The sequence below is a fragment of the Macrosteles quadrilineatus genome, unplaced genomic scaffold (genome assembly GCF_028750875.1).
Source record: "Macrosteles quadrilineatus isolate MER2022 unplaced genomic scaffold, UCM_ALF_1.0 Scaffold_249__1_contigs__length_141745, whole genome shotgun sequence".
In the NCBI taxonomy this organism is placed as follows: domain Eukaryota; kingdom Metazoa; phylum Arthropoda; class Insecta; order Hemiptera; family Cicadellidae; genus Macrosteles; species Macrosteles quadrilineatus.
Window position 1 is genome coordinate 1 of NW_026542842.1, and position 141746 is coordinate 141746.

General features: G+C 33.8%; 6 protein-coding genes across 7 annotated transcripts; all 6 read left to right on the forward strand.

The window, feature by feature from the left end:
• The first annotated feature begins 224 nt into the window (after window positions 1–224).
• Window positions 225–8049, forward strand: LOC128982405 (large neutral amino acids transporter small subunit 1-like). Its single transcript, XM_054401363.1, has 3 exons — window positions 225–369; window positions 2014–2191; window positions 3946–8049. The coding sequence occupies exons 1-3, from the start codon at window positions 235–237 to the stop codon at window positions 4014–4016; spliced, it is 384 nt and encodes a 127-aa protein (XP_054257338.1). The 5' UTR covers window positions 225–234; the 3' UTR covers window positions 4017–8049.
• A 2035-nt stretch (window positions 8050–10084) lies between these two features.
• On the forward strand, window positions 10085–37951 carry LOC128982403 (thyrotropin-releasing hormone-degrading ectoenzyme-like). The gene is made up of 18 exons (XM_054401362.1): window positions 10085–10207; window positions 13746–13929; window positions 20082–20222; window positions 22011–22132; window positions 22434–22589; window positions 23353–23625; window positions 23899–24079; window positions 24680–24827; window positions 25361–25442; window positions 26142–26316; window positions 29259–29424; window positions 30089–30360; window positions 31509–31696; window positions 33130–33294; window positions 34370–34540; window positions 35677–35743; window positions 36565–36694; window positions 37721–37951. The coding sequence occupies exons 1-18, from the start codon at window positions 10194–10196 to the stop codon at window positions 37897–37899; spliced, it is 2814 nt and encodes a 937-aa protein (XP_054257337.1). The 5' UTR covers window positions 10085–10193; the 3' UTR covers window positions 37900–37951.
• A 1373-nt stretch (window positions 37952–39324) lies between these two features.
• On the forward strand, window positions 39325–68751 carry LOC128982401 (mucin-2-like). The gene is made up of 2 exons (XM_054401359.1): window positions 39325–39382; window positions 66020–68751. The coding sequence occupies exon 2, from the start codon at window positions 66032–66034 to the stop codon at window positions 67661–67663; it is 1632 nt and encodes a 543-aa protein (XP_054257334.1). The 5' UTR covers window positions 39325–39382; window positions 66020–66031; the 3' UTR covers window positions 67664–68751.
• A 1345-nt stretch (window positions 68752–70096) lies between these two features.
• LOC128982402 (uncharacterized) lies at window positions 70097–76832 on the forward strand. Of its 2 annotated transcripts, XM_054401360.1 has the most exons (3): window positions 70097–70267; window positions 72343–72826; window positions 75570–76832. In XM_054401360.1, exons 2-3 carry the CDS (start codon window positions 72821–72823, stop codon window positions 76788–76790), a joined length of 1227 nt encoding a protein of 408 aa, XP_054257335.1. In that variant the 5' UTR covers window positions 70097–70267; window positions 72343–72820; the 3' UTR covers window positions 76791–76832. The 2 variants fall into 2 exon arrangements, with proteins under 2 accessions (XP_054257335.1, XP_054257336.1); XM_054401361.1 differs by lacking the exon at window positions 72343–72826 and having other exon boundaries at window positions 70099–70267.
• Window positions 76833–79055: 2223 nt separating this feature from the next.
• LOC128982400 (ubiquitin thioesterase OTU1-like) lies at window positions 79056–90236 on the forward strand. Its single transcript, XM_054401358.1, has 5 exons — window positions 79056–79736; window positions 81049–81195; window positions 84189–84358; window positions 87443–87614; window positions 89570–90236. The coding sequence occupies exons 1-5, from the start codon at window positions 79331–79333 to the stop codon at window positions 89620–89622; spliced, it is 948 nt and encodes a 315-aa protein (XP_054257333.1). The 5' UTR covers window positions 79056–79330; the 3' UTR covers window positions 89623–90236.
• Window positions 90237–103557: 13321 nt separating this feature from the next.
• LOC128982406 (chaoptin-like) lies at window positions 103558–140752 on the forward strand (the record flags this gene model as incomplete). The annotated part of the gene is made up of 8 exons (XM_054401364.1): window positions 103558–103638; window positions 115062–115154; window positions 116967–117180; window positions 130094–130264; window positions 133915–134182; window positions 135589–135799; window positions 136479–136637; window positions 140702–140752. Coding segments are annotated over exons 1-8 (1170 nt in total), but the record flags the coding sequence as incomplete, so codon positions are not given.
• Window positions 140753–141746: the final 994 nt, after the last annotated feature.

Sequence of the window (141746 nt, forward strand, 5' to 3'; positions counted from 1 at the left end):
AACTAGTTCCTGTGTCACCATAAACAATCCATGTGCTTGAATTTGTAATTTGTTTTCAAACTGTTAACATAACAGAAAAAGGTCTTTATCTTACTGATACATGTGTAAGGTATGTAGTCAATATTAAATAGGCTACTTATTTTCTTCATACGTACGTGAGCTTTTATTATAGATCATATATCCTGACGATGTTTGTTAAACTAATATTTCTGTTTGCAGAACATCTTGTCTCTGATGATGCTATGTACTAGTGACATCTACGCACTCATCACCTACTCCAGTTTTGTGGAGAGTTTCTTCATTATGTTGTCAGTCAGTGGAATCCTGTGGTTAAGGTACAAGAGACCCAACATTCCACGCCCCATCAAGGTAATATGATCACTAAAAGATCACCGTCTGGCGTTTATCAAGATAAAAAAAAGGTTTGTCTTAAGTAAAGAGTCAAATTTGACTTAAAATCCTTTTCATGCTAGTGATTTTAAAGACAAAAACACTATCTCAGTTAACATATGAACTTCCTGACCACCATTAGACCTAAAGACAACTTTCCCTTCAACTCAAACCTTCCTTAGTTGACAATACTGTTAGAACAGTGAAATATTCTAATGTTTTGTGTATAGTGTCAAGTTTTGTGTTTCTTTTGTCAGTTTGTACAGGCCATGGTCCAAGTATCAATTTTGAGTCTTAAACGTTTTAGTAAATCTTTCATCAGTAATTTTGTAAACATACGTACTGTATGAAAAAAAATCAGAATTCGGCTTACTAAGTGTTATATTGAATTTTAGCCCCATTATTGTACATTTATGCGATATTTGTTCGAATGTGGTGCATACTAACTGTTAAGTTTTTTTATTGAAGTTTTACCATACATTTTCGTCTTATAATTTTGAAAAATTATCTTTCTACAAAAATGTTTCACATGTGAATAAGTTAATCAAATATTTAGCAGTTGATTTTAGGAGAGTTTAAATAAATATGTAGTTTTTTTTTGCTCAAACAAACTAACTATACAGGGTGACAAAAAAGTCTGGAAACGGTTTAATATCTTTTTAACTAAATTCGTTAGAAAATTCAAACCTTTTACATCAACTTATATGTATGAAAACTACTTTTTGCAATCATTGCCATTATTTGACCTTCACCAGGGGACAGCCCACGAGGAGTAGGTACATAATCTTTAATGTAAGCATAGGTTGATATGCACATCATTTTAAAGGTCTGGTCAAGTGGAGTTCATTGCCGGAAACCGCGTCCAAAAAGGTTCATCCGTTACAAAATGGCAGCTGTCCAAAGTTCTTGTGAAATATACCTGCACAGGCCTTAGTATGGGCAAATACTCGTATTAAACATAAGTTTGAGAGCTTAAACTGTATTTTAAAGTCAACTAGCTCATAGAATAATAGTATTCAATCTTCAAAACAAATTTAACCGGGTTACAGATTTCCCTGCTAATGTTGACTATGAGTATTTACCAAAACTAAGGCCTCTGCAGGTATATTCCGCAACAACTTTGAACTGCCGCCATTTTGTAACAGATGAACCTTTTTTGACGCGGTTTCCGGCAATGAGCTCCACTTGACCAGACCTTTAAAATGATGTGCATATCAACCTATGCTTACATTAAAGATTATGTACCTACTCCTCATGGGCCGTCCCCTGGTGAAGGTCAAATAATGGCAATGATTGCAAAAAGTAGTTTTCATACATATAAGTTGATGTAAAAGGTTTGAATTTTCTAACGAATTTAGTTAAAAAGATATTAAACCGTTTCCAGACTTTTTTGTCACCCTGTATATACCCTCCAACAATCAAATGACCATAGGCCTAATTAATTGTTTACTAATTTTGACATGACAAATCCAATGAACTAAGCAAAACATTGCTAGTGTTTGTAATTTTCAAAAATACCCAGGGAAATACCTTTTTATAAATACCCTATCCGCTGGGTCCGCACCCCCCACCACCCGGTCCGCATCACTAATCTGGGATAAAACAGGTGATATTCTGTTCCAGGTGTCTGTGTGGATCCCGATCTTCTTCATCATCATTTGCCTGTTCCTAGTGTTCCTCCCTATCTACTACAAGCCTCTAGAAGTAGCCGTCGCTGTTGCCATCACTCTTACCGGAGTTCCGGCTTATTTCATCGGAGTCAGATGGACCAACAAGCCTCAATGGTTCCATCAGGCACATCGTAAGTTTTTACAACACAGTAGACTCTTATCCTACCTAAACCAGCCATACCAAAGTTGGAAAATACTAAAAATACTACAAACTCTTCATCACATGTTAAAAATTGTTATATTAATCAAGATTGCCTGTTGCCAAACCTTTTCAAGGCTTTAACCCTTTGTGGACAAGAGGTTTATGTGGGTAGTATTAGCAAAACTTTGTAAAGTTAATTTGGTTTCCAGCGCATTTTTAATGACATCCATTCTCTTTAGAAAATATAATAACAGGTTATAAATTAAGAATAAGAAGGAGTTGTCTAATTTATCGAACAAGATTTATTAAAAAAAGAATTACGTGATCATTACATGATTGATTGGAATAAAATTAATTTAATTTAATTTAGGTTTAAAGATGAACATGTTACTAATTTTATTCCAGTTGGCTGTACATTAGTTAGGCAACAAAATTATACTTGAGGTTAAGTTGAACACAAATTAAACACTATTTAAGGTTCTCCACCACAATGGTAACACAACCACAATGGTGAAGTACATTGTCAAATTTGAGTGTGGTGGCTTCATACACAACACTTAAGTCCCAACTGCGCTAACTGTTGATTTCTTTGTGAGGATGTCTATTGCTTATTTGTAATGTGCTGAATTAATGTCTTATTAATGTTTGATTTTTGTTTTCATTCCACTACGTATAAGTTGAAAATGTTTAAACTTTGTTATATTGATATTCCAAACAAGACTGGTTAGTTTTATTGAGGCATAGATTGAATTGTCAATAGAATAGAATATAGTCAATATAATAATCATTTATTCAGTCTTTAAACAATACATTATTGTAATTGACATCGTCATTATTATTGTAAAAAGATATAAGATGCAATACTTTAAAATTAGACATGAAAAATCCAAAATATAGGCTGCCCTTAGTTTAACATTTAACAGGTTTAAAATAATTTAAAAATAGGCAAACTTAACAAACTTAAATTATGAATGACAGTGGGTCTTTCTTAAAAAAGGCTAATGGTTATCACAGGTGTAACAATGAACATAGAGGGACAAAATTTCTAACATTATCACAGATGGAATATGGTAAAAAACATATCAAAATAAGTGAACATGAAGTATATGAAAATTAATTACAGTATTACGAAATCCTATGGTAAAATCCTAGCCTAACTTAAAAACATTTAACATTAGCAAAAAATGAGATCACATTTGAAAAATTCCTCAATTTTGTAAAATGGGTGAGATGAAAGCCACATAGTTAATTTTCTTTTAAAGACACTTAACGGCAAGGACTTGACTTGAGGATGAAGCTTATTAAATAATTTAATACCTAAAACAAAATGACTGTTTGCAGTTTTCTGTACCTTTTCTGCCTACAGTGAGGTACATCAACTAGACCCCTATTCCTTGTAAGGGAAGGTGGTTTGAAAACGTTAAAAAAGTGTATTCTATCTAAGTAATTTGTTGTATTGAGTTTTGTTTTATTAATGTTTGACTGTATATAATTTATCAAACTGTTAGTTCCCTATAAAGACAGGCGTATTAAATTATCAAATATTTAATGGCTTCGTCTTATTCTATGTTAAAACACAAAACTATTACAGTTTCATAAAAAAAATCATCCAAACAAGTTCAGCTTAAAATTTATAATTTTCACACTTTTTTATTTTAGTTTACAAGTCACCATTTTCACCATTTACCATACATATCTGCATTTGTGAAACATGTTGGTCTTCAACACATATAAATGTTACAGAGTCCATGACATACTTTGTGCAAAAGTTGTTCATGTCGGCCAAAGAACACGTGGAAGAAGACGATGATTAACCTCTGAGAGAGAAGCAGGGACGAGAGTTAGTGAGCTGATATTCGCTGGATCTGCGACCACTCGTAACTTAACTCTAACTGTAACGTTCATCTGTAAGGTATTGTGAACGTAAAATTAACTACAATGTCAGTGTGTCGACCAAGCTGAATCTCAAGTTAATGATAGTTTGGACCAGTATTTATTTTTCTACGCCAGCATTTCGAATGAATCTATTATGTTGACTATTTACAGTTTATTATTTACAGTATGAGAATGTCATTGGTATTGTTACAGCTTTATTGACAGGTTTGGTCTATGAAAGGACTTGCTTGTAGGAGTTTTCTTGCCATTTTTCGTCTTTAAACATTTTATCCGAATCACAAAAGATTAACTGATAGACTGCAGATTGATAAGCGTTTTCCATTCTGAAAATTATTTATTTTATTTTACCCCAAACTATCTGGAATTGCAACCAAATCTACCTCAATTTCTTATTGCATCTTAATTTTGTGAAAATTTGTTTGCCTACGAGTGATAAAAAGCTGCATTTAAATAATTATAAAAAATCACAGTAATTAATACTAGTTGGAACCATAATTGAAAAAACCCCTAAATGAACATTGAGGAAAGACTCAAATGGGTGAAAGGTAAAACAATTGGAACTTTACCTAGCATTTCTTTCTAGTTTAAGTACCAATGTCAATTTATCTAAGATGTTTTGCAGTCTTGGTTTAGGAAGAAAGCAGCAGCAACTTATCTAAAATTTGAATCCATAAATGCGAGAGTAGGTTATAATTTAATTAGTATGTTGAGGGACGAAGTGTTACTTTACCACGGTAAATTTGATGAGCCACCCAAAATTCCTATATAGAATTATCAAGTATAAATGGCAAGTACCTACTTAAGAAGAACACTGTGCTAGTATTACATAGTATTTTATATCTTAGTTAAGATTTTACTAGTTTTAAACTTTTATTTAGTTTAATTGTTTCATCACCTTGAACTTAAATGTAAGATTATACAATTGCTTGTGAAAGAAAAGTATACAGTATAGGTGAGTAATCAAGGAACTTCTGTTTGTTTTATTACAAATTTTTAAGATTATACATTTTGAACATTTATGAGTAATGTGTAATTTATTAATATTTTCAAGTAAGGACACTGATTCAATGCTAAAAACATCACCTTTCCACTTGACCAAGAGATCTCGTTCAAATTCGAATCTAGTCTTAACGTGTTATTTAATTTTAGATTATTTATTATTTAAAATCAAAAATAGCTTTATGTTCGTTTTAAATATTTAATAGCAATAAATTTAAGTGTCAAAAACTCATTTAAGGATTAGTGATATAATTTGAGTGTGATTAAATTAATTTGCACAAAGTTGTACAGCCTATTGTCCAGTTCTTAGCCTATTTATACTTAGTAACCAGTGTTGTGATGATGTTATTTACTAGATACTTCATGATTTCGTTGTAAAAAAATTTGGTAAAACTGAATATTAAATGTGAAACCGGTGATTTTTTTTTTACTGTTTAAAATATGTGGTGGTATACATTTTTTAGAATTGAGAAGAACCTTGAAGGTCTACCCGGAACAATCTTTTTTTACTTAACATTTACTCTATAAATATAATAAATTGAAATGTTATATAGATAGCTATTTTAGACAATGTTTCCATTCATACACTCGTTGTCTTCCATGTTTTATACTAAATACATGAACAAAGTTTAGAGGTTTCATGTTCTTTTCTCCATTACTCAGTAGCCTGTTGTATTTTTTTAGCTATTGACTAAAATAATTTCCACTTATCATTACTACAAATGATTTAATTTTCAAGTAAAATACTGGTTTAATTTACAAATAATTCATATGTAACAGTTATAGCAAAGAATCCAAACCTATCCACCTTAAGGGACAAACTTGAGTGACATGACCCCAAAAAGAAAAAGAAGTTTAATTCTTTCTCAAAACTTTTCTTACAGTAAGAACCTTTATCCTATTGGTCCACATCTAGCCTTAATTTAGTACTGTATAACCCCGGTAATTCCCATATGGGACTGGTACCATTGTTGGAACAGTGAAAAAAGTCTAATTATCCGAAGAGCATATTAAATTACCACATTAATTGATAAACTGACATTTAATGATCGCTTGTGATCGCAAAAGACGATGATAATGGTTCCATGACCACAGGAGGCGTACGATATTTTGATACAATCGTGGGAGCTGATGATGTTTCCGTGATTGGGGGAAAAGTTTGCCTGAACACGGGAGACGACGATAATTTTCCTTTTACCGCAGGAAATATTCAAGAGTATGCCGTGATTACAGATAAAAATTATAATTTTCCTGATCGCAGGAAACAATTATGATATTTCCTTTACTGCAGGAGATATTTAGGAGTTTTCTGGGATCGCAGATGGTATTGTCGGATTAAATTAGGAGTCGGACAAACCGAGGTTGGATTATTGGGGTTCTACTGTATAGGATGTAAAAGCTTCAATGGAAGCAGGGTTACATGCTTCTGAACAAGTCATAAATAATTTATTTTCTGAATAGGTAACTACAGGAATAACATTTCAACATAAACTATCATCAACATAAACATAACAAATTGTTAGCCTATACATTTTACATTTTTTTCTTTGTTCAGTTTTAAAATTTATACAGTTTGGTGGTAAAGATCTGCCGTATTGGAATTTTCCAAATTTCAATGAATAAAATTATAAAATAGTACTTAACATTGCCTCTGTGATGATATTTATTAACTAGTCAGAAATTGTGTATGTCTTAGCTTTTTAACATGGCTGCTTCACATAAAGTATACAATAAACATTTCTTGCCAATTACTGAATTTTTATATATGTCAGTGGTACTCTATAGTTTTTGTATGGTAATTAAATAATTAATTAGAAATGAAACTAGCTTGCCGATAATTTACTTTAGCCATCTCGATCTTACTATTTTTAGTCTCAATTTAACTACCTTTCTTCCCTAGTGGATTTATGTAAAAACTATTCTCATGAAATTCAAAGTAGATGCAAATTCATACCTCTGAATAAATATCAGCTTAATACAATTTTATCTTTGTTTTATAAAACAATATTAAGTTTAGAACGGATAGTTCAGGGCTTACTAAACCACTTTTGATCGATAATTGTCAACTTTTTCTCATACACTACTTACAAAAATGGACGTGTTGTAAAAAACCTAAAAATAACCTAACTATTCTACAAAAAAAGAAAATAAACTGAAAACAAAGTATCATCCAGTTATTCAACCAACATAAAGAAACTTGCTACACCTTGTGTGGACGTGAAATATACCACAATAAAACAACATTTAGATAATATAAGTCTTATACAAATGTGTATAAAGTATTTTCTTACTAAAAGTATTTTTTCCAATTTGTTTATGTTCCAATATTTTCAACCCCAGGAATGTATCTGAAATGTGTTGTTGGGTGCGCCCCAGATCTCTTGTACCCTTTCAGATAGGGTTTCATAAACTGAGCAGTTCATATTTATCCTCAAGTAACTCTTTACTGAGACAACACTTGAAACTTCTCAAATCATTTGCATTAAAAACACAGATTTGAATTATTGAACTGATAAGTTAGCCTGCAAATTGTAGGAAAGCTGATATTTCTGGGAGAACCAGGTGTGCCATATGTGTTAAGGACGTTTTGCGTCAGGCGCAAATAGTATCATCCCTAACAAGTTTTATAAGTGTACAGTTGTATGTAATTGTTACAAACTAATAAAAAAAAAACATAGATGGAAGTATTTTACATAAATTTATAGTAATTAGATGATAGGATCCTATTAAAATTTACCTCAACATGTAATTTCAAATTATTAAAAAAGTCAAATCTCAGTGTAATATGTTATATTAAACCTGTACTTGTATCATGCATGACAATACAAAATGTCATTGGTGGCAATAGTGATAATTTATGGCCTATAGCAATGTTCTTGTAAAGCATATGTTTCTGTATATGAACACTTTGGACTGTAAAAGAAAGCCAACAAATAAAATTTTTGTAATTTATTTTGCCTCTTGCTTTTACCTAAATTATACTCTGTTTTATAATTTAGGATTTTCTAACCTTCTTTCTCAAATGTTTGATCTAGCGTTAAATAAAAATTAACTCAACTCAAATCTAATTAATGACCGTGTGCAGTAGTTAAGGTGACCAATTGATCAACTGCTAGTAAAATTTTATAAATTTTCAAAGAGAGGAGTGTCGGATCCTCAAATGCTGATCAGGTGTACAGTTTTTAAAAAATTTAACCGCTCTGTCATCGTCGGAGCCTGCCAGTACCATCAATTTGAACTCCTAATAAGCTGCTCAACGGAGCCAGGATTTTAACTGTGGCTACATAGTTGTTATCCATAGTGGTGGTATGGAAGACATCGTCTAAATCATATGTTTGACCTGATGACTGTTTGACGATGTAGATTAACCAACCACTCTAGTGTATGGGTAACCATATTTAGTCAAAATATGTTTCAAGTTGTGACTTAGTGCAGTGACTCAATTTACATAATTTACCAAGAATATACCTGAAGTACAGACTTTCCTTGAGAGCTATTGCAACATCTTATCACAAGATTCAATGTATAAGTCTTCGTAAGTGCAGAGATTATTATATCTTGAAAAACAGAGCTCTCCATCTTAGAAAGTTATAACTTATCTATTGGTTTAGATAAATTGATCATTCTGACATAGAAATATTGTAACAATTCCTGTTTGTCAGACATTTTTTCTCTATTTTTATTAGCTGAAGGTGTATTTTAAACTGCCTGTAAAAATTGAAAACATTTTATTTGGGTCAGCACTTTTAAATCTCAAGAACCTGACTATTTTAATAGACAATCTATTCAATAATCTTCTTATGTTTTGTTTTAGTAGAAATTTTATTAAAATCATAACTTAAATCTCCAATATTGTTCGAGTGCTCTACACTATGTTTATAAGTACATAACTATGAAGGATAACCATTTTTAGTTTTAGGTAGGTTTGTCCAAGGATAGTCACTGGTGTAATGACTTTTTTTATATAGTCTGGTTTTCGATCTCCAATCACAAATGGTAAAAAGCTGAGAACTTACATGTTATTTAATCAATTCACTTAAAATTTCAACAGTTTGCAGCATGATTCAGTGTTAGGCTTGGTCATGATTTGATACAGGAAGTAAATATGATTAAATACTAAAGGTGTGACAACCTCAACCTATATTTCAAAACATTTAGCAAGTTGATTAGTAACCAAATATTGATGAAAAAGTAGCCTATATTGGTCTTGCTTTGATGAGTCATCTCATATAAATAGGCTGGAAATTGTAAAATTGTCTGATCAATTAAATGAAATCCAAAAATTTGTTTATTGTAATGCAGGTAAATCCATGTAAAATGGGGTCAAAACTATTACTAAAACTTAATAAAAGAACAGTATCTATAACAATACAACATCAATTAATATTCTTCTGGAGTATAGGATCTTTGGCTACTCAACAAATCTAGGGATGGCAATTTAATTTTAAACCATTGCTGATAATGCAACAAGCTTTGCTAATAAGTACTCTATACTTTAAAATGTACTTTTTCCATCATACTGGGGATAATCCACAAGATAATAAAAGGAAATATTAACCCTTCCCATACGGCCTATAGTATGTATCTATAGTATACAGATAGCGATATTATTTTATTTTGATGGAAACTAAAAAATATATTTTTATATCTATATTTTATAGAATGTTGCAAATGGTTGACCTACGCCTCACTTTTGTCAAAAATAATTTTATTTAGGATTTTACCAAGTAATACAAAATTTGTAAAATTAAATTCTACTCTATAGTATTTTTTCCTTAATTATATTTGACCGTGGACCAAATTTTTATTTAATTACAATATAACAAAAAATTGAAAATGTGTGTGCAACATTTATAGAATATGCTTGAATACTTTTGCTGAGATTTTAAAATTTTTCCTCAATGAATACCAGTTACAAATAGGTCAGCCAAAACTGGTGATTATTCATACAGATTAATCGGGAGTTTGGCACCTTGAGTGTGGTGCTTGATGCTGTACATGGGGGGAGAGGGAGATAAGAGATTAGGATGAGCTGGGTGATAACACCTCCACAGGTAGTTAGTCTCTTCTCTTTTGGGCTCCCTTGAGGTCAAATCATGGGAGATCTTAGGTCAGTTTTAAAATTTAACTTGATAATTTTACTCTACAAAACTTGAATAATTCTAAGAGTCAAGTTTTGATATATATCTTATTTTGAATTTTAAAACCATTGTAGCTACCTGTAGGAATATTTTTTGTTTTGTGAAATGTTTTGATAACAATTAGCCATATATTTTAAAAATGTGAATAGTGTTTAGCTATAATCAAAGTATTATTATCTTTTGTAAATGTGGGCCTAGTCTTTAAACATCTTTTGTTCTTAAGTTATTGTTCCCCTTTATTTTACTGGTGTTGTTAGTAAGCTGATGAAAAATGTATACCAAAGATATACAGTATGATTGTGTATAGTAAGATTCATATGTTATTGTACTCTATGGGATGTTGTTAGTTTTTACTTCAGTTTCCCAAATATCAAGCGAGGGATGGTTTGGTTAGTAACCCAACTGTAAATTTCTTGTTTATCATGGAACTCTAACAAACAATTTAAAAGTTTATATTTTTCTATTATTTGACAATTTAATTTTGAAACCCGTTATTTAAATGAAACATTTTGCTAAGCTATATTCTTTTTTCTAATGTGTAAGGAAAATGTTCACTACATTTAAATTGATACAATGTAAATTTATTACTGATAAAAACTATTCTGTAAATTTAATTTTCAAAATATATTCTTATAATGTTCATCATTCTTAGTATTTATTTCAACTCTCCATTAAGAAAAAAAAAATTAAATATATTTAAACGTATTTTGTTCAATTATTTGTATAGTTTCTTCAATCCTTAAATATTAATTCTTTCATAATTTAAATGATTTTATTTCTAAGCATTGTTATTATGCTATTAAGCATTAATTGAAGAATGAACATGTATGCTTGAAATTAATAACAATACAGACAACAACAAAAATTCTGAAACAACAAATCTATAAATAAAGACAGTGTTAAGTTATAACTTTACGTCCTTCCCAAATATAACACAAATCACATTAATAAAACCGTCAAAAAGATCTTATAACGGAATATTCATTGAATCTTTCTTCGATTCTACTTTTAAAATTCCAGACGATCAACGGAAATGTATGAAAGTGTGAAAAAGAACATTGCTTACCCAAAATATTGTTCTCTAACAAGTGGATATAAAAAATGTTGAAATACTGTTTTTAACTCCTGATTCCAAATTATTCTAGATGTTAATTTGTAAATTGAAGTATAAATTAGTTATAACTTCCTCTTACTTTGTAAACAAATTTTACTACATTGATGTGTTTTATTTTTTTCATTGTAGTCACAATCATGAAAAATAAAGTATTAGGCTATACCATTTTTGGTAGCTTTAATTGTTTTTTTTTATGGAATTAATAAGGTGTACAACAACGATGACTGTCACTTCAAGTTGATCATATGTTATCAGTATCATAAAAGTCAACAAAATGTAGGAAGAAAAAAATGTTAAAGGATTCCCTTTTTATATATTTACTTGTTGATATTCAATTCCCATTTTCTTAAATTGAAAAAATATACTCTCATACCACCAAAAAATGTAAAATTGGAATTTTTTGAACAAACACTTCCCTTATGGAAAAATTGTGCATAAATACAAAATTTGTAAATAAAATTGTTTAAACTTCTGTAAGTATAAATTGGAATTGAAGTATAATCCGAATAAATAAAAAATGTTTAATAAGTTGATTCATAGCGTTAGATAGAAGTGGTTATAATCAAAGTTATATCAACAAGCTTCGTTACAAGTTATAAGTTTCCAATGAACATTTTTTTGAAGTTTTTCATTTTTTATAGAGCGTGTCTAAATAAATATGAATCACCCGTGATTAGGTTGGAAACTGATTAAACATGTTAAAAAGGTGTGCAACCTCTTATGACTAGTTTCATATGACTAACATTTTCAGGTTGTGACCTGTTGGGTCTCTTGTACTTTTTGTAGAATATATTGTAGAAAAATGATCCTGTGACCATTAGCGATTTGAATTTCGCATCAGTTTTTAGTTTAAACTTACCACGACCTTCAATAACAATTAAGATATATTTTAAAGGAAAGCTAAAATATAACATAACTTATTTTTTGCTGTTTAGAAATGATTTTGTATAATAGAGTTCGGATAGTTTTTCTGAGAAAATAAATATACTAACAAATAAAAGATCACAATACATAATACTGAAGTATTAACCTAATATAAGACTTCTTCAGGAAGTAGATTTAAGAATCTTTAAGAGGTATTAAAATTTATCTTCAATCTACAATTATTTATTTTTCTTAATATCTTAACGCACCCTTTAATTATATTCATGCATTGATTATATTCTCTGGAAGGGCCTTATTTAAGATGTAGTAAGGTTTTCTCATTAGCAAGTCTACTCTTTGAGTTGTTTTCTTGTGAGATCCTATATGAAAGTTCAATGATATTTCTGTAGCTTGCAGCTGGGGTAATTTTTTCCTTTCTGGCTCTTTGGATGGTGGTGAGATGAGTAGAAAGGTGCGTCCATGACGGATCATGTATGTGTCAAAGTCTCTTTGCGGATTGGAGTTCTTTATTATGATTGCCATCCCAGAAGACTCCCTCTTATCTCGATTCCTTCTAAACAGTAATAATTTTAACCAAATTACACTCGGCATAAGTGACATCTTTTTAACTGGACAATTTTTATCAGCACATGGGACTGGGTCAGCAGGAAGTGGGGGGTACTGAAACGACTTTTCTCATGAGAAAGATTGGAGACCAGTGATCAGGTGTCTGAATGCAATGCTTTCCCAAATTTAAGCTAAATATTTCATTTTTGAGTAATTCCCGTGACATGAATCGGGGATGTTTGTTTAACCGGAAAACCTGTTATCCGATAGCCTCAGTCCCAAGGAGTCCGTATAAGAGGGAGTCTACTGTACTTCAAAATACTTAAACATCCTAAATTATTCATTCAATAACTTATGTTTACGATTACCTAGTCAAATAGGATTTAAAGTTGATCTCTGATGGTCCATCATTAAAAATTAAGTTTTGTAAAATCATTCAATTATGTTCTTTTGGAACAAGAAAATGGTGACAGCTGGTCCATACACAAGAATCAATTTTTAAGTAAGGGCCATTTTGCGGAGAGCTCTGTAGTTAGCATGTATGCCTCAAAAAGACTCCTCGCCGCTTACTGGAATCATTGTTGAACAGAACGACACCATTTGCAGCTCTGTAGCTGACATACTGTATATGCTTCGCTGTGTGTTTTTATAGTTTTTAAGATTATTGAACTATTGATTAAATGTCAGCTTGTATATGTTTCTTGTAAGACCTTATGTCACACGTGATGAGAGATTCAACAATTTTAAAAACACACAGCGAAGTGTACACGTCGGCTACAGAGCTTCAAATATAGTTCTATTCACCAATATGCCAGTAAGTGGTGAGGAGACTCGTTTTGGCATACACGCAAACTACTCAGCTATGCACAAAAACAAACCTTACTTAAAAATCTACCCTCGTAGATGGGATGACTACTACATAGGTGAGTTTTGGTTGTTGAGACAATCCTGTTCTGCTCCAGGCTAACGCTGTTGCTACTGATGGTTGTGGGTCTTCAAGAGTCCCTATCCCAGGACCCTAAACCCGTCGTCTACCGCCTTCCCTCCACCATCACCCCACGGTTGTACACCCTCCGGCTAGAACCTAGCCCCGACCTCGGACAAGTCAACGGAACCATCAGGATTGAAGTCTCCACCCATGGAACGGTCAGTCACACTTCGTACAGTAACAGAGAGTTTCTAGATATTTGATACAGGCTATAGCGACTAATGTGCACATTAATTTAGCAAAAAGCTCTTGGGACCAGCGTGTCATAATATCTGTGTTAAATATTCAATTTTATCTGTTTACCTCCAATTAGAAATACAGGGTGTTTTTAAAAGAATGCCGGGATTTCAAACGGTCGTTGCTCAGGGACTATTCAAGATAATTAAACAATTTAAACGTCAAATTGAAGGGAAAAGAATAAAGTTTTTTTTCACATTCTTTCATACGATTCGGAATGATTTGATAAAATTCAGATTTTCATCAATCTTATATGAGCGTAAAACTGGCAAAGTCCTTATGCTTAGGGCGGTCGGGGTCTTTATCTGATGTCTTAACTGAACCTTTTTTGGCACAAAAACTTTATCTTTTATAGATAACTTCATAAAGTGGCCAATTTAGGTTTGTTAAACTATAGACTTCGTCGGGCAATAGATTCTTTTGGGCTTCTGATGCAGAATTGTCGGATTTCTTTGACTATGTCATCGCTTGTTTTTAGCCGGCCAGGTGAATGTCTTTTCAAAACACTTCGGTGCCACGAAACTCATTAAACCAGCTTCAAGTTTCTTTATCATCAAATAGATTTAAATTTAGTTTAATTTAGCAATAGATAGAAACTCTGCGAACTACAAATTACAATCTGTGCCTTCTGTTGCGCCGTAAACGTCGTACTGGCGACTGGCGTCAGGCGTATGAGTCACAATTGCGGCCTATCACCCTGCACCTGTTTTACGTATGCCAAGGAAGTTTCCTCCCTTGCTACACGGGAACCAAAACTTAGTTACTTTAGCTTCAATTTGACGTATAAAACGTTTAGTTACCTTGAATAGTATCCAAGCAATTACTATTTAAAATCCCAGCATTCTTTTAAAAAACACCCTATATTTTGAACCGGCTGAAAAATAATAAATCATGCTGATGCTATCCAAGTTCATGAACATGAGCTCTGTAAATTCTGCCTTATTAAAGTTTTATCATCAGATGTCTTGTCTACTGATTAATATACACAGCTAATGGATAAAGTCTTGTTTTCATCAGCATGGTTTTAATGTCGCTTCGATATCAATTTAACAACAACTTTCCATCAATTTGATCAATATTTGACAATTTGGTAAAATATTTTACATAAGTTTTTTCAATATTTTATCTCAATATGATCACAGTTTTATAAAAGTTAATAATTTTGTAAAAATTTTATAATAATTTTATGTACATTATTTTGCTAAAAATATCTCTCATATCATAGGATGTTCAGGGTGTTCACTTTTTAAGTCTACTTTACATTGAAATGAGTAAAGTTTTACTTCAGGTTGACATCAAATTGACGTAATCTTAACACAATTTGATGGCAACATGACAAAAAAGTATCGTTGATATTGAAGTTTTTTAACAACAATCTGATATACATTTTTTGAATTTGTGCTGTGTGGATAACATCAGCCCTATTGTTAGGGTAGTACATGGTAGTTGCCTATTCTTCGTAACTCTACTAAGTTTGACTAGAACTACATTCTACTAGAATGGAGTGTCTTCTATTTCCTTATTGCATTATGACATTGTTTATTCACACATTTACTCAACATTATGATCTATTGCCGCTATATTGAAGGGATCACCCTTTCTTAGGGAGCATTAGGATTGTAAAACAATTAGCCACAGTTTTTTTTTTTAACCATTGTGATTATCAAGAAATTGCCTACAAACTAAAAGTAAATGAACTTAATTAGCAAGTTTCATCTGTAATAAATATAAATATTTTGAATTATAAATCAATGGAGTAGTATTTTTTTTGTATAAAACTTTATCTGTTTTTTCATCCTCTTGAATTTAAGAAAGATTTAGATAAATATATTTCAAGGCCCTTAATAATTGAATATCTACAAATAAGATAGTGGCAATTGAACAACATCTTATCGTAAGTTTTTAATCCACCACTTTTGTCTCAAACTCTTTATGATGTATTTTTAAAATTGTAATAAATTCTTCTATTAAAATTTTAATTTTAATAAAATGGATTTGACTACAATTCTAGTAAAACTTTTTATTCAAATAACAACATAAACTAAAATATCTACTGTCTTAATAGTTTGGATTCTCCAATATGGATTAAAATAAGACAGCACAATTTAATTCAATAATCTAATCTGACATTTTGTGTGTTGTACGTGCAGTACATATTTAGTACAATTTCCTCATGCCTTTAATCCTTGATTGGGTTTTATCAAGATCCTCTCCAGTAATATTGTGAACTTTTGACGATTGCAAAAGCTTTGTAGACATCCTCCTCAATCATGATAATATCACAAGATTCCAAGATTTTCAAAACTACACAAATAACCTAGAAAATAATGTTTTGGGGTTTTGACTATCTTTATTAAAAGGCTTAAGGAAATCCTCAAGTCATTGATGTATAGGAGTTCCTTCTCACTAACTTTATGATGTTTACAAGTGATATCTATAGTTAAATCTCAAAAACATTATTGGCCAGTAAAAGCTGATAAAACTAGCAATACAGTTATATTTCACTATGCCTACTAACATGTTGTTAAACTGAATTGCTACTTGAAGACTACTGCACATTTCTATTTTTTATTTTGTAACATGTATATTCCTTTGTTGCCTACCAGTTCTACATGAAATTACTCGTCTTAGGACTGACATCAATTTGTCAGAGATTTATATTTGTGATTTTTTTTATGTCTAAAATAAGGTTAATTCCTGGTTGAGTTATAACATTTACTATCTACAGAATAGACCTCGCATGTGATATAAAAATTTGAAGCCAAGAAAATAGATGAAGTTCAGGACCATCTCATCAGAGTTTACTAGTGTATTGGGTTAAATATCAATTAAAACCAATGCAGTATCATAGCAAACAGCTGATTGATTTACCACCTGACACAGAATGTTGTCGTTAGTTGGTGACCATTTCGTTGAGATTGCACCACTTTTTTTGGCTTCAAATTTTTACATTACATGGGAAGTCTATTATGTGTAAAGTCAATGGTTATAACCAGACTTAAAATCCTAGTCCATCTAGGATTCTCAATTTTGATTGGGTTTGGGTTTGTACGATTTCTGAGTTCACTGACAGATTGGATGATACAAAGCATAGCTATAAGTTAGTTTGTATGATCAAAGCTGTCTCCTAACTCTTTGTCTTCCTCAGCTTGGCTCAAGCCATAAACTCGAACTCTGCGCCCCTTGCTCTAATAAGTCAACTTTTAACTTTCCCTAGTTTCAGTAACTTTTTATCCAAGTCATAATTTACAAAATATATAATAATTTTTTAAAAGTATATAAAAAAAGATTAGATAATTGATACTAAACAAAGGCAAATTTGATTGAGAAATCAACAGTGTGGTGTATAGATTATTTCTTACCTCCATACTTATTTTCACCCCTATACTGTTGTTTCTTAATATCCGCCCTTCTTCATAGACATACATCCTTCTCAATCGTGATAATATCGCGAGATTCCTATATCATTTTTTTTTAACTGCACATAATCAGAGAATTATGTTTTTGGGTTTTGACTATCCTTATTAAAAGGCTTAAGTTGAAAGGAACTCACTAAGTCATTGATGTATATCAACTATGTAACTATATAATGGTCTTACCCTTTCATGTGCACATCAAATTATTCATAAAATTTTGCAAATTATGACTTAGATAAAAAAAAGTTACTGAAGCTATTGGTAAAGCTAAAAGGGCATTAATTAGTAAAACGGCTGCAGTTGTAGAGCCCAGGTTAAGGCTGGGGACTTTGTAATAGTTTTTCACCAAATAAAGTCGTAACAAACAATTACAGGTAAATTTATAGTTATTGATATCACGATTTGCTCAGTCTTCCGCCAAACTAAAGACTAAACTAAACTAACTAAAGATTTAAGTCTGATCGCGGCTACACATGTATTATCAGATTACAATCTCCTTTTCACAATTAATTGTTCTCCTGAATCGTTCTCAGACGTGATCAGGGCAAATTTCAGGATCATCAGGACTCCACTGATAGAGTTTTATTTCTAGTAAAGCTTTCCATTCAATTGAGAGAATTCAATTTGTTAAGGAATTTAATCCACCAAGTTAAAATTCTCCTGTAAGTGTCTCAACTCGTGTAACACTCACAACTGAACCTAGATTTGGTACAGGTTAATAATCTGAAGTTTAATAATAATTATCATATCATTCCTTCCTAAAAAGATTTTAACACTTATACCAAAACCCTGATCTGACAGGCCCACGGGAATTTTCAAAAAGACATGTTGGCAAAACTGTTTACTTGGGAGAATCCATTCCCCCAATACCTTCCCACATTTTCCTACCCTACTGGTTGATATATTTTTTGTTCATTTTGCGTGTTTGCCATGACCTTGACAGGTTGTCTGTTCATAACATGCCCGTCTCGGAAGCCCAGCATTAGTGTATTTTAAAGCAGGGTCTCACAGGCCCAGGGTTTTTCGGTTTGTGTTTCTAAGCGGGATCCATTATTTTCAAACGGGATCTCACAGACCGGGGTTTTCGGTTAGCGTCAGCCTGGGTAGGGTTTCGGTATTAGTGTTAAAGGTATTTTTTCTTGGCAATTCAAGTTAATCACACTGAATTAACTTTTTACTTCACACATATCACATCAGTCAGCTAAGTTAATAAAGGAGTGGCTCCATAACTGCACCTGAACTTCATATATTTATAATGTAATTGAAATTATAATTGACACTGGATACTTCGTGATAATGGTTAAGTCTCATCCAGGTGGTGTTAGTGATAGTTAATGTTGATATAGGAGGCAGTACTGATAAGGTATTGACATATAACAAGTACTGATAAGATATCTTTGTACTCTCAATCAATGTTCAGGGAATGTTCACTACATGAAATGAGGTTGATAAGTTTTTATAATATGACGAATTAATCTGAATTCAGACATACTCTTGGTTGTGAGGAAATAATCATTTGTATAACAATTTAAGAAATTTTTTGTATTGAATTTTTATTATGTCAGAGAAAGATTCAATTTTAATATTTTAAGGATTTTTTCAAACCTAATGGTTTATATTGTCTCAATTATCTTTTAAAGTACATAGATATTTTCATGACACAAACTTTTTTGGGATCCATCCCTCCCTAGTATTAAATAGTAATGTGCATTTCATCATAACATGAATTTTAATTTTTGAATTGTAGAGAATTCATCATCTGTATTCCAAAATATTAGCTGTAAATATTATTATTTCTTGCTATAACTATAATATACTATTAAAAAATATCAACATTTTCAAAATCAATATCAGTTGCGACTTCCCAATATTTTATTCGTGCAAACCGAAAATGACTTTTTCATATGTGAGACAAATAAACTTACACATATTTACTGTATTTCCATACAATACACAATTCTAAAGCTGAATCTTCTTTTGCACTGTCTCTACTTTCACCTCATTGTATTCCTTGCCTTGTGAATAAGAGTAAAATTATGAATTTTTGTAAATAACACTTTCAACCCAAAGTAATTGGAACTTTCATTGGACTACAATATTTTTGGAAAAAACAACCGTTCAAGAAATAAGGTTATCTGATTGAAAGATAGGGCATTTGGCAGGAATTGTTAAGGTAAATTACAGGAAAACAGGCTAACCTTTAAATAAGTCCACGAGAGAGACATAAAAACAACACAATAGTAGAAATTTCACAAAAGTCAGTGACCACAAAAAGAAATAAGTCATGTCTGCTTTGACTTAGGATGAATCCAGATAAAATAAGTTTTAAGTATTTTCAAAATTCTGTTTTTGCAATCCTTTTTTATGTGATTATTTTTGGGCCTTAACAAGATTTACCCTTTGTCTCCTTTTACCATGCAAATTGTATTTCCCTGTGTTAACCTAAAAAGTAAGCTTGTTTATACGTTGAGCCCAGTTCTGTTTTGAAATGAAATTGAAAGATAATGCATTTTTACTGGTTTATTCTATTCCCGTCCTTATTATGATCCCTCAATAATATATTTTTCCACGTTTTTACGGATAACGTCGATTGAAGAAAAGATCCAACTGAAAAACTGTAAAGTTTGAATGTTTAATATCTTCAAATCTTTTTTCAGAACGAAACACTTACCTCCATTGCGCTGCATTATGGTGCTAACGGAACAGTTAACGCGACATCTGCCGCTATTATCGACATGGACGGTACAGTTATGATGCCTGGGGCTGTTAGTTTGGATGACGAGAACTCTTTGCTTATCGTAAGTATCAAAAAAGATTTCAGTGTTTCAGAACCAAGAATCAAACTTTTACAACAATATTGATAAGTTTTAGCCCTCTTAATCAGTCATGCTTCATAAATATTTTGAGTATAAAATAATAGTGGTTTATTTATCTTTACTTTTGTCCCAGTTCAATAAAAGTTGTAATATCTACAACCATGGTTTCGACGCTAGTTGCGTCATGGTCACGTAGTTAGCAAGTCGAGAAGGATCTTGTCATAGTTAGTCGCTTGGACGTCGTCATATTTACACAAACACGGACACGGACATAAACACACATGTACATTCAGATTAAAATGACGACGTCCAAGCGACTGACTATGACAAGATCCTTCTCGACTTGCTAACTACGTGACCATGACGCAACTAGCGTCGAAACCATGGTTGTAGATATTACAGCTTTTATTGAACTGGGACGAAAGTAAAGGTAAATAAACCACTATTATTTTAAATTTATATTACCAGTTCAGGGGCAAGCCACAACAATTACTAATATTTTAAGTATTACCCATTGCAAATTCCATGATTTATATTTAAAATTGTTTACTGTGAAACAAAACCACTTACAACAATATTAACATTTTATTAACATTATAATTTTTGTAAAAATTAGAATAGAATTTTGGAATTCTTTAGTTTCCAAATTTAAAAGTTTGTACAAATGTTATCTGCGTGTGGACATCAAATGTATATTCCACATGGCTTCTATACAACTTTACCTATCTAATGTTCTTCTCTTCAGAGGAGTTTAATGTAGTCTTGATAAGTCTTTTTATATATTGTAAGTTAAATTGCAAATAATGCAAAATATTGATGTATATTTTAACAATATTGCAATATTTTAAAAATCGAAGGAATAGCTATTCTCAATTGTAATTTACTTGTTTTCTCCAGATAGGTACATAAATTAGTTTGAACCTTTTAGAAAACTAATAAGGCATCGTTAACTTTGTAAAATTTATCTGATCGTTTAGAATAAAAATAAAAATTTGCAATGATAAATGTTTTTTAATCTTTGTACAGTGTTGGGGTTAAGAAAGAAAAGCTTACTTTTACTTGTTATTTAATTTTACAACTTGAACTTTAAACTTATTTTTTGGTCTGGATAAATATTTGTTTTGTTTCTAATCTGTGAAAAATCAATAAATACTGGGTCTTTAAAAATTAATGGTGCAAAACCAAACAGGTGGATTTCTGTTTGTCCAGCAGCAGTTAGGGCCAATAACGGAAAGATCATTTTTATAAGTAGGCCTAGTGTTTTTATTTTATTTTTTTATTGACTTCTTGATTCTCCTACAGGCTTTTTATCAAATAGCTACCATAAAACAAGGACAGAAGATTGTCAAATTGTGACTCTTCAACGAAACTTCCTCACCCAACATTTGCAAAAACTACGAGGAGGATGCTTCTGAATGTTCCAAAAGTTTTTGAACAGTTTCAATTGGCCTCATTTTGGGCAATCTCCAACCCACAAAAAACCTTTTCTTGTTTTGTTGTAGCTAATTTAATAAACAAGCCTGTCACAGTTAATCAAGAGGCCAAGACAAAATTTAACCAAATCAAAACTATAGACTTGCTCTCTCCATTGTTGGCAGTATCAGCTATACATCAGTAATACATTTATCAGATAAATACATTTATCAAGGCAATCAGAAATTACACCTGTTTATTTCTGCACCATAATCACTTGGTAAAGGGGAAACAGAACATATGAACATATTTTTTTTAATTTCCCCCTGTAATCTCAAAATATGTCTTTACTTCCAGCTGGAGTTGAAGGATGGACAAGCTCTGAAGCTAAACTACACTTATGTGATATCTCTCCATTTTACATCGCCCCTGGGTACCTCAACTAAAGGACTTTTCTACGGCTATTACAACTCCACTAGGTTTGTAGTTTATGTAAATTTATAATAGTGTGGTTAAAAACTTTTTGAAATACAGTATAGGATTTATCTTTAAATGTGTTCTTTTAGTCAAGTATTAGATTCAGTACCTCCAAGACTATCTACTGGGAAACTAAGAGACTCATTGTCTCATTACAAAATAAGGTCAACATAAATATAATCTATTTTTTTTGTACTGCATTCCACAAGCTATTACTCTTACATTGCATTCTACTCATGCTATCCTGTAACAGTTGTTATTTTTCATGTGAATTGTGTGTTATATTGTTTTTTTGTTTGACAGCAAGTACATTGCCAGCAACTTCAGGCCGGTGTATGCTCGTGAAGTGTTTCCCTGTTTTGATGAACCACAGTTTAAGGTTCCTGTATCTCTACAAGTTGTTCGACCCACCTCGTACTACTCTTTGTCTACAGCTGGTTCCCCAACCTCCGAACCTTTGTAAGCATATTATCAATAGATCTCAACAGGACTTCAGCAATTGTTGTTTCTGTTCATGCCTAGTGACTAAGCCTATTAGGGCTATGGGTAAAGTGCAGGGCTTTTGTCTCCAAGGTCCTGGGTTGTAATCCTATCAATCCCCAATGGTGTTTAGCTATGTGAAATGCCACGATCTTCATCTAAGCTTAGCCAGAAGTAATTAATGTTTTAAATGGATCTGGGCTTGAGCCATACATCCTAGGATGTAAACTTGCCACTACTTGAGAACTTGCAACCATTTAGGTCCTAATTATGTAAATTAAACTTTTTGATTCATAAATTAAATATATTGTCTTAACACACAAAATCTGTTGTACAAAAGTTCTTTTAAAATGTTGCTAACGACCTTTCAAGTTTAACCTCATCGGCACGAAGCATAGTTTGTAATCCAAGCTTGCAAAGACAAGGCAACAACAAAGAGTTGAATTACCAAATGTTACAATCACATTTTTTAAAGAAAATGAAGACGTTTCTGTTTCCTTACAGTTTATTAAACACCATTAACAATCAACATCACTTATTGACACACAAAACTAATCTTCAGTTCGGTTAAGAATAACTAAACTATACTTTGATTAATTATACGCTTCTCTGGTAGATGTGCCAGCCTCAACAATAAAAAACAAGTTTTGTACAAAGGTTTTGTACAAGAGAGGCTTAATATTTTTATGTTATAGCTATTTATTTGCCAGTTTTGTTTTCATGGTTCTTCTTCTTTTTCCAGATCAGATGATAAGGTTTTGGACACCTTTCCCAACACTGGTCCCATCTCCATCCACTCTCTTGGTATCTTCATAAGTCAGGTGGCTCCGGTCTCGTCCATGGGTGTGAAAGTTGTCGTCCCTCCGTCTCTTCCAGTAACTATCGATTGGCTCAACATCCTCATCACCAATGTGGTCAAACAGTATGGAAAGTTCCCACAGTCACCACTCAACCTCATTGTTCTACCAGACAAAACACTAACTACTTTCTCTAGTCTTGGCTTCGTGTTTACCAGGTAAACTGTGAAGGATGTAGAAGTAGCTTGATGTTTCGAGCTTCGTTGTTTTAGCTGTCACTTTAAAGAAACGATTTTGAGAAATAAATATATAGCAAAGAGATAGAGATAAATGAGTTGAATAAAACCATACAAGTTAAAACTTCTACTATAGTAGAGCGTCGATTTTTACAGTTATCGGAAACATAGGTTGACCAAAAGGGACAAAGATTAAAAATAAATTATTATTTATAATTGCCTCTGTAAGGTACTTACTAAATTGCATGTTGGCAGCCCTGAGGTCTACCAAGGGACGGTTGGCAGCATTTTGCAGTGGACAAGTCTGCAACTCAAGCTAACTGAGGAGTTTCTTCGTCAATACCTGGAGTTCTCCAAAACTCCTCAGTGGTGGTCGGAGTTGTGGTTGTCCGAGAGTGTTGGGGCATACTTGGCCATTCCCTTCCAGCAAGGCGAGGTAAATAAATACACAGTCACACACAGGCTGAATTCAACCTAACTTAGAGGACAATAAAGCTGTAATTAATAATACTATTTAACCTACACAGCTAATCTTAGCTACATTTTAAAATGTTGCCAATTAACATGAAAAAATAATGATAAAAACATATGGGCCACCATAATTAATAAACAGTTTTTTAGCTTTAGTTTTATGGAAGAATGTTTTAAGTAAAATATTTGATAGTCTAGATAAAGGTTTGTTCTTGAATTGTTAAATAATCAGTTCAGTTCAATTTTGTCTATTCATAGCTACAATACAGAATACAGTATTTCACTTATATTGTAGCATAGAAATGAATAATATAACATTAGCATGTATTTAGTTTAAAAGTACTTTACAAGAAAATTTTCAAAAGTTTTTACATTTTTTGATTTTAGGTATTATAACAATTTTAGATTATTTACATGACTAAATAATTAACCATTCTTGGGCTTTTTGACTATCTAGATATTTTTGCTACCAAATTGGGTAGGATTTTAACATTGTTGGCATCATAAAAACATGTTTATTGGTAAAATGTAGTTTAATTGACCAATGCCTGTTTCTGTTTCGTAGACACCGCTACAAGATTGGCTAAAGATTGTGGTCAGAAGTGAGGCTCTTGGAGGGTACACCAGTCCTTCAGGAGCAGTCATCACTGCTGAAGACCTGACCAAGTGGGACATTGAAAACATCATCAGCAACCAGACCATCAAGCTGAAAGGTATCATAATCAGTATAACATGATTTCTTAGACATCCCAAAAAGCTCCTAACGTTACAGGTTTAGTGTAAATTCTTGTCACTCACATATTATATATAATTAACAACTTCTGATCCTGGCATTTTATATTCCCAACATTTGCAGGTACACCGCACAGAAAATTCTAATTTTATTGCAAAGTTGATAAAAAATTATACTGTATTTGTACTCTTATAAAAATGTTTCTCAGCATTTTTGGAATAAGGTAAATTTCACTACTTCTTAAGGCAGGGAGCAAACGAGTCTAGTGGTAGAGAACGGGACTTTAGTCTCTTAGGTTCTGGGTTCAAATCCCGCCAATCACTAATGGATTTTGTCAAAGGGATAATGCCTCAACTCTTTAGGTCTAGCCTGAAGTAGTGTTAAAAATAAATTTCGGCCTAAAGCCTAACGTAAAAAAATAAAACTAAAAATTAAAAAATACTTCTTTAAAAGCAAACTGGTTGTCACTGATAGAGGATTGAAGTGAGAATTAATCCACCAACTGAATTCTAGGACTGAGCACACTTCTGATGTGGCAAAACACCATGGCAGTTAAAGTAGTCCAGAAGACACTGTCAGACTTCATCAAGTTAGAGTAAGTTCACCATTAAAACATAGTATAGACAGAACATACATAGATAGTAATCATCTTATTTTACACATAATGGATAAAATTTTAATGAGACTTTGTCACATAATAACTTACGATATTTTCTAAAATCATAATAAAATCTTTAAATTAAAACTTTAAACAAATTTAATTATAGTAAAGTATCAATCCATATTTGTATATACTTTCAGTGTATAATTCATAGTGGAGAAAGGCTGTGTTTCCAATCTTCACTAGCAACACACGGAAAACAGGAACAAAAATAAATTAGACAGAAAAAACTCCTATTTTTTGGCCTCATGTTTCTTTCTGTTATGTTAATGATCTATGATGGTGGATCTATGAAATTTTTTGCATACACAACAATTTCATACTAATTTTTTTTAGTTCATTTTTAATATGCTAACCACACAACAGGTTGTTTGGTACACAAGGGTTTTGTAATATATTTTACCCACAATATGTTTGGCATTTCCCAATCTAAAATGCTCATAGTTTCAATTGGCTTAATCCTACCATCCTGAGAGATATGGTATGTGATACTTGTCTTTTGAAATTATACTTTTCTTGCAATAGAAAAAGAAAAGAATCACAAGAAACTGAAGATGGAGCTTATCAACTTTCAAATTATCATACCAGTTTTTAAGGTGTCATGATATTGCGTTGATTGTGGTCTGGTTGCAGAAAATCGGTAGTAACGACCACGGACCTGGTCAACATAATGGTGAAGTACATTAAACAAAGCAAATCTTACAACTGTACAGCTGCCATTCCCCTCCTTCCCAACTGGATCAGCCAGCCTTGTAGTCCACTGGTGAACTTCGCTATCAACTCCAACTCAACCTACAACCTAGCCCAGGTAACCATTCTGAATTTGCTACCAAATACTTACTCAAAAACGCTAATAATTTCTATTAAAAAATAAATCGAGAACACCCAGTTATTACCTTGTTTTGCCTGTGTAATCACAGGAAAGTAAGGTACAGAAGAATCATGCTAATGGGACTACCTTTCACCTCTGGTATGGTGTGCTGGAAATATACTTGTGACGTAAGGAAGAGCCGAGCGGCGAGCACTGTTTGGAATTTCCTATCGCACAGGGCACAGGGTTTTCCTCCAATTAGCTTTGTAGTACGTGAGGGCGAGGGGCGGGGGGGGGATGTGGGACTTTAACCCAAGACACCAGCACTAGTGCTAGACACTTACGTACCATGGAGTGTATCCTCCGTTCCTTACTTCTCTAGTTAATCACTTAATGTACATTTCACCACCATTTGTAACATCTTTAGGGGGTCTTGTTATATCATCAGTATCTTGTTACGGAAAGTAAATAAAAGAAACGTCTTCTAACGCTTCAAACATTCCCTTTCTTACATCACTAACAAAAACATTAATGTCTATAATATTTATGGGAAGTAAATAAAAATACTAGTGATACCAGACAATAAAAATAACATGTACAAGAATATCTGTGTCCATGTACAAGACTATGTGTGGCCATGTACAAAACTATCTGTGTCCATGTACAAGACTATCTGTGTCCAAAGTCCATACTATACAAAACTATCTGTATCCAAAGGTAGTCCTGTACATGGACACAGACAGTCTTGTATATGGACTCAGACAGTCATGTAAATGGACTCGGACAGTCTTGTATATGGACACAGACAGTCTTGTACATGGACACAGATAGTCTTGTAAATGGACACAGATAGTCTTGTACATGGACACAGACAGTCTTGTATATGGACACAGACAGTCTTGTATATGGACACAGACAGTCTTGTATATGGGCACAGACAGTCTTGTATATTGACACAGACAGTGTTGTATATTGACACAGACAGTGTTGTATATGGACACAGATAGTGTTGTATATGGACACAGACAGTGTTGTATATGGACACAGACAGTGTTGTATATGGACACAGACAGTCTTGTATATGGACACAGACAGTCTTGTATATGGACTCAGACAGTCTTGTAAATGGACACAGATAGTCTTGTATATGGACTCAGACAGTCTTGTATATGGACACAGATAGTTTTGTACATGGATACAGATAGTCTTGTACATGGACACAGACAGTCTTGTATATGGACTCAGACAGTCTTGTAAATGGACACAGATAGTCTTGTACATGGACACAGACAGTCTTGTATATGGACACAGACAGTCTTGTATATGGACACAGACAGTCTTGTATATGGACTCAGACAGTCTTGTAAATGGACACAGATAGTCTTGTACATGGACACAGACAGTCTTGTATATGGACACAGACAGTCTTGTATATGGGCACAGACAGTCTTGTATATTGACACAGACAGTGTTGTATATTGACACAGACAGTGTTGTATATTGACACGGACAGTGTTGTATATGGACACAGACAGTCTTGTATATGGACTCAGACAGTCATGTAAATGGACTCGGACAGTCTTGTATATGGACACAGATAGTCTTGTATATGGACACAGACAGTCTTGTACATGGACACAGATAGTCTTGTAAATGGACACAGATAGTCTTGTATATGGACTCAGACAGTCTTGTATATGGACACAGATAGTTTTGTACATGGATACAGATAGTCTTGTACATGGACACAGACAGTCTTGTATATGGACTCAGACAGTCTTGTAAATGGACACAGATAGTCTTGTACATGGACACAGACAGTCTTGTATATGGACACAGACAGTCTTGTATATGGACACAGACAGTCTTGTATATGGGCACAGACAGTCTTGTATATTGACACAGACAGTGTTGTATATTGACACAGACAGTGTTGTATATTGACACAGACAGTGTTGTATATGGACACAGACAGTCTTGTATATGGACTCAGACAGTCATGGAAATGGACTCGGACAGTCTTGTATATGGACACAGATAGTCTTGTATATGGACACAGACAGTCTTGTACATGGACACAGATAGTCTTGTAAATGGACACAGATAGTCTTGTACATGGACACAGACAGTCTTGTATATGGACACAGACAGTCTTGTAAATGGACACAGATAGTTTTGTATATGGACACAGATAGTCTTTGACATTGCCTAGCCATATGAATTATTTTTAAAAAACCCGTCCTTGTAAAAATAAAAAACCTAACTGGATTCGGATCCAGAGATCCGGATCTGGTACCGACATTTTCTTGGATCCGCCCATCAATTCAATTCAAAGATACTTTATTCACAGATATACAAAAGTATACATGAATGGCGTTCAGAACAATACATCATACATTACATCGCCTAATCACTAAAAAATACGTCTAATAACACTTGAAAAATATATATACACTTATCGTGTTAACTCACACGACTGTAAATACAAATATAAAAGATGTTAAAGTGTTGATCAATTACAATTGGATACTCCAATTATCATCAGATCCGATAGGCGAATTACAAGAATCTTGATGGCGTCCCTTTTTATATCCCGTCCTATTGGCTTCTGGAAATTTCGGGCAAAAAATTTTTATAAGTTCAACTGAAGTCAAAATTGACATGTATAGTACCTTAGTAATATTTAAAAAACATTTACACTGAAAACTGTCACTGGTAACATGCAACACATTTAGTCGGAAAAATAAAATTAAGGAAGAATTGATGTTGATCTAAGCGTATGTTAACTTTTGCTACAAATCTGATTGAAGAAATAAAGCAAATTAAAATATGCTTGGTTTTTAGGTTAACTGCATTCTACCTAAAAAAAAATATAAAGCAAATTGGTTTAATTTTAATGTACACAAATGATGACTGTACGTGTAATGTGTTTTCTGTAGGAAACGCCTTGGTGTACACCAGCTGAACGCTCCATCTCTGTTGCTATAGCTGTCGGGCAGACTCCTAAATGGAACAACTTTCGCCAAGGCAATTGGCTTTTGGACACCTCAGCCAACTTTACTTGGGACAACATCTCTGAAGCAAGTGTCATCAACATAGAAACTGGTAAGTTAAAATCCACTGTTGCTAGCGACATGATGTACCTACATTTTTGGAAAATATCCTCTTGAATTATGAATCGGTGTTTATCTGAAAATGTAGATTCACTGGACTATAACACTTTTTTATTTTTAGCTCAAAGACAAAAGAAATACCAAGATTGTAGATTAATCGTTGTGAATTCAAGCAAAATGAGTTTTTCAACGACAATAAACACCGCAACATAACAAGTGCAACAATGTGCTGTTTGGGGGTTAAAACCAACCATTCCGATATAATTGATAATTACGTACGGTATAACAATTTCTAACAGAGAAAAACAAGTCATCTGACTTTCATCCACTCCTTGATATGATGATCCTGAGTACACCACTAACTCTTCTAATAATAACACCAGGAAGCAAGCTGATGGTCTAATTAGAGAGCACAGGCGTCGGAGCCCAAGCTCCCGGGTTCAGATCCTTCCAATCACCGTTGGATTTTATCCATGTGATAATGTCGCGACTTAACAAGCCTGAAGTAATGTGCAAAACAGTTCCAGGCTACAACCTAGTGTTTAGGATATGATGGCGGGACTTAAAAAATAATAACGACACCATACAAAAAATCAAGTAAGGTATTGGAGTTCTATTTTAGTTCCGTTCACACTGACAGTGATTGATGCTTGCAGCTCCATTCCGAGTGAACTACCCGGTGGACCAGTGGAATGTACTGATCAATGCTTTGTCTACCGGATGGGCTCCGTTATCTGTTGCCAGCGCATTGCAAGATGATGCCGTGGCTCTTTCGCTTCAAGGCTTCTTAGACTTCTCCGTTGGACTTTCAGTCCTCAACAGTACAGACCGCACCAGCCTAGACCTAGGCTGGTGGCCAATAGTCAAGGCTACTGAGGCCATCTCTGCTAAACTCGGGAATAGTTACTACGGTTTAAGTGCATTTGGGGTGAGTTTTACCTTAAATTATATTCAATTTTGGTTACTTCTTAATGGCTATAAAATTATTAGAGCTGCATATTTTTGTATGAAATAAATTTTACTTTAAAATTAACTTTAAAGTGTTTTTGCCACAATTACATTGTTTTAACCAACTTTCCACGCAAGGATTAAGTCCGGAAAACAGCTATTCGCCACCTATTTGATCAAATGGGGTGTCATTACGTACTACTGATGAGTTGATTACTACTACTGATGTAATGAGTTTTTACTGGATTCCAGCTGATTATATTTGTCAATGAGTTGTTATAAACATACCTTTCTTATAGATTATGAATAGTGATTGTACAGTTTTTTTTATTGCTAGGTTAATTTAGAGTAGTATGGCTACGGATGTAGAGTGTATTTGGCATTCAGTCAATGATTGAATTTACCTCATTAGCCATGAATTTCCTTAGTCTAGCTAGTAGTAGTAAATAAGGCACAAAGAATGAAACATTGTTTTCCAAACAATTGTTCCTTCCATATTTTCCTTGTTGAGTATGTATAGTTCCCATAAGAAATATGTGGTAATAGTAGTTTGATAGTAATCTGGGGCATGTTTCATAATAAACTACAACCTAATATTATTAGTAACAGCTGATTGTCCAATGTGAAGTTATTTAAATTGTAAATTGTAGTTTATTATAAAACATGCCCCTGAGCTTAAACTGTAATTGTGACTTACTCAATTAAGAAGTATGTTTAATTTTCGGCGCATGAAAACTTGTATAGATATTTTGACGATTGCAAATTTAATTTAGTATCATCACAGAAAACATACTACTATAACTCAGAATGCCAACCGCATGGTAAAAAGCATTAAGTGTTTTGAGAGAGCTTTGCCTGTCAATCCGTAGACAGCGCCACCAGCGTTGCTATGCACTCAGCATAGCAACGCTGGTGGCGCTGCCTACGAATTGACAGGCAAAGCTCTCTCAATACACTTAATGCTTTTTACCATGCGGTTGGCATTCTAGGTTATAGTAGTATGTTTTCTGTGGTATCATGAATCGAACCAAGGATATTCTATTGAGAACCCTTTGTCATCATACAGAAATGAATTCTTCAAGTTTATAAATGGTGTGAATACCCTTCAGTAGATTGTTTTTTCCACAGAAATACTTTGCTGACCTATTCTCTGCTGATTTACTGGCCGAGCTTGACTTAAATAACAGTGCCAACTACACAAACGCAAGCGTTGTGAGAGAGCTAGTCACTCCTTGGCTCTGTCGTTTCAACATCGGCACATGCAGAACAGCTGTCGTGAACCTGGGAGCTTCTCTATGGCAGGGCAATACTTCTAAGTAAGTAAAATAAGGTGTTCCTCAGGGATCTGTTTTGGGTCCTGTTATATTGGGAACAGCTTAATACATTTTACAGATCTGAGGTAACAGAAATCAACATAACATCAAAATACCTTTATTGTAAGTTATAAGGGTTACGTGGTCCCATCAAAATATATTCTTAGATTCAAATCACCTAACTATTGTGATGTCATAGCTCTGTGGAAGAACATCATTAGTTATAGTTTAAGTTAAGTAGGGATGGACGAGATTGGATTTTTAGTTCAAGACGAGACGAGACAAGATTTTTTATTTCTCATAAAATTTCGAGACGAGATCGAGACGGGATTTCCCTTCTCATACACAACGGGAAATGCACGTTCAAAATTTTTACCTGATTTTGTAACATTGTTAGATGACTGTTTAAATACAAAAATAATGATAATAGGCAAGAATATTTACAATATTTTATTAAAAAACATCAGCATAACATTTTTTTATTAATCACGCCTAACTTATTAAAAATGCCTACGATTAGGAAACATAGTGATATCAGTAAGGATAGAGTTCAACTTATCCTAAAATAAAATAAATCATAAAATAAAAGCAATATTAATTTTTATAAAATAGTTACTTGTTTTGACTTTTTATAGTAATAAAACATTCCTCACACTCTTACACTTAACAAAACTTTTCAAATGTTATTAGAGTAATATTATTAAAATAATTAAAGTAATATTTACATTAAAAGAATTTATTAAATAAAAACGCCTTCGCAAAGGAAACGCAACTACAACACGCTCCTGTATTGCGGGTATTGCATGGACTTTGTGCAGGCGTTTTTAATTTTTTTTTTTTTTTTTTTTTTTAATTCTCGTCTCGATAAAAATCTCGGCCAAAAAAAATCTCGTCTCGTGTAACGAGAATTAAAATTTCCCGAAATTTCGAGACTTGACCATCCCTAAAGTTAAGTTATTATTGTGATAGCACTTCACAATATCCCAGTACTTTGTGCATTGCATGATCAATATGTTTAAGTGAATAAAGAATTTGAATTTGAAGAAAAAATTTTTTGTGTGTTGGAGATTACTGATATTACAATTATACAGCACAACGAAACTACTGAAGAAAAAAAATTGAGAAAGTATCTTTCTTGTTGTAACCGCGTATTGGGGGAGGAAGTTTTGTTGAACAGCCACAACGGCTCCAGTTGGAGCAATTATCGACCCACAACACATTTTTTCTTGGTATTTAATAGCCATTTTATAAAAAAAGTCTGTAAAGTTAAATAACTAAGAAAAAAGATAAACATACAAAAAAGGTTATAAAAATGCTGTCTTCATTGTTGGCACTAACAGCTGTTTAAATAAAAGCATGGAGAAAATCCACCTGTTTTGTTTTGCACCATTATTTTTTAACTTACTTTATATATATACAAAAAATTTGCTTTACAGTATTGCACCAAGTGATCTAGAGAATGTAGCTTGCTACGGAGCCCGCTACACTCCCGGTGCCCTGGGTCCGCTGCTGACTGCCTACCAGAATGCTACGGATATGACACTGAGACGATACTTCACCATTGCTCTGTCCTGCCTGACGGACCAAGACAGCGTAAACAAGTAAGGCAAACAAGTTTCTATTAATTTATTTTTTTATTTGTGTTTTGATTCAAAAACTTTACAAATACCGTTGAGTATCATTTAATCACATTTAAAAAAGAGACACATGCATATAATAATACATTACATTACTAGTCCTGAAAATATGTGTTTACCGGACAAGTGTGGTCGTTCACATGCGAGACGGAGTCGAGTGTGGGATCACAATATGAGTTCGGTAAACACATTTTGGACGAGTGATGTAGGATATTATACGCCATACTACTCTAAGCTAACTTAAAAAATCTTTACAAATCCTTATATTTCCTTCGACTAAAGGACTAACAATCACTACTCATAACCTCTAAGAGAGGTTATGGTTTTGTTTATAACCACTTATTGCCAAATATAATCAGCTGGTTGGTGCCCAGTAAAAACTCACAACAGCACAGTAGTACCTAATGAAACCCCATTTGATTAAGCTGGCGGAAAACAGCTGTTTTCTGGACTAAATCCTTGTGTGGCAAGTTCGTTAAAACAGTGTAATATGATGTAAAAATTATTATTGTGATTTTCTGAAATAACAGAACTAAAGTCTGATGAGAAAGAAAGATGTTACAACATTGATATACAGACCCAAAGGGAAGAGTTATTTGTGTGATTATTTTATTAGATCACTACTAAACTAGTCTAGCTTTTTTAATAGAAGATTATTTTTCCTCAACCTTAGATTAGTCTTAATTCCACTATTGTATTTTTCACCATACAATTTGTGTTCATAGAATAAAGATGATTTGATTTGATATGATTTATCAAAACTAGACATTGAAATATGGATTTTATCGTTTTAACATTTCCCCAGCAAACTTTTAAAAGTGGCTGGTTAAATGCTAATCAATCAATGAATTTTACTAAGCAAAATGGATACATACAGGTTCAAAACCCATAGGTTTGTTCGCATCAAAAAAATTAATGTAAATCTTTTAATCTAAATTTTTATTTGTACTGCAGTTAAACCAGAAAAAAGATGTTTAAAAGTCAATATTTATTTACTCTTATAAAAAGATTTGCTTACAAAAACGATTGTATGTTACAGTCTATTGTACACGATTGTCAATTCACAAACAACCTTCAAGGCCCAAGATTCGGCAGTCAGTCTAGACACTAGTGATGCTGAGGAAATTCTGGTTGGACTTGCTTCCAGTGTAGAAAATGCACAAACTGTCTTGACCTTCTTACTCAGTGAGGGTTTGGATGTTCAAGAAAGGTGAAAAATTCTTGTAGTTTCAGTTGATACTGATATTCTGTAATATTTTACAGTTCTTTTGTTTTCATCTGACTTTTGCACTCTTGTAAAGTATAAGAAGAATCTTTTGTTTTACTATTATTAACTTAGTACAGCTTGTATACAATACATTTCCAATATTTATCTGTATAAGTCTTGTAAAAAAGGCTTGTCCTCAGCATTTGTTATAATACTAATGTATTTTCCATCCTTATCTTGAGTCAGTGTAACTTTTAACTGTACAAAAATATATTTCCTACTTAAACAGTAAACAAATTTTGCTTACAACTATTTAACATTATTATAAAATCTTATTGAACTATATTGCCTCATCTAATCATACTCTGGTATGACTGTACAACCGAGATATGCCTTTTAATGTTGACTGAAACTGAAATACAAGCTCGCACCATTTACTTGCAGTATATGTGATCTTTGCATTATTTTAATTGTTAAGCTCATGTATGAAATGGCTAAACAACTAGTTGTTATTACAGATTTAAATACTCAAAGACTTATTTGTAAAATAAGAGATTATTAATTGTCTGCTCTGAAATAGGGTCGTTTGTGAAATAAATCTTATCTTTGGGTTAGGAGTTTTTTTTATGTCTCACCTCCATAAATATGAGTTTTGTGCGGTTTACCTTTTACCTTTTACCTTTTACCTTCTGTCGTGAACTTTTACCAGAGAAGACTGGATTGTTCATGTCAATAAAAAATTAAAACATCACTTCATAAGGTTTCCAAGTAAATGAATGTCGTTTTTAGTAAAGTGTAAAATTAAATAGTAGCTATGGTCGGAATGTTTAACTTTATAAAACTGAACCTCATGATTTTTGTGAGTTGATGCCAGCAAACATAATTCAATGAAATTGTTTGCCATCAAATAACAAATTAAATTAAGAAACTAAATATGATGCTTTCCAAAATTAAATTTTTACAAAAGTTCACACAAAAATTAATGAAGTTTGTTGTCAACTCAAGAAACTCCGAACATTACAATTTCTATACCTTAAGTAAAATATTTTAACTAATCTGTAAAGACGAGTTAGCAGATAATCTTATCACATGTAACAGGTAAATATGTGGTTGATTCGACTAAATTATGTGATTTTCAGATTCGGAGTTGGCACCCTTTCCTCAGTCATCAAGAGCCTTGCTAATAACAGAGCGAACCTTACTCAGGTGGGATATAACACAGTATAATGAATTCTACATACTAAACCAACCGGGTAATCAGGAACAATTTTCAACAGTCTTTGGCCAAATGTTCGTTATTTTTGGATTAGCCTATAAATAATTTCCATTCCCAGCATTTATAGCTGTTATAATCACTAGAATAAATAGGTTTACATTACACATTATAGTTCGACAAACAGCTGAAATATGACACATAGGCTGTTTACATGTTTCAGCTTGTATCTGCCATTGTCAAAACATTAACAATGCCGGTGTGTGTGTGTGGTGTGTGTATTAAATGTTGTATTTTTTGTACAGTAGACTCCCTCTTATCAGGACTCCTCAGGACTGAGGCTAGTCCGGATAACGGTTTTTCTGGTTAAACCGATGTCCTCAAAAACTTGTTAAATCGGACCGTTTACTGTGGTATTCGACTTAAATTTAGGAGAGCATTGTATTTAGACACGTGATCACTGGTCTCAAATATTTCCCACGAGAACAGTTGTTTCAGTATTGCCCACTTCCTGCCGATCTAGTCCGGTTAAACCAATGTGCTGATAAAAATTGTCCGGTTAAAGGGATGTCATTTCCGCCCAGTGTAGTCCGGTTAAACTGATGTCCGGTTAAAAGGTGTCCGGATAAGAGAGAGTCTACTGTATTGACAATGGCAATGTAGTCACATAATTTTGCTTAAAAAGACAAGTGGTTTGAAAATGAATCTAGTCGTTCAAGACTAAATTATTAAGATTGACAACATAAGGTATGTAAACCTGTTTATATCGTCCTGAAGGTAATGCTGTGTAAACTATTACAATATTTGATTTTAGCTCTCTTCACTGCAAAACCAAAACTTGGCTCCATATGTGATTCAATCCGTGGAGGAAGCTCTTGTCACGGCCACCTCGAGTCAAACTTGGTATTCCACCTACAGTAGCCAACTGTACAAGGCTCTACCTGGTGAGTAAATACACCTCACTAACACTCAACAACAATATCATATGTTAAGATAGTAAAAACTATTATTTTGCAAACAGCTTTTATTTTAATTGCTTTAGCTTTTGTTATAAACTTGGACATAAACAATCCTGTGTGGCAATCAGAATTGGAAGAATTAAAAATGTTGTGCATAAAGTAAAAAATATATTCGAAAACATATCACAAAATTTTAATCTCAGTTTAGGATAATCTGTTGATATTCAATGTGCTCATCAGAACTGGGTACTGTTTTGCTTATTAAAAAAATAAAAAATCGACAGGTGTTGTATTGGTGAAGGCTGTCTCAATGACTGCCCAGGCTCACAATAATAGAATGGAGTGATATGATCTGTGTTGCTTTGTTACTGACAATGATCAACTGTTTTATTAGTCAGGACCATGTATTGCCGAATGAAAAGTTATAAAAAAAAATTATAAATCAATAAAAGCAATATTTACATGAAAAGAATTAAATAAATAACAACGCCTTCGCAAAGGAAACGCAACATCAACGCGCTCCTGTATTGCGGGTATTGCATTGACTTTCTGCAGGCGTTTTCCTTATATGGATACTGAATCCCTCATGAATTGAATCGTGTTTTGACCACTACTTAATCGAATCGAATCGAATCGGAATTTCAATGCATTTTCGAGATCATTAAATTTATCTTGAGTTGAGAAAAAATAAGAAAAACAAACTGAACAATTGTTGTCAGTGCTCAAACCTTTTATTACCTTTAATAGTCTTCCAAGTGGGGAGCGAACTAGTGGTTAGAGCGTGGGACTTCGGTCAAAGAGGTTCCAGGTTCAAATCCCGCCAAATCACCAATGGATTTGATCTAAGTGATAATGCCGCAACCCCTAGGTCTAGCTAGCCTGAAGTAATGTGAAAAATAATCCTAGGATCGTGCCTAGCGTCCTAAGACAAAAGTTCTGCCAAAAAAAGTAGTTTTTCCACGTAACTTTTAGCTTAAAGAATTAAATAATCAAAACGCTACGAAATTGCAGCTGGAGATATTCCACCAACAACGGCGGCCGCTTCAACAACTCCTGGCCTCACGACGGTCTTCTCTACCCCTACACCGACACCAGGGGGGCATAGCGCCGCAGCAGGTCTCACCGACTTCAGAGTATTCACAACTATTCTGACAGCTCTAATGATAACTTTAGACTTTATGCTACGTTAATTTGTAATTTGTAATATTTGTTTTATCTTTTAAATAAATAACTTTTTTGGAATTTTTTGTGAGCATAACTACAAATTGGTTTTCCCATTTAAATGTAAGGAGTTAGGAGCAATTTTTGTATTGTATTGGAAGGAAAACAATAAGCAAATTAAATACAAACATCCTTCCTTCTATCAAATAATAGTTTATGTTTTGTATAAAAATAACTCTTGTCAGTATATTTGTCTCTTGATGATACAACAGAGCGTATTGGATTACTGAAAATGTCGAGACTATCAAGATTGTTTTTTGTATTGCATTTGATATGACCATTTCTTCTAATGCAGTGTTAAAAGCTACTAGGCATTTGGGACAGAATAAAAGCACAATCAAGTAAAAATTGATTCCAAACAGTACATGTAATATACTAAAACTAAGTTACGCAATAATGTTGAATGTATAGTGTGGTGGGGGGGTCTCATGTTTTGCAGGCTTGTTTTATTTCCACTAATAAGAATGCTGAGGGTACATGGGTTATGTCGGATTATGAAGTCTCAGATTGCCAAGTGACAACTGTAGTTACATTAAATGGCAATTCTGTAAAAAAATCTACAAAAGTCACTTTATAAAATTGCTTTACAACCATTTAACATAATTTAGCTAAAGCATGGCTTTGGACTTAACCCTCCGACGGTGACACCACCGGAGTTTTGCCACCACCACGGGTACATATTTTTCTATTTGTTTTTATAGAAAAATATGTGATATCGCGGCCGGCAGCTATAGGAGTAACAGAACCTTACGTGCATCTTTCTAGGAACCGATTTAACATTATTTTCATCTCACACTTCCCCTGCAAACCCCTATTAATTAGTAGCGTACCACAGAGCCTGGGTCCGTGAGTCACCGATGGTGTTGTTTTTGTTTGCTATATATTTTATAAATATGTGAAGTAGAGTTTTTATCGATGTAATGTACAATTTTATTGATTATAAATGGTTTTAATGAGTTTTTATATTAATATTTGTATACAACACATTGTTTGTCTAATGTTTCAACACCCGGAAAAAAAAACTCTGTGTGTCACCGATTGTGTTTTAAAATCAAAGATACCGATGAAGGGTTAAATACAAAATTCTTTTCTTTCGACTTTACAATAACTCCAGGTCTTGCGAAGTAGCCTATAATTTAAGAAATTATAGATTTAGGTAGAATGATAATTCAATCTGATTAAGAAAACTATTCAACCTCTTTAACAAGGTTTATACATTAATTTGACCTCAATATTCAACTATTTATCGTAAAGTAGTTGGGTTGAATGTAGCGGCTCTATTGGAGAGAAGGGGACAGAAGAACACCTGGTATTCAAGGCTACATTAAAGTTGAATAACTCACTATATTAACCAAGCAATGTCTTCTCTTATTCAACATTGGAACCATCAGCTTGAGGTTGAGCTCTGTATGTTTGCCTTGCGTCTGGACACCTAGCTTCTATGCTGTAAAGGTAAGTAAAAAAGAAGTAATATTTTTCATTCATATTACACCCATTTATCAATACTCCTGATACTTGATTTAATATTGCAATTTTTTTTAAGTTGTAATAGTTGTTGAGAGATTGAGTTACTGTAAGTTGAGCCGCAATTATAATTTTTTTATTGAGAGTATGTTATGTATATGATATAAATAAATAATTGTTAACTCTTGCTTTTTTAAAGTTGAAAAATATTAATAACAACTAAATCCACAAAAGACATACCTATGGACTTTTAATTGTAACTCTAGCTATCTAAATAGATTGGATATACACTTCCAAAGACCAGAACTAAATCAATACAAATAATTTCTTGGATCTGTGCATCATCAATTCTATCTTTTTACTGTATACCTTGGATAATACATTTTAATAATGTTCATTTCCTTATTTCACATCACAGTGTATCGTCCTAAATACGTAGATTTAGATAGGAATTTAAAATAACAATAGTGATCGTTCAGAATTATGCTTAAACTTAAACAAGATGATCCAGGCAAAGAATATTACCAAATTTTAAACTTTATTGTTCAGTATTACCATTACCTTCGATCAATTATTATTGCCAAAAAATATTCCGAATTTGCATCCAAAATATCACCATAATTTAGTCGTCATACATGTTATATGAAAAGTTTAAAATGAATCAGTGTCACAGACTTACAGTTATATTTGCTTTAAACAAAATATTTTACAGTGAACAGTTATTAAAAAATTATTCATTACAAAAAAAGAAAGATAATAGTTTGAATTTTCAAAAATGAAACTATAATTACGATAAATTTGGCATTATATTTCAAAGTAGACCTCTCAAAAACAATAAAAAGTATTGTCTGTTCTTTAAGTACGTACTGTTTTTTACTTAAATAATTATTGACTGTGTTCAATGGGCTGTATTTTATACATATACAAAAACATTTGTATATATGTCAAATATTGATTAATGATTTCTAGCCAAGACAATCAATAAAAATTTGAAATTTTTGTTTACATCTTTAGTTAGTGTTTATATATCTCTTTACTGAGTATACAATACTATCTTAACCAGAATAAATATTATTTGTCGGAAATATGATATATTTTTATTTTTATAGTTACTGTAAATATTGCTTACTATAAAATCCAAATTTTGAGCTTTTACTATATATTTATTGTTCATGGTTTTATAGGTCCGTGAAGTTGGCGTACCCATATTAGCGTATCCACTTTTGATCATACCAATCGTTAGTTCATCGTTAGTTCTCGATAGTTCCCAAATTTTTTCGTTAGTTCTCAAAAAATAAAAAAGTTATAGCCGATTATAAGTGGGTACGCTAACTTCACACTTCCGGGTTCTAGCACGCGCCGTTTTCTGAGGAGAAATGTTTACATCTATATACCAATCGTTAGTTCTTCGTTAGTCCTCGATAGTTCCCAAATTTTTTCGTTAGTTCTCAAAAAATAAAAAAGTTATGAGGCATACAAAGTGGGTACGCTAACTTCACAATTGTACAATTTCCAGCGGGAACAGTTTTTTTACTATAAATGCCTATATCTATATACCAATCGTTAGTTCTTCGTTAGTTCTCGATAGTTCTCCAAAATTAACGTTAGTTCTCAAAAAATAAAAGAGTTACGAAGCATACAAAGTGGGTACGCTAACTTCACAATTGTACAATTTCCAGCGGGCACAGTTTTTTTACTATAAATGCCTATATCTATATACCAATCGTTAGTTCTTCGTTAGTTCTCGATAGTTCTCCAATATTTACGTTAGTTCTCAAAAAATAAAAAAGTTAAGAGGCATACAAAGTGGGTACGCCAACTTCACAATTATAGAATTTCCAGCGGGCACAGTTTTTTTTACTATAAATACCTATATCTATATACCAATCGTTAGTTCTCGATAGTTCTCCAATATTTACGTTAGTTCTCAAAAAATAAGAAAGTTAAGAGGCATACAAAGTGGGTACGCTAACTTCACAATTGTACAATTTCCAGCGGGAACAGTTTTTTTACTATAAATGCCTATATCTATATACCAATCGTTAGTTCTTCGTTAGTTCTCGATAGTTCTCCAAAATTAACGTTAGTTCTCAAAAAATAAAAAAGTTACGAAGCATAAAAAGTGGGTACGCCAACTTCACAGTTATAGAATTTCCAGCGGGCACAGTTTTTTTACTATAAATGCCTATATCTATATACCAATCGTTAGTTCTTCGTTAGTTCTCGATAGTTCTCCAATATTTACGTTAGTTCTCAAAAAATAAAAAAGTTAAGAGGCATACAAAGTGGGTACGCACACTTCACAATTATAGAATTTCCAGCGGGCACAGTTTTTTTACTATAAATACCTATATCTATATACCAATCGTTAGTTCTTCGTTAGTTCTCGATAGTTCTACAATATTTACGTTAGTTCTCAAAAAATAAAAAAGTTACGAGGCATACAAAGTGGGTACGCTAACTTCACAACTATAGAATTTCCAGCGGGCACAGTTTTTTTACTATAAATACTTATATCTATATACCAATCGTTAGTTCTTCGTTAGTTCTCGATAGTTCTGTAATATTTACGTTAGTTCTCAAAAAAATAAAAAAGTTACGAGGCGTACAAAGTGAGTACGCTGACTTCAAATTTATAAAATTTCCAGCGGGCACCGTTTTCCGACTAAAAACGCTTAAATCTATATACCAATTTTTAGTTCCATGGATTGTAATTTGATTCATCTTCACACAATGAAAATCAAAGTAACACTGACTTTAGAATAACCATCACATTATGATTCTCTCGAAGAGAAAGGATTGCTTATCAGTTCCAGGATAGCGCTTATCTGTGATATCCGCAATAGTAGTTGCAGGTGTCACTCGGTTAGATTAACAGTTGAATATGTTCAGTTAATTAGAACATCCAAAAAAGACAACGCTTCCAAAAATTGGTTTTAGATAAGCAATGAAATAATATTTATACCTACTTAGTTGTGTGAAAAAGTGCATTTTATAAAAAGTCCATCATGGAAACAAAATAAACTATCCATCAAAATGAAAACCAGAGTCTGCTAAGTAAAATGGTATAAAGTAATTTATAAGCAGTGATTATTTGAATTGGATTAAGCAGATAAAATATGTACGATCAAAGAACTTCTGTTTGGTTAATTAAACTAATCGTTTGTATTGTTTGTATTTGTTTGTGTTCGGTATTAGTATTATAAAATTACATCATTAAACGTAACACGTTACGAGTGACAGTTGCACGGATCGAGACTGGAAGGTCATACGGACTTGAACAAACTGGAGACTGGAGTAGTGGATGGAATAAATGTGTACAACACATTACTAGCATGGCGTATTGGGTATGGCGGGGTCGAGACAATATTTATTTAGTTGTATAGTAGTATACTGTAAGCATTTTTCGTTGAATGAAGGTGCGCGCTGGAAATCAGAAGCATTAAATAAGTTTATCTATTGATTATTGGCTATACGTATATTTATTTAATTTTTGTAGAACTAACAAAATAAATGAGTGAGCCCATCTTACGATTAATATTAAGATATAGGCACTTTTAGTCAGACAAGGGTGCACGCTAGGAATGATTTGGGTTTGAGGTTGGCATAACCACGTTTAAGACCTTATTGCCTTTTTATTTTTTAAGAACTAGTAATAATATTGGGGAACTAACACGACATAACGAAGAACTAAAAATTGGTAAATAGATATAAGCGTTTTTAGTCAGAAAACGGTGCCGCAGGAAATTTTATAAATTTGAAGTCAGCGTACTCACTTTGTACGCCTCGTAACTTTTTTATTTTTTTGAGAACTAACGTAAATATTACAGAACTATCGAGAACTAACGAAGACCTTGTTTAATTTGATAAAAAGTAAAAAGTATTTTTTAACATTCAAGTTGTTTCTCTTTATTCTATAACTGTTTACAATCAATATCATTGCTTAATTATTATTGACAACATATGTTAAACAAATTATTTTAAACAAAGACTTTTAAGTAAGTAATATACAAACATCTCCCTTTTTTAGCCGTCCTTCTTTTTTAACATAGATTTAATTTTTCTTATATGGTGTGTGTTTCTTCTTAAAACAACATTACTTTCTAATTTTACCAAATAAGAACGAGGTTCCGGTAATTTTTTAAAAATCACACCAGGATTCCAAAATTTGGTTTTAATATCCTGTACTAAAACCTCTTCTCCAACTTGGAATTCATCTTCTTTTTTCAAGGCTGATCTGTTATACATTTGTTCTTGATACCTTTTGCTTTCATTTATGCTTTCATGTACCTCAAAAGAAACTGTTTTAGGCTGTAAATAACTGTTTGGTATAGGTAGTTTTGATCTTATGTGTCTGCTGTTTAAAAGCTGAGAAGGTGAATAGTCCAGGTTTGCAACAGGTGAGTTTCTATAATTTAATAAGAAGAGTTCAAAATCCTGTTTACTTTCAGCACTCTTCTGTAACATTTTCTTTACAATTCCTACAGCCTTTTCTGCTAGTCCATTACTTTTTGGATAGTGAGGACTTGATGTGATTATTGTAAAATTCCAATTTATAGAAAACTGTTTCATTTCATAGCTATTAAATGGTTGATTATCAGCCACCAAATACATAGGGATCCCATTTCGACTAAATAGCTCTTTGAATTTACCAATTATTGTATTACTGTTTTTACTGTTCAACTTAAATACATCAATCCAACGTGAATAAAAGTCAACAGTTACAAGATAGTATTTACCTGCATATTCAGCAATATCAGCTCCAATCTTGATGAAGGGTATTTGAGGAACACTGTGAACTTTTAAAGGTTCATTCAATTTTGAACGTTGGTGTTTCATACATATAGAACATTGAGATACTGTATTTCTTATGTCTGATGACATTCCTGGCCAGTAAAAAAATAAATTGGCAGTTTTCAATATTTTAGTTGTTCCCAGATGAGTCTCATGCAGGTGTGACAGCATAAATTTCCTCAGTTTACTTGGTATTATAAGTTTGTCATTCAAATAGAGTAATCCATCTTGATGAGTTACATCATTTCTCATATTGAAATAAGTCTTTAGATCACCATCATTAACAGATTTTGGCCATTGGGTTTTACAAAATTGTATAACTTTGTTTAAAACATCATCATTTCTTGTTTCCTCTTTAAATTCCTCAAGTCTTCTATCACTAAACTTCACTTCAGAAGATTCAATACAGTGCACAATACCATCTAAGGGTTCATGCCATTCAACCTCATCTTTAATACCATTCCGAGATAAAAAATCTGCAATATGCATGTTTTTTCCTGGCAAATATTTTAGTTTAAAACTGTATATCATCAATTTAAGTCTGAGCCTTCTTATTCTGTTATTGACAATTTTAAACAATGGCTTATTAAAAATTGACAACAGAGGTAAATGGTCAGTAAAAATTGTTACATTTTCATTTCCATATATATAGTTGTGGTATTTCTTGCACGAAAAACAAATAGCTAATAATTCTTTTTCAATTTGAGCATAATTAACTTCTGCTGTGGTCAGACTTCTAGAAAAGTAACTAACAGGCCTGCCATTTTGCATGCAACAACACCCTACAGAATCCTGTGAAGCATCACATTGTATTTCAATAGGAAGAGATGGATCAAAATTCCCTAAGACCTGATTACTACAGAGTGATTGTTTGATTTTTTCAAGAGCATTAGAATGATGTTCATACCATTGCCAAGGAACATTCTTTTTTAGTAAATCTCTAAGAGGTGATGCTATTGAAGCCAAATTAGGGACGAAATTTCTGATGTAATTTACCATACCTAAAAATCTTTGTAATTCTACCTTAGATGTAGGAGTTTTAAAATTCTTTATTGCTTCAACTTTTGAAGGATCCGGTTGCATCCCTTGTTCACTGAATATAGCACCAATATACTTTACCTTATTAACACAGTATTGCATTTTACTATAGTTAAATCTAATATTATACTGTTTTGCTCTTTCCATTACCTGCTTTATAATTTTATCATTTTCCTCTTTAGTATCAGTAGCAATGCACAAATCATCAAAATAGATTGAAAGACCTTTAATATCTTTGAAATATTTGTGTACCAATCTTTGAAATATTTCAGGTACACAAGAGAGGCCAAAAGGTGCCCTCAAAAATCTGTAAGTTCCAAAGATTGTGCTGAATGAACACATTTTACTGGATTCTTCATCTAGTTTTATATGATAAAACCCGTCTTTCAAATCTAAAATTGTAAAGTATTTCTTATTACTTAAGTTTGGAGCCAAGTCCTCTAGCAAAGGAATTGCATACCTCTCTCTTATGATATATTTATTAAGTTGTGTAGGATCAATACAGATTCTTAAAGATCCATTTGGCTTTTCTAGTACTACAATATTATTGACCCATTCAACCGGCTCTTCAACTTGCTTAATAATTTCATTGTCAACCAGCGAATTTAATGCCTTTTCAAATTTATCTTTAATTTTGTATGGTATTCTTCTAGCAGAACTTACTTGTGGTACTGCATCTTCCTTTAATTTTATCTTACAAATGTCAGGGAAACAACCCACACCATCAAAAACATCTTTATAATTGTTATAAATTTTTAATTTTTCTTCATCTTCTTTTACTGATAAACCATTAGCAACAGTATCTACCTTCTTTATTAAATTTAAACTTAGACAAGATTTCAGCCCTAGGATTGGAGTACATTCTCCACTGACCACTACTAACTTTACAACATCCATTTTATTTTCTGTCTCAATCTGTGCATCTATGTATCCTACTGGATTTATTTGAAACCCCCCGAATGAAATTAGTTTGTTTAGGTTTTTCTTCATCCTATTTTGTAGTTTATTTAGTTTTACAAAGGAATATGGGACAATGTCTACTTCAGACCCAGTATCAAGTTTCATTCTTACATTGAACCCTTCAACTTTAACACTTTTATACCAAGCTTTTTCTTGATTCCCAATGGAATCAACTACACAAACTGTGTTAATCTCATAGCCTTGGCAATTATGCACAAAAGAACTACTACTTTGATCAGTTACTTCGTTACATTTCTCATTAGAAAGAATATTTAAGTTTGTCCTACACATACTTGCAAAATGATTTGACTTTTTGCATTTACTACAGATTTTACCCCAAGCTGGACATTGTTGTTTTCCATGACTACCACCACATCTGTAACATTTAAAACATCTTTTACCTGTTTGGTCCTCCTCCAACTTACGTGTCCCAGCAAAGGTTTTAGTTACTTGATGAACTTCTTTCTTCTCATCATGAATATTTGTAATTTGAAGTACTTCTTTCTTCTCATTGATTTCATTCATATTTTGTTCAGTTAACTCCATCGTTTTGCAGGTTTCTATTACCTTTTCCAATTTTAGATCTTCTCTCAAAAGTTTTTCTTGGACATTTTTTGAACTTAATCCCAGTATTATCTGAGCTCTCAACAGTTTTTCCTCTTGTTCTTCAAATTTACATGGTTTGACTAAATTTTTTAGGTCTGAATAGAATTTATTAAATGGTTCATCTTGTTGCTGCTTTCTTTTGAAAAACTTATAAATATCCATGATTTCATTCCTCCTTGGCATGCAATACTTCTCTAGTGTCTCTAATATCGTTTTTACTGTTTCTGGTTCATCTTGTTTGAAATCTTTATAAATTTTCAATGCTTCTTTTCCTAGTAGGTTTTTAAGCCTTGCTGCTTGTATAGAGTTAGGTTTCTTTTCGGTTTCAGTGGCTATAAAATATATCTCCACTTCTTCTTTAAATGTCCTAAAATTTTCCTCCAAGTTGCCTTCAAGGCTTAGGATATCCGGTTTGTTAAATTCCATTTCTGTGTATATTCTTCTGATATAATTCTTAATCAAATCTTTACCGACTGCGCCATGTTTAATTTGATAAAAAGTAAAAAGTATTTTTTAACATTCAAGTTGTTTCTCTTTATTCTATAACTGTTTACAATCAATATCATTGCTTAATTATTATTGACAACATATGTTAAACAAATTATTTCAAACAAAGACTTTTAAGTAAGTAATATACAAACAGACCTAACGATTGGTATATAGATATAGGCATTTATAGTCAGAAAAAGGTGCCCGCTGGAAATTGTATAATTGTGAAATTAGCGAACCCTCTTTGTATGCCTCGTAACTTTTTTTATTTTTTGAGAACTAACGTAAATATTGGAGAACTATCGAGAACTAACGAAGAACTAACGATTGGTATATAGATACAGGCATTTATAGTCAGTAAACAGTGCCCGCTGGAAATTCTATAGTTGTGAAGTTGGCGTACCCACTTTTTATGCTTCGTAACTTTTTTATTTTTTGAGAACTAACGTTAATTTTAGAGAACTATCGAGAACTAACGAAGAACTAACGATTGGTATATAGATATAGGTATTTATAGTAAAAAAACTGTGCCCGCTGGAAATTCTATAATTGTGAAGTGTGCGTACCCACTTTGTATGCCTCTTAACTTTTTTATTTTTTGAGAACTAACGTAAATATTGGAGAACTATCGAGAACTAACGAAGAACTAACGATTGGTATATAGATATAGGCATTTATAGTAAAAAAAACTGTGCCCGCTGGAAATTCTATAACTGTGAAGTTGGCGTACCCACTTTTTATGCTTCGTAACTTTTTTATTTTTTGAGAACTAACGTTAATTTTGGAGAACTATCGAGAACTAACGAAGAACTAACGATTGGTATATAGATATAGGTATTTATAGTAAAAAAACTGTGCCCGCTGGAAATTCTATAATTGTGAAGTGTGCGTACCCACTTTGTATGCCTCTTAACTTTTTTATTTTTTGAGAACTAACGTAAATATTACAGAACTATCGAGAACTAACGAAGAACTAACGATTGGTATATAGATATAGGCATTTATAGTAAAAAAACTGTGCCCGCTGGAAATTCTATAACTGTGAAGTTGGCGTACCCACTTTTTATGCTTCGTAACTTTTTTATTTTTTGAGAACTAACGTTAATTTTGGAGAACTATCGAGAACTAACGAAGAACTAACGATTGGTATATAGATATAGGCATTTATAGTAAAAAAACTGTTCCCGCTGGAAATTGTACAATTGTGAAGTTAGCGTACCCACTTTGTATGCCTCTTAACTTTTTTATATTTGAGAACTAACGTTAATATTGGAGAACTATCGAGAACTAACGAAGAACTAACGATTGGTATATAGATATAGTCATTTATAGTAAAAAAACTGTGCCCGCTGGAAATTCTATAACTGTGAAGTTGGCATACCCACTTTTTATGCTTCGTAAGTTTTTTATTTTTTGAGAACTAACGTTAATTTTGGAGAACTATCGAGAACTAACGAAGAACTAACGATTGGTATATAGATATAGGCATTTATAGTAAAAAAACTGTTCCCGCTGGAAATTGCACAATTGTGAAGTTAGCGTACCCACTTTGTATGCCTCATAACTTTTTTATTTTTTGAGAACTAACGAAAAAATTTGGGAACTATCGAGGACTAACGAAGAACTAACGATTGGTATATAGATGTAAACATTTCTCCTCAGAAAACGGCGCGTGCTAGAACCCGGAAGTGTGAAGTTAGCGTACCCACTTATAATCGGCTATAACTTTTTTATTTTTTGAGAACTAACGAAAAAATTTGGGAACTATCGAGAACTAACGATGAACTAACGATTGGTATGATCAAAAGTGGATACGCTAATATGGGTACGCCAACTTCACGGACCTTGGTTTTATATTGCAAGATGTCAACTTAAGAATGTATATTCCTATACTATTTAACAGCTTTGGTAGGGTATGCACCTCATTTGGTGCTACATACAAAAACTGTTTTTACTGTCCAAAAAAACGTTTTAAACTGGAGGAACGTTTTGAATTGCTCAGCTGTTTATGAACATAATTTTACCAGCCTGAGTTTTGATTATTTACAAAGTCTGTGTCATTTTATATGGAAACTTGTTCATTAGTGACATAGGCATGTCGCAGAAGTCATTCGATATTGTGTGATATTGTGTGTATGCTGGATCAATGAATCGTCATACTTTTACTGAAATCGTCACGTCAACCATTCATTTTAACCTTCAGAGAGGTCAAAGATTAAGTTTGTGTGAATTTAGTAGTAGCTTTGAGATCTACTAGTTATGCTATCTTTGGGTTTAGTGGAACAAATTTTTGTGAAGAAGCAGCTAGTTGTATGGCTTTTCACAATCAAAAAAGTACGCCTAATTTGTAGGGTAGTGTAGTATCGAAGTTTTTACTTTCATTGTTGTCATTTTCCGTTTTCATTTTTGCAAAGGTAGTAATTTTTAATGCTTTTGGCCACACTACTCCAAATGGACTTTCACAAATGAATTTAGTGCGGAAACCAGCTGTTTGCCGCCTGCTTAATCAAATGGGGTTTCCGGACACCAGCTGATTATAATTATTGTTTGTTATTGAACACCTCATAGGCCTTACCTTATAAAGGCCTTACACATAAACATAAATCTTTCACAATATTTAAATGAAACTTAATTCCACTGATAAAAACCACAAACAATTTTTGTACTAAGTAGTGTAGTATTGTAAATGGCAGTGAGTGGTTCTAAACAAAAACAGAACCTCTCTCAGAGAAGATGTGATTATTAAGGCCTTAAGTCATTTGGAACATTTAACATATTTTGACATTTGTATTGTTAGTTTTGGGTAGTATGATGGAAAATGTGTTTACCGTACTCGTCTGGTAATTAACTATTTTCTAGACTAGTAACTTAAAATGCTATTGTGTTGGATCAAATAAAGGGTAAAACTAATTTTAAAGAATTCTGCTAGAAAGAGATATATAAATTATACCCTTTAAAATTATATTAACTTTCACGATTATTCCATCCAAGCATATTATATCTATAAAGTATACATTGAAGCTAAACATTGTTGCTAAGTTTTTTTTTTTATGGAATGTTGGCCAGCTTGTGCTATCAGACATAGATAGTCGCAACTCACGCCCCTTACAGCTGATATTTAAACTCTGTGTAAAGTTAACAATGTATCATCATCTGCACATTTACTTTTAACTGATAGCCAACTAAACAAATTCAATAATATGTAATTTAAAAAACAAAACCGCAATGTAAACTTGTTTAATCAATTCTGTGAAATCTTTGGTTTTATTCTAATATCTGGTTTAGCTTATACTATGATTGTTTCTTTTAATTTTACATAAGTTCTTACTTTTTCCTATCGAGAAAGCTTATACAGGCAATTGTGCCAAAGAGTATGGCTGAATAATTATATCCTACATTAAATGTGGCCAGCATTCAATTTTAAAAGGTTTTAACTAGGAGTACAAACGTTGACGTTTCATTTTAATATTGGTACATTTGTCACAACCCAGCCCGGGAAAGATAGCATAAGAATACCCCTGTTGCACCGAACCTGCCTGCAGACTAGCGTTCTTATAGATTTGTAACGATTCTCCAAAGACTGACGAGTTCAAAAAGGTTTATAAAAAATTGTTTTAGATCCTTGCTCGGTTTGGATAACATTGGCTGAGTACACTGTATATACTTAACATTCAATAGTTTTATTAGGCCTTTTAGTTTTCACTAGGCTACTTAGGTTTGTTACTACAGGAGCACAAAAGATAGATTTTTATCGATAATTGTTAAGAACCAAAACAAATTTATTTTTTTATCTAAAACTGCCAGACACAATAAGCTAAGTCTGTATGTGACCTAAAGACAGCTAAGCACTATTAATAGAATAGGCAATTAAAAAACTACTGCAATGATAGGATAATGCAATCAGCTGGTCTTGAACCAGCAAACATCTGGCCAATCTGCCCGAAGCTACTGGTCACCATGTAATCCTGTTTCTACACGTATCCATAAACAAACAAACAGCAATTGAATGAAAGAACCTATTTTATCCGGTTACCTCCGACATCCAAAGCTACTTGTAGGATATTCAACGGACGATTTTGGCAAGAGGTCATGGTTGAGAGTTGATAACAGATGATTTGCAGTCTCATAAATATTGTATTGAGACTCGACGCTTGTCTCATATGAGTCTGAGGGTCGACGGTTCAGACCCCGCAGGATCACTTACAGTTGTATTAATCCGATTTCCACGAAAAGTGAGCTACTTGAATACATTCATTCAGACCAATTCCAAGACCATCAAATATATTTTGAGCCTTAATTAATTTCCTAGTCAATCAAAGCTTTCAGACTTCAAATGGAACAGGTTTTATGTGAAATGAGTCTAGCAGTTTTGGAACAGCCGTTTCAAAGATTTTTTTAAATGTAGTAAAATACGTTCTGCAACGGATTTTCTCAGTTAGTTAAAGCTGTAAATAACAAAACTGGGAACAACAGTTAAAAATAACATAAATATTTTTGATCCCGAAATCCCGAATTTGTGTTTCATGCTATCACCGTTCTAGTTTAGAATACCTACATTTTATTATTTTTTATGGAATCAATATAAAACGAAAGTGAGATAAAAAAAACTTGCTCCTACTTTTAGATTTTTTATTAAAACGACGCTAATTCATTTCAATGTTTTACAATATATTGTATCACACTATGCACGTATATCACATTTACAATATATTGTATCAGACCTAATCACACTATGCACGTAAGGTAAATCACATAAAAGTATTGAATTTTACAAAATAATTTGTGACAAAATCTCATGCAGCCTACGTAATGTTTAACAGTTAATGATACAAACATTATCTACATAGTCTTTATCAAAGTCGGGCGGGAACCATAAATTAAATTAGCATATTTATATCCAGACTGCAATGACGTATCAGTGGCGAAATGTACACGATTATTTTCTCAAATTTAAACAACTTTATGACGTATTTCCTGTTGATAAATAAGTCTGCTCATTTCCTCCATGATTAAAAGGAAATGCGTTTATCTTCTAATAAAAAATTAGGATTTACTTATTCAAGTATTCCTAACTTTTTAAAATTACATGAAAACAAGAACCAAATTTTTTTTAATTTCAAATCTATAAATTGAAATTATTTGATTAGAAAACGAGCTGAAAGCACTGGAAAACTATTAGTAAACTAATTTTACAAACAAAAAGTGATTTTAAAAAAATCATGAAAAGGGGTCTTGCACTTATTAAACACAAATTTAAATCTGTGACCTAGAGAAAATCCCGTAACTAAGCCTAATGTAAATCGGACTAAAAATAATACAAAACATAATGAATTATAAAATATAATATATGCATAATTCCCCATATAAGGAATATTAGTGGCGTTTACCTAAGACTTTACCGTCTTGGTGTACTTAATATTTTCTATTATTTCAAAAGAAGATAAAATATTACGTAGACTGTGTCATAGTTTTTATTACTCGAGTAGTTCTTAGTAAATTTCATAAAGGTATCTTTAATAGTTTTAGCGATATAAAGTTTAAACACTTTAAAATGAAATGACGTATATCTCACTGAAGCGTTAAACATTGTTATTGGCGATTTTCGTTTTATTTTTACCTATAAAATCACTTCCCGGAGTTTGGCTGTTTACGTGCGGAACACCCTGTATATTTTGCTATTTCCTTAGTGTTTGACTGTGTTTCTATCATAAATACTGACAATAGACGTAGGAAAGAAAGACACCTTTATAACAATATATCTTTCTACTAGAACCTACGACGGGTCCTGTTTGGAATTTATTTCCTTTTGTTTAATTGCGTATTACGTTGCATGCTTTAGTTATTTCCATACATAAAGTACACATATTGATTTTGTACTCATTGAGCTGTCTAAAATACTAAAATATCGGTTAATGTTTTAATTAGGGGTTTTCGTAGGGGATCCAGTGTTACTAGCCAACACCTGTGTAGAATTACGAGATATTTTGGATCACATATTCAATTGTTTCCAGACGAGAAGTTTATTTATAATTCACCAACATTATTTAAAGTCAGTAAATAAATAAACGTACGGATAACAAAACCACTGATTTCTGAGAGTCAATGAATTGTCAAATGTTTACAGATTCCTGTTGGTGTTACTTGAGTCAAATCAAACTACCCTTGGTGTTTGTTAGAGATTATTTGGAAGTTTCTCGCTTGCACGGACAATATAGCAGTGATATGTAACTTCAGGCAAATGGTGACGGTGAAATCTTGATAATTTGACGCCAAATGAATAAATAAGTGCTCCTGTATATTTAGGCCTACAATGGAGCATAAAAAAGTTGTGAAAATTTACTGTCACATTTAGACCTCGCATTGTAGTACCTTAATGATATGTTTGTAAGATATTTGATAACTTAGTGAAGAGGTTTCTCAAATTCAGTGAAAGTTCACACTTATAACACATAATTTATTTTCTTCAAAATTGAACCCGAAGCAGTAGACTATGAACCCACGCGTTACGGAATTATCGATAATATATCAACGATATATCGATATATCGATAATATAACCACAAAGTATGGATAATATATCGGTTTAAAATTGGCGATTGGTGGGACCCCCGACATTCATTTGAGACGGGTACAAAATAAAACACGAATATGTTACTTCAAAATATGCATGTCATGTTCTGTACATATCGTATAAAAAGTCATCAATAGAACAAGAAAAATACACTTTATATGACCACAAGTCTGACCCAAAAAGTAAAAATTCAAGTGTGAGTCGAGAAATCACGAAGAGGAGCAAATTTCTTTAGGTATTAATCGTTTTGTAATTTACTTGTAATAATTCCGTTTCCCTCCATATCTAATACAAATTGCTAAAATAGGATGTTAGTCTTATCCTCGTAACCAAACAGATTTTTAACGATTATTTAAAATCATTTGTAATAACTGGTTATAATTTCGCCGATTTTTACTTTTAAAATCACAGCTGTCAACCTAAACTAAGACACCGAACAAATAACTTACTTAACTAAAAAACTACTATAATGTACTGCTTTTAAAGAAAGCTAGTTTTATGACAGGTAATTCTAACATAAACTTAATTAGGTACGATATAGTTAGCTCGTGGTGTAGTACAGCACATGGTTATTTAAATTTTAAAAACACAAAACCTGCTGTTAATAAAACCACATTGGTAATTCATAGATACCACAACTGTCATGATTTGAGTGGCTAGCAGCACTTTCTCACGCTCAAGACCGGGACCAATAATGTAGTTGGTGTCAGTGTTATATTTGTCATGGCCCTACATGTCACAATGCTAGACACCACTATAGTCACCACCAGTCTCACCAAGGGGTGTCACGTGATAAAGAGTGGATTATCGCCATATAAATACTAGTGTTGACCAGATGAGATGTCACTGTGGTCAGTTACAGCCTATAACAATGCTAGACACCACTATAGTCACCACCAGTCTCACCAAGGGATGTCACGTGATAAAGAGTGGCTTATCACCATATAAATACTAGTGTTTGACCAGGTGAGACCTCACTGTGGTCAGTTACAGCCTCTGACTATGCTAGACACCACTATAGTCACCACCAGGCTCACCAAGGGGTGTCACGTGATAAAGAGTGGCTTATCACCATATAAATACTAGTGTTGACCAGGTGAGACCTCACTGTGGTTACAGCCTCTGACTATGCTAGACACCACTATAGTCACCACCAGTCTCACCAAGGGGTGTCACGTGATAAAGAGTGGATTATCACCATATAAATACTAGTGTTGACCAGGTGAGACCTCACTGTGGTTACAGCCTCTGACTATGCTAGACACCACTATAGTCACCACCAGTCTCACCAAGGGGTGTCACGTGATAAAGAGTGGCTTATCACCATATAAATACTAGTGTTTGACCAGGTGAGACCTCACTGTGGTCAGTTACAGCCTCTAACTATGCTAGACACCACTATAGTCACCACCAGGCTCACCAAGGGGTGTCACGTGATAAAGAGTGGCTTATCACCATATAAATACTAGTGTTTGACCAGGTGAGACCTCACTGTGGTCAGTTACAGCCTCTAACTATGCTAGACACCACTATAGTCACCACCAGGCTCACCAAGGGGTGTCACGTGATAAAGAGTGGCTTATCACCATATAAATACTAGTGTTTGACCAGGTGAGACCTCACTGTGGTCAGTTACAGCCTCTAACTATGCTAGACACCACTATAGTCACCACCAGGCTCACCAAGGGATGTCACGTGATAAAGAGTGGCTTATCACCATATAAATACTAGTGTTTGACCAGGTGAGACCTCACTGTGGTCAGTTACAGCCTATAACAATGCTAGACACCACTATAGTCATCACCAGTCTCACCAAGGGGTGTCACGTGATAAAGAGTGGATTATCGCCATATAAATACTAGTGTTGACCAGATGAGATGTCACTGTGGTCAGTTACAGCCTATAACAATGCTAGACACCACTATAGTCACCACCAGTCTCACCAAGGGGTGTCACGTGATAAAGAGTGGATTATCACCATATAAATACTAGTGTTGACCAGATGAGATGTCACTGTGGTCAGTTACAGCCTATAACAATGCTAGACACCACTATAGTCACCACCAGGCTCACCAAGGGGTGTCACGTGATAAAGAGTGGATTATCACCATATAAATACTAGTGTTTGACCAGGTGAGACCTCACTGTGGTCAGTTACAGCCTCTAACTATGCTAGACACCACTATAGTCACCACCAGGCTCACCAAGGGGTGTCACGTGATAAAGAGTGGCTTATCACCATATAAATACTAGTGTTTGACCAGGTGAGACCTCACTGTGGTCAGTTACAGCCTCTAACTATGCTAGACACCACTATAGTCACCACCAGGCTCACCAAGGGGTGTCACGTGATAAAGAGTGGCTTATCACCATATAAATACTAGTGTTTGACCAGGTGAGACCTCACTGTGGTCAGTTACAGCCTCTAACTATGCTAGACACCACTATAGTCACCACCAGGCTCACCAAGGGATGTCACGTGATAAAGAGTGGCTTATCACCATATAAATACTAGTGTTTGACCAGGTGAGACCTCACTGTGGTCAGTTACAGCCTCTAACTATGCTAGACACCACTATAGTCACCACCAGTCTCACCAAGGGGTGTCACGTGATAAAGAGTGGCTTATCACCATATAAATACTAGTGTTTGACCAGGTGAGACCTCACTGTGGTCAGTTACAGCCTCTAACTATGCTAGACACCACTATAGTCACCACCAGGCTCACCAAGGGGTGTCACGTGATAAAGAGTGGCTTATCACCATATAAATACTAGTGTTTGACCAGGTGAGACCTCACTGTGGTCAGTTACAGCCTCTAACTATGCTAGACACCACTATAGTCACCACCAGTCTCACCAAGGGGTGTCACGTGATAAAGAGTGGCTTATTACCATATAAATACTAGTGTTTGACCAGGTGAGACCTCACTGTGGTCAGTTACAGCCTCTAACTATGCTAGACACCACTATAGTCACCACCAGGCTCACCAAGGGGTGTCACGTGATAAAGAGTGGATTATCGCCATATAAATACTAGTGTTTGACCAGGTGAGACCTCACTGTGGTCAGTTACAGCCTCTAACTATGCTAGACACCACTATAGTCACCACCAGTCTCACCAAGGGGTGTCACGTGATAAAGAGTGGCTTATCACCATATAAATACTAGTGTTTGACCAGGTGAGACCTCACTGTGGTCAGTTACAGCCTCTAACTATGCTAGACACCACTATAGTCACCACCAGGCTCACCAAGGGGTGTCACGTGATAAAGAGTGGCTTATCACCATATAAATACTAGTGTTTGACCGAGCGAGTATGAGTAGTTGAGTGTGAGCCGGCGTTCTGAGTGTAGGCAAGCTCTTGGATATACGATCGGATTTTTGGTTACACCCTGTAAGTTTTCAAGTTATTAAGAAAAATCTTAATTTAACATGCAACTCTAATGAAAAATCTATTGAAATTGAAAAGCTTTTTTTAAGAGAAAAGTATGTACCAAGAATTTTTTTCTTGCTACATTTTATTTCTAATCTAACATATTCACCCATATAATTGTATTATTACATTAATTTAACTTAAGTTGTTGATGTTTTATTTTTTTTAAGGTGAAATAATGAATTTTTTATTTCTGTTTATTTATTTGGATTTAATATATATTACTGATTGGGTAGAATGCTGTTTGTCCAAATACAGTGTGATTTTTTGCGACAGATTTACATAGATTCGCCTATTAGGTCTGATGATGATTGGAGTGTCCAATCGAAATCGATTCCCACTTGCCATCTTTTATGTATATTTACTCTCTTGTGAGTTAACATTATAATCGTAAGGCAAATAAATGTAACAACATAACTGCTTGCAATATTAATTCAAGTAAACAGAGTATATTATATTTATTGTTAGTGGGAGATTTTACTGTTTTATAAAAGATACTGACGTTGTTGAGGGGTTTGAGCTGTGTTCCTTTAATTTCCTTGACGACAACTATTTTAGCAGTTTTATAAAGTTTAAAATTTAATTTCAAATTGAATCACTCACCAAATAAATAATTTGATTAACCGTACAATGTTTATGTTATGCTGTTTCAAATCGTGTTTTAGAAATCAGAAAGAAACAGGTGTTACCGAAAGTAATTGCTATGATTTGCATGTGTTGATTATAAATTTATTTAGGGTGTTTTTTCGTCATAGGCAACCCAAGTTTAATACTGATAGATAATTTTTAAGGACAAAACTAGCTAATAATTTAGAGGACATAGTCCTACAACCACAGCAAGCCTACCTAGACTTACACGATCATGTCACATTTGGTATCTCTGTTTTCTTTACTTCATTGCCGATCAGCTGATATGCATTGTTAGCTACTATGAAGTCTTGTTGGGAACTTATTGTGAATAAAACCCTACAAGTGTTTTCGCAAGTTCAAACAGTATGTAGCTTATAGTAAAACATTAAAAGTAAATCATTGGTTTAATTGCAAGAAATTTTAGAATTTATGTTTCCAGGTGTGATTCCTGTACAAAATAAATCAACTATTTATGGACTTATTAAATATTGATTACGTATTAAATTTTACCACGTCGAGTTTCAGAATTTATTAATTCACTGTAACATATGAAGGAAACAATGCAACAATGTATATCAGCTGTTCGGCAATCAAGTAAATGATACAGGGCTGCCAACTTATAAACTTCTTTTGTTCTTACAGTCTGTTGGCAATTGAAATTTTGGTTGCTTAAAAAACCCTGTATAATGTGTTCATAGATGATTATCGAACATAGGTTGGTACTATTTTTTGCTTAATATAATCACTAACCCCGTATAGACAACAACTACTTTCACGTTTTTACCCAATTATTAAACTATAAAAGGCATTTTATATCGGGACGTTTAATGTATTATACTCAAATGTAAATGTTAACTAGATAGAGCCTTAAAAGGTAGTTAGGGCTACACTTTCAATAATGTGTTATATACATAGGAACGTGTTGATGCAGATAAACTAGCCATGATGCTTATCTTTTGGAGAACGACAACTTGATCTCATAGGTTGTTGCTTTTGGTTTGTTTACATACATGATTTTTTTTCTTTTTTTCAATAACAACAATTAAATTAAGTTAATGAATAGCTCTACAGGACGTTGGTTCTACGCTTCGTTGTAGTAAAAATATCTTTCTGTGATTAATTAAATACAAATTAATTATAAAAACAAAGTATTATAATTGTTCAGTATCAGTGTATTTGTTAACTGAATAATAATATATGTTAGGATTTGATAATCTGATTTAGATTAGATTCCAAATATTTTCTACATTGATTCTCCGATCATAAATAAGTATAGTTTCCCTAACATTCACATTCCAATTTATAACAAAGATTTAACTTAACTTTAATTTTTTTAAGACTGGTAGAAAATATTAGACAGTGAATCAGTCTTGTTTTTCAGGTACGGAAATTCAGCTAAAATCATACTTTTAGACAACAAATTTCATATATGAATCTATCTAAGTTGCATAAGCTTTAATTGAACTAAACTTAGGTTAAATCTTAAACTAAATCATTAATTTAAAAAAAACAAAGTTCAAAATATAGTGAAGTTCTCGGCCTTTAATTGAATTCACCCCTAGGATTCAGCTCTGTATAGAGTTAATTTTTATCTGTATAAAGACATGTTGTGTTTTATCTATACACATTTCTTGTTGTTATCAATTTGACTCAGGTACACATAGATACCTTTAGACCACTAAAGCTTTTATTAGTGGACCTTTAGTCTGTTGTTCCAATTCTGGTGACTGATAGTGCAAATTTTAATTTCTTTAATTTTTATAGATACGAAAAAGCTCGTAAAAAACTGTTCATGGTTGTATCTTACAGTGTATACAATTAAATCAGCTAAATTTAATATACACATTGAGTTACTTACCAGCTGTACGTGCAACTCCAACATTTTCTTAGAGATCTTCACAGATCAATTTTTGAGGGAAGAACTCAGATGTTGTATGTAATCCTAAAAATTAATTCCCTTGGCCTGTGTTTGAGTATGCAACATTTTTTTTTAGTATCTTATAAAACCGTCTTACAAATAATACTCACGCACATAATAAAAGTAATTCTCAGCATTATTAAACGTAAACATCTTTGGATTAGGTAATTAAAAATAGCGTTTGTAAAATGTTATCTGGCTTTCGTGAAATTTTTGTATGATTTTAAACAAAAAAGATTGACATGGTAACTTTAAAATACTTCTGCAGACCAAGTGAACTTCCAATTTTAGGATTGGGATTTTAATAAAATATTTCCTAAAACTTGCCAGATTCATTCCATATTTAAATAACTTTAGATTTAACGAGTACTTAGGTTTGTTGCAACAGGGGAGGAAAAGTGTGATATAAAACATTAATAGTAGAGTATTTTTCATCAATTTTTTTAGCAAGACTGAACCTTTTGAAATTGGAATCTTCTTTGCCACATTATATTCCCGCTAAAAGAATTCCATTGCACATGGTATTTTTAACTTGGTTAGACTACAATAAATAACCGTGTGTACAGGCTTATCAGTAGGCCTAAATACTTCTCGTATCAATGAAATGGAACAATGTTTTCAAACGAAACTTGCTCGTTTAGCTATATTATTGTGTTATTCATGGACAAATCAATGTAGAATTTATGATTTACAATCGTGTAAAACTATTGTAAATAGTTTAAAAAAATATTCGTCTCCCAAACTAATGAAATTAACTTTCACGCGATTAATGTGTTTTTAGTTTGGATCACAAATCGGTTAGTAAAATCTATTTTATGAGAACCAGATGAAAATTTAAATCATACATACGTGAAAATTAATTATTAACTGGCTCAAAACTCTACACTGTGTTCCCCCAGGACAAAAAGTTCTTTACGTACGTTAATTTCGCTGAGAGTAATAATATTAATCAGTTATATATTATTATGAAATATTTAAACTTAAACTCAAGTTTGGTAAATGCTGTGACTTAAATGGGGATTTGAAGTGTATTATACAACAGAAAAGCTATGCGTTTATAGGTTATAACGTCAGGGTGTTTATATCGTTGTCATTCAGTTTTTCAGCAACGAATAACAAAATTACGCTTTTATTTTACACTCTTTTGGTGTGCCAGATCTTTTAGAACACTTGTCACAATATTTGCAATAAATATGAAAATGTTAAGTAAATATCTTGCATTTAAAACGAAAAATTTCATATTTTCTTTTAATTTAGCAATTTGAAATTTTTATAACAGCTGTTGATATTCATTTTTTTTTTTTGTGGATGGTAAAATTACTTTGGTTATGAGATAAAAATTAGTGATGAACGTGAAAGCGATTATTCTGATTGTAGCAAGTAGGTAACACAAAACACCCCTAAAACACACATTCGAGCACGTGGGTAGAACACAAAACAATTATTTTTGGAATTATTTCTCATTTAATTAAAACTGAAATATGACTGTAATTAATACAGATCCTCTCTCCCGATTTTCTAAATTTTCAAATCCGCCAATGGCGTGCAACAATAATGGTGTCTCAGCTGATAGCAGGAACTTTGCCATTATCCAATACCGACCCCAGCCGTAGCCGTGAGACAGCAGACAACAGACAACGCACAGTTTAGTCATATGTCTTCAGCACTTTGGACAACAGTTGTCTGAGTCAGTGTTGCCAATCAGTGTTGCCAAACGGTATTTTCCGGGGATTTCGGCGGGTATTTTGATTTTACAGGTATTTTGGGGGATTTAATCTAAAGGTTACATATTTGTATTCCTCGTAATTTCTAAATTCGAATCATATTTTGAAAAATTGAAGAGTAAAATTAAACACTATTATATTGTTGCAAAATTATTTTAGCTTTACAACCTATGTAAAATAATCACACGGGTTTCTGTGATTAAAGTCAACAACATTACTAAAAACTGATTCAGTTATGTTATAATTATTCAAATATCTCAAACAACGGTTTAAGAACCTCGATTTCACGACAAATCTAAACGACGATATCCATCTGTAAAAACCATAGAAAGTCTCGAAAATTGAAAATTTCAAACAAACCTTGCCAAAAAATACAGTAATAAGATATTTGTTCAATTGACATCTAGAATACGTCTACGTGTTGAGCTCTCCGTCTTCATTATGTACGTACATTGCGTGTTTCTAGTATTCTCATGTTTGTTTACGCAACTTAAACGGACAGGAGTCAAATATCAACATTCCTCTAGAGCAAGACTTTCTATGTCCACGAAAGTGTTAACACTAAACCTCTGTGAGTCCGCTGGAAATCTGTTGATTCCAATCGCCAATAATTTCTCAAACTGTTTTTTTAATTAAAATAATGTTTAAGTTTTTGTTATAACTTATAGAAAATTGGGATGATGTGTAAAAATGCTAGTTGGAACAATCTAAAGTTACAACATACCATTTTAATCTAGGAAAATGTGTATGAATATACGTAAAATCTAAAATATCAAAACAACGTCGAAAAGGATTAATTTGGATGAAATCTCGCAACGTGTTTTTAAATGTATTTTCATAGAGGTGGAAACCCTTTCATCTGGCCAAAAAGTGATTGAATACATTTAATTACGTCATAGCGAGTTTCAGTGTCAACAGAAAACTAACCATTGACATTTTTTGCACATTGTTGCCGTTTATAGCGTTGAGGAAATGTTTCCATGTCTTGCCCTGAACAACTGTTCACTTTTGGAGGAACACATTGATGTCGTGTTGGCTTTGATTAAATGTTATATCCAACCTCAAAACCTCAATCAAATTTAATCTGTCTCATTTTTGACTTGGGAAGTTTTCAACAATCCCTCAAGTGGCAATGGGAATTCCCCGGACGAGTGACGGACCTTCATTTCAATGTAATCCGTGTTATTTTCAAAAGATAACGACAACTTATCGGAGCGACGAGACATCTCAGTTGATAAGACGTTTGCGTGACTTATCAGTACGAGGGGACGAGGGTGTAGGGTTTGGACGGTGTCCCATTGAAACAGAAAGCACACGAAAGCATTTTTGTATCAAACTAGGTCGCTAACTTGGTAGGAAGCTTTCCTTGCTCATGAGAATCACGTATGGAAATCTTGGGACAGGAAAAAATCGGTTGAACAACAGTTTCGTCTATATAAAATTTGTCCCAGATGATCGGTATGGATATGAAATCATGAATTTAATTGAGAGCGATGATGCTGCCGAGCTCATCAGATCCCAGTACAGGACATAATGAAAGTCGATAACAATTCCAAAACTAAATTAGGCTAACAAGTCCAAACTACAGTAGTACTTCAGTACTGGCACCCTCATTCAAGCATTCTTAGTTATATTATAGACCTCTGTTCAACTCATTTCAATAATTGTTTCTGTTCAATTTAGTCTTTTTTGCCAACGATATGCAAAAAAAATATTTATTTTTATTTAAATAATTATTTGTTTATTTTGTTATCTAGTCCGTGAAGTGGTGAGCAAAGAAGACTCTCACCACACAGCAGATGGACAGTCTTTGTGAGAATTTTTTTCCCTTTGTACATTTGTTCTTTGTTCTTAATAAAGGTGCTTACTTTTCAGTAGGTAAGAATAATTGTCCTATAGTAAGTTTGGTATTGAATAGGGGGAATGCCATACATTTAAACATTATGATTACATATTTTAAGGAGATTTGGAGCTTCAATTTAAATTTAATCTGAACTTTAAGTTATTTCAATTCAAATTTGAATTCAGTTTCATCCTAGGTAAATGATTTATAGTGTAAAGTTTATAAAGGCAGAGTTTGGACTACATATCCTATTCTGGAGAAGCATTGTACTGTGTTGACAGAGTGAAGTTTGTCCAGTAGGTCACTTCCATGACCTTTGGTTGGTTGTTATCAGCTATCTGATTTATTTGCAAGTCTTTGCTTTGTCATGAATCTCTTGCTTTAGCAGTTATTTGAACTTACTGATAAGACTGGAATAATGACAAATCATTGTAGACTTGTACGAGACATTTAGTTTAATGGTAAACTAATTGGTTCTAGAGCACAAGTGGAATGTCCCAATTTATTATTACGCTTCCCATGATTATGTTTTTACCGTTCAAAACGTCAATGATTAGTTTTAGTAATAAATCTGTATTCTCAAAAACAATAGAAAATTAATAAGGACATTTTATTTTATTTTACTACATGATTACCACATAAACATAACATTTTATTATTTTCAAACCCTTTCCAAACACAAAATATGTTTTCTAAACACAAGTTATTTTACCTATAAAATATTTTAATGTATTTTACAAGTGTGGTTGGATTTGTGATTTTTCAATATACCTCCTAGTCAATTAACTATTAAAAGGGCTAAGCAAACTTGTGAGAAGTGAAACAAATATTTGAAATGTCAAATGATGGTCTTTTAGAAGATTAACACATATTTAAATTTGCAAAAATACACGCAAATGTGTCGGATGTATTGCATTAATCCAGTTTTACAAAAATCTATAATTTAACTGTCAATTTCATCTCTTAAACACTAAGTTTTGACAATCTACTTTGACAGTGACTTTAAATTCTATAAGTTAAAAGATTTTAAATGTAGATGATTCAACTATTCAGGTACATTATTTCACAATTTCCCTACATGTGCAACAAAAAAATACAAAGAATATATTGGGAATAATAACAACTTCAAAGGTTTTATTTAACAATGGACAATCTAATTATGGCTTCCTCTCACTCTTCCAGAAGTATACAGGGGGACCCAGAACTTCCTGGCAAACACATCATAACAAAAACACTTAGTTATCTGTCAATCCACCTTTATGGGAATTTTCCAAAATTCTGATGTAGGTAATAAAATTGATTCAGAAATATGAACATTAGATATTTATAAACAAATCAATTTCTGTAGGTGTATTTTTTTAGGCATATAGCATTTTTATGTTTGTAAGGGCAGGCCTGCTGTTTGTGGGTCAGAGAGATATTTGTCTCCCCTCCCCATTCCTTGCGGGAGAAATTTTCTTATCCTTACGCTCCTAACAAACCTAAATCCGCTTGTGCCAAAAGGTTGGTATGTGAAAAAAGTGATCAAAACCTGGTCTTTTCACCATATACCATTTTGTTAGAAAGCACCATTAATTGGTATTCTAATAAAAAATGGTATCTGGATACAGAATCGAACCAGAAACCTCCAGACATTGAGACATTGAGAAGTATTTTAGGCGAATGCTTCAGATTTGTCTAAAATATCTGATATTGAAAAAGAATGATTCAGCCTTTTGGACACAAATCCACTTGCCATTTAATAACAGATTTTGTTGTTGTCCCTGCTTCATATTCTAGGATGCTAGTTTTTAGCTCGGAACTGTTTTACACATTTCTTCAAACTAGTCCTAGAGGGTTGCAGCATTATCACAAAGATGAAATCCATAGGAGATTGATGGGATTCGATCTTGGGACCTCGGGCTAAAAGCCCCGTGCTCTATCACTAGACAGCTCGTCCCCATTTAATGACAGTAACCTGATATTCCTCAAAAGTATAGATGTGTTCATGATTTTTTACTGTTATCTTTCAATACGCTTTGTAAAGAAAACATTTTCCCCACTCCCAAAACACCAAAATAAAACACTTTTCCCTGTTTTAACAATATCAACAGTAATCAGCTGAGTCACAGACATCATAAATCGGGGAGAAAAAACCAGATTAACTGAGCACATAGCTCAATGTTTGGCATTGCTAAAGTCTACAAAAATGTTGCTGCCATTTAAGCGTGGTCAGCAGAAATCTGTATTGTATTGTCAGCAAAGACTTTAACAGAAAAACAGGTATTCCATCAATACTGCAGCAGACCATCAAATTAGCTCTCCTATATGTACATACCATGTCCGTTATTTCCTATTGTTGTACAGTATTCAAGCAATGACAGTATTGTCTATTTAGATTGCAATTGACTCATATTTCTTCATCTGACATCTAACAAAGGTTTTAAATGTTTAACTATTAAATTTAAAAGCTGAAATTTGTGATGAGCAATTGAACTAGGTATGATTATCCTGTAAAACTATAAAAAACATTGAGAAAAATTATCAATAAAAGTAAATGATGAAAATGTTGTGGAAACACTATCAAAATTCTCAAGATATTCTCTACTAGCTTAGTAACAAAGTTGAACATTTTTCAGATTGACACAAAGATGATAGGAGTGCTGCTGATCATGTTGTTGGCAGGTGTGAGTCGACCACTGGATGCCAACCCTCTGCATCGTCCTGCAGAGACAAATTTGCCAACACATTTATCTCTCATAGAAGACATTTTGGGGAAAAGAAATCGTGTTATACGAGAGGTAAATGATACAGAACCAGATAATGTCTCAGAATATCCCAGTTCATCCTCAGAACAAACATTTAGCGACACTACAGAATCCTATACTCAGACTTCTGAATCTTCTGAACCATGGCCTGAATCTCAGTTTTCTAAGGATACTAAAATCTCTAAAGAAACAACAACTCAGTCTATTGATTATCCCACGGAACAAGTAACTTTTCCTCAGATGTCATCAGGTGGAGGGGATGTAGAGTCAACAGAAAATACGCCTGAAGTATCACCTTCATCATTTAACCATTCACTACCTCCTTCAGATTCACAAAATACAGAATTGTCATCTCAAGTACCTCCAATGTCTTCTGAAGAACCTCAAATATCAAAAGGAATGTCACCTGAGCTTCCTCTAATAACTTCCACAGAGTCTCTCCCTTCCCAGGAATATACATCTGAACTCCCTGTTATGTCAACTGAGGAATCTCACTCATCCTCAGAATCTCCATCTGAACTTCCCATAGCATCTCCCAAAGTGTCATCTGAGCTTTCACAAGAAATTTCCACAACAATACCAGAGTCATCTTTAAATAATCAACTCTTAGGAGATTCTAACAAATCCGCAGAGGCTTCATCTGAAGCTCCACAATCTTCATTGGAACACATTTCAGGAGAATCAGAAGCATCGACTGAAAAAAATTCTTTTTACAATTCCTCACCAGAATATTCATCTGAAGAAAGCCAAACTGAAGTTCCTTACTCGTCTACAGAAGAAACTGTAAATCAAACATATTATCCAGAGATTTCATCAGAAGATCAAAGAACAGTAACAGAGACTACAACTGAGTCTAGTTCTTTTGAAGATCAATCGGTGCAACCCTCAACTGAACAATCCACTTTTCCACCTGAAATATCAACTGACTTTTCTCAAACTTCAGAGGACCCACTTACAGCAGAGAGTTTTGTTTCATCCAGTGGTTTGCCAACAATACCAACACCAACAACGCTGAATATCTCATTATCAACAATTTTCAGTTCATCAGAGAGTGCATCAACTGAAATTTTGTCTACAACAGAAATACCAGATAAAATTACCCTCTCAACGTCATCCTCAATTTCTACAACTGAACCTGCCTCAACTGAGAAAACTGAAACTTCACAACCATCCGTCGCCGAACAAGAAAATGTTGCTGCTCAATTATCAACTACTGAGGTAGCAAATACTCAGACTGAAACAGAAACACCACTTTTCACCCCTACAATAGAGCCTGAGAGTACGACACCGATATTTTCCTCATCAAAAGAACCTTTTACCGAACATCATTCAACTCCCTCGACTCTACCATCAACGACATCGGCCTTCACTGTCGGGTCTGTTCAATCTTCTCAGTCTATGTCTAGTCAAGATTTCACAACTCCTGCAAGTTCTGCGGGTTCTATCAGTAGGCTAAATGTTATCATTTTAACAACCCTACTCTTAGTAATAACCAGTACTGCATTTAAAAGATAGTTTAAAATGAGTTGTTTTGAAATGAGGTAAGCAATCAGGACAAAAAGGGTATTCAGAATTACTATTGTATCGTATTAGTTGAAGATCATCACATAAAATAACAGTTTTTGTATAGTTTTATTCATGTCAACATTTTAAATTACCTGCTGCTTTAAACAAAACCTAAGTAAATTAAATGTTCATACATGTTATTAACTGGGTGTTACTTTGTTCTCAGAAGAGAATAAATATTTGAATGAGATCTGATATGAAATATTAACCTTGTAGGTAGAACTTTTCTTATTAATTTATAAAAATTGTCCAACTTAACAATTGTGGTAACATAACACATGTCATAACACAAATCAAACATTTAGTAGAGTTATAGATGTTATAAGTATAAATAACCAGGTACAAAAATAAAATGATCTTATGACTGAATTAACATGTTTATTTAATTTTGTTTCTTTTGGTGAGTTTGCTTATATGACATCTATTAGACAATTACTTAATATTTTACATCATATATTTGTAATATAAAATTAAAGACTATTGACGTTTTGTTGTGTTAAAAATAAACCTTCTGAGCTAAACGTAATAGTTTTATGACAGTTTATATTCCTACAATTTTAATAAATCATCATTATGGAAGCAAATAGATTTGACTTCTAAAATGTATAAATAAAATTATGCACTATTTTTTTATGCCCAAGTTAAACTATATATAAAAATGTACAATGTCAGCCCAATACATTTAATGGGTGTTAGTTAGTATTATAACAAAGATTATTTGGTGTATTTCCCAGTGGCAAGAACTAGAATATTTATTATTGAACTGTTTTTACCTCAGCCTTTAACATCTTTCTGCAAGAACAAAGGCTAAGGTAACAACAGTTCAATAATAAATAAGTATTATAACAATAATAACGAAATGAGAATGTATAAATTATAAACAGACATAGTTTCCATTGCACATTTTGGTCTTGTATTTGGAATGATAAATAGTGTCATTCCTCATGTTTTTCACTTTTGTATTATAACAAGGCTGGATCATTAGTAGTATTAGTGAATGTTTTTATTTATTGATATGTTAATTGTGTATATGTATATAGACTTTAATAAAGTATTTTTTTAATCAGTGTTCATTGACTTTCCTATAGAACAAAATTACAAATTAGTTATCAATTTAAATAACAATAATTTACTATTTTGCTACATTTATTTTACTATTTTACTATATACTACTACATAAAAAAAAGTTTATATTGGCTTGACCACACACTGGTCATAGAAAATCCTGGATATTCTACTTAATAGAAAATTATCTAGACTTAGATTTTATAAAGACATATTCATTCACATAACTTCAAATAATTATACAGGGTGGCTGAAAAGTAACTTGCTTCCTGTAACTTTTGAACCTTATGAGATATTTGAAATCGGTTTGCGGCAACCTTCTTAGAAATGAGCGGCTACAATTTATTATGGTTGATTTTGAACATTTTGCCCTTCAGCAAGGGTAGGAGGTAGCTCAAAATTTTCAAATGGCAAGTATAGTCGAGTTTGGTATCATTTTACAGTTCTTGAAAAAACTAAGCAATTGACATGAAGAAAACCAAAATCGGACCAGTGATAACAAAAGGGCGCCCTAAAATGTATCAAATCAAAATAACCATGAGGGTGGCTGAAAATCAACTTGCACCCCCTTAACTTCTTAACTATTTGAGATGTTTGAAATGGGTTTGCGGCAACCTGTTTAGATATGAAGGGCTAGAAGAATGATGATTAATTTTGAAAATTTTGCCTTTAGCAGTGGTGGTGGGAGGTACCGGTAGTTCAAAATGTTCAAATAGGAAGTACAGTATGGTCGAGTTTGGTATCATTTTACTGGTCTTGGCAAAACTAAACAATTAACATAAGGAAAATAGAAATACCTTTTTTTTCTTAATAATGTTTAATTGCCGTTTTTTGTTTATTTGCTGTTTATTTGTTAGTTGCCACTTTTTTTAAATCATCAATAAAACAAATGATTTAACACAATAATTTCCAATACATAGTTTACCAAAGTGCATAAATGATAATTAATTGTTTGTCCGCAGTAAAAATATTTTTACTTGTATACAATACAGTTTAGACACTAAAGAGGTGAAAATAAATATGGAGGTAAGAAAAAATCTATACTCTACTGGTTGTTTCTTAACCAAATTTGTCCTTGTTTACGATCGATGATCTTATATTATTTATTTTATACTCCTCAAATATTAAAATTTTGGATATTATGACTCGGATAAAAAGTTACTGAAGCTAGTGGGGAAGTTTAAAGGGTGAGTAATTAGGTCAAAGGGAAGTGGTGCAGAGTTTGGGCAAATCCCAGGTAGACGAAGGAACAGGAGACAGCTTTTAGCTTGTGGCTATAAAGCCTAACTACACTTTGGGTATCACATCAATTCTTACAAAACTGCTGAATTAGTTAATGAGTGCCTTAATTTGCTGAAAGACGATATCCAGGCTATTGATGATATAGCAAATCACTTTCAAATAAATGAACAGTGACATTAGTTATGTAATAAATTGTGAGAGGGCCATTCTAAAGCACTCTTTGGTCTTGGATGTGCAAAGCCTATGGTAAGTTTTCTTAAGCTCGTGAAATGTAAGACTTTTTTAATATTTTACATCTACTTCCCTTTTAAATGTATATTATGAGGGTGGTTCTATTGTCATTAAATGTGGAAGGACATTTTTCAACTTTGTCTACAATTTTAAGTTGGTTTACATACTATGTGATATGCAAGCTACCAGAATCTATCTCTAAATTCAAATTATCCTTAAACAGTTTTTTTGATGTCAGGACATATTTTACATAAAACAATGTATGAAAGATGTGTAAATTTAAATTGTAGTACTCTTGCCTCATAAATTTGTGTACATTATTTTAGTACTATTTTGCGGTATTGTATGGATTAGTTATTAAAGTATTAAAAATCACCTGTGAAGAAAATGTGGTTATATAATGATCGTAAATAAAAAAATAATTGGTACCAACTGAGCATAAAACGTGTTTAAATACATACACACAGTAAATAGACAAAGTATAAGTTGATGAATATAGATAAATGAAATACTAAAATATTTCAAACTGTTTTCATCACATTATGCATTCATTTTTTTACTTTCTCTCCCTATACATTAGTTGACGGAATTAGTAGACCCAATTGTTTTAATTAAACTTGTTTAAGTCAGTTTTCAGTGGAAATATCCGTTTTAAACCTTTTGCAACCCAAAAAGAGGTTTTGAAGTTATGTCTGAGTGTGTGTGTGTGGAACTGTGTTTCCATACACGGTATTATAACTCCTAAAACTGTATTTTTAGACCATGAGCCTGATGGTCCCACTGCCTGCCAAAAATCCCGTTTCATTTCGCATCTAATTTTAATCCCACATTATAAAAATCCTATTTTCAAGATAATAACCGAGTAAATATGAATGCTTGCCACCATTAGAGTCTCCACTCTCCACTCAACCATAGAAAAATCCCGCTTACCGCGTCAGGAAATTTCCGTGCTTTCCCGCATGAATTTTCCCGTTCCATCTCGAGTGATCTTTAAGATGTATCATGTCTCAATAGCTCTTTATATCTAACTGAAACGCTGTGGATTCAATCTAGAATGCGTATAAAAGGTCAATGCTAAGAGCCAAATTTCCCGTTTTAATCCCACACAGTCTAAGAATCCCGAGACTGTTTGCTTAGTCACTGCTAGGTGTCTCTGAAATCTACACACTCAATCCACAACCCACTGTTGTTTAATTTTTCTAATAATTTAACACTTAAACGCACTTAAACGATTTAAAGCGTGGCATTTAACAAAGAAACCACAGAGAGTATCCAATGCTTTTTTGGGTGGCTCGAACAAGACTACCTTGCCTAGTACACGTCTTGTTAAGTAAGTACAATGTATAAGTTAATCTGATGGTTCAGGGATTCTTTGAATATCAAAAAATGTGTTTCCTCCCAGTGAAACATAGTAATAATAAGCGGGATTTTGGTTTTGTTCGTGTGGAGACACTGTTGTGAATATGTACAGAGCAAGTAATTCTAGTCTAGAGCTAGTCTAATTTTGACGTAATTTGGTAATTCAGTAGGTTTACTACCTGGTATCTCCAGGCACTTTTTAATTGTTGTTTTTCCGTAAAATAACAAAAAATTGAATTTTTACAAAAATGGCTTGTACGGTTTTGATTAACATTTAGAATATACTTTTGATGGTACGAAAAATGCTATAAATACATGTTGCAAATGTTATTGCAATTTTTGTGATTATCCCCGTAAAATATCAGTTACTAAAAATATAGCTACTCCCACCGCTTAACTATCTATAAGGGTGTTAAGACAAGCTATACTGGGAGGAAATATGTGTGTTCGGTGGTAAAGTTTGTTTAAATTATGGTTACAATAATGGTCATCATTCAAAGTGAAATTAAAAGAAGAAAACTTTAGTTTGAGAAGACACATTCTTAATTGATGTTCAAATTGTATACTTCACTCTCTATTGAAACAGACAAGTAATGTAAATAAAGTACTATTTTTATTGTTTCACAGTAATCAGCTGAAATAGGATTTTTTCACTGAGTCAACAAGTTTAATGTGAATAAATAAGCTTGAACTCTTATTAGAAAGAGCATTAACTGTCGGTTTAATTTCAGGCGTATCACAATTAAAAATCATGTCTGCAAAAACCCTTTTAAAAGCAACAATCGTTATGATGATTCTCAACCAACTTAACTCTCAAAGAGGCGATATCCCACTTGAGGAGCTCGAAAATCCTCCAGATCTTTTGACTACCCACAGAATTACGATTCCACCACAGCACAATGAATCACTTTATGGAGAGTTTACCTTCGACAAAACTCAAGCTACTGACAATACAACTATCAAACTTCTTGCCATTGAAGTGACCACCAAGAAACTGACAAATGCGACAGAAAAGCTGACAATTAGAAACAGAACTGAACAATCAAAAATCCACACAAAAGAAGAACAGCTAGAATCTAAAAGTGTCAAAGTTAAAAAGCTTTATGAACCTTCCAAACCCAAGGGGTCACCAATTAAAGAAATGTTTATTAGGTTATTGATTTGTTTGGAGTATGAAAAACTGCAAATGAAATGTCAATTGTAGCATAGATGAGTGTAAGTTGTCTGAACAATGCACTTTGTATTAGAACAGTGCATTGGAAAATAAAATAATGGTTTACATTATGGGTGGATTATTTTTTATTTTAGTGACCATTGCCATTTTTTTATTTGCGGTTTTCTTTCAACAATGTCTAAGTCAGGGTTTTTAAGTCAAACAATACACTTAAGTTCATCAATTACATTTTCACAAAAAAATTTTCTTAACCCTAATCAAATCTAATATAATATAATTTGAAATTTGAAATAAATAGTTGACAAAAAATCAAATAAATAACCATACAGAATGTTTTTAGTGGTGCAATTATGAAAAGAAAAACGATAGAATTAGCTAGTTGATACTTAGATACCTTAGCTATTAATAGGTTCGGTATCTATGTATTAAGAGCGCAAAGTACGTCATTGCCGTTCAAGAACTAGATGACCGCACAAAGCTTTAGCTGAGTGTGTCTATACATTTTGAGAGCGGTAATGGCTATTTGAGCACATAATACCCATAAGATTTTTCCTACCACCATAATTTACTTATCATAACAAACGGATAAACTTTTTAGTTGTATATAAAATTTCATTTAGGTTATGTTTGCTTTTTTTGGATTAAGTTATTTGCTTACCAGTTGTTAAAGTACCGGGTCTGTGGCTGTGGTTGGTATAGAAACACCAACTGTGATATCAGCTGATTAAGCGAGCGGGAATGATGCATTCCCGCTCTAGAGGGGAAATGAATTATTTGGTGTACTGTTTACAGATGGGGCAATGTGATAATTTCCATGGAGTGGTAGGAAAATATCTTGCAGAACTACAATATGTCAATTCAACAGTGTTATATCATTTGTGTTTAAACAATATTTTGGGCATATCAACAGCATAACATGCTCATGCAAAGTCTGAATGTGATTTTTAAACACATTTCCCTACAGCTGAGGGTGTATTCCGGCAATGACACGACAGATGCTGACTTCCGATTCTGTGGAGTCTGTGGGCTGTCAGCGTAGACTTGTGACTTGAAATGTCCCAGCAGAAAATTGTTTGTCGGCAAAGATATCAACTTTTTGTGGAGACCAGTTAACATTAACTCTGTAGGATATAATGCATTTATCAAACGTATCTCTACTTCATACACACACTCTTATTCGCGTACCTTTCTTACACTTTCAAAAGGCTAACTGGGACATCTTCTTTGTGGCATCTTTTCAAAACTTAAGTTATTCTAAATTGATGTCGATTTCGGTGAATTAAGGAACAATCAGTTTATCGTAATTTGAATTATGCCTCAGCTGTCGGAAAGTTTTTTTTAAAATTTCATTTCCAGACTTTGCTTCCTACTATGCCCGAAATAATGTCTTACACAAATGGTATAACACTATTGTAGAAATAAATGCATTACCATAGTAATGTAATACAAGTTATTTTTTGTTTAAAAAAATTACAGAGGACAGTGATGTCCATTTTTAGATACGACCACAGACTATAGACCAATTAATTGTCTATTGTTTGTGATAGGACTCACCGTTCGTTAACAGGTATTTTCATAAATCTGCCATTTTGAATTTCTGAAGGGATTAAAACAAAAAATGTTATGACAAAGATGCGAGTATGTATGCACTAATATGCGAGTATGTATCAGTACTTTATCTGGCAAAAAATGTATCCTATGGCAGAGAAAAATCGGAAAATTATAAGAAACATGCTAATTTTTGGTAGGTAGATCAACGCTATCAAAGGGTGAAAAAGTGGTTAAAACAGAATATTGTTACCAAAATTTAAGGTGACATTAATTTATTCTTTTAAATTGCACAAATAAAAACACCCTGTGGTAAAAAATATATTATTTTCAATTTTTGACTCTTCAGTTAGACATTTTAGTTTGATATGATGAGACATATTTCAGATTTTTAAAAAAAATATGTATCAGTAAAAAGTAATCTAGTGTTGAGTCTAATCGCCAAAGTAAATATCTGAGGTAAAATACCAACAATATTATAATAAATATATTTAATAGGATGCATGTATTTCAACCCAGTTACGACAGAAGGGTTATTTTTCCTTACAAATATCATCAAAGTGCCTTTTAGTAGGAGCTATTAATTTCATTTATCATCCATCAAAATTTGTCTTATAATGCATTGTTAAACACCACACACAAAAATCCAAATTCACCCCAAATTCCAAATTCGTCTTAGATTCTTAATCTTACGTTAGATTCAACCATTCCTAAAGACTTCACCTTCTGTTCCAGTTTAATGATTTTTGTAAACTAGACACCCCTTCAGTCAAATAGTAAATCACACAGGCTGTGTGACTATTTGACCGTAAGACTTGTTTAATTACAGTATAAAAGTACTAAATGAGTTTGAAAATAAAAATAAAATAATTTATTAACTGTATTGATATCCAATCAGCTGTTTGGTGTACACTAAGAGCCATGTAAACCAAGCCAAAACCAAATATTTACTTTGGTTTATATTCATACACTCTATGTACTTATATGTATGTGAAACACAAACTGCAAATTTGATAACAATTGCTTGATGTTCATTCAAAGCAAAAAGCAGAAATTTAAAGCCTTAAGCAAACTATAATTATGCTGGAGTTAATTTAAGTTTCAACACAACCAGCTCAAGAACAGTTTAGAGGAGATTTTTAAGTAGTGTTTAATAATTTGCTTAAACTTTGAAAATCGGTTATAAAATAACCAATTGCGTCATTTTACTAAAGTGCTCTATTTTCTTTGTTTTAGATAATGATGGGGAGATTGGATTTAGTATTTGTGATTATGGTGTTTGCTTTTCATGGATCCCAACAATTGTTTGAAGTGCCATCTGAAGAAGACTCAAATTTTACTGTCGCAGATTCCTATAGTGAAGGACCACCGATTGCTTTGGTTACAACATACAATACAAAAGAAAAGAGAGATGCTGATATAGGTTCGAGAGCAGAAAAGCCAAACCAGGAGAATTCAACGACAATGCCCATAAACAAGGAAGAAAAAGAAACTAGTAATCATACTACAACCAAACCGACCTTTGCGCCAACACAGGGTCAGCTATCCAATTTGAACAGAAGTGGTGATGAAGAAAGTGCAAAAAGTCAAAAACCAAATAAACCAACAAGTTTAAAACCAGATGAAAGTCTGGCAAATGATTCCAAAACTGAAGAGGCTAAAATGGAAAAACTAATTGAAAAAATAGTATCTGAAGAATTTAAAAAGAATATAAAAGATCAAATCGATACAAAAACTAATACTTTGATACAAAATCGTATGGAAGAATTTAAAAATATAAAGGATCAACTAAAAAACACAATTCAATCCATAGTTACTGAAGAAGTAAAGAAAAAAATGGTTTCAGATGGAAATAGCAATCTGGCAAATGATCTTATAAATAAAGAAGCGGAGTGGAAAAACAAAGTTAAAAATATGATTGCCGAAGAGACAAAAAAATATCATTTTCAACTTGCAAGCCCAAGAAGTGTTTCTTCGGAACCTAATGGAAAAATGCTTACTAGAGATTCTTCAAGATTGACCAATCATTCGAGACATACTCAAGGAAGACAGGCTAATGATCCTCCTTGCAAAGAAGGAAATGAGGCTGTACAAGAAGTAATAAACAGCGGTAAAATAAAGAATCGCCAAGGATCTTCACCAATTGTGGACATAGAAGGAGCAGAATCCAATATTTTACCACAAGTCAAAAATACTTCTGATACTACAGTCTTACCAACAACAGAAATAAACACACAGAATACAACCGCTAACATTAGCGCAATAGGAAACACCACTACCATCCGACCATTGAACACTACTAACAAAACAATTGGTACGACAACAGTCAAGAGTTTCAAGCTATCAACTAAAAAAGGCGGGACAATTTGGAAAAAGTTGCTCAAGTTTTGTGGCCCAGCTGTGGGAGTTTTTACTGTTTTGGGAGGTGCATTTTATATAGTTTACTCTGTAATGTAATGTCAATTTTATTTTTATAAAGAAAAATTGTGTTCTCCTGTATATTTCTACCTATACATCTAGGAATTTAGTGATAGAAGTTTTATTAATTTTACCAATAACTGTACAAAGCACAAATCACACAGAGCTCACACTGGTTTGCAATCTAGAAACTACGGGGAAGAACTAATGACAATCTTAAATACCCTCCTTGCAGAAAATCTACATAGTAAGCAAATTCCAAATGCTTTCAATTCAATGTATTTATTTATGACATTATACAATTTGAAGTGGTAACTAAACATTTGCAAAAACAATATTTACAATCTTAAGTACATTATAAAGGTGTTGAAAATATATAGCAATAGTAATGTTCGATCAACACTCTACAAATAGAAAATAATTGTGTACAGTAAGTGCTTTATTAATTGTTATCCAAACAAGGAATTCAATATTTGCCTAAATTATTAATAACATTACTCTTGAAGAGTGGAAACAATTATGTTACAAAAGTTTTTTTTTTATAAAAAACACCATTTTCCAAAAACAGTTTTTTGTAAATTTAACTTTCTTTTGTGTTGTGTGTGAGTCAACACTCTGTGTTTAAAAAACCTTTTTGCCACTGTTTTTGCTGGTTTTTATTTTGAGTTTTGTGTTGTTAGGTTGGCCGGGTGATAGGTTGGTGGGACTTGTCAAATTACTAGAGGCAAGATGGCGTCATCCTGTTTTTTTGTTGATGGCAACATAGACTAACCAGTGTATGTTTTATCTATGATGGCAATTAAAAAGATGTCAACAATATTAAGATTCCATAATAAGTTTATTTATTTACGTTACTATTATTGTTTATTTATTTAGCAAAAAAAACTAACATTATGGCATTACCTAGTTCTTCAATCAAATGCCATAGGGCTAAAACATTCATCCCAATGGTCTAAACCCAAGCCTATACCAATATCTCCAAACCAGGAAACTTGACTATTTTCATCATTAATCATAGCTTGAAAATAGGAAAATAAGTTGGAATTTAGTATAAAAAACAATGAATAATGTTTAAAAATAACTTTAAATAGATACACAGGTTTTAACTTTAAAAAACTTAAATAAGTTGAAGTCCGTCAAATGACGGATAACCCCAAGCATATAGCGTGGTTAAGTCAGAATGAATCGAATTTGACAGCACCCCACCAGCCGATCATATGGCCAACATAACAACACGAAACAACGATAAAAAACAAGCAAAATCAGTGGCATGTTTTTTTCTAATGTTCAACCAGGGCCAATTTCATAATAAAGTACAAACTAATATTATTAAAAAATCAGCTGATCACCCAATGCAAACCTAAATGGAAATTACAAGTTACAAGTTGTAACTTGTAGGTAGCTTATTATGAAATGGGCCCCAGAGAGTAGTGACTCCAGTTATTATAATCTATATCAATGATTAAGTATTCTATCAAGCTATAGTCTGTGATTTTGATAGAGTATTAGATTAAAGAAACAAGTTTTTGAGCGTTATTTGTTAGTTTAGTCATTGAGTATATACATATATCGATATATGTACTCAAAGGTGTAGTCGTTTAGTAGAGAAGTAAAAGTATAAAGGTAGTAGTTGTCGGTGGGGCACACGGGAGGGACTAAGGCTAACATATCTTGTAGTGTCAGCGTTCGCCGCTAGAACCGCTAAGTTGAAAAAATTTAATTTTTTTTATTTTTAGTTATGAAATTAACTTTTTAACTATAAAATATTGTTTTAAAATTATAAACTAAATTTTTAATTTTTAAAATAAAACTGTCACAACATAACCTAACCAACCAGACTTGCTGATAATATAAAAACTGTATAAGACAAAAATCGTATTAATGATTACTTATAATTTTTAATAAATTATAAAATTAATTTTAAAATTTAATATTATAAAATTAAACTGTCATAACCTAACTTAACCAACCAAACTTGCTGATATGAAAAATTTGTTGACAAAAAGTTAGTGCTACCAGCGGGATTCGAACCCGGGACCTCCTGAATACCAAATCAAACCGCTACAAACTATGCCACGAACGCCGCTGAAAACACTTCGTTTCGTTACGGTAATCCTGTTGCCTCAAGAGTACAAATTACCCACTAGGGATATGACGTCACTACACCTTTAGCCTTAGTCCCTCCCGTGTGCCCATTCCTAGTAGTTGTAGTTGTGGTAGTAGAATGAGTGAACGAGTCTGACTCTGACTGAGTCTGAGTGAGTGACTAGCAGCGTTGCGCGTGGTGTAGCGTAGCCAGCGTAGCGTGGGTTTGTGCTTGGTACTGTATTGGTTTATTTGGTTTATCTTTTTTTTTGCTTTTTTTCAGTTATAGACTAAACTAAACTGAACCAACAACAACAAATTACAAATTCTGTTTAGTTTGTTTAGTTAAATCCTAGGTTAAGTTTTTGATTATTGTATGTGTAGTATTTCTTTTACTCTCTTTTAACTTGTGATAGTGACTGTTAAATTATTTAGACATTACTGTACTACTTTTGAGCTAGGCCTACCTAAAGTTTGGATAGACTTGCTTCAATATGGCTAGTCTACTTTTGAAAGTTAAAACTAAACAAGGCCAAGAAGTTTTAAAAAGTATTAGCTCTTCATCGAGCATAACATTTTTGAAAGAAGAACTTTCAAGAGTTGCAAACATCCCCACCAAAAGCCTTCATGTGCTTTCTGGCTTTCCACCCAAACAAGTGGATTTGAGTGATGAAGCAAAAACTGTTGAAAGTATCGGCATAAACTCTGGTGATATTCTTATTGTAGAAGAAAAACCGACTTCACGTCCAATGGAGAAAGAAGAGAAAAAAACTTGGGATGACAGTGAAGCTAGGCGTCATATTTCTGAAAGCCAGATGAATAGTCCCGGAATTCTGCTCAAGAAAGTTGTGCCTGCGGACAACTCTTGCCTTTTCACTAGTATAGGATTTGTGCTATCAGGTAAGTACGTTGAGTCGTAATAATGTCAAACAATTGCCTGGTTTGCTGAGAGTGTTATAACTTATTGTTCACTAAAATCCTAAGGTCGCTGGTTCGATTCCAAGCAAGTAAGTTATTCTGGCCCCAGATGCCATTTGTCGCTTATATACCAACTTATCTAGCAAGGCCGTTTCCTTTCTAAAAACGTTAAAAAACTTCAATGGCCCAGGGAAACACAAACTACTGTAGGCCTAAACTTAACTAAATTGTTGCAGATAGAAAATAAGATAGGCCCAAGCCCCTAGGTATTAACTTAGGCCTAGGCCTATTAACACGTTCGCTGCAAGCCACTCACCGATGAGTACCAGCATTGCCTACATTCCATTCAATTTCTGCGCAACAGCACACCGGGAAGAACAGATAGGCCTATTTTTATTTCTCGTTTAGCAAGGATTAATTAGGTGCTTTATTGTGGTGTAGGTTAGTAGGCTAGTAAATTTTCCCGCAAAATCTTCCTCTGGCAAACCTAGAAATCAACTTGTTCCGCCTTTCTCCCTCCAATTGGCAATTACAATGGGACCGGTTAGTTCTAGACAACTAAGTTTAGTGCTGCTATCTGTGAGTGATTTAGAATACTACGATTACTATCATTGTAATACAGCACATCACCACACGTCATTTAGGTTAGCCTACTATTCGTCAAATTAAAATACCATATTTGAAAGCTAAGTGGGTTCGCTCAACGCTCATTGGTGGGCCGCAGTGAACGTGTTAACTTAAAACCATCTTAATTCACTGCAAATGTGTGCCTCGTATCTTCTAGGGCTAGGCTAATGTAGCTTACATGTGCCATATTACAAATTAAGTTATTTTCACTTTATTGGTTATAACCGCTTTATGAATAAATAAGTTAGATAAATTATTCAATTTAATAGATGAGAACTTCGGTAATAGCTTATTCCCTTAATAGAAAATTCGCTAAACACACTTGAAAACGGTGATATTTGGGTACTAAGTTAGTAGACTATATGGAATTTTGCAGTTTTATAGCCTATATTTTCTTCAAGGCAGTCTGCAGTTTAAACTTACATTTTTATACAAAATCAAATCCTAGGTTATTGACAAAAGCCGATTGTTCTGGCTAATACATTATCTTTACATACTTCTTTACATTGTGTGTTAGCCTACTTAAAGATTTTTTAGGCCTAGGTTGTATAGGTTCTAGAGACTGAATCCCAGATTGAATTCTTTACTTTTTGCCTGTGACCTCGATGGCATTAATTTTATTATTTCATGTTTTCGCTAACTGATAGGCCTAATGGTCTCCTTCCAGGGAAAATTGACACTAACTGCGGTAGTCACATGCGAGAGATCATTGCTGAGGCTGTATCTACTGACACAGATACATACAACGAAGCTATATTAGGGCGTCCGAGCAATGACTACTGCTCGTGGATCAAGCGTTCAGAGTCATGGGGAGGTGAGTTTTTATAACCTAGTTGTTCTGATGTATGAGATGTATGTGTGTAGGCCTATGTATGTGTTGGTAAAAACAATCCAAAACAAGCATACTACAACAGTTCAACCGAATCTCCATAAGAATAACATGGGAATCTTTAGTTTTACTAAGGAATTGGTCTAAATATCTGCATTTATGCAATCAAATGTGTTGCTAAATTACAACCGTTTTCAACTCACATAGGAGTCATCGTCGGGCCAGTACAGATGTCTTCTCGTTTCATTAGAAGGTTGTCAATTCATAATAAATAAATAGGCCTACATTGAACTCGTACACGAACATAAAAATGAACATTTAAGGTTAAAAACCAAAGCTTCTATATGAGTGAAAACCGGTTGCAATTTAGCAACACATTTGATCACACATAAATGCAGGTATTTACACCAATTCTTTAGTAGCCTATTTAAATGATGCATAGTGTTCAGGCTGCTATAATTCAATATAATAGGCCTACTTTAGTTTTCGTTTTCGTTTTTTTAGTCTAGTTATATCCGATCCATTAAGCGCATAACAACCCATCAAGATACTAAATTATTAGTTTTTTTTAAAGTCTAGGAAATTGCAAATTACTACTCGTTTTGAGAGTTAAAATTGAGGAAACACATTTTTACCCATATAATCATATTCCCGTAGTCTGATTATGCTGGTTTGCAAACTCGTTCCAAATATAAATAAATTCAAAATTTTTTTTTAAATCTTTTTTAAAGACCCACTCTTAAATCTGTCATTCAGGTTGGCACTATGTGGCTGTAGAAGATTTACAAACTGGATGTTTCGGGTGTATTTCAGCATTCTTTAATGTTCCAAAGAGGGGAAAAAAGTGCTTGAAATAGCCTAAACTATGCAAAATAAGTTAGCTCCCCAAAAAGTTGTAGAAAAACTTTAGCGATATCAGACCTTTCTGTAATTTTCAACTGTGAATTTTAGGATAAAATAAGCATTTCCCGTAAACGTCCTCTAAAGGGGAAAAAACTCAAAGTAAACCAAATAATTACAAATCATATGTTTAGGTTAAAAAGAGTCCTGAAACTAAACAAATTTCCTGCCTTATTTATGATTATTACAACTTGTATTGCTAGTATCCTATTAAACTAACTCAGAACAAAAAAAAAAAAAATTACAAATGTAGGTAGGCCTAGTTAAAACCTAGGGTAAATTTGTCTTGTTAAACTTACCTCGAAACAGAAAACAAAGTAAGACTTGGCAAGTTTGCACTTTAGAGCCAAGTAGCTTAGGATATTATATAGGCCTAAGTTACTTCCATTATGTTTAATTCAAGCCTACCTTGTAGCGTACACAGCTACAGTACAGTGTCTAGACACTGCAAGGCTATGTGTTTATTAAGTTTAATCAGCAAGTTGTTATCATAGTCTGTATCATAACCATGACAGTAATATTGCAAGTTTAGATTTCAATGCTGCTGCTAAAATTTGTAGGCAAACTGTTTATTCCGGCTCAACCCTTGTTTTTCTCGATTCATTCCACCAAAGCTCTCTATGTTAAAAAGTCGTAAATACTAACACTTAGCAAGATTGGGAACACAGTAGAACCCCTCATATCCGGTCACCACGGGACTGAGCCCTCACCAGGGTAACAATTGGGCGGATAAACCAACCTGTTAGAAAAACGATTATTCAAACAAAATAATCTTACGTGATTAATGAATGTATATAATCAAAAGTAAGCCAGTGTTTAGTCTCATTGAGGAATGCCTATAGGTTTAAGTATCTAAGCAATGAAAATAAATATTATTGTTTAAGATAATATAAACAAAATTACTCTCATTAGATTAGCTTTATTAATTACCTCGAAGGCCATTCTGTTTGAAAACAGTTGGTAATTTTCTGCTGAACTTTTTATCCAAATGAAACATCTACTTTGGGTTAACTACCAAGTACCATTACTAACTACACTGGAAATATTCAGAGCTAACTACTAGCTCTAACTGAGTAGTAAAATGTGAACAAACAGATTAATTGTGAGAAGGCTTTAAACACCAAGACTTGTGCTTGCAGCTACGTATCTGTGAGCTGTAAGAATAACATTTTGATATATTTTTTTCATAGGGAAATGCATTATGCACTGTAAGGGTCTAGGTCTGCAGGACTCTCCCTACTAAAACCCCAACGATTTAGGCAATGGAAGTTAGACGCTGTTTTTAATATTTAATTTTGATATTGGCTTCTTAGAAGTACCCAGCTAAACCGAGGACTGGTAAACACAATACTGGATATCGAGTTTCTCAGAGCTTTTATTTGATTTTAGTGAGGGTTACAACTGATTTAAATGAGTGTTTTAGGCCTAGTTTGTCATATTTCAAATATTTAAATAAGTTTGAGTATTGGTATGAGTATGATTATATGTCTAAATCAGTAGTTAGTATACTTAGCCTATATGCTTAAATACTACATTCTAAAAAGACTATAAAATTAAAATACACAGTTTTCCAATTTTCAAGTTTGCTTCCATTTTGAAAAATGGCGGAAATTTTTTAATCAATGACATCAATATTTTCTTATGTTTTTTATGATCTTTTTAGAAAGTACATACAATTTCAAAACTTATTTACTCCTTGCATTTCCTCTCTAAACTTAATCGTTGAGGAGCTACGTGATGCAGAATGTACACTGCAAGTAATTTTTTCTTAGATGTATCACGATGGGACTCCTAAACAAGTACCTTTAGGCAAAAATGTGAAGAATAAAAACGTTTTTAAATTGCATTTACTTTCTAAAAATAATCAAAAAATACTGTACTGTGTAATAGTGTTCCATAAAAAATATTAAAGTTGTCAATCATATTAGAAAATGAAATATTTTTGAAAATTCAAAACCATCCCAAAAACATCTTAAAATATAAAGGGGAGTGACCCATAAGAAGTTAACTGTCCTTTTAAATTGTCACTCTTTAGCTTTTCTACCCTGTATAGGATAAAATGTGTTTTCGTTTAACAGGTGCAATAGAATTGGCAATCCTGTCCAAGTTCTACGGTATCGAGATCGCTGTTGTTGACACAGTCAACGCAATAATCAACCGATTTGGGGAAGACCAACTGTACGACCACCGAGTGTTTCTAATATTTGACGGCATCCATTACGACCCTCTCTATCTTGAACCGTTTGAGGTAAGGAATGATCATATTTTGTACATTACATACAACAACTGTAAATTGTGATTAAACTTGTAAAATGAGCGTGGCGACACACCACTTTTAGCAGCCCACCGTTATTTTAGTTTGTTTCTTAGTTTAGTTTAATCTAGTTACTAACACAATCCATTCCGACTTTGTCGGTCACTGATATAGGATTCACGTATTCAAGTACAGATGACCTTTTTTAAACCAATGAAATAGGAAAGATTGTCTCATACACCATGCAATGTATTTAACTACGGAGGTAGTCTACACTTATTTTTTTTCAACCCACAAACTCTTTAGATATAGGTACTGTAATTGATATTTTTCTCCGATTGTAGTTAAATTGGACCCTTCCTTAATTATTTACAAAAATTGTTAGTTTGTAAATAACAAATATCGTATCTTGGATAAGATGTTCATCGAAATTTTTAGGTACACGTCATAAGAAGTGGCTATGGCCATAAAACATATTGTTTGTCTCTAAACATTGTCCATTATTGATGGTGTTGAGTCAGTAGGATTGAAAATTCCCTTGAAGTGATGGCATAGTGTAATACATATTCATTGTTGGAATAATGCTTTTCTCTTTTCTCCAACTTACTTTAATGAATATTGTGTTAAATAAATATTTTTGGGCATTACTAACCTTCATTTGATACACAAACACACACTTAGAAAAATACTAAAATACAAGTAGGTAGCACTGGACCTATATTAACCCGTGGCGTATAAACGCTGTGAGCGCCTAACATTGACTGACGGGCCCCTTTTCTCAGTTAGGTTCCTTGTATGAAATACAATTTTCTTCCCACTTTATACAATGCCCGGTATCATAAACGAACGTGTTTAGATATGTTAGAACGCAAGGTTACCCGTTTGTAAACATTTTTCATGTGTAATGAACACATATAAGAGCCCGTCTAGATGTTTGACCCACATAACTGTTAGAGAGAATAAATTTATATTCTTGTCATATAGTACATGCTCCAATCTTTAGGCTATCAAGTGTCTATGTAACTTAGGCCTATATGACTTCTTCTTCTTCTAAGAATGAATGTATTATTCTTCCTATGTCCGGAGTCGGTTGTGAGGTTATGTAATGTCCTCGTTACTTCATGTGTGTGCTGTTGTGTAGTAACTATAATAGACAATAAAATGTTCCATATCCACATCATTGCGCGTTGTTTAATAACCCTAACAATAACCACGGTACAGAATCACATTATATGTCTTCTTATCATATTTGTCATGCCATCCATTGATATTACAACCCGTTAATAGAGATAAATATTTAAGGATGCATGGAAAAATGTAAAGAAAGTTGGTACAGTATCAGCTGTTTAGGATAACAAAGCATCCCCACCCTCTTCCACAGTGGGGTTGTCAGTCGTGGTTAGGTGATCACAGGGTAACCTTGAAAATGCCTCATGTTGATATAGGTGCGGCGAAACGTCCGAAATAGAGAACTGAAGTCTGTTATTTTTATATTTTTATTTTAATGTGGCTGTTTGTGTGTGGTGACAAATTGTACGTTTTCCTTATTTCAACATACTTATCTAACTGGATTAATGACCTCGCCTACAAACCATCTTGTTTGAAAAATGGAACAAATATTGTGTGTTGTGTTAGTGTACCGTCAAACGGGGCTACATTTTACGTCAGGGCTACTGTGTACAAACTTTAAAAAAACTGTTAAAAAATCATATGTCCCATGCTTTTATATCTTAAAATAAAGGTAAACTCCTATTCTTTAAGAAAAAACAATTAACACATTGCACAGATTAAATAAAAAATAAAAACTTTACATACCTTTTCATGTTATCAAATGCATGTTTTAAAGTAGCCCCTAGCCTAACCATCATAGAGCTGTTTGGAAATTTAATGACTGTTACAAAGTACCGACCCTGGGGGCTACTTTGTACACTCAAAAATGTTTTATTTTTATTAGGTATGAACCCTGAATTGTTGTCCTATAACTTACATAGTTTGATAGCCTATAAATAGGGACAGTTGGAAATGTATTCCAATAAAATATTTTTATAAATAAAAAAGTTGTTTCAGGCCTAAATATTAGAGTGTGATTATAATTTTTTATTTCTAGTTGGAAAACAATAATTACGTTGTTATGAATGTTTCTCTTGAAAGTAAAGTAAAAATAGCAAGTAATTTGTAATTTATTTTAAGATTATTTAAATTTAAATAATAATTATAGGTATTATTTTACCATACAAATGATCTACATTTCTACGATAACTTAAAAAATTAAAATTGTACGTTTGGCCGCTAACCATTGGTAAACTGAGTCGCCTGCAGAATGTCAACAAAAGCAGTAGCATTTCTGCTTGGGCATTGCAGCCTTGCCGGCTCGTATTGCATTTTGTCAGTGTTTGTCATTACAATTTTTTAATATTGACACGATTGTGTCAAGTATAGTTCAAGCCAAACTCAAACACAAATTAATTTTATGCTTTAAAAACTGTAGGGGTTCACCTTACTGTATTGTGATATTATTTAATCCTATAGAGTGTTGGCTTTAAGTCTTTGATTTCCTAATGTGGTACCCTAACCCCTAACCTCAAAATCTAAGACACCTCTCTGTGTTATCCGAGATTCACTGTAACTGAGGTACTGTCGGTCCCAACAACCTCGGTCAATCGGGACTGTACTGTAAACTGAAATATTGCTGCAGTAAATAAATTAAGTAAAGTAATTTTTTAATTTTGACGAGGTATTTGATAGAGTTAGTCAATATATAAATGAGTTGAAGTTGGAAAATCATATCAGTGTTTCTACAGTCCTATGCTAAGTGAACAAAATGAACTGACTTGTTGGCCTTCAAATCCTATGATTGCTGGTTCGATCCTCAATGATGTTGAGCACTCTTTTACTTCAAGTTGACATTAGATAGTATATTAACAAAACAAGACCAGTTTTTGAAATACCATTGGCATTAACGGGCAACATCTTGAACTATACACAAATTGGAGGGCCCTACTGAGAACCTTAAAAACTTTCCGGTATATTTTTTCTATGTACTAAAACTGATCTCAGACTTGTTTTTTATGGACTCAGGGTGACAACAAAATACAGACCATGTTCCCGACAGCGGATGACAAAGTTCTGCGGGAAGCTGAGGTCTTGGCGATGGAGGCAAAGAAAAGTCATCAGTTTACAGATGTGAACCGATTCACTCTGCAATGCCTGGATTGTAAAGTATTCCTGATTGGCCAGAAGGAAGCTCTTGGTAAGTTATGTCTTTCTAAAAATACTCTTTCTATTATTTATGTAATGGCTTAAGCAGTGGCGGATCCAGAAGGGGGCGACCGCCCCCCCCCCTCGAGCATACATATACATATATTTTTTACTGCATATAATACAGTACTGTATAAAAATTGCGTAAAATAATTTGTCACACTAACTTTGGACAAAGAAATGGTATAAAACTGTCACTTTGGAGACTTAGTTTACGCAAATCTTTCAGGGGGATACCCATGAACCCCCCAGACCTCCTGGTTCGCCCCCCCCCCCTTGTGACTGTTCTAGATCCGCCACTGGGCTTAAGTGTTACGACATGCAATAGCTTGATTACTTTTTAAATCTTAATGATTGATAATTGATAATTAATAATTGATAAAGTGGTTATAGCTCAATGGTTGGTATTTTAAATTGTTTTATGGGAGAGCACTTTATGTGCTTTTGGCCTAGTTTGGTTAATGGGCGAACCTAAAGTAAACCCCCGATTAACTTAAATAAAGGGAACCATTTTTTATGACCTATCTTTTTGGTTAATCAATCAAAATCATTGTAAAAAAAAAAAAAATAATAATAAAATAATACCATTTCCAAAAAAATTCATAGTCCTAACCAAGCCTGTGCGTTAGGAACAAGTTTCATGAGTCCTTATGTCCACATGGCATTATCTTAGAACTTAATAACAACCGGTAATAATCTACTTGCTAAATGTACAGAGAAAGGAAAAAAGAAAAAAGGTCTAATTAGAGAGCAGATAACTTAAACCTTAAAAATAACCAAAGAAAAAATAAAGTTAAGAAAGCATCTAATAATATTGTCAAAAGATACAGGAAACCATTCATACAACTTTCGCCCCCCCCCCCTCCCCCACACACACAACATTGACTCAAGCACAAGCAATTGTTGACTCACTACAATACTATTCTAGATTTTAAGGCTTTTTCACTTCATAATGTTGTGGGATGTACTAGATTTCCTCCGCCAAGTAGTCCGTTTCATAATCTGTAGGGATGGACTGGTTTTGAAATTCCGAGACATTTTCGGGAAATTTTAAATCTTGTTCTACCAGATGAGATTTTATTTTGATTGAGATTTTTTCGGGACGAGATTAAAGCAGAAAGTTAAGTCAATACCGGCAATACAGGAGCGCGTTGTTGTTGCGTTTCCTTTGCGAAGGCGTTCTTATTTAATTAATTCTTTACATGTAAATATTGCTTTAATTGGTTTAAATGTTTTTGTTTTGGCATCACAAATGATGAGAAGTTTTATTAAGTGTAAGCAGTGTGAGACTTGTTTTACTAATGTAAACATAGCCAAACCAAGTCACTCCATAATCATTCTAAATAAAACATAAGACCATTGACTATACACTGGAAAATTGTTTCTTGATACTAACTAGTAATACTGATGTTTTAGACTGATAAATTTTGTATTTTTCAAAGTTGAACTATATCCTTAACTGATATCACCATGTCCCTATGCAGAAGAGTTATTTTTAATAAGGTAGGCCTAATTAATATTTGTTTTTTATAATGATGTTTTTTTTGTAATTCTTGATAAAAAATTTGAAATATTCTTGCATATTATTATTTTTTATGTTAACCTGTCATCTGTCATAAATCAGTCTAGGTGTAAAAAAATGTTACAAAATCAGGTTAAAATGACAAACGTACATTTCTTCCCGTTATGTATGAGAAGGGAAATCCCATCTAGAAATTTTATGAAAAATCCCCTCTCGTCTCAAACTAAAAATCCAATCTCGTCCATCCCTCTGGCGCCAAATTGGAATAGTCCACAACCTAAAACGAACATTGTACTTGTTAGGCCTGTTCCAACGCTCAAACCGACCAGACAAGAACATGGTTTCTAAAGCAAAGTTGTAATCTCCAGTTATATGAAAGTGTCTATCGAGTATTAACTACTTATCTATACATCTTGTTTGTACAGGTCACGCCAAAGAAACTGGACACAGCAACTTCGGAGAAGTCCATTCAAGTTGATTCCAGTGTTGTGAAAGTTGTGATTGTTTGTGGGAACTGATAATCTGACAAGGTCGAGTGGTATCTAGTCGTTCCTACCTAGTGAATTGTTAGAGATGAACTTTGTATGTTATTTTTTCACTTTTAATTAATTTGTTGGTTAATTTTAACTCAACTAATTGTTAGTTGATTTTATAACTGATATTTGATAGTTTCAAAGTTTTGAGCTGGTTCTTGTTATTGCATCTGGTCTTAACCTGTCCTTGACATTTGTAGTTTCAAGGGTATTTATTTGGATGGAGTAGAATTTAAGAGTTTGCAAAGCTGTTGGGAACAAAAAAGTGCATGCCTTTTAAATCTATTTTGTACTTTCCAAGACTTTTCTCGCAGCTAATTGTTAATTAACTTTATTTCTCATATTTGTTTGGACCTGGTTCTTGTTATTGAGTTTAGAGTTGGTTCTTTCAACCCATACTTGCCATTTCTAGTTTTAAGGACAGCTGTTTGTATGGAATAGAATTTAAGAGTCTGCAAAGCTGTTAAGAACAAAAATAATGCAATTATTCTAAAGTAATTTTGTATTTTACAAGAGAAGATAACTTGTATTTGCAAATTAAAGTTCAATTTGTTATGAATACCATTGTTTTTCCTGAACCTCAAAAGTACTTTATTGTTCATTTGTGAACGTTGATCCACATAACATCCGGTAAGGGGGCTTTTTAAATCATGGCAGATAATGCAATGAGTTGTATTTGTTTTTAGTTTCATTGTGTTTTTGTATATTGTTGTCGATTATAATAAGGTTACGTATTATATAAAGTGTGATCTATGTTTGGGGGGATAAGGGAGGTTAGGATGGATATGGTAACTAGGTAAATGTAGATTAGACCCTAAGATTACTTGAAAACAGGAGGAGTTCCCAAACCTCCCAAAATATAGTACAGTCTAAAGACTTACCATGTGTTAAAATAGTTACCCTTCACAATAATGAACTTTAAAACCTATGCTTTACACATAAGTAGATGATATGCTTCCACGGTCACAGTAGATTGTCAACTCTAGGTCATCGGGTAACAGTGACATTGACAGCGTCGTTAAACGAGCTAAACTAGAGGCTGAAGTTTCCGATGCGTGATAGCTATCCATCTTCGCCATAAACTACTATTCAACCTGAACTTCAGTTGAACAATAGGTGAAAGATGGATGGCTGTTAAACGCATTCGAAACGTCAGTCTCTAGTTTAGCTCATTCAACGAAGCTGTCAATGTCACTGTTACCCGATGATCTAAAGTTGACAATTCTCTTAAGTAGGATACCTAAATTCTGTTTTTAAGCAGATATAATTTTGCTCTTGGTCTTAGGGATGATTCAAAAGGAGCCGAGGAGAAGGAAATCTTGAACGAGAGCATAGGTAGAGTTTCCATCAAATCAAAGTTATCTCTCTATTGGGGAAAATACAGCGCCACAAAACATAACCAAAAGCTTCATCTTAGCCAAAAGTTGAAAATTACAAGTATGACAACTATTTAGCTTTAATTTAACAAGTTAACGTTTTTGATTTCAAACCACCGCCACTTTGGCTAGGATGACCTTTTGAAGTTGGATTTGTGTCACTATATTATACCACTAGAGAGTGTGACAATGTACTATTCGACCTATGCTCTTGTTTAAGATTTCCTAACTCCTAGTGGACTGTCCCTAATAAACAGGAGCTTTCTACCAATACTACTAGGTGCAAAGCTTCTTTGCAATATCTTAATTGATTCAAATAACAAAATGCCGTTCCTGGACTTTTGTGGATCCTACTTATATATCAATGCAAGGGGTTTTGTTATTTATTTATTTTAATTCTTAAAGTTATTTGAAAATCTAGTTTAGGAAGAAACAATACTAATAAAGCAGAGTGTGGCCTGGTACAACAGTACCCCTGTCATCTCGTGACAATAGTATGGAAATCACTCAAGGAGTGTTAAGTGTTGTATCTCCGAAGCAGAGTGTGGCCTGGTACAACAGTACCCCTGTCATCTCGTGACATTAGTACTCATGGAAATCACTCAAGGAGTGTTAAGTGTTGTATCTCTGAAGCAGAGTTTGGCCTTTCATAAGGATTTAACAATCTTTCATACAGTGTCTTGTTTTGATATGTAGGGCGTTACCAAACTCAGGGGTTCCAGGTAAGTAGGTTCATCCATTCTTAAATAATTTTTCCAATCTTTGGGATACAATCTCAATTATTCCAATAAATTGACATCGGTTGGTGTTGTTCTGTAAGCCGCTCTTTATTCCACAACCCCCTTCTCTTCTTCTTTTTCCTTTTCTGCAGTGCTGCTAAAATCGCAGCATACACCATCACCTCCAAAGTTTTTGCTTTGCTTATTGCTCTAAGAGGTGAGCACCAAGTGAGGTAGTCTTGTTTTTACTCGTTTTTAGTTATCAAAATTCACTGCAAGAGTCAACACTGATATAAAGGTTTCTTAAATACCACGGTTTATTTTGAAAAAAGGTATGTGTCATTTTAAATGTATAGCTTATCTTTATCTTTCTAGGTAAAGCCAGTTTTGTTTCTATAAATTTTACATACTTTAAAATAACAATTAATATTTAAACTACAATGGATAACTAACAAGCGGTGAGAAAGCAAACTGCTAGCGCTACACTTGTCAGTGGCGAGTACACAAACTACTAGGCCGGTTGCCACTCATGGCCTCAGAAGCACTAGCTATTTTGTTACTCGCTCCTTAGTTGAGATAAAATACAATGATGTAATAAAAAATATGCCTGTCACACCATCCCACAGACTAAGTGAATTCTCATTTGCCAGTTTACGAGGCATATTTTTAAAGTAAGTAACGTTTTAAAATAAAACAAAAACCAGTATATTGTAATAATCATATTGTTATTTGAAAGCCAGTATCTTAATCTACTTTTTTTAACATAGTTTCCATCAATATTTATCATATCGTCCCGCGAGCTTTTGCTTTCATTTCTCAAAGAATTCTGCCGCCTGACTGGATAACCATTGTATCACTGTTGTGTTGACCTCATCATCGTTGTCTAGGTGCTGCCCACCAAGATGTTGACTCTGGTGTAACATAAGACACCCATGTTTCAACGCTGCATCGCCTGTTTTACAAATAAATATATCTTATTATCTCACTTAAATATAGGTTTAAAAGAATCATATATTTAACGAAGTACTGAAAACAAGGGATAATTTTTTTACAATGGTCCATTCATAATATTAGCCTAACACAAAAAAATGTGCCTGTACCTTAACATTATTTACACATTTTTAATTATGAATATTTGTTACAATATTAGCAAGGAAATAAAGGAGGGTCAAATAATTTAAAGACTTTTTTCTCCCTTAAGGGAAAACTTTAATTTCATTTAAAAGATAATATTAATATGACTTCTTTGCCACTAAAGCTACGTAATTTTGTAGCAATTATATTTATAAATAATATGTAATAACGTTTATATTCATATCTCACGTACGGATTTTTTTCATTTCAGAGCTTATAGAAGCTCATAACAACAATCATGATGTAGTCCAAAAGATATTTTATTTTATTTTATTTTATTTTATTTCATTCCAACGGCAAAACCATTATACATTTCAATACAAGAAAGATGGCTAGGTACTATTTACATACTAAAAAAAAAAATAATGGATACTGAGTGCTAACAAATACATAACATAACAAGCAAATAAATAGTAGTAATAACAAACGATGCAACAACAACAACAACAACAACACTGTGGCTAATTAATAAACTATTGACATACCACAAAGAAGAATTTCTAGAAAGCTATCAGGCACACATGGAAGTTCCTTATTAGATAGTATAAATAAATATAACAAACAATATAAATAAATATAACAAATAACAAATATATATAAGTATATATTATATAAGTGTTAATTAATAATTTAACATAATTTCCATGAATAACGATTAAATGCATGTGTTAAAGAAATAATTGGATTGAATTACATTAAAAAAAACACTGTAAAATGGCAACGTTATCAGATCATTAATGTATCTAAACATCTTATAAAAACATAGGATATCCATTGGATGTCCTCACGAAATCCTGTAGGATATCGTGGATAGCCCTGAGATATCCCGTAATCTCCTGGGAAATCCAGGATGTCCGTGGGACATCCAATGTCCCGGGTTATTGCGGGATATCTCTAGGATATCCTACTAATTTTAGGATTTGGATAGGATATGTGGGACTCTCATGGGATATCCTGGGGACGTCGTGTGCTGCGTGGGCAGACAAGAATGATTCAGCAATTTAATTTTCCATTGAATGCACAGAACATCGGTCATAATTTTAATTGATCGATATTGAAACCGTACATAGTATAATTAACTACCTTATATTATACTGTTAGATCCATATTATATAATAGTGTTATAGAGCACCAAAAACAAACATTACATTGAGATGAGTCGGTGGCTCAGTCAGTAGCATCACGGACTTCGGGCGCAATACCTTAAACATTTTTAACCGACTTCCCCACTACCAACAAAAGGAGGAGGTTCTCAATTTGTTTGTGGCGATGTTTTTTTTTCTATGTATGTTCACCAATTTCTCTGTGATTCTTTTACCGATCAGTGTGGTTCCACCACCAAAATAACCAGGAGAGTTTCTATTAGGTACCTTATATATTATGTTTAAGTATAAGGTACTTTCCTGTTAAAGGGAACATTCATTATTATCGATGATTTTTTTCTCGATATATCGATATTAACAAATTGAAACATATCAGCTGACAACTACGATAAATATTGTTCAGTATCAACAAACAATAATGAAATAAAACTGTTCTAAAAAAATAACCTAACATAACTAACCAAACTTGCTGTGTAACATTCCATGTTTTAACTTGCCTTTTCTGTTATCAAAAGCAATTTTTAAATAGTACAGCAAGTTTGGTTGGTTATGTTAGGTTAGCTTAGAACAATTTCATTTCTTAATCCATATAATAAGACTGTTTTGGCCTAAACAAGATCAGTTGTCAATATGTAATGGATCGGTAATAAAAAATATCGATATATCGAAAAAATCATCGATAATAATGAATGTTCCCTTTAACAGGAAAGTACCAAGTATAATATTTGTTTCGGTGAAAAATTCTGAAAACCTTAAATATTCAACATTTATTTTGTTTACATTTGTGCAGAGAAGGCAATAAATAATAATAACATTCCTACAGCTGTTAGTTGAAACCATTTAAATGAAGCTACAGACAATTCTTCTTGAAACAGTTGCTTCATATTGATCAATAAAATATTTCTTGCCATAGAGCCTAAAAGAATTACATTGAGAAAAATGCATTTTGTTTTGGTTACTATAAAACATGTATTTTAACGTTTGACCTGATTTGTGTATACAGTAATTCTGTTTTTAGTATTGAATATTCTGACTTACAAAAACATATATGTTTCAGTGAATAGCTGTATGATATTGACAAATAAAGGTGTATTGTGAAAACCAAAGCATTCGTAAAACAGGTCTAAATATAAATTAAATGCAATTATTCCTTACACAACCTAAGAAGTGTGACAGTGCATAATCGTCAATTGTCTTAAAAGTGTTAAATATTTTAATTACTAAACATGCATTTGCAGGTGTGGAATGTTTATTGATATTCTTTACCCAGTTACTATATCATATCAATACTATTATGCCTGCTTCGGAAAGTCCTAGAGGAAGATGATTTGCAATCTCGACTAGGCTATATCTTGATCAAACAAAACCACCTACATGGCTTGCACCACTTTTAGCTGAACCAATCTTTCATATAATATTTTCCAAAGGTACTATACATGTTAACGACCAATCTTCCACTTTTGAGAGATTTTTTAGTGCTGGTAGCTGAGGAATAACTTTCATATTGTTCCAAAAGGCTTGAGACGTTACTGTATTTCTTTTTATAATGTAGAAGTACACCGATTGCAGGAAACGATGATGTCTGACATTTCAATGTATCTAGAAAAGACAATTAGTTTTTTACTTACTCTTTCTTTCTTAAGGAATATCTAAAAATGTTTATTTTCATACCCATTGATTATGTAACCTGAACAGGTGACTCAAGCAGTATTAAAATAATGATTGTTCTGTGGAACTTTTGATTGTTTCAAACAGTTTTGCTTGCCAAAAAACCTCAAGTAATTAATATATAAAAAATTATACAGTCACTAAAAATCATGAAATAATTTATTTTTGTAAAAAAATACAACCGACTTCAAACGCTCTAAAAAGAATGAAATAATTTCAATAAAGTAAACTTTTGTATTAGTCAAGCCCACGTATTTCAAGTCGGCGCTCAAACTGCAAATTGAAATTAAATATTGTGTGTGTATTTTGAAAATCAATAAATTGTAGCTGGATAAGATAAATATATAAAAAACACACTGAACTGATTTGTTTATATATTAAAGGAAATATTTTCTTGTATTTTATGTTTACTTCAGAATAAATGCATTATGAAAATAACACACACAAATGTTCTATATGAATAGGAAAATAATTTAGTTTGATATAATGATAGGGAAAAGAAGCTAGTTTAGTATTAAAACGTTACTTTTCCAAGTTAGAAACATTTAAATGCGTTATAATCTTTTTAAAGATACTCGTTAATACCACTATAATGCCGATCTCTGATTACGGTAATAAAATAACACTTAACGCATAACTATGAAAAAGACATGCAGATTAACACCTTTAGTTATAGTCACATGCAATATGGACATCCTCTTTCAATTTTGTATCAAAAATCATCATAGAGCCGCGCCGACTTAAAATACGTGAGCTTGTCTAATACAAAAGTTTACTTTATTGAAATTATTTCATTCTTTTTAGAGCGTTTGAAGTCGGTTGTATTTTTTTACAAAAATAAATTATATTAGTACAGTTCATTCTTGTCCTGTACAGACAGATTCGCCCCTTGCTTTTGCGTCGGGTGGAACGTTCTACGCACAGTTCCCCATAGTCTATGTGGACGGGCAAATGCAAAGTTAAAAGAGGCCGGCAACCTCATAAAAAAATTAAGGATAATTATCGGGGAAACTCAAAGTAGATTTAGGCATCGGCATCATATTCAATTTTCATAGGATAATTTAAGCCCTCCTTAGCTTCCGGGTGAGCGCGGAGCGGTGAAATTTATACTTCAACAACGCTAACCAAGTATGGGCTATTCACACATATCAGGATTATAAGCCAATCATCGAATCCGACTTACCAAATTGGATTCGACTTTCGGCTTTTCAAAGAGTGTTATGACAAACCAAAACGAAGCAACTGATGGAAAAACACCAGCTTAATCGGGATGTCTTAGAATAGCTACTCTAGAAACCTTGCGAGAGTCTAGCAGGAACATAGCGTGATTAGGAAACTAATAAACTAAAAACCACAAAATTGTCAATCAATTTTGACTTTCAATTTCTATTGTTAGCTAAATATAAACAATATTAATGTCAGTTTAGTTTCATAACTATTTAAATAGTGAAATAATAAAGCAATCGACGGTGAGTAACTGTGATCGATTGAAGAGAAGTCTAGCGGTGACTAGGGGAAATATGTGGACCTCTACGCTACTTGGCGCCTAGCGGTGAATAGGCGAACTATGCGGACCTCTCAGCTGCTTCACGAATAGCAGTGACTAAAGGAACATTTTAAAATTATAAATTATATTTTATAAAATAAATAGTTTAGCATAGAAATTAAGTAGATTTAGTTAATTTACAATAAAAATCTAAAGATAAATACATTAAACTAGAACAGCTATAGTACAGAAACAAAATTTGTTGGCTCCGGTGTACGGATACCTAAAAAAGTAACTGTTGTAACTAACTGTTGTAACTGTTGTAACTAATAAACTAACTGTTGTAAACTGTTGTAACTGTTGTAACTGTTGTAAAATGTTGTAACTGTTGTAACTGTGTAAAAGTAGCTGTTGTCAGCTAAAAAAGTATGATTTATTTAAGTTACACCTAAACAATTAAGAGAATTACTAAAAAGTAAGTTAGCCCAATTTAATCAAACTATATCCTCAAACAAGAAAACTACAACATTTTACTTACTCTCCTTTAAGATAACATGGGAATTTTAAATGTATTTTGCATTTTTTTTTGCTTCGAGGGTCAAAAGTAGGAAACCAGTCTGATAATGATGGTTCGCGAACTCGTTCGAATAGTTGTACGTTTACATGTTTGTACTGAATTCAATTAAAATCGGATGATCCTAATCGAATTAACGTCCTCACTTAGAGGGGAAAAGTTAATCGACCATGGGTCTATTTATTACCATTAGACATACGGTTATCTCTTATTTCCCAAGTAAAAAGTTCATACAAATTCTGTTTTAATAATTTCCATTGTATGAGACAAAAGACAAAGACCGTGTTCCTAGTTTCTGCATCTGTTTAGTAGATGTTTATGCATCAACATTAAAACACGTTCATGTACCCGAGGGATATTTAATCATATTATTTATTTAATCACTTTCCTATAGGGAAATGCTTGTTTATGCAAATAATTTGAATTACCTTACCGGAACAGTAAACCTAAGTACTCATTTAAATTGATGTTATTGAAATAGGAATTAAATATGATTTTTTTTACATAGATTGAATTTTGTTGTCATTGTGACAATAAGTATTTACTTCTCAAGACCAACCCGTAACACTGAAGGCCTAAAACAAATCCGTAGTCAACTTCTGAATATACTTTATAGGCTTACAGGTCAGTAGTTCAAAATTGTTTCTTATTTCAACTAATGTTGATCAAAGCTGCCATGTTTCGTTGCACGTTTAAATTATTTGATGTTTTTGACGTAAAGCTCCGACGATGTTGCAGTGCAACGAAACATGTCGGCTTTGATCAACATTAGTTTAAATAAGACACAATTTTGGACTACTGATGGTGGTACTGTGTCATTATTCGTAGTCCAGGGGCTATCAGAATGAATAATTCTGAGTATAGTAGTTACATGTGTGAGAAAATTCCACTATTTTTTCAGTACCTTCTTTATCGAGCTATACAAAATCAGACGGACGTTTTCTTCCTGAACAAACAAAAACCTATGAGTTGTTTGAATAAAATTTGGGATACTCAAATGGACAAGAGTAACACTTAAACCACCTGATAAAAAATAATGAAATTTTAAATTTTCCAAACTCAGAAGGTTGTATGTTTTAAGAAGATACCATAAATAAAACAAAACATGACATAAAATTAACCTAAATCAACTTAATGAAGGCAATGTGGGAAAGGTATAGAATATTATAAAGCTATGAAACTAACTTTGAATATTTCAAGCTAAATTTCTCCAAAGTTTACGTTTAGAAAGTAGGGATAATTGGGATTGTCTATTGGTTTTAGAGGAACATTATCAAACTTATTTGTGAACTTTTGAAACAATACTATGATTTGGACCGTTCCGTTCCCTTTTGAAAATGATTATACATTAACCATAAAAAGGAGGTCATTAACTTTAACGAGAAATAATTTATTTGACTAACTTCAAAGCTAATCATTGCTGTTATAATTATTCAATATTTTAGGGAGTTTCTATGTAGTTTGCAACCTTTTTTAGGACAGCTTTATTTATTTTTATGAATACTCGTTAATTGTTTTCTCCATACAAGGAATAGAAATGCCATTTTAAGGCAATATTTTATAATGTTTAATCAGATAATTGGCATAAGCTTAATCTGCAGGTTTGCTTCGGGAGGGTATTTTATATTACGTTGTAGTTATTCTAATGTTAGCTAAAGACACAGAAGCCAGAAAGCTAGCGCTTCTGCGGCGATAAGAGGCAACTGGCCTAGTAGTTTGTGTATTCGCCGCTAGATCGTGACACCAATGGCTATCCACTGTAATTATAAAATTTGCTATTTAGCGAATCTATAACTATTAATATTAAGTGTATTAAATCAAGAAACAAAATAGGCTTCAGCTAGAAAGATAATAATAAGCTATAGATTGTAAATGTTACACATAAAGAAAAAATTAAAGCCTTGGTAATTAACAAAACACCTTCTTATACGTTGACTCCCGCTTTGATTTAGATGGCTAAAATACACAAATACTCCAACTCTCCTCTATACACTTAACATAAACTTCACAAGAATAAGTTAATTGATATTATTTGTAGGCTACAAATCGTGCCCCTTACCTGGGGTCGAGGCGTGGCCCGTAATCCTGCTAGTCCGAGATGTATGTTATTTACATCACCTATCCTTCTTGTTTGATCGTCACCTAAGCCAACAACGATTTCGTTCGTTACGTGTATTAAATAGTGATCCCATTATTACAGATTAATTTATAGGTCAAGAGTCTATTATTACTTTTATTTGAACACCATTTCGTTGTCATATGTAACTTGTTTTGAGGTAAATGCATGTAGTTTACGCCTGTTTTATTCTCAACACTAGGTTTAGACCTTTTTACTAATATTCATTTATGTTATACCTCTTGGGGGCTATGTACCCAAAAATACTTTTTCTTTATAAATGGCCTATTTTTTTTATCAAAGTGTATCCTAGTGTAAAAATAAAAAAAAATGTTATGAACTCCCCCTTTCTCTTTCAGGCTAGGGGGGGGGATTTAAAAAACATACGTTTACGTTTTGACTCCTTTTGTATAGCACGTATTCCATTTTATTTTAACTTTGTTTCAAAGCTAATAAATAGCTTACAAACTGTAACATGGCTTTTGATATGCTATTAAAAATAGATAAGGGACATTTTATTTTAATTTTTGACAAAGTTTCGTTTTTTTTTATAAAAATATTTAAGGATTATGGTTAATAATATGTAAATTTCCATGATACTGTTTGTGCACAATATATTGAAGAACATATGTACAAAATTTGACTTCTCTAGCTAAAAAAAATAAAAAAAGTTAGCTTTAAAACGTGATGGAAAACACTAAAAAAGAAATCTGCGGGAAATTGCAAAAACGCTTTGCTTCCAAAAGGCGCCTGAAGCAGAAAAACCAGCTGTGGACGCTTATGATATTTAATCTAAAATGCTGTTTTCTAAATTAAAAATACAAAACCAATGCTTGATACTTGTTTCTAAATAGTTTAAGAAAAAAATTAAAAAAAATTAAAATTTTAATTCGGTTGTTTGGTTCCATTAGGCGCCTGAAGCAAAAAAGCCAGCTGTGCGCGCTTATGAAATTTAATTTAAAAAACACATTTTGAATATTAAAAATACAAAGCCAATGCTCGATACTTGTTCCTAAATTGTTTAAGAAATAATAAATAAATAAAATATTTTTTTTTTTCAAAAATTAAACTATTTGGGTACATTGTCCCAACCTTTGGGCATACAACAACACTTCAATGTATTAAATTATTTGTTTGTATATGCTCTCTTTATATGTGTCCGTGAACACAATAATTCGAGTAATTTTGATCTGATTATGATAAAATTGGGCATAAACTTAAATGAGTTTGAACCAGCAGGATTGGTTTATAAGAACTGAGTGCTATAGGAATTTGAAATTTTCAAAATATCTTCTTTTCCAATTTTTACTCTTAAATATATAAAAATTCCAAATTTTCGTTAGAACCATCAAGAAGAGCTAAAAACGAAAAAAAATTATTTTAAGTGTTGTACAATTGTAAGTTACGGAGAAAAAAACTCAACTTAAGAAATTTGTTTGTATAATCTTTTGGAGATAATGGAAATTGTTGTAGTTTTCTTGTTTATAGACATATTATGACCTAATTTGGCAAATTTAATCATTTCATCCTGTGATATTAACATTTTAACAACAAAAAGCGTTCTCCCTTCCTAGTACAGTACTAGCAAACGTAAGCACTCGTCATATCCAGTGTTATTTAGAAGAGGGAATAATTTGACATGTGTTAGTAAAAAATCTAACCAGGCAAATGTGAATTCGCTAATTTACTTTTCACTTAATACTCTTACAGGGAAATGCAGTTTGGCATATGTGTAAGTGGTTTGATGGGTCAGACTAAGTTTTCTTCTGTAGGTTTGCTGCAGCGGTGGTATTTTTAGAGCAAACGACTTCTCTCTCCTTCAAATTTGTCAATGCAATCTCAACTACGTAATGTACATAGGTTGTGATCTATAGTTTGAAGGCTTTAAAATGATTGAGAATGTTTAACATTTAACAGATAACGATCAAATTGTATTTCCCATACAGTTCCTCGTGAGCAACGCAACTTATATATCTTTCCTTGAATCGTATGGTTAATATTTTAACTAAATTTCAATGTTAGTTAGCCTCCTCGTAGGCACATAAAGTACTATAGTATTCACAGAAATAATATCACAGTACTATACAGCCATATTTATTTACACAGTATACACCATTTTTGCAATGAATATAGCACAGAATCTAAATATATAAAACGCAAAGCCCTCACTGACTCACTCACTCACTCATCACTAATTCACCCACTTCCCATTTACCTAGGAGGCTGAAATTCGGCACACCGATTCTTTAGGCATTAAATAGGAACTGAGTAGTTTTTATTCTGATCGGGCTTTCGGGCTCAGAATAACAAGTTGATTCTGTTCTATGGTGTTCAATAGCATTAAAGTTACAAGGATTACCAACAGGGTGCAGCATTATTATTTTTTTAATTTATGACAACAGCTAATTTGCAACCAAAAGGTGAGTGAGCGTAGCGAACGAACTTCAATCTGGAGGCAAGTTAGCGTAGCGAACGAGCTAACCTGAAGGCAAGTGAGCGCAGCGAACGAGCTCCAACCTAAAGGTGAGTGAGCGTAGCGAACGAACTTCAACCAACCGGGATTGAACCATGCGAATACTTATGAAGTTAAACGGGGCAAAGCCCGCGGGTACAGCTAGTATATAAATAAAGTATACACAAATAAAAAACAACCAAAGCTAAATAATATTTTACAACAGTTAATTTAACCTTATATTGATCGGTTGAGTCGATTTTTGCGGTCAACCCACAAATCTTGTGGGATATTAGAAAAATATTTATCCGGTTTGAGTCACACATTTTAACGGAAAGTAAATAAAAACGTCTAATAACACTTGACATATCCATTTATACTTCTTAAAAGAATAGGAGTACAGTACTTGTATTTACTTTCAGTAAAATTAATATCGCGTATTATGCTGATTGAAACGTTAATACTTACACATTTTAAAACGTCCAGAGAGCAAGAGAGCCATATAGATGACGCACAGGTATGGTCCTTTAATCTATGGTATTATATATTTGTGTACACCAATAGGGGTATGTGACCAGAAACTATGACTCTTACAACCCCTATATTTTCAATTAAGTATTTCCTCTGCGAGATTTAGCTGTTGTCGCCAAGTTGGTACCACCTACTTGTGTGAATTAATATGATTTAAGTTAGGATTTTATAAATAAATAAAAATGCCTCTATTGAAAGTCGTTTCTCAGTACAACTGCTTTTCAGAACAACTCTCGCCATATAATAAGTAATAACTTTACAACAGCAAAAATAGAAATGACAAAATCAAGACAATCTAAATAACAACTAATCTATAAATAGTGGGTTTTAGCGTATTTCTCACAGACCTGGCACTATTAGCTCGATAACGCGAGAAAAAATTATCAGATCATGACGAAATTCATTCATATCAACGGTAAGACCGCCAATTTACAATGTGGATACAAACATGAAATTTGGTACAAACGTGTCATCCTACGTTTTATAACGTTGGGTAAGCTTTTTTTATGACGTTAGTGCAGCAAAGTGTAACACATACGTATGTCCTGTACTAAGTGTATAAAGAAATATAACGCAACAAAACAGATTGTCTTTAATGTCGAACTAAAAGTTCAAAGTTTTACAATTTTAAATTGTGTATCACGTTACAACGGTGCGAGTGAGTTTGCAGGTTTGCTGCAGAGCTGGTGATGACGACATCCCATAATATGGTTAGGAAGCCGCACAAAACCCAGCTAGTCTGTGACTGGTGTTCCTGTGTGACTACTCGCAGCGGCGCGGCTGACAGCACAGCAGCACCATGGTATGTGCTACTCACTTGTAAAATAGACCATTTCAAGCCAACTTTTCAAGTAAATTGGTAAAACCGTAAAATAGTATTGCATTTCTACTAAATATCGGATTTGGTCTTGTTGATTGTTTAGTCTATAGAACTACATCCGTGTGGATACTTATCCTTAATCAATATCCCACATGGACCTTTGTACAGATTTTTAGAATTGTTCTATGTTAAATAAAGGGCTTGATGGATTATTTTAGTATGTTTTAGGATAATTTTGTATGTTTAGATTCGTAAATGTGTGCACATAAAATAAGTTAACATAAAACATACATTAGTACTGTACGTATATTTTCAAATTTAAAAATCGTTAATTCGGTAAAAATTGTGCTTTAGTATGATATAGTGTGAATACAACGGCATGGAATGATGTCCTGACAAATATTTTGCATCAGTTATGTGTACTTATTTGAATTACTATTTTTTTATGTTCATATACGGTTATCATGCACTTTATTCTATCAAGAATTTAAAAAAATGTGACACTTTTATTCGATTAATTTTGTATAATTTTTCTAGTTTTTCGGTTGGTTTGCAGCAACAATGGATTAAATAAAACTTGTTCTCACATGCAGCTCCAAGCTCAAATGTCAGAATTGTAAAAATTTCTCAACAATTTTCTAAACATCTGATTTTAAAATTTCAAAAGCATACAGTTCCGCAATAATGTTTACAATAAATCTAGCAGGGATTTATAAATTCATCCACTTGCATATAAACTGTGAAACATGCACAAAACAAAAACACTAAATAAATATTAAAACTAATCACCGAATTGGAGTTATAGCAGTTACCAAACACTGTATAAATTTTCTGTAAATATCTGGTAGAAGTATATTCAACCTAACGCTGTACTATTTACTTGTATTACGTATGATTAAAAGCATCATACTATGTACTAAAAATATCATCATGCAAGTGGAATAATACCATAATCGACTATATAACTGTATAATTAAAGAGTTAAATAAAAATTACATCTACCATTAGACCTATTTTTATATCAAAATACAGTGTTTTTACGCAACACTAATTACAAGTACAGCATGTTGGCATCACTGTATTTTTATTTCATTGCAAATCAGCTGATATTCATTGTTGCATAGTTATTAATGAGGTTGAGTGTGTTTCTAATTTGTTGTAAATAAAACTCAACATGGTGTTTCGCAAGATCAAATAGAGTACATATTGTAGGTTTGCGTCTTTTGGGTTTCTACAGATCCGATTTGCTTACATTTTTCAAGTCTAAAATAGATTACAGTCACTATAAAACATATTAATAATTAGTCTTTCAAACACCATACAACACATTTTTAGGTTAGGTTAAACCCAAGCGTTGAACGGAATGGGAAACACTGCACCAGCTGATTGTAGTCGTAGTATCTTTAGGTGTTACTTATTTTCAAAGTACACGTATAAACAGTAATAATCAGTATAAACAGAATAAGCAAGTAGTTTTGTAACTTTCTTACTTAGGAACCAAGAAGAAAACAGTTCGTATGTTCGTTCATTCTATTCTCCTTTCTTGATTTTTCAGGAAACATGTTTAATTAAATATGTTTTGCAGTTTCTGCTACATATTTCTTCTGGTGTACACATATATTCACAATCACCGAGTTCATTATTCTCAAACATGTTAGGCCCACTTATAATTCTTTTAAATACTACACTTTAGGTTACGTTCAAAATAAGCGTTGAACGAAAATAGAATATAAACACGAAATGACAGGTTAAATCGTATTATGAATTATAGTCAATCAGCTGATCATATTAGTAGTATCTTTAACTGTTGCCAACCTATTTCCAAGTGTACACGGATTAGTGTAACGTGCATAATAAGACCATGCTGTTTTTTGTTGTTTGGTTGGAATACTGGTGTGCGCCAAAGTATAAACCATGCGACAAAGTATAAACGGTGCGACAAAGTAAGTAAAATCAGCAATTAGCAGCTTTCTGTACTATAATCAGTGCGAGGAAGCCCATTTTGTCGGGTGACTGTAGGAAAAGTGATTTTTTACCCCGCAAATCAAGTTTGTCATTGTATCAGGTATCAAACAGTAAGTAATGATTTATATTTCAAAATTTCTGTTTATAAATCATCGTGAGAATTATATTTAACTACTTGACCGTTTATAATCGTATAGTAAAATCAGCGTATTTATACTTGACACATTCCTGGTGTCATAATATTCAACATGTCAAAACAACGATGGACTCTTCTTTGAACATAATCCATGAAATTGCGTTTCCTCTACAAATATAGCTGAAGTGTTAAATTTGTGTGTTTGAATTGACAAATGTTTGAATTTGACACGAGTATAAAGTTGAGTGTTGAAAGCGTTTGTGTAACGGAATTTCAACAGCAAATTGTTTAGTCAGCTGATTTAACAGTATGAGAAATTGGGTTGAGCTCTTGAATTCTAAAATGTGTTAAGAAGCAGCTTCTAAACTGATCTAAAAAAATTTGGGATACGTTATATTAGGTTAGACTACTACATAAAAAAAATTGATTAGCAGGCAATTTGACGTCAAAATACCATGGAACACTAATTTCAAAAGACGACCCACCAATAAATTGTGACGACTGTTGATTATACTGAAGACAAATTTGGTATGTGTTTATTTTAGATGTAATTTATCTGTCACATGGAATACCTACATAACCGCTTAAGACGCTTAAGATAACTTATCAATCCGGAGGTTCTGTGCTAACCTTTACCATCCATAGAAACATATAGGTTCTTGAATATTGGTTTGCTTCATTAATTAGTTGAAGACAATTTTAAGGAATATTTCCATTCGATACACTTTTACACTTCACTTTACTAATTTAAAACGATCGATTTGAATAAGACTGCGAAAGCAAACAAGTATAGCACATGGAAGATGTAAAGTATACCCTTAATTATGACCGAATGATTTGGTTGAGACAAGACCCTCTTGACTGACCAGACATAAAAAACACATCAAATATACTTATTGTTTAAAAACGAGAAAAGTATTCTAGTTGCAATATCCAACGTATTTGCCTTCAATATGCATCGTAATTTAAATTAAAGATTTTTCAGAATCGTACAAAGTAACACATGACACAGTCCTCCTTGAAATTAGCCAGTTCTCTGTACCTTTGCCTAATTTCAAGGTAAGATACCAGTCTAACACAGTTGTCCTGGAGATTAGCCAGTCCTCTGTACCTGTGACTTATCTAGAGATAGGATACCAGTCTAACAAAGTTGTCCTGGAGATTAGCCAGTCCTCTGTACCTGTGACTTATCTAGAGATAGGATACCAGTCTAACACAGTTCTCCTGGAGATTAGCCAGTCCTTTGTACCTGTGACTTATCTAGAGATAGGATACCAGTCTAACACAGTTCTCCTGGAGATTAGCCAGTCCTCCTGTATCTGTGACTTATCTCAAGGTAAGATACCAGTCTAACACAGTTGTCCTGGAGATTAGCCAGTCCTCTGTACCTGTGACTTATCTAGAGATAGGATACCAGTCTAACACAGTTCTCCTGGAGATTAGCCAGTCCTTTGTACCTGTGACTTATCTAGAGATAGGATACCAGTCTAACACAGTTCTCCTGGAGATTAGCCAGTCCTCCTGTATCTGTGACTTATCTCAAGGTAAGATACCAGTCTAACACAGTTGTCCTGGAGATTAGCCAGTCCTCCTGTATCTGTGACTTATCTCAAGGTAAGATACCAGTCTAACACAGTTGTCCTGGAGATTAACCAGTCCTCTTGTACCTGTGACTTATCTCAAGGTAAGATACCAGTCCAGCACAGTTCTCCTGGATATTAGCCAGTCCTCCTGTATCTGTGACTTATCTCAAGGTAAGATACCAGTCTAACACAGTTGTCCTGGAGATTAACCAGTCCTCCTGTATCTGTGACTTATCTCAAGGTAAGATACCAGTCTAACACAGTTGTCCTGGAGATTAACCAGTCCTCTTGTACCTGTGACTTATCTCAAGGTAAGATACCAGTCCAGCACAGTTCTCCTGGATATTAGCCAGTCCTCCTGTATCTGTGACTTATCTCAAGGTAAGATACCAGTTTAACACAGTTGTCCTGGAGATTAACCAGTCCTCTTGTACCTGTGACTTATCTCAAGGTAAGATACCAGTTTAACACAGTTCTCCTGGATATTAGCCAGTCCTCCTGTATCTGTGACTTATCTCAAGGTAAGATACCAGTTTAACACAGTTCTCCTGGAGATTAGCCAGTCCTCTGTACCTGTGACTTATCTAGAGATAGGATACCAGTCTAGCACAGTTCTCCTGGATATTAGCCAGTCCTCCTGTATCTGTGACTTATCTCAAGGTAAGATAACAGTCTAACACAGTTCTCTTGGAGATTAGCCAGTCCTCTGTATCTGTGACTTATCTAGAGATAAGATACCAGTCCAGCCTATATGTTCCATTGCACGTGTGTGACGTGCCCAGCAGTGTGGTACGTATAATACACGACACACGTCGTGCTCCGTCTCATCAGTTGATTCGTTTACCCGGCTAATTGTGTTAATGAACGTCCTTGACCCACCTACATGATCCTGTGTGGGCGTTATTGTGCAGCAATAAGTCGATCCTGCATCCTTAATCAGTGACATTATTGTGATAGACGTCCTTAATATTTGCTCTTAGGACGCGTCTTACGAATCATAAGTTTTGGTTTCGTTTCGACAGCGGTGGTTACGTATTCACTTAGATATCCATAAGTCCACCCGGAGTGATCTCCTTGCTCCTTCATAAAAAAATAACGTGTACTGGTGCAATTACCTGTTGTCAAGTGATTCTTGTGACCTTGAAAGGCGACCTGTTTCGATCATCACGGGATCATCTTCAGACGGACGTCGTCATCATCTTTTCGTTCTTGCGAACCCTCCGATTAGAAAAAAACATTGAGTCACAGTACAAATAATAAATAACGCAGTATACATTGGTGACATAAATATTACTTTTGGAGAAAAGTGTTTGACACTTCAACCTTTATTTCAATAGATTTCGCGTCAATTCAAAAGTTGACACCGACAATCAAAAAACGTATACAGTATTATTCAAACAAACTTGAGGAATGCAAGGGCAATGTTGCCCTTGAATGGAAAATTAACTTGACGAGAAATGTAAAAGATAAGAACATTCACCCTATTGAGCTTGATGACGAGACACTGATAACAGAGGCTTGCCTTATCGCTCAGGAAATAAACAACCTTTTGTCTCGGTACAGGCTGGACCACCAAGTACTTTCCCAAGGGAATTCTTTCTCCTATCCAAATCTGCCCACAAACAAGTTTCTTTGCAACCACAATGGAGAAAATAAAGTAAGTGGTTAGTAATTTGAAAAACAAACAAATCTACATTCTTTGGTGACATCAGCGGCACTTCATATAATTGATTAAATATCTCGGTTTTAAAGTACATATTTAATACGAGTTTCAACAAAGGTATCTTTTCTTAAATTTAGTTTAGTTGGACCCATTTTGAAAAATAACAATGCTCTAAAATTAGACAATCTCAGACCCATTAGCTTACTTTAATTCTTTTAAGTACTCGAAAAGCTCATGATGATTAGAACAGTTTTTTTATATATATATAAAACACAGTTTTATTAAGTAACAAGCAGTTTGTTTTTATAAAAGGCAGGTCAACAAAAATAGCTTTATTCACATTAACTGATCCCCTTTTCATGGATTGCGCTCTTTTCATTGTATTTATTGATTTTACCACAAAATTCTTTTGAATTAATAGCAAACCTTAGGAATAAGAAGTACAGCCTTTGAGTGGTTTAAGAGTTCGTCTCAAATATGAGGGAACAAGTAAAAATAAGTAATGCCTTCAGTCCCCCTTTACAAAAAAGTGTGTGCCAAGGATCAACTACCTCAGGTGCCATATTTTTAGTGTTCATTAACCTCTTAAATCCACCTTTTAACGGAAATATTTTTGCTTTAGCTGATGTCATTGCACCTAAAATACACAAAGCGATTTTATGTTAATGGAAAATTTAATAAACGATGATCGTTTACTTTTAAGGAATATGTGTTTGGTAAATAGAATGCTGGTGAATGTAAACAAAACCAAATTCATAATTTTAACTCCACCGGTTTCAAGTTTTCCTCTTCACTAATCTTTTAGTCCACAATTATGTACTTGCTAACCGTTAGAAAAAGTAAAATCCATAAAATATTTATGAGTTTTCGATGAAAAGTCACTTTTGAACCATATATATCTAATCTACATGCTAAAATACGTACAAAAAAGAAAATGTTATTTTAAAGGAACTTTTCTAACAAATTACATTTAAGAACCTCATACTTTGCACTAATCAACTCAAGATAAAGTTGCAATTCACCTTGTCATACTTGGAATGAACCTACCTTTAACCTACAATACCTTATTAACCTTACCCAAAACCTAAATAACCTTATAGGTGAAGACGGAGTATGTTTAATTTATGGTGAAGAATGACACACAACTTTCTTCTGCGTATAATTTTAAGATAACCTCAACAACAAGTATTCCGCTGAGAATTTCATGGTTCTGTAATAAGTTTACCAGGTAGTTTCGGTTATAAACATAACCTATTTAGCTCTGTAGATTTTCTTGCAAGGCTGGAAATTACATTACTTAAATAAAAACCTATTTAAAACACTTTTAAGGAAATAAACCTTCAGAAAATCCCTACGAAAAAGTCACGTTGGCTCGTCAGTCGTTAAATTAGCTGTACAAAGCTCACGTTTTGTCTTATCTTCCTAGAATTAAACACTTAATCTGCGAAAGAAAATATCAAATTGTGTCAAAAACATTGTAAGCACTTTGGTTCCAAAATCCAAAGCAACATGTCTAATCCTACTAATATTATAAATGAGAAAGTTTTGATGTATGGATGTATGGATGTATGTTTGTGACAAGTAAACGCGAAAACTACTGGTCGGTTCGGGCTGGAATTTGGTGTGATAATAGTTCACATTCCCGATTAACATATAGACGCATTCTTATCTCAAAAGTCCTTTCGGGCTCCGCCCCAGTGGCTCTGGAGTTTCCCATGTTAACCTTATGAGTAATCATATTTAAAAGGAATAAAATAATTTTGTCAGCTGTTTCAACTACACAAGTTGGTTCTATGATATTAAAGAGCATTAAAAAGTTATAAGGTTTACCAACAGGGTGCAGTACTATTAACTTTTTTGCATTGTTTGTCCTCTTCCCGTTGCAAAGCACGGGTACAACAGCTAGTATGACTATAACGCTGAAACCTCAAGAAACATTTGATCGAATCAGTGACCACGCCATGACGAAAATTAAAAACATAAATTCATAATAACAATAAATCAAGCTTAAAATTAAAGAAGTTCGAACTAGGGAAAAAATAAATCAATTACAATACATCCTTGGCTAAATTATTCTTTTACATCCATCCACGTATTTTTCCAAACCCCATAAGAAGTCCGATAGGCCTACCTCAAATTGTAAACTTATAATAGCGTGAACGATAGTTATTATTTCTGTGGGGTGTGAACACGATGTTGGTCCTAAGTGAAGACTTATTGGTAACATGGGATACAACCGCAAATAGACCTGCAACACAAAATAGGCTGTATAAACAAACACAGCCTTCTTAATCATGGTAATGACAGATTAGCTGCAGTACTCATGTAGGCAGTGAGTCAGACTGTTTACAAACACTTCCTCTGGCATAACACAACACTATCAGTAACTTCATCATTGTCTGCGACTAGCCTTATTATTATTACTACTAAATTCCCTCGGACAGTTATTGTTATCATGAAAACAGCTCCCTTTATCCTATTCAAATGCAATGTTCGTTATAGTAGTTTACGCAACGATTGCGTAAAGATAGTGATAACTACACGAGTAGAAAATTTAAGGTACGGCCTTTATTTACGCGAGTTGCGTACACTACTTTACCTACGACAGTGTTTTATTAATTCCTGAAAATCACTACTAACATCTAAGAGGGGTTATGTTTTCGCTTATAACCTCTCATTTCCAAATTTTTTAGCATTGATTTGGTATCCTCATGTAAATTATCTTTCAGATATGATTGAGAACATTCAGAAGAAGTTTTTAAAATTTTTATTTTATAAAGCTTTTGGATTTTATACTAATTTGATGCCATATTCTGAGTTATTAGATATTTTTGAAGTCCCTAGCCTAACAAAAAGAAGTAAATTAAATGCATTACTTTTCTTATATAAACTTTTGGATGGTAGCGTTGACAATAGTGATTTAGCTTCATGTATCAGCTTTGCTGTTCCTCGCCTCACCTCACGAAATGCAAATTTATTTTTTATACCATTTTCAAAAACTAATTTGGGCTTCTATTCACCTCTAAACAACATGTGTAGGTTATATAATTTGTCTTGCCGAGAAGTGGATATTTTTAATGATTCTTTTAGTATGTTTAGATTTAAATTAAATAGTAATATGAATAATTTTTAATGAAAAGTGCCAATTAGTCATGTTTGCTGGTTGCATGTTGTATATTATTGTTTATTTATGGTTCTTTGTTAGTGCATATAGATTTATTTATTTATCAGTAATTTATTTATTCATTTATCTATAAGTAATATAGGCCTAGTTATTTAAAACCAGTTTCAAACTATTTCTATTATTAATATTTTTTATGTGCATGTATCAAAGTTGTATGCTGTTTGCTGTAGGGTAGTTGTCGTGCATGTTATTTATGTTATTGTGTATTAGTGCCTTATGTAATTGGCTGTTAAGCTGTATAAGAGCACTTAATAAAGAATTTTGAATTTGAATTTTGAATTTTGAATTTTTGAATTTTGAATTTCCACTGACAGTGATGCAACGAAATATTGTACCAAACAGTAAAATACACCACTCAACAATTAAATTGGCCTGAACAGCTGATTAGTTGAATTTCGAATCATTACAATTTTACTTCTTCTCTCTCAATCCTTAACCTCATTGGTCCGTTACCCGTGTTGTTATGAGTAAAACTATGCTATGAAAGTAAACAATGCTGTTATGAGATACTTTCCAATTCTAAGAACTGTACTAAAACAGCTACTTTTAAAAACGGTCGTAGGTAAAATACTAAGATTAATTAATTGTTTTAAATTGACAGTGTAGGGAGCCTTAAGTTGACCACAACTGGCTATAAGCCAAATTTGATTTTAGTAGAAGTAACCTTGCAATTCTGCCTAGTAGCAAATAGGTTTTATGAGTAAAAATAAAACGAAACTCAAGAATATTTTTTTTCGAAAACTACCTAGTTTGCAAGATGGGCGAGATGTACGCATTTAAAAAAATTGAAACTTATATTTTTACTAATGTTGAAGTTATCTTTATGAAATTTGCTATACGATTTAGTAGCAATAGCTATTAAAACAAATAATCGATTGTTTGATTTCAAATGGTGGTCATTTAATTTTTATAACTTAAATCAGAAAAAAGTGCTGATTTCATGAAAAATGACGAGAAATATTTTATTTAACCTTTTAAATTTCCTATAAAAACAGCAAGTTAAAGATAGAATCATCAATAACTGAAAACAAGATTTTTAGGTATACAGGTCAGAGGAAAAAGGCCATGCAGGTTGTGTCTTATTTTCATTTTAAAATGGTGATTTTGTTGGCCTTTTGCCATTTCGTATAGTGCTTTATTTTGTTTACCGGGAAACGGCAAAGCAAATAAAGCATTGGCAAGCATTTCCCGAGTTACTTAGTGACAATATTACTGCAATACATTAGGTTTTGCCGATTATACAGGGTGTCCCGTAACTCTCTGGACACTTGTATATAGCGTTATTCCTTAGGTCAAGACAAACACATTTCACCATAGGAACATGGGTCTGTGGTGTCTAGTTTACCGACTGTCGGTATTTAAGTGTTTTTTTTTGCAAAAAAAAACTAATAACTCCTAAACAGTTTGAGATACAGCTTTGATATTTTGCATAAATGTTAATATTATTAAGACCTATTATCGTTAGAAATTATACTAAAAAATCATTAACCATTTCAAAATGGCGACAATTTAAAATATTTGATGCCAAATTTCACGAAAACCGTTAACTTTACAAAAAAATTGCAAGAGACAAAAAAGTTTGTAAATTGTATGTAATTTTCAATGATATCTTATTTGTTAAGATTGGATAAATAACAACAGAGAAATGTCTTCTTTTCTAAATGCATGACCACTTTTCTCCATTTAAACAATGCTAAACAACGTAAAAGGAGTATTAGCATTGTTTAAATGGAGAAAAGTGGTAATACATTTAGAAAACAACACGTTTCTCTGTTATTATTTATTCAATCTTAACAAATGGTATCATTGAAAACAACATAAAATTTACAAACTATTTTGTCTCTTGCAATTTTTTTGTAAAGTTAACGGTTTTCGTGAAATTTTGCATCAAATATTTTAAATGGCCGCCATTTTGAAACGGTTAATGTTTTTTAGTATAATTTCTAACGATAAACATTTTTGCAAAATATCAAAGCTGTATCTCAAACCGTTTAGGAGTTATTAGTTTTTTTGTAAAAAACACATAAATACCGACAGTCTGTAAACTAGACACCACAGACCCATGTTATTATGGTGAAATGTGTTTGTCTTGACCTAAGGAATAACGCTATATACAAGTGTCCAGAGAGTTACGGGACACCCATAGTCCCTGTCAGTGTCAGGGATAAGATCCCAGCATGTCCAGGTTGAGAAAAACTACTTCTCATCGACAAGTATGGTATTTGAGAAAAACCACTTTTTGTCATCAACGAAATGCAATTAACATTAAAATGTATATACTTCGGATCAATGTAGTTTAAACAAACTAGATGTATGACTCATTGTCTCTCAGCTACATAGATCAATTCTGACTACAAACGGTTATATGTTGCTTGGATTCTCTATCGAAATACAATATCCATTAGTTTTATAGTTTATTTCAAATATGAAATTCAAATCCAGATGCTCGACTAAAGCACTACCAAAGAAAATGCTGAGAGTTTCAGACCTGACCATACTTGATCCTGGCTAAAGAAAATTGTAGGTATAGAGGACATGGTGCTAGAACAGCCTCCTAGATCACTAGACCGAAACATCACGAAATGTACGACTAAACAAACCTTGATCCTTTAAACCCCTCGACCCTCATGTGATTGCAATGGCTGTAGCTGTCGTCTGAATTCCCTCGTCCTTTGCAAAGGATTCGGTTCAAATAATTAAGACTAACAATCAACAACCAAGCCTACGCACAGGCATCCATGTAGGAATATCCCACAAGCGCGTCGGATTTCATCTCACGCAATTTGTACTTAGTATCTTCTTTGTTTGTCCATTATTTAATGTTATGATAATTGGAGATAAAAGTATTTGGTCAAATTTCATGTGTTGTTTCAGGGGCTGGAACATGTGATGCAGATTGGGTACATGATCATCGTCGTGTCCGTCCTGCTGATGGTATGGGCCTCCATGATAGGAGCCACACATCAGGTAGGTCCACGGTGTAAAACCAAAACGGTGTAGTATTGTGGGAGGTGGTAGAATGTGTTGACATATTAGGATTAGTCTAAGATGATGACGAAGGACCTGTGTGTCACAGACCTTTCAGGGTGTATTCAGCACCAAGAAACTTGACCTTGGCCATATGGTCGAAGCCATAAAAGAACTCAATGTCAGAAACGGTGTAAGCACTGAGGGTAGGTCACACGTTGACCTGACCTGAAGTATGTGCCAAACATTCCCAGACCTGTGTCCAAAGTAAATGAAATAGAATGAAAAAAAGTTTATTTACAAATACAAGATTACACTTAACCTGTACAGAGTAGATGTTTTTGTTGTGAATAGTCTGATAAATTGAGAAGACACACACTTTTAGGCTGCCTACCTATTGTGTGAGTAACATAATTTTAACTATATTCCGAGTAAATATTCTTATGATTATTGGACTTTTCTTGAAGTTAATTAAAGAAGTGGGAGACACATAATGTTAGGTATAGTCACCTCACACCTAATAACACCTAACTCTGTCATAGGTGACCCACCATCACCGTGACATAGACTACCCTCCGTGCGTGTTCAACCCCCTGTGTACCTGCTCCAAGGCCGTGCCAGACCTGGGTATAGTCACCACACACCTAATAACACCTAACTCTGTCATAGGTGACCCACCATCACCGTGACGTAGACTACCCTCCGTGCGTGTTCAACCCCCTGTGTACCTGCTCCAAGGCGGTACCAGACCTGGGTATAGTCACCACACACCTAATAACACCTAACTCTGTCATAGGTGACCCACCATCACCGTGACGTAGACTACCCTCCGTGCGTGTTCAACCCCCTGTGTACCTGCTCCAAGGCGGTGCCAGACCTGGGTATAGTCACCACACACCTAATAACACCTAACTCTGTCATAGGTGACCCACCATCACCGTGACGTGGACTACCCTCCGTGCGTGTTCAACCCCCTGTGTACTTGCTCCAAGGCGGTACCAGACCTGGGTATAGTCACCACACACCTAATAACACCTAACTCTGTCATAGGTGACCCACCATCACCGTGACGTAGACTACCCTCCGTGCGTGTTCAACCCCCTGTGTACCTGCTCCAAGGCGGTGCCAGACCTGGGTATAGTCACCACACACCTAATAACACCTAACTCTGTCATAGGTGACCCACCATCACCGTGACGTAGACTACCCTCCGTGCGTGTTCAACCCCCTGTGTACCTGCTCCAAGGCGGTACCAGACCTGGGTATAGTCACCACACACCTAATGTCACCTAACTCTGTCATAGGTGACCCACCATCACCGTGACGTGGACTACCCTCCGTGCGTGTTCAACCCCCTGTGTACTTGCTCCAAGGCGGTACCAGACCTGGGTATAGTCACCACACACCTAATGTCACCTAACTCTGTCATAGGTGACCCACCATCACCGTGACGTAGACTACCCTCCGTGCGTGTTCAACCCCCTGTGTACCTGCTCCAAGGCGGTACCAGACCTGGGTATAGTCACCACACACCTAATAACACCTAACTCTGTCATAGGTGACCCACCATCACCGTGACGTAGACTACCCTCCGTGCGTGTTCAACCCCCTGTGTACCTGCTCCAAGGCGGTACCAGACCTGGGTATAGTCACCACACACCTAATGTCACCTAACTCTGTCATAGGTGACCCACCATCACCGTGACGTGGACTACCCTCCGTGCGTGTTCAACCCCCTGTGTACTTGCTCCAAGGCGGTACCAGACCTGGGTATAGTCACCACACACCTAATGTCACCTAACTCTGTCATAGGTGACCCACCATCACCGTGACGTGGACTACCCTCCGTGCGTGTTCAACCCCCTGTGTACCTGCTCCAAGGCGGTGCCAGACCTGGGTATAGTCACCTGCAGGGACGTGCCCCTGCCTAGGATACCTCCCCCCATCAACAGCAGCAAGGTGTTCATGCTCAGCCTGGACAACAACGGCCTCAACTACCTCGAGCCTCACTTCCTAGAGGGAACTGGTATGTTTACAATAGACAGATAGTGTACGTGTAATGAAGTCAGGGCAGATTATATCCATTGAAAGAAGACATCTCAACATATAATATAACTTTATCTCCACTTGTCATCAGGACTAACAAAAACTCCACTTGCTCGTACACTGGTGCTCGATTAAAGGTCGATTCACACATGTCAGTTACAGCACGTCACGGTTCAGACATATCAGTCACGTCACAGTCAACAAAAATATTCCGATTTAAACAACAAAAGCAAGGATTTAAATCCTACCACTGTAACTGACATTTCTTATTTTAATTTAATTTAAATTATGTTGACCGCTACACAATTATTTTTTTATATTTTCCATTAAACAAAATTACAAAATCGTTACACGATGTACTGTAAACTCTGTGATCCACAAATGTTCTGTGCGTTCTGTTGCGCCGTAAATTGCACTGGCGTGGTGACTGGCGTCATGCGTGTGAGTCGCAATCCGCAATAGCGGCCTACCACCTGTTTTGCGCATGCCGAGGTCAAAGTTTCCTCCCTTGCTACACGGGAAAACACTTATTTATTTTAGCTTCAATTTGATGTACAAAACTTTTGGTTACCTTGAATAGTATCCAAGCAATTACCATTTAAAATCCCGGCATTCTTTTATAAACACCCTGTATATTTGATGGCCACAGCCGAAGCTTACAAAAGGAATAATAAGCAATAATAAGTAACAATAAGGTGGATCAACTGTGGTCAATATAAATGCCTCTCAAATTAAGTTACATAACCTCATTCATGCAAAATACCGAGGAAATTTTATACATTATGTTTCTGTAGTCTAATGTGTTGAAATGCATTGTATATTTAACTATTTTTGACCATCATGTATATGCAGTAGGTTCCCACATTATTGTTTTTGAAACAGTTTATTTGGCAAAAATAAAATGGAAGCATAACAAAGAAATATCGGCTTATAGCATCAAGGTCAAGCTATGCAGTTGCACTGTCAGACGTCTGCCCCTACACACACATCTGTCTGTCTTTTGTTTACCGTCACAACGGTAGACGACATAAATAATGCTTGTGATTAAGTAATTACCATGGCAACTTGTTGAATGTGTAGATGAAGAGAAACCCAAGAATGAATGGAATATCAAAGAGAATGAATAAGGCGATGTTTTATGTCATAGGTTCAGTAGTAATAAAAACTACTAACAAGGTTAATGACAACTTATCACGATTGCGCGATACTTCTGAGTATTTTGATTGTATGAAACGCAAATTAATCATCAAAATAATGACCATTTATTCAGTATTTTAGGAGATGTATGGGTTTTAATATATTTTTATGTCATGCTGGCCTCCCCATTACCCAGGGTAATCGAGTTCTACATATTATTGTACTTTCAAAATTCAAGACCGAATATTTTAGTATTAGAGCTATAAACATTCCTGATTTTACTGCTACTAATGGTTACTTTACCGCGATCACAGACATAATGATCATCTTCAACGATCGCGGAAAAATCATTTTGTTAAGGGGGGGGGGGTATGACACCCTAAACCCTCCCCCATTGGCTACACCACTGGTTAAAGTAGAAATCGTAATTTAGAGCGAATGTTGTTACCTCGCACTCCCGAACAAACCTTTAATTATCAAACTTACTAGAATCTCAACCCATTTACTTATACTTATACGGTTTCATTAAATAATGCTCGAAAACGCTCAAGCTCAATTTTAAACCGGACAAATCATCATCGTTTCCCGCGATCACGGAAACTTTATTGTCGCTATTCGTAATCCGTGATCGCGATGAAAGCGTGCATTTTCTATCCCGCGATCTTCTCAGACGTGTCTGGTTGTATCGGTATCGAATCTTCACGATCGATTTTCGATATCAAAACTGACATCAATTAATCGGTGGCAGCGAAAACCATCCTTAAACGATCAAAGACATAGTTATAGAAGCATAGCCTACGAATTAACCGTTTGTTTATGTACAGTCACACAAAACGAGTTTTTTAAATTCAGTCTAGTAAACGTTTCGCTTTCTTGCATGGGTAAACTTTCAATCGTTTGCAGCAGTGTCAAGTCTGTTCGTAGACTACAGTGCAATGTTGACCGTGAAATGCCCTGGTGAGAAGCGGCTTGTGATGTCTGTACCCGGATCTAAGCCCCTCAAGTGCTGTAACACAGTTAGTATAATCGATAAGGATGACTTACAGTATTTAGAATACTTACAAGTGATCTTCCTGTGCCTGTGTTCTAAATTAACCTCCAATAAGTTGCTTGGAAGCACAACACAATACGAATCAGGTTAAACATCAATTCGCATTTTTAATCTTAATCCTACAAGATTGTTGTTATAAACTCGAACTTGTTTGAGTGACATAATTATTAATTTTACCATCACATGTGTTTAGTGGATAACCGTTAAGTGTTCGAGCACTGTATTCAGCATTTATCGTTTATATTATCGTACGGTAGATCATTTTGATACTACTGAAACCAGTAGGATACTTTCAGTGGCTTCTTTGTCGACTAACAAGACTTCAAAATCAAAAATCCTATATGATTTTGAATAAACCGCTTGGTTTTGTCTAAGTTTTGATTAAGTTTGCCTGTTTTTTATTGAATAATTTAAATTATTATACATAAAACACAGCGGACTGAGATTATTGAGTAGTTGGAGCTATCTAACGGTGAAGAGACGAACTAGCTGTGGAGGTCCGCAACACCAACAGTTCACCTAATCACCGCTAGATGTAGCAACTGTCGTACGTCTCTAACAGTTCGCCTCTTCACCGCTAGATCTCAGTCAAATAGATCTCAATCCACAGTGTTATGTTTTATTTATTTAATCAATCATTTTAATAGTTAAATGCAAACAGGAGCAGTTAACTAATTCAATAACAAGCTGTTTATTCAACATCATGTACGCATTTCGATTTAAAGTCGTGTTAGTCGACTAAAACGTCTTTGTGTCTTTTGGTTCCCGCAGTGAAAATCGAGTTTCTAACACACATAAGCTCTAAGTCTCCTGAAACACTATCACTCAGCATAGCCGAGAAGTATGTGCTCCTAGTGAGCAGGAACTTCGAGAGAAGTGGTGTTAAGCGCTAGGTGCTGAAGCAAGTCGCCACAGTCATTCAGACTTGGATTTGACTCAAAATTCAGCACAGCCTAAAGCACCGCGCTCTATTGGGCTAAGATTTGTGAAGGCTGTTACTCGCCCCAGGGGTCGAGGAGTGGCCAGTAAACTTATTAATCCTCTATGTACCTAATTAATTACATCATTCTCATATTTTCGTCCGTCACCTAATCCTCCAACTACGGTATTACATTGACATTCGTTACTTGTGTTCAAATGATCCCGTTATTTTAGATTAATTTACAGGTTGAAAGTCATAATGGACGATTATTATCACTTTAATTTTAACTCTATTTCTTTGTTATGTGAATGTGACTATTTTGAGGTAAATGCATGTACGCCTGTTATGTTCTTAATACTAGGTATAGAAATTGTTATTTTTTACTAATCTTCATTTATGTTAACTATTTAACACCACAAATTCTTTAGATCTAATAAATTACTTAGGTTTGTTTGTTTCTTTCAACGATTCATGATCTGTTTGAAGCACATCATGGTATGTTGAAATGGTTAAACATTGATAACCATTTCAAAATAAAATTTTAAATCCTAATCGTACAAGATTATTGTTATAAACTTTAAGTTATTTGAGTGGCCTATTTATTAATTTTACAATCAACATTGCATTATTTTGAGTTAATAAACATAAAATTTTAGAGCAAAAAGTGTACACCGGATCAGCACTGTATTTAGCATTTATTCGTATAATTTACTATTCCAGCCTCGAAATTCCCTCCTTGTCCCTTAAGTTATGTATTTCCCCCAAATATTTCCCCAAAACAAAGCATTAATCTTGGCAACGTTTAGAGTATGTCATAGGCAACCAAATAATAGGTAAAATAAATAAATATCTTGAAGTGAACTCCCATTGATGATGATTTAAAAGTTATTGTTCTTTAAAAACAACAACCATTATAAACCAGTTTTTCAGGGAATTTCTTTATAACGAAATTATTAAATAAATAATATGGCTAAATATCCTTTAAGTAGGCTACATGAACGTGTTTTAATGTTGGGTTTGATTTTATATATCCAATGATTGCAGTAAGTACTCTTGTACTGAGTTAACGTTAAATCAAAGGTCAAAGTTTCACAAGTTGATGACAAATTGGGTCGGTCCCGGGCTTGTTACCGGCGCAGTTAAATGGTTCGTAATCTAGATTACATTTGATCATAGATGCAACAAAGGTGATACAATTTCCCTAACAATCAAATTAAATATACAATTAATTAACAAAGTCTTGATAAATAATGCACGTTTAACTCTTAAAAACACCCATCGCAGCAAACCTGCAGACTAAGCGAATTTACGTTTATCTGATTTTATTTGAAACCTATTGAAATAACATTAGGTGAAATGGTCGGTTTAACACCGCTAAAAGTAACCATGTAATAGAAGATCCTCCAACCAGCTCTATCGGTAGTAGTTCCTAAAACATTCTCTCTGTTCCTCTTGATTTGTTGTTATCTGTTAAATGTTATCAGAGCCATTTATTGTCGTTGTTACTTATTGTTTGTTATTTTTGTTATGTTAAACTTCAATTGTTATTGTCTTTTTCTATTTACTGTTAAACAACTTTGTAAACTGGCATGTATCGTTGGAAGAATAAGAGTAAATAAATATATTAGTATGTTCTGGAACTAGTATTTGTACAATGTTACTAAACAATACCCCCGCCGCAGCAAACCTACCGACTAAGCGAATTTCTGTTGCCTGAATTGATTTTCAATTAAATGTATTTAATTAACATTAACTTTTATGAGTACATAGGCTTGCTGCTACAGGGAGAGTAAAAAAGTGTGTTTTTAGTGAAATATTAATAACTTAGTATAAAGTAAATAAATTTACCAAGTTTTATAAAAATATATCCATAAACAAGCAGACTACAACATTTTACAATATTCCCCATAAGAATAACATGGGAATTTTAAAATAACAATTCTTTGAAATTTATCCGAAACAAATTTATCCGAATTTAATAATAGTATAAAAACATTTTGATATACTAGATTATTTGTTTTTTTAAGCTCTTTAAGAAGGTCTGGAGAGAAATTGGGAAATTTTGCGTTTAGAGGGTCAAAAATTAGAAAAACCAATTTCGCGAATATACTAAAATAATCTTTGCTCGGGGAATATAATTTATTAGTATACATACCTCTGGGAGCAGACTTGCAATTGTAATTGACTTTATTTATGTAAGTAACAGTTACGATTATTGTGTATGTTATGCATTTTGTTGTATTCATAAAAAAAAATAGTAAATGATAAAAATATTTCGCACTGTAATAGCAATAGTTAACATGCCTAAGACCCTTTTGGAACTGATTATAAAATACAAATACAATACAAAGCAAAGTTAACATCCCAAAGACAAGTCAGAGGTACAAAGTGCAGCACATAAAGGTCATATTGGACCTTAAATAACCCCAATGACCTCATCATTGGGTCTTAATTTGGTTGTTTAAAGCGTTTTAAGAAAATTCAAATAACATTAATTCAACAGTTTTACAGTTACATATGTAAATAATGTTTCCGTATTAAATAAATAAATATAAACAGTACTTCTGACAGGTGATTTTATTTTCAAAATATTTTTGACCCTCAAAACAAAATAGTTTGCAATTTAAATTGTGTTTTTGACAAGTTAAAGCTATGACAAATGTTGTATTCGCAACGAAACGTTTAAACTACTGAACGTACAATCTATCTAGTTATAGTTGTTAGGCTACAATTTGATGGAGGATGTAAAATCTATTATTGGCTCCAGTGGCGTCATTTCACCAAATACTCGGGGGGGGGGGGGCAAACACGCAAACAAGGGGGGTCCGGGGGAAAATTTTGCAGTTTTGAAAAAAAGAGGGGTTTAAGCTTATTTTAATTGTCAAAACACTTAAAAAAAAAAAATAATGAGTAATATTTATTTAAATTTAGGCAGAAAATTAATGAAACTAAGAATTATTGACAACAGACAGAAATACAATAATTTTATGTTGGTAAAGTCATCTAAGAAACGAGATCAATAGTTCCATGATGTATTAATATTATGTTTGTTATTAGATTCATGACCGATTTCTCTTGTACAACATTTAGCAATGAATACAGTTGTTTATAGCCTATAGTTTATAACAGTTTATTTTGTTTTTTTAAATAAAATACAAGTATTTAAGAACTTAAAAGCAAATCAAATTTTATCGCCAATAAAATAATTTGACATAAAAGTACAAAAGGTTTTATTTAACTATATTAAATTGGTATTCTTTAATGTTAAAAAAAATACGTAACATTTATACACATGTATAATTTTAATGCTTGAATAATTCATAAAAGTAAATGACAAAGCAATGCTTCTAAAAAATCTGAATTTTTATGTATACTGCATTTATAAACTAGAAGTAAGTGGTTTATCGTACAGCACCAAACAGAAAAAGTAAATGAATAACAAAACTACTAATTTATGTAAACTCAAAATGTGCTATCTAAGACAATAAAACAATAATAATTTTTGTTTTATATTACTGTACAAGAATATACAGATTTTTGTCTGCTGTGCTTTTTAGGATTTGACAGGAGAAAATATTTGTTTATTGGCTAGTACAGCATATTTTTTTTCTCTAGCCCAGGATCCAGGGGGGCAAACGCCCCCCTGCCCCCCCCCCAAATGACGCCCCTGATTGGCTCAACCAAATTGTCCAGAGACGAAATAAGTTAGACATGTAGAGCAACTTAACCTTGCTAATATTTGGTAGGAGATCAGTTGTTGCGCAGAAAATTAGAATCTTTGTTTATTATATTATGTGGTAGCTAGTCGGCAATGGTGAGCTCGGTCCTCAGCGTACTGTAGTGGCTGTTGTGATACAATGTTCTCTATGTTGTGGAAGCGCAGGCCCCGAACTCTATCGGTCGAATAAGGCAACTAAGATTGTGTCGGTAATGCAGATTCTATACCTATAAACCGAGATTATTTGGGTATATTTAAGAAAAATAATATCACCAAGTCGTGTAGAGAAGTGTAAAAGTCAAGGGAATCATACTTTGCATGGTCTCTTGTAGGTGGTTGACGAGAAAAACGATGATCAAAGTGTTGGTTCTCGCAGGGAAGTGTGTTTCTGTTCACTGCATATATACAACGGAGAGCCATTGGTTAGAAGGGTGGATCCGATACTTGTGTCATTTGCTCCAATGCAAGTATAAGTTCTGAGGTGATAATGTCTGATTTCAAGTCCAAGTTAGAATGACTGTGGCGACTAGCGCCTCTTCTCTCGAAGTTCCTCCTCTCTGGGAACACTAGGTGTTTATCAGGTATCGTGATCCACTTTTTGTAAAATTTTGCAAAGATTTCAGTTTAATTCTATACCCCAAAATGTATATACTTGCTGGCAAAGAAGTTGTGTTATTTGTAAACTAAATTTTCACCACAAGATTCATGATCAGAGGTCTCCACGTCTTAACTTAAAAAACAAATAATTCAGTATATCAAAGAGTTTTTGTACGATTATTGGTAACGGAGAAAATAAAAAAAATAAATTTAAAATTCCCATGTTATTCTTATGGAGAATATTGTAAATTGTTGTAATATGCTTGTTTATGGACATATTTTGATCAAACTTGGCAAATGTATTTATTTTATACTAAACTATTAATATTTTTACGAAAAATACAATTTTTAGTTTCCTTGTAGAAGCAAACCTAGGTACTCATTAAACTTAATGATATTTAAATAGACTTAATTGAAAATCAATTCAGACAAATGGAAATTCGCTTAGTCGGCAGGTTTGCTGCGGAGGGGGTATTTCGATTATAAGTCTAGTCAGTTGACTAAGAATACACTATACATTATACAGGGTTTTCATAAAATAATGGTGGGTATAGTTATGAAATAAAAATAAAACGAACCCAGGTACAAAAAAACTATTTAATTTGTCGAATTCCTGACATCAAAAATATTGTTTACATAGCTAATAAACTTCAACATTACAACCATTTCTTGCTCTAAAAACGTCCAGACGATAATATATTTCATCTCACAAGTGCAGCATTACTCTTGTTACAATGGATACTGTATCTCGGTTTTTGTTTGCTAGTAGATGGGCTATATTTCGAATTTTTAAAGAATAAACTATGTTTTTGACATTCTAAATGACCGTTATACTAGAGTCATTGACTCGAGTTCAATAAGTTACACACTAAGCCTTTTCTTGACGGAAAACATGTTATAAGAAAGTACAAATTGAAGTTTATTTAAAAGAATAAGAAGGTTGTAGATTAGCACAACAATCAATACAGCTGTTTCAATTAATGTAAACAAAACTGTTTGAGCTACCGATTCCAGGGGTATCAATATGTCATACTTGATTTAAATATTTTTTCCTACAGTTACCTAACAATGTACATGTTCTCTCACTGATTTGAGAAAGCAAAGTGGCCAATTCGCTCATCAGTGAGACAATGTTAACATTGTCTCACTCTAATTACTTTGTCTCACTCCAGATTTGCAACGTGAAGGCACGAAATAGTGAGCGCGTAACATGCAGGCAACGTTGTATGCGCGCGAAATACGTTGGCAGCACTGACTGTAAATCAGCTGGTCAGCTGTTGTACTGTTGTATTTGTCACTTCACATTAAATGTTGTATTAAAAGTTCACTTTTGTGTAAAAATAGGTTATGTTTCTTCACAAATTTATTTGTTTTATGGTAACTGTAGGAAAAGTATAATGTGCAACTAGAGTTCAAAGTACAATTGCCTCACTTTGCTCACTAGTTGCACAAATAACTATAATTTTTAAAGTTTCTCATTTCTCCATAAGATTAACATGGGACACAAACATTGTAATGAAACTCCAGCTGTTGTCAGAAATTAAAAGTGAGAAGAAGAACATATATGTTGATTGTAAACAGTCAATAAGTTTGCTAATTTAACAGTTTGCTACAAAAATTTACTCACTTGGTTGAAATGAAATATTTACTACAGTATTTGAATTTGGGTTGGCGCAACTTAAATAATACAATGGAAAAAAGCGAATGAGCCTGGATAATTTGATATACAAAAAAGAAAACTGAATTAATACTGTGCTGCATTTCTTAGTAATCACTGAAAGAGCCAATTTGCAAACTATAGAAACATGGGGAAGTCATAGAACACCACAATAATGTGTTTTTTTTTTAATTTATAATCGTTATTATGGACAACCTAATACTGCTATGAGTAAGTCTATTTGTAGAAAACACTAAACAAACAAGATCAGATTTTGAAAAATGAAAATATATTTACAAGAAATGTTGATAAAATATCGATCTGTTATGTACATCTTGAGTATTTCCACATTCTTTGAGTCGAATCTTTTAAAGTAATCAGAAATTATGACTGTTATTTGTTTTAAAATAACAGCTGTGATACATTGCAATTGCTCGAATTCGAGCAACAGGTACATTAGTATTGTTTAATCAGGTGGTAACAACTTAATCTGCGACAAATTCTTTAGATATAATACATAATTTCATTTCATTTCAATATCTTTATTCAATAATTGTACATTGTACATTGAATAGTGTCAAATTCATAACCTAGTAAATACAGTTATAAGCTAAAATTACAATTTATACATACTAAGAAACAACGATTAAGATCAGGTTAATTGAGCTACAATGAGGTTACACCTCTTAAATGGAGTAAGGAGCGATTTCAATAAGATGATTTTTAAATTTGTTTTTAAATTTGATGTTGCCAATGGGTTTTAAATGATTTGGAAGAAAACGTAAAAACCTTCTTCCGGCACAGGTGGGCTTTTTATTTGAAAATAAAAGATGGTTGGGACTATTTTCTCTTAGGGCTTTTCCTCTTGTATTGTAGCATAATTGTGCGTTACCTGGCATACTTTCTCTCGCAATGAGAGAAGTTTCAAAAATGTATTGGGCAAAGACAGTTAGCATTTTAAAATTTTTTAAATGAATTTTTAACACATTCATCATTTTTTAGTCCCATCATTGTTCTTAATGCCCTTTGCTGTAATTTTAAGATTCGAGTAAGATTTTTCTTTGTTGGCTATGGACAAGAGAATGATATATTGTCACTATTATCAATAGTTGTCCTTCAAGTACATGAACGCGTTTTAATGTTGGATTTGATTTTATATATCCAATGATGGCAGTAAGTACTCTTATAGTAAGTTAACATTAAATCAAAGGTCAAAGTTTCACAAGTTGATGACAAATTGGGTCGGTCCCGGGCTTGTTACCGGCACAATTAAATGGTTCGTAATCTAGATTACATTTTATCATAGATGCAACAAAGATGATAAAAATTTTATAACAATCAAATAATCTACAGTTTATTGACAAAATCTTGATAAATAATGCACGTTTACCTCTTAAAAACACCCGTCACAGCAAACCTGCAGACGGTCGGCTTAACACTGCTAGATGTAACATACAACCGCTATGCTGCAGCTCTCGAGGCTTCAAACAGTTCGCCTCTTCACCGCTAGGTGTCTCTCTCTTGTTAACTCCTCAAACCACTGTGTTTGATTTAATTAATAAATAATTTAGTTGTTTAATGAAAAACAAGCAAACTTAACTAAAACAAAAACAATCTGTTTATTTTAAATCATGTACGCTTTTCGATTTAAAGTCATGTTAGTCGAGTAAGAAGCCAATGAGTCAGTTGACACTCGCACTGAGAAAGAGGTAGCTAACCCATAAATACCCTACTAGCCCCCTAAACGCCAATATATACCCTCAATGTCTCTTCTAATTGCGCTTAATGGGTTATCAAACCTAATGAGCAGCTTAGCAGAAGAAACGTATATAAGTGAGGGTGTGTTGCTAGCCTAATAGTTAGCATATTTATCAAGGGCTGTAGAATTGCAGCACTCTCCGGGGGGTTTCGACTTCCTGGACTAATTATCACCTATCGATATATCGACATACAGAATACAAATCGATATATCAATTCGATCATACATAATCGATATATCGATCATACAAACATATCGATGTCCTTACCTGGGCTCGAGCGTGGCTACTAATAAACTTTATATTATCACTTTTATTTCAACACTACAGTATTTCGTGCGACTTGTTTTGAGGTAAATGCATGTATGTATGCCTGTTTTATTTTCAATGCTAGGTTTAGACCTTTTTTACTAATATTTATTTATGTTAAACTTAACTAAGTTTATCTAACACCACAAATTTTTTAGAATTACATCACTAATTAACTATTACATTACTAATTAACTATTACATAACTAATATCATTAGTTATTGGACAGTGTTTGAAATGAGGTAAAATGCTTGTAGCAAGCCTGTTTTATATTAAATACTATAATAGTCCTAAGTCTAGGCCAGGGCCGGAACAAGGGGGGGGGGCAGAGGGGGCGGTTGCCCCGGGTGGCAGGGTTGAGGGGCGGCAAATTTCTGGTTGCAGAAAATTTGTTTTGTTTTATACAGTTTGTAAAAGTTTTTAATGAGCCAAACGTCATAAGGAACGTCAATTAAGTAATTTCAAAACTGCATAACGTAATAAACAAACAATAATTTTACAATAGCAATCAATATAAATTGCAACGGAGTAGAAAACACTGAGAGCCCTAATAGCATAGTTAGCAGCACAGCAAAGTTTGTTTACAATTTCAGCTGGTCGCCATCCCCATCCCAGTCAAGGCGCCGTGCCGCCGCCCCCCCTTCCACTCTACATAGGAACGCACCGCTCCGCTGCCGCTCCCGCCTCCCATTCCACACCACTCGCTATCAGCGGTTCAGCGCACAGGTTCACCGGTTCACGCTTGAAAAGTTCACGTTGTGACTTGTACTGTTTATATCAAAACTACTGCATCTTTTGTTGCGTTGCGTAGTGCAACTACTGTGTTCCGTGTTTTCTGCTGTCGTCTAGTTTTTTCCTTCTACATGCATGTCTAGGCCTTGCTTATTTTTATTTATCGTAAGTTTTATCAACACCACATATCCATCATTTTGATTGGGTACTGTACATTACCTATTTGGTTTGTTTGCTCTTTGGTCTGCTAGGTCATGCTATTCTTAGATACAAGCAAAGATAAGATCAAGGTAAATAACACAAGACTGACTGAGGTTACTATAAAGCTTCCAGTTCACAAATCACACCCTTCTTGTAGATGCCATGTTTAATGTTTATACAGTAGGCTATCAATTTTTTGGAGTAGGTTCAATGTTCAACCAACTATACCTACTACATCAGTAAGGCTTTCCAACTTCATTTTCATAATTTGTGAAAATATGACAGTCATTAATATTATTGATTAGGTACCTATTCACTTACCTATTACCTACAGTTAAGTTCCTACAATATGAGCAAGTGTATTTGTGTTTTTGGAGAAAGGATACATTGTCATTTGATATGTTTGATAAGCTTCTTTTATTAAACATTATGCTACACAATCACAATGCAATGATGATTGTCAAAAGCAATGAATAAAATAAAATAACTTGGAAGAATTACATGATTGACATTTATTTTCAGACAATTGCTACACTGGTGATTCGCACAGAAACAGATCAATCAACATAGGCTAACTTAGTTGTGTCAATTTAGCTACTGTATAGTTTCTGCAATTGCTTTACATCCTTACTTTCCTTGTAGAAACTTGCATTCCAGTTGTAAAGGGGACAGAAACAGACAGTAAGCCCATCACACAGATTAGGCATACTGGTTCCTCAGGAATAACTGTTAAGTAAGTTAAATGGTTATCATTTATATTGATGGATGAAGTTTGAAGTAGGCTAAGTTAACAAACACTTATCTTTTCTAGGCCTTTACCGACTGGAGGTGAGTCGTAATCCTATCCATCACATTCCTGACGAGGCATTCATCGGACTAGAGAGATCCCTGTGGGAACTAGAGTTGACCGATGGCTACCTCAGATCTGTGCCGAGCCGAGCTTTCCGCCACCTGCAGAAACTGCGGGTCCTTAACCTCAAAGGTTAGTAGTTTCCTGTGTAGTAGTAGGAATCAAGAATCAAGAATCAAGAATCAAGAATTTATTGACCATTCAACAATTACATGCTATCAGTCTCGTCACAAAAAAAAAAATAATTACAAAATGTTGCAAAAACGCACACATCAATAAAAGTCAAGTAGCATACAAGAAATAAATAAATTAATAAATTACGTCTGCATCATGCATCACATACATGCATAAATTACAAGGTACATTTACATAAAATGGCTACACAGTCAGCAATGGTCTACAATAATGAATAGTCCAGATCAAAAAATTCACAAGTGTTATAAATAGGGCTGTTAACCAAAAAGTGTTTAATCCTGTCTTTAAACAGGTCTTTAATCCTGTCTTTAGGTTATATCTTATCTTTCTATCTTGTACATTCTCCACTTTTTGCAGAAAGCACATCCACAATAGAACCTCGATAAAAAGTCTCTCCATGGGGATTATTGAATAAGAATGTTATCAAGGTTGATTTCTTATTGAGGTTTGCTGTAACATGTGATTGGAGTAAAATAAATTCATGAGAATTTGAAAATTATACACTTCTTATCAAGGGTGCCTTATTAACAAGGTTCCACCAAGCAAGTGGTTAGAAGGTAATGCACTATGGGCCCAATAGAGGTATAACACTTTTTTACTGTCCAAAAGTTTTTTGCCGCAAATTTGAGTGCGCACACCAAGGAAACATTCGAGGGACAGTGACGCAACTGTTGCAGCTGTTGTTCCCGGACCCAATTTGCCAGAGACAGCTCCGCTACTCAATTGTTGCCGGACTGTCGCTCCAGGCTCGGTATCTATTGAAACAAATCTAGACGCGCAGACATATGACTAGTGTCGCTGTGCCACTTTTAGGCACAGATCATGTAAAAGTCGCTGTGTCACTCCTAGACACGCACACTTAGAAACTGAGTACATACTATATAGTTGTATCATTTAAATCTATGGGGTGCACAGAAGTAGCCTCCCCGAAGATTGTGACCATTACATGCTATGAATGACATCACAATCGGGCACACCCCAGGCAACGCTGACATGTTAGCGGCAAATCCTTCTACAACCGGACGACTTCGAAAAATGAATCTGCCTAAACGGTCTTTTTCAAGGCCATTAGTAACGATCTCGATTAATATCGAGAGACAATCGGTAGCTAATTTTTGGAAAAGCGAAGTCTGATTTCCGGACACGGAAAGTAAGTAAGTAAGTATTTAAATTTATTGTAATGTCCAATTTGCGTCTAAATAGTTGCCTATGTGCGCACTCCTGCGCAACTGTCGCTAGATTTTAGAGCTTCGACTTTCGAGTGAGTTGCTCAACAGTCCCCCTATTAACTGGGCGACTGATGCTAGACTCAAAATCGCCTTTGTGCGCCTGTCTTAATGAAAACAACATAAAATATATGAGCCTACAAATAAAGACAGAGTATTATAGTCATTGATAATATTGAAACAGTGGCAGTAATGAGTCATGAGTAGGAACCGAAGTGAGGAGGATTCTACTGTCGCGCTATTGCAGATAATATCCAAATAATGTCTGTTGCTTACGCCCCTAACAAAACAAAAAACTCTTGCGCCCCTGGGCCCACTTGTAACCACGGTACTGGGTTCCACTGTACATTTTTTTAATGTAGGTTGGTGCAAACTTCAAACTTGTAACATCTGATAGTATAATTCCAAATCATCCAACAGCATGTTACATAGGGACTGTTGAAGTGTGTGAGGTACCAAATTTTAAGGGGGGTAAAAACGTATTGCTAGTCAACAAACACCATAACTTACCCGATTTTTATCCACAACATCCTAATCCTAGGCCTATGTGTTGGCCCTAGCTTGGGCTATGGGCCAAAGAACGTAGGCCTACTTTTAATAACAGTGAAGTACACAAACACACCCACAACGATATATTTATTCATAATAGCACTCCGTTTCACATAATAAAGTTAAAACGACCGATTTTACGAATATTTAACGCCGATTACAACATCACTTAACCTCAAAATGGTGTTTGTTGACCAACGACAGACGACAACTAGACCGGCTCAACAGGCGAATCCCCGATCAGCTGTTGGCTAGTTTCCGAAATCGCCACCGCAGCGCTTGAGCCGCGGCCGAGGAAATCGGGATTTGAGCCGGACAAGAATTATTCGCTGTTCGACTGTCGACTCGTTAACGAGAAGCCTCTTCGCACAACGAAAGTAACTTCGCCATACGATATCGATTCAGGTTAGCTACGTTTTCAGACTTTCCTACTTTCTTTTAAATATTCTTTTTCTAACATACGCATACTCGTCTGCCATTTATTTTATCCGTTTACGTTCGATTATAACTTTCTAAATTTTATTAACTTAGTTCTTGCCGACTCGTACAAAACCCGCCAGTTCCTGCCTGCCAGTGACTAGCGGTGGATATTTTTCGGCTCTTTTAAACCAATTGGCTATTAAATTACGTTAATTCAGTTCGTTTCACGATTAAATTATTACTTAAGTTATTCCCGTTTTACGTCGTTTTAATACCCCGAGACTTGTCGTCTAAGTTCTAAACCCCGTCTTTGGCGGGTGAAAGAATCGAGTCTTGGGAGCAGGCTGATTTGAACAATCAGCTACGAAAATCAGTATTAAATTTATTTTAAACCACTCACATTAAATTATCCGTCCAATTATATTAATTAGGCCCCGACGACTCTGTAGGGATTGGGTTTTACATTATATTCGATCTTATATTATTTACCTAGGCCTTTAGCTAATTATTTTAAAGTTCATTACGAGCAATTGAATCACATTGGCTTCAGATTGAATACTCGTCGGCCCTACAGAGTCATTCTAAAAGTTAGGCAAAATTCTCCAAAACACTTTTACGAAGGCTGGGATGATATAGCTCCAACTGGGCGTCTGCAGGATTTCCTGAGCGCTTCTAGAGCTCTGAGCCTTCGATTAAATTTAAATAAATTGATCAGTCAAAGCCGTGACAACTTCGTATCGACCCCTGGATTTTTCTCGGCTCCTTCTGAGCACTCCGGGGAAGAAATTTGAGTGTGGCCGATTCTAGGGTAGGCCTAGCCTGACTTAGGTGAATACTAGTTTATTCCCCCCCTAGAATTTTGCGTCACAAGTGGTCAATCTAGAGACTATCAGGGAGGCTTAAAATATTAATTAATCAAAGATTTGTTATATTACCGAGGGATTGAAAAAGGTTACCACAGAAAAAAAAACTATACTTAATAAATTAAACCTAATAAAACCTTTTGTTATACATGATTATAAAGATAGTTGAAAAAGACTTTTATTGCAAAACAACAAATTCTTTAACATCGCCAGATTGTATAGCCATGAAAAACCAACTCGGGTTTTTCCTTTTTAATAACCCTATAGCTATAACCTGGCATTCTTAACAGGGGGAATTAGTGCTGGATTGTTACATATTTGTTTGAAAGGAGAGCACATATGTATTATAGGTGCACAATTACTTTTCTGTCGTTATAATTTCCCATTTCGGATGGTGGGCAAGCAGGGCTTCTTCATACCTTCTAGAGCTTTTGTATTGCCAAACATATGAGTGGTTTATCATAGGTCAAAATAAAACAAAATTTTAAAATATTTCACCTCTGGAGTTAATCTTTACGTATGATTCCAGGCAACGAGATCTCAGAGATCAACCCGGAGAGTTGGAGAGGTCTGGAGGAATCGTTGCAGAACCTGAACCTCGCAGAGAATGCAATCGCACACTTGCCTGGCTCCGTGTTCTCTACGTTGCAGAACCTAGAGACTCTAGACTTGCGAGGCAACGCCATCATGGACTTTGACCCGACGGTGTTTGCTGGTGGGCCTCCTAGATTGATCAGACTGATCCTTGCAGACAACCAGATGCGCCACGTCCCCTACCGCCAGGTCTCTTCCCTCAAGTGAGTCTAGCACAATCTGGTCACCCCTGTTAGTCCTTTGGGATATATCGGCTTACCACTGGGTTGGACCAATGGTCTGTGTCCTAAGCCAAGTATTTTCCACCTGCGTGGTGGCCGGGCCTTATAGAAATAAAATTATTTGCGTGAAATTTATCAAATTAACAGAAATTTGTAGTGAAACCACGATATTGCATTGTCGTAAGCATATTTGTTATGAAAATTACTCGTCTAATTGGGCTCCGCAATCCCTTTAGTGTTAACTCAGTCAGTTTTACCACATCAGTGGACAATACCCAGCTGTGGACATAACCAACCCTTTGGGTTGCCATACCTTGTCCATGGCTATAGTGACAAAAAAGGACCTTCACTTACAACTATTTATGCAAGCATCATGAAAACTGAAAACTGTAACTAAGAAGAGCTGCATCTATGGGGACACAAACTTAGTGGGCCTACTCTACTAGGGAGTTGGGTATACCACTAATGTATAGGTCTATCACGTGCCAAGTAATCAACAGTGTTGTCTCATAAGCCACGAGACGGTAGATGACGATAGATTAAGGGTTTGCATATCTTGTTATGTTAACACAGTGATAGGTTACTATTTTGGAAAGCATGATTGTAAATCTTTGTGCTACCTAACTGACATGACTGATTTAATTCCGTCATAGATTAAACAGGGAGTATGTTTGATCTATGATTCCGTTGACTCCTTCTGAAACATTGGGCCTATACTGTTCCTCCTAACCAGTGGCGTAAGCACAATGAGCAGCACCCCCCCCCTGCAGTACATGTGGATAGCCCCCCCCCCCCCTACTTAAACATCACCACTTATTTTGATTTGTGTATCTCAGCAAAAACCGTGGTCGTGACAAAATCCAAAAACTCTCGCAGACGTTTTGTCATCGCCTTCACTGGTCATGGAAACATTGTCATCGTTTCCCGGGATTGTGACAAAATCTTCAACATATCCTGCGCTTACATAGACAACGTCTCCCATGGTCTCGGAAACGTCATCTTTTTCCGCGATTGTGGCAAAATTATGAATATATTCTTTAGTCTTGAAAACAACACCTTTGTCTCCTGCGCTCATGGAAACATCGTCACCTTTTTTTGCAATTGCGGTGGTCGGTGAAGTCGGACCTCGGCACCCCACCCGAGGGGGGGGGGGCGTTGTTGGGGATGCGGGGGTGCATCTTTCTTGATGTCTTCCAATGTTTTGTCCTTCTTTATTTCTTCTAGCAGTGTATTTTTCCATATAATTTTAGGTCTACCCTATCTCCTGCTTCCTGCACGGTTTCATTCCAATGCCTCCTTTGCCACATCTCCATTTCCTTTTTGCAAGGTGCGCCCTTCCCATCTCCATTTCCTTCTCTCAGGCTATTAAACTGACCGATGTTGTTCAGACTTCTGCGGCACTTGGACCTCAGCTACAACATGATAACCCAACTACACTCCACTGGCAGCTCGGAACCTGAACATGCTGGCAGTCAACTCTCCCTGGATACTCTGCATCTTGACTACAACAACATACAGTATCTCCCTCCTGGGGCCTTCCAGCATTTCAACATCCTCAACCAGACCTTCCTCAATGGCAACCCTCTTGCTCTCGTGCAGGTGGGATGTTCGATACCAAGGATCAAGACTTGTACTTGGTTATTTTTGACAATTCTTTTGCGGTAAAAATGCTGTTGAAGGTCTTTGGACTGTTTTGTCCTATTTCGTTCCCGGATGAGACAAAGTAAAGTGTGGGATGATTACGACAGGAGTATGGTAAACACATTTTAGACGAGTGATGTAAGATATTTTTTACCATACTATTTTAAAATAACCTAAAAATGTAAAAAATAACACAATCTGATCTTCCCAATGTGGGCTTGGAACTCACTAGTCATAACCTTTTAGAGGTTATGTTTTTATTTATAACCGCTCACTACCTTCAGAATATAAACTTGGTAACTATCAAATTTTTTTGTAATTACAGTATATCTTTGGAATTAGTATGTTTAATGGGAATTTTGTTACATTGATTATTATTTATGTTTATAAAATATAAAAGATGTCCAATAAAAAGAAAAAAAAAACAAAAAAACAATTATCAACTGGTGTCTGGTAAAAATTTTTTACAGTACTGTATTGACATCCCATTTGACTCAGCAGGCAGTAAACAGCTGTTTTCCGGACTAAATCCATGTGTGGAAAGCCAACTACAAGAGAATTGATAAATTAAAAAGATTTTTTAAAAGTAAAAATAATCTATTTGCACTTTTAATATCTCGCTCACTTGATTCTTCAGACTGATGCTTTCCGAGACGCCCGTATCCGAGAGCTGTACATGGTGGACTGTGGTCTGCAGGAGATTTCTCCCTCTGCCTTCTCCGGTCTAGAGGCATCTCTGCAACTCCTGGACATCTCCGGCAACAATCTGACAAGTCTTCCTCCACATCTGCTACAGGTTGGACCTTAGAGGTCATCTCTAGAGGTGACACTGCATTGCAGAATGTTGCTGTGGATGTACAGGGTGTCCACAAAACATTAGTATTGTTCCATACTACATTACGTACTGATTCTTTTCAATGTTGAATGTTCTACTTGGGTTGGTCGTATCAGTTACATTAAGTTTAGTTTCAATTTCACTCATTATTGTTACCATGTTTTTTCGTCTGATAAATATTGTGACGTAAAATTATATTTTTTTTACTTTTAGATCAAATGTACAACATTCTGATTTTCTCATTCAACATCATCCATTGTAATTTTTTCTTACATTGTAAATAAAGGACATTGTCTATCAAACTAAAACATCTCAGTTTTCAGATGAACTAAGGGGAAAACTATAGAAGTATTTTTTCTGGATATCGAGTGAATGCCACTTCCTGAAATCATGTTTGACATTCTGTTTATTGCTGGAGAAAGGCTTCCATAATTGTCTCTTAGTTCATCAACTGAGGTGTTTTTCTTCTCTCAGTACCCTATAAGAGTTCCCTATAGGAAGAAATCATAAAAATGGATGATGTCAAGAAAACAAGTCTGTTGGCCATACCTTGATTATTGTATCTGCTAGTCAAGTCAACAATTGTAATTTTATGTTACAATATCTGTTCAGATGAACAGACCTGGCTGCAATAATGAGTAAAACTAAAGTTGAAAAAGGGACTGAAACAACAATTTAACACAGGTAGAACATTGTATTTTGAAAAGTAACGGTATAGCTTAAGAATGAATTTGTACCAATCTTTTGTAGTCACCCTGTATAAATCAGGTCTTTGGTCCAATGTCCCAACATTTTATTCAATTTTTAAATTTAAAGATATCATCACTCATTTTAATATAGTAGATTTAAACTAGTATACTATAGCAAATTCAAGCCCTTTGGTTTCAGTTCGTCTTCAAGTTGTCTAAGCTACTTTTATTGATATAGCACAGGCCATCATCTTTCTCAAAAGTCAGTTTGATTTGTCAATCTAAGTCTAGGACTTGCAAGTTGGATCAAGATTGAGCAACTAAAACTGCCTGATTAAAATTTTAAAATAAATTTTGTTTAAGACATACAGATATAATGAAGTGAAATTTGGATTATCACGTATTGACTTGTATTTGGGCGAATAATTACTGTAAATAATAAATATAACCTTAAAATATTTCATAATCTGTGGTACGTTAACACATGCCAAACTTAATAATCACTGAAAAAAAAACTTTAAAATCAAAACAGAAATTTAGAGAACTTACAAAGAACAGCCTTTCTTCTTCATGGCTAACAAAAAATTTTATATATTGACAACAATGTGCCATGGTAGTAAGTAAAAGGTATTAGTAGTACAGAGTTTATCTGGGATGAGTTGAAAAGACCTTACGTCATACAAAACACAGCTAAAATTGTTTATTAGAAAGCAATGTCACCTCTAACACAAATATTTAGGTAGATTGATAGCTTTTGTAGTACAGTAGACCTTTTAGCTTGATTAAAAGTGATCAATGTACATAGTAGATAATAGAAATTTAACTTTTACTAAAAGTTAAAAAAAAATTTCCGCTTGTATCTCCTGGGTAAGCTTGCTTGGAAAGCTTTTACTTTGTTGTCATGTCATAAAATCATGGTTGGAAATATACAGTGCTCGATTTCCGGCGGAGCGGCGTTCCGGTACCTCCCTTTTGAAAAGAGACATTGGCATAAATAGGTATATAAATAGCATGTTGATGGCCCCTGGATTACTTTATATGACTATAATAATGGTACAATACCTCGTCAAGTAATCCTAATGTTGATTGAGGTTAACAACCTACATGTTTCGCTGTAAATACGGCATTCACACATTCCGTATTTACGACGAAACATGTAGGTTGTCAACCTCAATCAACATTTGGATTACTTGACGAGGTATTGTACCATTATTATAGTAATATAAATAGGTACTAATTACTAAAAAGTATTTTATTTGGAGAAATAGCCTCTGGATGGTTATTAATCATTGTTATAACAATACTAATAAGTAATCATATTAAATAGGCTACAGCCCCTATTTTCTTACAAATCAAGCACTGGAAATATATATTTGAGTACAAGAGTTAAAACAGTTTGGTTGTTTTGATGAAACATACTTCTGAGAAGGAACTACTTTAAATCAGTGGGCCGCAATGAAACGCTGTTTATAAAAGTACACAACTTTGAATCAATTGAACTTTATAACAGTAGTGTTATTTGGTGTCTGGATTAATCTTGGAATTTGTAAATTAAGTTTACTTTCAACAAGTTGTTTTTAAAATTTTTATTTTTATAATCTTTTTAATTTTAGTTTTTTTAGTTTTACATTTTGACCATCCAATTACCACTTTTCTGTAGATAATTTTACTGTGAACAAAATGGTGAAAGAATTATTAATTTATTATGTTACGTTTTCTTTCTATAGCAGTTAGAGTAAAAGTCTACAAATTTGGTAAAATTAATTGCCGACAGAGGGTGCTGCATGCAGCGCATAATTTCCTTCCCCAATGGGTTGAATATAAATAATTGTTTGGCAATTGTAAGTAATAGATTTTTGTAAACAAAGTACCCGGTAATGAAGATTATAAGAACCATTTAACACCCTTAATTCTTCTACCCCTTTTACTTAAATCTAAACGTGAGTTTCAAGGTATATTCTAAAACCAGATAAAGGGCGTATTTTATAGAGACTTAATTTCAAAACATGAATTGATTTGTCAACACAATATCAAGTTGTTTTTAGCAGAAGTATTTTTAATTATTTTGCTTGTTTTTTCACATGACCCACTTTTGTTTCAAGTTCATGCGGGTTTGATTAATTCTCTCAAGGCTTTAGGGTATTTAAAATGTCTTCCAATATTAACTTGAAAGATAATTTAGAATAAAAGTAATTTTGGTGCTTGTTTATCTTAAGCTGCAAGTTCTGTCTTTCTTTCTAATAGTTTTACTCGAGGCTTATGACCTATTAAAACTTAACATAAAAGACACCATACACTTAGAGCCAGTGGTATGGTCATAAAATTTCAAGTTTGCAAGAGCTTTTGAGATTTTATTTCAAGGACATTTGATGTGTACGGAAAACATTGATTTTTAAAATAAAAAAAGAAAAACTAACACCAATCCCTTGCCCCTCTTACTACTAAATCTCTACACCATAACTTTTAAGATCGTTGAACTAAAAAAAATCACTTTTTTCATTCACTACAAATTTTTGTTTTTACTTAAAATATGTCAATTTTTGTTGTTAACAACATATATGTTAGGTTGGGGATGGGTTAAAAATTTATTGATGGAACATTTTTGTATAAAGACTGTGAACAGCACACGACTTTTTCTTTTGAGGTAACTCATTTCTTAAGATTGGAACATTCTGTCTTACTAGATCACGTGTTTAGACTAGTAGCTGGGAATCTAGCTATTGCAGAGCAATGAAATAGATTCTAAGAATTGTGGAGTCAAAAGAAATGATTGAAAAGTATGCAGATTGTGTTCTTTTGCTAGACATTTCGGTGGTTAATAAACTTAGAGGCCAAGAAACAATGGTAGTAATAAGAAAAGAACAACATTTTTTCTGATAAAACAAAAATACATAGTTAATACTCTTGAACCCATTTGTTGCAGTAAATATATGAAATGGCCGGACTTAGAATCACGTAATTTTACTTGTTGGTCAAAGATAATTTTGATCACTGGTCATTTATTTTGCAGTCGCCCATCAACTTACGGAAAATCCCCTTTTTGATTCTTAAATAGAAGGACTATCCATGACTTGCCAGACATATAGTATGATGTTCCTTCTGTTTATAGTGTTCAGTTCGATAGTGTACTAAAATGTCAATGGGATTTAAAGGTTAGCACTGCAAATCTTAGTGGCATAGAACTTAAAAGAGTGTTAATTACTTCGGTTAGTCAAGTTTGTGTGCAAACAAACATCTAACCTATGATGCTAATCTCACCATTTAACTATCAAAACATGTTCACTAAGTGAGCTACGTAGTTTTCTATCAGGAATTCATACATTTTTACATTTTCAGTTTCACACTGAGGGTGTTAATAAACCCTTCTTGGCCCGAATTGAAAGAAAGGTGGGTCTTTTGTTCTTCATCGTTTGTTTTTTCACTTTCTTCTCTATTATTTTTCACAGAATGGTTGCGTGCATTCTTGTAATTGGTTTTTCATCTCACATTTTTTTGACAGCGTAGTTTTGTTTTCTTGCATTTGGTTTTTGCACTTTTATTGGTTGCATGTTTTTATTCATATTTTGGTTGGTTACAATATAAAAAGAATAATTTAATTTTTTTTAAGTCACACAGTAAATTTAAACAGAGTGAAAATTTTTTTTTCAGTTTGTTCTAAATTATTATGTTCATTCAAGGTTCAACTTCACTAGACAGGAACAGGCAACAAATGGGACTCCGAGGCTTACACTAAATGGGCTACAAAAAGGAAACTGTCCAGAACAACCTGTTTCAGGAGTGTGTGTGTGTGCGCAGACAGCCGAACAATTCCCAACCGACCGTGTATTGCCTCTAACCAGAAAGTTCCTGTGCGCGCCCTTTACTCCCTAGTGTAGCCCAAGAGAAAGGACTTGATACACGGCAAAAGGAGACACCAAGTCAAGAAAATGTCAATTGCTCTTGAAATATTCAACGGATTTTGCAAGTGTCATGTCGTTTCACCAAGTGTTGTGTCCAATCACCTATAGCAGCTTCCATTTGATGACACAGAAACCATTCGCCAGTAACTGTTTCCTTTCCTTGTCTTCTCCTATGTGGTGTAGCCCGAGGGTTACTATTGGTAGTAGGAGTAGGACAGAAAGAGTTGGGTGGGATAGAAGTCTACCTCTCTGTGCTCTCGCTCAGACCACCTTTGGAGACCCCCAATAAGTCTCATTGTCTATCTTCCTCGTTCATTCCCCTCCCAGCAATATTGCCAGTCATCCTTTCCTCCATAGTGAGTTCTTTGGATTCAAAATGACTTAAAGCTACATTCCCATTGAAGATCCTCTTCCACTCAAAAGCACGAAGCTCAATGGGACTATGTGTACAGCTGGCTCCGACACTGTGCGATACGCTGAAG

Coding starts and splice junctions, on each gene's coding strand:
- LOC128982405 (XM_054401363.1), top strand. CDS start 235: ATGATGCTATGTACTAGTGACATCTACGCACTCATCACCTACTCCAGT. Junction 370..2,013: donor ACATTCCACGCCCCATCAAG/GTAATATGATCA, acceptor ATTCTGTTCCAG/GTGTCTGTGTGGATCCCGAT. Junction 2,192..3,945: donor ATGGTTCCATCAGGCACATC/GTAAGTTTTTAC, acceptor TAAATGTTACAG/AGTCCATGACATACTTTGTG.
- LOC128982403 (XM_054401362.1), top strand. Junction 13,930..20,081: donor AAGTCTCCACCCATGGAACG/GTCAGTCACACT, acceptor ATCTTTTTTCAG/AACGAAACACTTACCTCCAT. Junction 24,828..25,360: donor CCAGACCATCAAGCTGAAAG/GTATCATAATCA, acceptor ACTGAATTCTAG/GACTGAGCACACTTCTGATG.
- LOC128982401 (XM_054401359.1), top strand. CDS start 66,032: ATGATAGGAGTGCTGCTGATCATGTTGTTGGCAGGTGTGAGTCGACCA.
- LOC128982400 (XM_054401358.1), top strand. CDS start 79,331: ATGGCTAGTCTACTTTTGAAAGTTAAAACTAAACAAGGCCAAGAAGTT. Junction 79,737..81,048: donor TATAGGATTTGTGCTATCAG/GTAAGTACGTTG, acceptor GTCTCCTTCCAG/GGAAAATTGACACTAACTGC. Junction 87,615..89,569: donor TGGCCAGAAGGAAGCTCTTG/GTAAGTTATGTC, acceptor TTGTTTGTACAG/GTCACGCCAAAGAAACTGGA.